Raw genomic sequence first — 135,357 nt, forward strand, 5'->3', positions numbered from 1 at the left:
AAACACGTCTTTGGACTACCCTACTTCCCGGAGTTATGCTAAGAGACAGAACCTAGTTTAACATGACGCAAAAGCAAACAATGGCTGGCATCGCACATCAAATTGAATTTCAACCTCTAACATTTTAACATTACTGTTCAGTAATAACAAAATCGTCCATGGTCAAAACAATGTTTTATTATACCGTGAAAAAAGAAGAACTCGCCATCAAAAAGAAACTTCAGGGCATAAAACTGAAATGATGGCCTTGCGGCAGATGCGTTTTAAATGGATCTATTTGAAATAATAACACACTTTCACAGTACCACTATGCTTGTCTGTCAGATTGAAAGGTTACGGCGTTTGACGACATTAGTTATGGCTCTCCTCAAACGCGTTTCAGCGTCATCAAACTTGGTGCCAATAAAGGTACCTAACACGATACACTTATTGCCAGTTGATATCTAATTGACTTGATTCTTTCTGACTACAATGACACATCGACTACTGACGTTACGTTGGTGCTGTGATATACAACACATATTGCCAGACCCGGATTTCGTTTACAGTGACTGATCAATTTCAGAACTTGTATTCTGCTTTGATAAGGTAATAAATCGTGTCTGAGGGGGTACCACTCAATATGATAACTGCATCGAACTGGAGTTAATACAGTTTATTTTATTTGATACATGGTAAATGAATGACCGTATGATCTAGGCCGCCACGTTACAGCTTGAACCCGAAATATTTTACAGGTCACGTCATTCGCAGTAGTTAAAGACGCCGTGAACTCCTGTAGGATTGTAATTGCTTCTGCAAACACAAATAGACTACTATTTATCTGCTTTTCATGGTAACCTTTTAACTTTTAATACATTTTCATAGAGTTTTTTGTGCGAAATTGTGTTCCTTAGAAATGGCAGATTTCGCTAGTTAAAACAAATGATTAATTAATTTCCTGACACAAGGTGCATTTCCCATATTATTACCGCGGTGAATGGTTCCAACCTAAGTAGCCTTTTCTTTTCTTTTGAAAATGAACTAAAATTAGATTTTAAGGAGAATGGCTATGGGTTAAACTCTCCGTACTCGTTGATTTATTCAAAACTAACATCTATAGTATAGTCGCTGTAAATTTGTATCTGTAGGAAGCTGAAATGGAGAATGGTGGTCGAAATGCTGTTGAAAACTCACGTTGAATAATGTTGTCTCAGGGTTATTGTCTTTATGAATCAAGTATGATAACAAAAGCAATTACAAATATCATAGTATAACTACTTTTCTGTTCAGAGTTGCGCCCCTTAGCTACCAGGATCCGATCCCAGGACTATCCACTGTTGTAGGCTGACGCCTGTTGTCGGCTGAAATTTACGCCATGTCGTCATATCAGCACGTGCAGTTACAGAAAAACAAATCAAAGGATTCTTACATTCACTACATCGCGGAATAATCATGAAGTATTTATGAACTGTGAGGTCTACACGTGTAATTGTAATTTCATGGTGAACTGCCCTTGCTCTTTTATCACCAGTAAGATTTTTTTTTTATTCGGTTGGCGTTCCTGTGTTCATTTTAAAGAGGAATAATATAGCAACAGTACCTGCTATTTACGTCTGTGAACGGCTACTGCTCACGCAATGCTTTACTAAATATATTGTTTAAGGCGTTAAAACAACCCACACATCTTCCATCAATCGTTGTATCAGTCCTTCACTTGCTGGTGCCGAATTATATTAAGTCACAAGCTGCACATTAATAGATATCGTTGACTGTTCTAGACTGCTTTCTCAGCTTACTGACGAGTGAGCTAACAATAAGAATATCTTGTTTGCGTGAAAGTGTCTTTGTACAGAATTGTCAGTGACGTACACGGATGTATGCCAATCTATTGTGTTATATTCCTGGCAACGGCAAACCATCACTTTGAGTGGTGACTGTGGAAAACGTGACCTATTCATCCACAGCCTGGCTCAGATCACATTGTAACACCAGAGCGTTAATAAGATCTTCATAATTCTCTAACCATCTTTGACGCTATTTATGTCGTTTTGGATGCTGTGACTGCCTTTTTCTAAGCTCGACGACCATTCTCGGGCGCCCTTGTAGCTGATACGCGAGTTTTGTTTCTATTTCAAACGAATTGTTTTTTACTACAGAGCGTTAACGTTTGTTTTGGTTTTAAAAGATATTGTACACGTGAAGGTCCCGGGGTAGAATAGGCCTTCAGCAACCCATGCTTGCCATAAAAGGCGACTACGCTTGTCGTAAGAGGCGACTAACGGGATCGGGTGGTCAGGCTTGCTGACTTAGTTGGCACATGTCATCGGTTCCCAATTCCGCAGATCGATGCTCATGTTGTTGATCACTGGATTGTCTGGTCCAGACTCGATTATTTACAGACCGCCACCATATAGCTGTAATATTGCTGAGTGCGGCGTACAACTAAACTCACTCACTCACTTAAAAGATATTGTTGCAGTTTTGGCAGTTTATTTCCTGTTTGGGTGATTTCTGTTCTGATTTGGTGTATATGAGTGCAGTTTGTATGGTTGGCATGTTATCTATACTGCTTAGACCCCATATGGCAGATAGGTCTCAGTTTGTTTTCTAGGGTCGTCTAGGGATGCCTAGGATCGCCTAAGGTGAGAGCACATGTGTCACGTGTACTTCCTTGTTAGGCAGGACTGCAGATCTAAGAACTCCCAGGAGTCAATATGGTGTCAAAAACACGGGCACCAGTCCAAAGACTCCGTTACAAACTTACCTTCAACCGAGTTGTGACCTGGGCTCTGTGCCCAGCAGCGTTAGTGGGACATTTCGTCAAGAAGCATGGAATGACAGAAATGTGTGTGAGCCCGTGATAATTTAAAATTGGTTTAGAAGTCACATTAGTAACGCAAATCAGTGACACATTTAGAAACTAAAGTCAATTCATCTACAAATTCCATGGTGAAGATTTTACATTCCAAATATATTATAGTTCACCACCAGTTCACCGATCCCCTCAACCGACGTAGCCATTTCCTTTTACTTAAGGAGTCTATATGACAGCATTACCTGCATCTGATCCTATAGGTGTCAATATGGTAGCTTTACTTGCATCTGTTTATCCTATAGATGTCAATATGGTAACTTTACGTGCTTCTGTTTAACCTATAGGTGTCGATATGGTAACTTTACTTGCATCTGTTTATCTTACAGGTGTCAACATATTAGCATTACATGCGTCTGATCATCCTGTAGGTGTCAACATGGTAACTTTACTGGCGTCTGTATGTTCTATAGGTGTCAATATGGTAGCTTTACTTGCATCTGTTCATCCTATAGGTATCAATATGGTAGATTCACTTGCATCTCTTTAACCCATGGGTGTGCTCTCACTACATGCATCTCATCATCCTATAAGTGTCGATATGTTAGTTTCACTTGCATCTGTTTCCATATAGGTGTCAATATGGCACCTTTACTTGAATTTGCTTATCTATAGGTGTCAAAGTGGTTTTTTTACTTGCATCTCTTTATCCTATAGGTATCAATATGGTAGTTTTACTTGCATCTGTACACCCAATAGCTGTTTATGTGGTAGTTTTCCTTTCGTCTGTATGTCCTATGGGTGTCAACATAGCAGCTTTACTTGGATCTATGTATACTATAGGTGTCAACATGGTAGCTTTACTTGCATCTGTTCATCCTATATGTGTCAACATGGCAGCTTTCTTAGCATCTCTATATCCTACAGGTGTCAACATGGTATCTTTACTTGCATCTGTTCATCCTACAGATGTTAATATGGCAGCTTTATTGGATCTGTATACCCTGTAGGTGTCAACATGGTAGCTTTACTTGCATCTGTTCATCCTATAAATGTCAACATGGCAGCTTTATTGGATCGATATATCCAGTAGGGGTCAATATGGCAGCTTCATTTGCATCTTTTCATCATATGGGTGTCAATATGGTTGCTTTACGTGCATCTGTTAATCCTATAGCTGTCGAATCCTGGCACGGGACTCGGAAATTTTATGGCCGATGCGTTGGTACCCAATATCGGGCTGAAAACGTCCATATTAAACTTGAGAAAAACAAGTCTAAGTGTTCAACACTACCTGTACCTGTTATTCATGGAGATGTCGACCTGTCAGTACTAAATGTATCTATAAACCTTACCGTTGTCTTATTATTGTCGACCCATCGTAAAGTGGAACACTCCACTAAAACCCATATCTTATAGTTATATCCAAACCACCAAACACAGTCTTGTATGCTGTACCGTTATATCAATTAAGTCCACTGAAATACAAGCCTATTCCAATAACAGTTTCAAACTACTGAAATTGTTTGTCCGAATGCAACTTAACTGTGTGTGTTTGGTTTCAGGACTGTGGCACAGTGACCACGGGTACTATTGTAGTGATGTTGGATGTGTGACACCACACTTAGTTGAAGTCTGTCGCTTATTCTATGTTTAACTAATTAGCGACAGTCTTTAACCATGTATGGTGCTCAATGTCTTCGATGACGACGTGGATGCTCGTCAGCCTGAAAGAGCGAAAAGGTGGATTTTACGACGCTTCGATCAATTCGTCTTCAAGAACAACCTGTTCAAGAAGACGCAAAGCATGGAGAACAATCACGGAAGAAGTTGAAGTGCACAACACCCATTATCAAGTACTTTACCGTCCATCCAGTGAAGGGACATGAGTGGGCGAACATTGGGAGTTGTGGTCTACGTATTCAAAGGTACCAAACACAATGTTTATACCAAGACGCATCTTCAAATGGGACGAATAGCTACCGGAATAACAGTATGAGTACCTTCGGAATTAAAGTATTTTATTATACGAAAAATAGGATGTTTCACACAAGGTAAGTACTATATCTAGCACCGGAATAGTTTAGCTGGCTAGACATTTACGTTTGTATCTGGAAATTTGGGCGATGAAGACTGAAAATTCACCTGAATATTTCCTCAAACCAAATTAAATGCATGATGAATACTAGATACGTATCTTAAATACTGGTTCAGTTGTATAGAAAATGTCAACTTATTTTGTATTATGTATCTTCATTGTTGTATTACACGTATATCTATTTTTGTAAAAATAATAATGAGTACACCATGTAAATGTACCACTGTGAGATAATGAGGTTCTCTCACGTGTCTAAATATGAAAGGAGCTGTACGATTCCGTAAGGCTAAAAAGCTATACATGTTTTATTGGTATTCTGTATATGTAGGACAGTTCGGTAATGATAAATACGTATTTTAGACAGGTTTACACCTCATGCTTCTACAAAGTGTAAAGAGCAACAGTAACTGTTGCCATGTCTTATGATAAAGCTGTTATGTCCATATTTTACTGCCTCTTGTTACAAGTAAGACAGCTTGTCCTGTGGTTGTTTCTTGTTTAAGGCTGCACTGGGCAATATTCAAACTGTAATTAATCCAGTCTGTTCCAGACAGTCCAGTAATCAACAGCTTGAGCATCAATCTACACAAGTGGAGTGAGTGAGTGATGTTTGTATGAAGCAACTTCTAGCAACATTCAAGCAGTAACACTGTGGGGGAAAACAGAACTGGCCTTCATTCACCAGGTCCTAACAGTGACCAGGACACACCAACGCTTTAACCATTAACCATTGTGTTGTTCAAGATTTCCCTTTCATGAAGGAGTGACCCCACGTCAACACAAATTTACACTGATGTGTATATTTTTAGCTTTGAATCATCCTATAATAACTTAGCCCATATCCTACAATAAGTTAACAACTTCTTGAACACTGCATAGTGTACATTCCTACAGCCTTAAAATCTCATTTCTGGAGAAAACTACTGTTAGTAGAAGGACAATTTTGCCATGAATTGTTTTACATTATGTTATTTTTATTCCAGTCCACTTACAATGGCTGCTGAAAGGTGACATCAGATAACCTGTTATCAAGATCCAAATGAGTGAGTGAGTGAGTTAGCTGTTAGCTCTAAGCAATATTCCAGCATTGAAGGGGAACAGAACAAACAGGACTGTACCCATGTGGGGAATCAAACCCGTGTCTTCAGCTTGATGAGCTTCTTTACCATCAAGTTACCCCACCCCCTGAGTGAGTGAGTGAGTGAGTGAGTGAGTGAGTGAGTGAGTGAGCTCTAAGCAATATTCCAGCATTGAAGGGGAACAGAACAAACAGGACTGTACCCATGTGGGGAATCAAACCCGTGTCTTCAGCTTGATGAGCTTCTTTACCATCAAGTTACCCCACCCCCTGAGTGAGTGAGTGAGTGAGTGAGTGAGTGAGCTCTAAGCAATATTCCAGCACTGAAGGGGAACAGAAGAAACAGGACTGTACCCATGTGGGGAATCAAACCCGTGTCTTCAGCTTGATGAGCTTCTTTACTATCAAGTTATCCCACCCCCTGAGTGAGTGAGTGAGTGCGTGAGCTCTAAGCAATATTCCAGCATTGAAGGGGAACAGAACAAACAGGACTGTACCCATGTGGGGAATCAAACCCGTGTCTTCAGCTTGATGAGCTTCTTTACCATCAAGTTACCCCACCCCCTGAGTGAGTGAGTGAGTGAGTGAGTGAGTGAGTGAGTGAGTGAGTGAGCTCTAAGCAATATTCCAGCATTGAAGGGGAACAGAAGAAACAGGACTGTACCCATGTGGGGAATCAAACCCGTGTCTTCAGCTTGATGAGCTTCTTTACCATCAAGTTACCCCACCCCCTGAGTGAGTGAGTGAGTGAGTGAGTGTTATAGTCTGAGCAGGCCAACAGTGAGTTGAGCCTTGATTACTTAAGTCCATGTCACAACATGGCTATTATGACCATTTGTAAAACAACTTTCACATATTCACTCACAGTTCATAATATTTTTACAATATAGACAACAATCAATGTCATCAGTATATAATATTTTAACAAACGTGAGTGAACGAGTATTTGAGTGAGTGAACATCTGGTGGTGACACATATCAGTTGATAGTCTCAGTGGAAATATAGAATTTAACAAACAAGCTGTACAATGCATTTTTTATTTACATATAACTGCGGTGTACTGAAATGTTTATGCATGTGGATAGCGCAGATTAAATAAATATAGACACCACAGCTCTTATCCATTATAAATCCTATCTTTAGATTTACACTTCAAATTATCCAAGTTCTATTTCAAAATGATTTAATATAAACATTTGTAAAGCAAATCTCTCTTCATCAGGTCTTGACAATGTCTGCCTTGATTTACATTTGCTTTTGTATAAAAATTCAAACATCAACAGAGGATTCACGTTCTCTATTATCACAGCTCTCATTAAAGTCACTGACTTGGCAATAAAACTGTTTACAATGTTGCAATGACAAATAACTGTGAGCAGAGTTAATGGCTGGAAAACTGATAAGGTATGTCATTCTGAATACTAGTACATTAAATAATCACATGTACAGGTATAGAACAAAGAACTTTTAAAAAATTGAAAATATATAGAAAAAAAAACACTTCATGTTATTATGTCTATACTGACGTTCATAAAACCTAACACAATAACAGATATATACTACTCAAAAGAAGTTTGGGAACACCCAGTCTTTAATATGGCTATGATTAATGTGTCATGGCTGGTGAGTTTGCAACACATAACCTTCAGTTTCCTTAACTTGTCTTGAGTAGTGTATATAGAAGTGTATATATCCATTTACCAACACAGTGTTGCATCTGGTTCAATAAACTTAAAAGTGATCAGTCAAGTAAATCACCTGTGTCTTTTCACATGATATTGATTTTAGTAAAACATTTCCCAAATATTTCCACTTATCAGCTGTCATCAAAATAAAATATATCAATTTCTTTCTTTTATACAGATATTGAATATAACAGGAAGTCCAACCAATTTCACTTATACATCACTATATATTTTAAGAAGTTAAACAACTGCTTTTCAAATTGCCCAATGAAATCTTTGCATCTCATTAACCCAAACTTGAGAAATATATTGGATCAATGTCTCCAAATGGCATTATGATCACATTACTTTAGATGAGCAGCAACAGCAGCATGTATAAACAACTATGATGTGTGATGGATGTTTATGTTACAGTGATGCAAGGTGTGGCAGATGCTGCCTCACACCATCCCTGGTTTGGCGTACATCGGAAGGTGGTAGTAGTTGTAGCTGATGAAGCTGAGGAGGCGTGTCTCCACCGCCCGCTTTGCACCGGTGCCAGCGTAAGCCTCCAGCAGCTCACGGCGCTGTGTCTTGGACATCTGCAAACACAACATGGTAAATGAGTGAGTGTGGTTTTGCACTGCTATTGGCAGTGTTAGAGCAATATTATGGAAAGTGCACCAAAATTGGGCTTCATACAATGGAACCACGTGGGGAATCAAACCTGTGTCTTCAGCATGATGAATATACACTTTAACCACTATGCTACCACAGAACATGGGAAATGTAAATGTACCAAAGAATATGGCAGAATTATCAGACACAAATTACAACTAGTTTGCTTGAATCAACAGGCCATAAATATTATAACACACACAATGTCACAACCAACCAACCAACAGTAACATGAAAGAAGTGTTTTCTCACTTCTTTCGAGTAGTATACATGAGTAAATACCTACACGAAGACCTGCCATGACAGATTACGAGGTGAAAGTATGGGGCAATCATTAGTAACTTATTTTTAGTTCTATAAATGGTAGAATGCCATTATCATTTATTTAGTTCAGATAACTTTTAATTGCAGAAACTTACTGTGCTGACACAGGAAAGGAAATATGAATCATCAGTTGGTCTCAGATAGATGACATGATTTTTGTATTTGTTTTCTTTGTTTTTTGTTGAGGAACACCACACCCAGCAATATTCCAGCTACATGGCAGCGGTCTGCAAATAATCATGTCTGATCCTGACAATCCACTGATCAAGAGCATGAGCAGTAATCTAACTGCAGTTGGGAACTGATGACATGTGTCAACCAAGTCAGCGAGTCTGACCACCTGTTCCTGTTAGTTGCCTCTTATGACAAGCATAGGTTGCTGAAAACCAGTTCTAATGCAGAACATTAGAGGTCTTTAACAACGTGACAAATTATGCCATGATATTCACATGTTTCAGACCCAGATGCTTCTACATCAGTTTTCTATGAACATGAAATATACATATCTTGGTGTGAAGGATATTAAACAGAAAATCTGTAAACATACATGTTCAATTTCTCGTAGTATTTAGCAAAATGGCCACAAAAATTATAAAATGAATTTGTTCAGGGTATTTCGGCATGCAACAATTTAAAACAACATATCATACATGTTCAGATCTAACTTGGTGTGGTATGAGATGGATTTGAGCAAAATACACCTGATTATGTTGATAATGCATTTCAAGCCAGTTTTAGTACAGTTTTCACAATGCTCACACAGCACCTTCCTCTGTTGAAAACAGTATTGTAATGCTGAGTACATATACATGAGGGAATAGCCAACACTTCAGCAGTGGTATTGGAACAATGGCCATCTATAAATGTTGCAGCCACACAGGACACGTCCCAGGTTGGGTCCCCCCAAGAATACTCTACATCAATATTTGGCAACAATAAATCCAATATAACCCCAAGCCTTAGATAGCCAATGACTATTCATGTTCCACACAAAGCAAAGCTGCTCTATATCAATCTGGGTGAAGAACAAACCTGAATATAGATTGAGCACTTGCTGATTGAACTATTAGTGATGTTTTAATCTGGGATCTCCCCACAACACAGCAAACATGAGAGCATTGAATGACAAGTGTTGTGTTACAATTCTCACAACAACTGATACTGCAAGCACTCCATGTATGGCCATGTTGACAGAGACATCTACTCACACGCTGCTATGTAGACCCTTTGTTTGATGGATGTCTAGCTCTGGCGTAGTTTAGCTGGCTAGACATTTACATTTGTATCTGGAGGTTTGGGGGATGACGCCTGCAATTCACCTGAATATTTATTCAAACCAACTGCATGATGGATACTGGACCCATGGCCTAAATACTGGTTCAGTTGTATAAAAACTGACAACTTACTTTGTAATTATTGTATTTTCTTTGGGGTGGTATATCTATAGTAATCATATAACCATGCCGTGTACAGTACTTCAGAATACAAGGAATGTTGGAATCCAGGGTCAAATTGTGGCAGAATATTTTCCTGGACAAGGTTGGTCTCACTGAACTGTATGTTTTGTTCTTGCAGGTGGAAGAGGGGGAATGTTAGAGCAGATAGCAGTTATGCCTCAGGAACTGACAGATGTACATTCTGCCCAATAACGAAAAAGAAGCCCTAGTCAAAGGACAGGGACTTATATTATAAGTGCTCTCTGCCCTGAGAAACATAACCATTTCAGGTTCTTTCACAAAGAAAACATAATTTACAAACACTGACAACAAAAAAAATACTTCATTTCCCAAAATATAGCTTGTCACTGTAGCTCACCTGGCCATCAACAGTCTAAAATTTCTTACAATATCCCTTAGTTCTTCATGGTGGTCACAACACAGTGTTTGGGTTGCTGCCCATTGCTAAGATGCTATCTCTACTTATAGCTAGTGTTAAATTTAACATTGCTGAAGAGATGCAATATATTTACATATATTTTCAAACAAACATGGACAGAGCCCTAAAGATGCACTAAATATGATCATTAGGGGAATGTGGGATGCAACTCTACATAAGGTGAAGGATAAGGCTCCTTTTGGGTCCAGTAGAAATGTCAAATGTTTATAATGATGGACAAATTAAAACATTAAGTATGAAGTTAACATACTTAGTAGTCTGACAACTGACCTCTGTATTCTTAAATAAACACAGTTTGAAAGTCTGATCAGTTTACAAAAAGTACAAATTTATCAAAAGGACATTTGTAAAAACATCAAGACAAAATCTATGCATAGGCCAGTGTTTGACCCAAAATATTTTGCCATATGTTTACTATCTTTATCTAAATCTCCTACAAAAATCAACTGCCTAGTTTTGAAATGAATTTTCTGACTTTCTTACATATACCCAGCAACTTTCATAACAATTTTGAATGTTCTTTGCTGATTGAAAAAGTACTGAAAGACTGTGGGTGAGATTGGAATTTGCCTTATCATATCTCAGTTAAGAAACTAAACATGACTGAATACATTTCAATAGATTAACTACTACATGACAGACAACTAATGTGTGCTAGAAAAAAAATTGGAATTCTGTTTTCAGATACCTCACACATAGAGGAAGGAAGTGCAGTTTCTTTGCAAGAGCACTGAGCAAATGGGACTGTCATCTAAATTACTTGATTATATGGTTACTAACAGTAAGGAGGTTTTCTGTTTTATGTGTTGATGACAGCTAGCCTACAGGTAGGTCATGTTTTCATCTCACCATTCCCTTCAGTGATGGAATAATACTGCTACTAAACCAAGTGTTTTGTCAACACTGTATTGTATGACAACCATACTATCAAAGGCACCACTGTTACATATTTCATCCTTACATATAATATTACATATCCTGATTGCACATCCATTTATTGTAAGTACACTATGTCATGTCAGAAACATGGGTCTGAAGCTTATCTTGCTAGTGAATAAGCTGTTTTTACATTTACTGTTTACCTTTCTGATACAACATGGATAAAGCATCATACCTGATACAGCAAACCCTCATGAAACCACATTGTGTTCAGAAACCTTTCTGTCTTGACACAGATGCACAGAAAGGGAAGTTACCTCAAATTCACAATTCATTGATTCAGAAAGTCATGCTATTTCAAAAATTACCTTAATTTATTCGGTGTAATATTCAATATCCAAATAGGCAAGCCAGTTCATGTTTTTACATTTTTCTGCTTCATGAATAAAAAAAAATGCAATGTCATGAATCCATCATTAGTAGGCAATTAAGCCAACTTCTTGTCATCCAAGACAACAATCTACTTTGAAGAAACTCCAAAACATTTCATCAACAGATAAGATTTCCAACTAAGTCAATACACATTTGTCTTTTTGTCTTCCTCCACGGATCTACTTAACCTTTTGATTGTATATCATCAAGCACTCTCACACTGCAGTCTTGGAACAGATAGCATCTTAATGTGGGGACCGTGTAATTAGAAGTCAATCACATACTCATCACTGTCACATTGTCAATAAACCGCTTGATTTAGCACATAATGAAGACCTATTTGTACCCAAGACAGGAATGATTTGGGCTTCAATAAATTAATATTAATGACAAAATATCATAAACATTGTTTTATGGGTGTGAATTAGGAATGGCTGAGTGAACTATGTGTTGTTGGTGCTTGTTTATGACCAGTATATGACCTAACAACATACAGAAGAGGGATCGAAATTATTAGTGCCATTGTACCGATGACACGGCTAAGACTGAAATGGCACAGTTAAATTTTTACCTGTGTGCTCTTATGACACACTTGATTTGTTGGTGAAAATGCATTAAAGTGCATTAGAAAGCTCATATCAGACTGAATTACACTGGATCCTGCATCGATCAACCTCCATCCATTCATCCATCCATCCAATTTTCGTAACTTGTAGAGTAAAAGGAGTTGTTCTTTAAAGGGCCACGGGCTGTTATAGAAAGGACATATCACACTGAAATACACTGGATCATCCATCCATCCATCCATCCAATTTTCATAACTTATAGAGTAAAAGGAGGTGTTCATTAAAGGGCCACTGGCTGTCATAGAAAGGACATATCACACTGAAGTACACTGGATCGATTCCATCCATCCATCCATCCAATTTTCGTAACTTATAGAGTAAAAGGAGTTGTTCATTAAAGGGGCACTGGCTATCATAGAAAGAACATATCACACTGAAGTATACTGGATCATCCATCCATCCATCCATCCATCCAATTTTCATAACTTATAGAGTAAAAGGAGTTGTTCATTAAAGGGGCACTGGCTGTCATAGAAAGAACATATCACACTGAAGTACACTGGATCATCCATCCATCCATCCATCCATCCAATTTTCATAACTTATAGAGTAAAAGGAGTTGTTCATTAAAGGGGCACTGGCTGTCATAGAAAGGACATATCACACTGAAGTATACTGGATCATCCATCCATCCATCCATCCATCCATCCATCCAATTTTCATAACTTATAGAGTAAAAGGAGTTGTTCATTAAAGGGGCACTGGCTGTCATAGAAAGGACATATCACACTGAAGTACACTGGATCATCCATCCATCCATCCATCCAATTTTCGTAACTTAAAAAGTAAAAGGAGTTGTTCATTAAAGGGGCACTGGCTATCATAGAAAGGACATATCACACTGAAGTATACTGGATCATCCATCCATCCATCCATCCATCCATCCAATTTTCATAACTTATAGAGTAAAAGGAGTTGTTCATTAAAGGGGCACTGGCTGTCATAGAAAGGACATATCACACTGAAGTACACTGGATCATGCATCAATCCATCCATCCATCCAATCATCGTAACTTATAAAAGTAAAAGGAGTTGTTCATTAAAGGGCTACTGGCTGTCATAGAAAGGACATATCACACTGAAGTATACTGGATCATCCATCCATCCATCCATCCATCCATCCAATTTTCATAACTTATAGAGTAAAAGGAGTTGTTCATTAAAGGGGCACTGGCTGTCATAGAAAGGACATATCACACTGAAGTACACTGGATCATGCATCAATCCATCCATCCATCCAATCATCGTAACTTATAAAAGTAAAAGGAGTTGTTCATTAAAGGGCTACTGGCTGTCATAGAAAGGACATATCACACTGAAGTATACTGGATCATCCATCCATCCATCCATCCATCCATCCAATTTTCATAACTTATAGAGTAAAAGGAGTTGTTCATTAAAGGGGCACTGGCTGTCATAGAAAGGACATATCACACTGAAGTACACTGGATCATGCATCAATCCATCCATCCATCCAATCATCGTAACTTATAAAAGTAAAAGGAGTTGTTCATTAAAGGGCTACTGGCTGTCATAGAAAGGACATATCACACTGAAGTATACTGGATCATCCATCCATCCATCCATCCATCCATCCAATTTTCATAACTTATAGAGTAAAAGGAGTTGTTCATTAAAGGGGCACTGGCTGTCATAGAAAGGACATATCACACTGAAGTACACTGGATCATGCATCAATCCATCCATCCATCCATCCAATTTTCATAACTTATAGAGTAAAAGGAGTTGTTCATTAAAGGGGCACTGGCTGTCATAGAAAGGACATATCACACTGAAGTACACTGGATCATGCATCAATCCATCCATCCATCCAATCATCGTAACTTATAAAAGTAAAAGGAGTTGTTCATTAAAGGGCTACTGGCTGTCATAGAAAGGACATATCACACTGAAGTACACTGGATCATGCATCAATCCATCCATCCATCCATCCAATTTTCATAACTTATAGAGTAAAAGGAGTTGTTCATTAAAGGGGCACTGGCTGTCATAGAAAGGACATATCACACTGAAGTACACTGGATCATGCATCAATCCATCCATCCATCCAATCATCGTAACTTATAAAAGTAAAAGGAGTTGTTCATTAAAGGGCTACTGGCTGTCATAGAAAGGACATATCACACTGAAGTATACTGGATCATGCATCAATCCATCCATCCATCCAATCATCGTAACTTATAAAAGTAAAAGGAGTTGTTCATTAAAGGGGCACTGGCTGTCATAGAAAGGACATATCACACTGAAGTACACTGGATCATGCATCAATCCATCCATCCATCCAATCATCGTAACTTATAAAAGTAAAAGGAGTTGTTCATTAAAGGGCTACTGGCTGTCATAGAAAGGACATATCACACTGAAGTACACTGGATCATGCATCAATCCATCCATCCATCCAATCATCGTAACTTATAAAAGTAAAAGGAGTTGTTCATTAAAGGGCTACTGGCTGTCATAGAAAGGACATATCACACTGAAGTACACTGGATCATGCATCAATCCATCCATCCATCCAATCATCGTAACTTATAAAAGTAAAAGGAGTTGTTCATTAAAGGGCTACTGGCTGTCATAGAAAGGACATATCACACTGAAGTACACTGGATCATGCATCAATCCATCCATCCATCCAATCATCGTAACTTATAAAAGTAAAAGGAGTTGTTCATTAAAGGGCTACTGGCTGTCATAGAAAGGACATATCACACTGAAGTACACTGGATCATGCATCAATCCATCCATCCATCCAATCATCGTAACTTATAAAAGTAAAAGGAGGTGTTCATTAAAGGGCTACTGGCTGTCATAGAAAGGACATATCACACTGAAGTACACTGGATCATGCATCAATCCATCCATCCATCCAATCATCGTAACTTATAAAAGTAAAAGGAGGTGTTCATTAAAGGGCCACTGGCTGTCATAGAAAGAACATATCACACTGAAGCACACTGGATCATCCATCCATCCATCCATCCATCCATCCAATCATCGTAACTTATAAAAGTAAAAGGAGTTGTTCATTAAAGGGCTACTGGCTGTCATAGAAAGGACATATCACACTGAAGTATACTGGATCATCCATCCATCCATCCATCCAATCATCGTAACTTATAAAAGTAAAAGGAGTTGTTCATTAAAGGGCTACTGGCTGTCATAGAAAGGACATATCACACTGAAGTATACTGGATCATCCATCCATCCATCCATCCAATCATCGTAACTTATAAAAGTAAAAGGAGTTGTTCATTAAAGGGCTACTGGCTGTCATAGAAAGGACATATCACACTGAAGTATACTGGATCATCCATCCATCCATCCAATCATCGTAACTTATAAAAGTAAAAGGAGTTGTTCATTAAAGGGCTACTGGCTGTCATAGAAAGGACATATCACACTGAAGTATACTGGATCATCCATCCATCCATCCATCCAATCATCGTAACTTATAAAAGTAAAAGGAGTTGTTCATTAAAGGGCCACTGGCTGTCATAGAAAGAACATATCACACTGAAGTATACTGGATCATCCATCCATCCATCCATCCAATCATCGTAACTTATAAAAGTAAAAGGAGTTGTTCATTAAAGGGCTACTGGCTGTCATAGAAAGGACATATCACACTGAAGTACACTGGATCATGCATCAATCCATCCATCCATCCAATCATCGTAACTTATAAAAGTAAAAGGAGTTGTTCATTAAAGGGGCACTGGCTGTCATAGAAAGGACATATCACACTGAAGTATACTGGATCATCCATCCATCCATCCATCCATCCATCCAATTTTCATAACGTATAGAGTAAAAGGAGTTGTTCATTAAAGGGGCACTGGCTGTCATAGAAAGGACATATCACACTGAAGTACACTGGATCATGCATCAATCCATCCATCCATCCAATCATCGTAACTTATAAAAGTAAAAGGAGTTGTTCATTAAAGGGGCACTGGCTGTCATAGAAAGGACATATCACACTGAAGTACACTGGATCATGCATCAATCCATCCATCCATCCAATCATCGTAACTTATAAAAGTAAAAGGAGTTGTTCATTAAAGGGGCACTGGCTGTCATAGAAAGGACATATCACACTGAAGTATACTGGATCATCCATCCATCCATCCATCCATCCATCCATCCAATTTTCATAACGTATAGAGTAAAAGGAGTTGTTCATTAAAGGGCCACTGGCTGTCATAGAAAGGACATATCACACTGAAGTATACTGGATCATCCATCCATCCATCCATCCATCCAATTTTCATAACTTATAAAAGTAAAAGGAGTTGTTCATTAAAGGGCCACTGGCTGTCATAGAAAGGACATATCACACTGAAGTATACTGGATCATCCATCCATCCATCCATCCAATCATCGTAACTTATAAAAGTAAAAGGAGTTGTTCATTAAAGGGCTACTGGCTGTCATAGAAAGGACATATCACACTGAAGTATACTGGATCATCCATCCATCCATCCATCCAATCATCGTAACTTATAAAAGTAAAAGGAGTTGTTCATTAAAGGGCTACTGGCTGTCATAGAAAGGACATATCACACTGAAGTACACTGGATCATGCATCAATCCATCCATCCATCCAATCATCGTAACTTATAAAAGTAAAAGGAGTTGTTCATTAAAGGGCTACTGGCTGTCATAGAAAGGACATATCACACTGAAGTACACTGGATCATGCATCAATCCATCCATCCATCCAATCATCGTAACTTATAAAAGTAAAAGGAGTTGTTCATTAAAGGGCTACTGGCTGTCATAGAAAGGACATATCACACTGAAGTACACTGGATCATGCATCAATCCATCCATCCATCCAATCATCGTAACTTATAAAAGTAAAAGGAGTTGTTCATTAAAGGGCTACTGGCTGTCATAGAAAGGACATATCACACTGAAGTATACTGGATCATGCATCAATCCATCCATCCATCCAATCATCGTAACTTATAAAAGTAAAAGGAGTTGTTCATTAAAGGGCTACTGGCTGTCATAGACATGATCTTGCTTGATCTTGATGATCTTTTGCTTGATAATGGTGTTAGAATCTGCACCAAAACATCGCATCCACTGCAAGAAAGAAACTGCAAGAAAGAAGTTGTCTATCCATAAAAGTCTTCACCCTCACTTTACAATATGCCAAGCTCTGCAAATGCTTAACTCTGCAGGCTACACAGGTGGGATGTTGGCTGCAATCTGTTGCCAACATGTCACTCAACATGGATGTAGATAAACAGCTACTGTTCAGCTGTCATGCAGTTAAGCGTTTCCATACAGGTGGAATATTTCATTATTGCACACTTAGTCATGTTATGTTTAATTGCAGCAACACATTATATCCACTTCACAAGGATTTATTACGGGAGTAGATATCAATATCAAGCATGAAGCCTGATGTGCTCAGACACTTTAATGCTCAAAGATTGGAATTTACTCACCGATATTTCATCATCCACCACCATCCGGACCTTCTCCTCCAGGGCCTCCAGTGCTTCCTCCTGGAAACACAAGCACATGTGACACTGGAGTAAGTGAATGTTGTTTGATGCCACCATTCCAGCCTAGGTCCCAATCTACAAAATGTTCTTTACGACGTTATGTAACTCTATACTGTATGATTGGTTTGCTAATGATGTCATGCTACAATGCTTTGTGAACTGGGTTCCTGGCCTGTAATTAATCTGGTCCAGGAGAACCTGAGACAGGCACCAATGGTCACAGTGTCGGGAGGAGGATCACAGTCTTTTATTTGCACAGTGCAGCCTACTATCTCAACATCTGGGATTTATCTAAAACTTGAAGCAAAGTGCTACAAAACAATCAGAAAACATATCAGTATTCTGATTAAAATAGGAACTTTTCAAAGTTCTTATAAATCCTTTAATCATTATTATATTTGAGACATTTTATAACTCCAAATTGGGAATTTCTGCTGACATTTGCTGCAGACTAAGAAACAAATTTGGGCTTCCGACAAGGCCTACTCTAATCCCATAATTTCCTTCCAGATGACAAACTGGGGATCGATTGTATGTACACGATAAGACAGGTTGTCCTGACACAAGCCTCAGATGAGAAGACAATTGTTAATTAGTCTCCTTTCTGTCAGATAAACTGTTGAAAGCATGTGAGATTCTTAACAAATTCAGCTGTCAACTTCTTTCAAATATTAAATCATATATGCTGTATTATCATAAGATTGGAATAGATTTTCCAGTACCATTCCAGTCAGACATAATCACTAACAAGAAAACCAACCACCCTGGAGTCTTTTAATCTCTCAACTCCTTGACTAACGCTTTGGGTAAAGTAAAAGCATTTCCTCTAGGCAGTACCAAGAAATCCTACATTGTGACATATGGATGAGGTCTTTGACATGGTCACCATAACAAGAAATCCTACATTGTGACATGTGGATGAGGTCTTTGACATGGTCACCATAACAAGAAATCCTACATTGTGACATGTGGATGATGCAAGTCAAAGGTCTTTGACATGGTCACCATAACAAGAAATTGCAATACCCACCCACACAGTTTATCTTGTGTGAGTGAGTGAGTGAGTTGACTGTTAAAGTCCAGGTGCAGTGTAATGAGATCTGGAGCTGGTGTGGTCGCACAATGAGTCTTTTATCTTTTATTGGTTGTTGCTAACACAAACTAAAACTTAGTTTCTAAAATATATAATTTTCATATAAGTGGTGGGACATTTGGACCTGAAGAAAATCGCATCTTGCTTTATTTAGAACTTTTGAATTCCAGCAGGGAACAGAGCACAATTAATGATTCAGAAACTGGGCGATACACAATCAATGGCAATGCAATTGAGTACTAACAGTTGTCTTGTAAGCAGTAGATCTTGAGTTTAGTTTTACACAGTTTTTAGTGACAGATAATGCATAAATGAGGCATATTTCCAATGTAATCAATTGGGATCATACGTACCCTATAATTTAATATAACAAATTAAGATCCATGCCTTTTTATATCAGCCGACTTTAAAAGTATCCATGGAAAACTGATTCCAAGAGGTGTCTCATCACGCAACAAGTGAATGCATGTGTTTAGTTTTGTGCTGCTCTTTCAGCAATATTCCAGCAATACAGCAGAGGACACTAACTTCACTGTATAGTTTTCATGTGGGAAATTGAACAGTGGCGTTCAGCATGATGAGCAAACACCTTAACCACTAAACTGCCTCACTGCTCCTTAGAAATTGGTGCCGAGACAGCAAGCAGGCCTATATACATAAAACATGAGCATGACCACTGATTGTATGACGTAACCACTGACCGGACTGGTGATGAGCAGTTCTCGGATCTCATCCCGGAAGTCTGGGAATCTGTCATGATAGATGGCCATGCTCCAGGGCTGCTGGAAGTAGCTGTCAGGAAAACAAGAAGTATCTCATGACACATGTTAGCAGTTGAAGTGGGAAAACACAACACTTACTCTATGGCATACTATTCTTTAGTTTAAGCTCATAGAAAATGATTATACTTATTTTGATTATGAGAATACATTTCAGTAAGACGTGAACTTTGAGTGACCCACATCTGTAATCACCATAATATATACCATATGAACCTATAAACCAGTACATCCAGCAGTAACAGTTATCTTAGATATACCACATTAACATCATGGTGTAATATAATCAGAGACACTTACAACATAGTTATATGACTCATGAAAACACAATTTCGAAAGAAAAGAGCAGCTTCATTTGAAATTGAAAAGTATCCCAAGTGAGAAGGGAGACTGACAACATTAGGAAACTGTCAGTAAGCTTCATGTAGGACAGGGAGACAGAGTAGGCACTCACTTGTAGAAGTCTTTAATTAGTCCCTCTTCATACCTGGACAGCATGTTGTTGAGATAGCGTTCATGAATACCAAACAGGCATATCAGGTTGCTTGCGGGTACAGGCTGTAAGGAATGCAGGTTTAAACAAAGGTAGTATGGAATTCAAATTCACAAATCGGTACCATCAAATGTCCATTTCCAAAACAGTTGTTTTGTTTTCAAAATTCAATGATAAACATTTGTACCAGTCCATCATGATTTTGGAAAAAGATGTAAGTGGAAAATGATTAAATTATTTCTTAAACACGCCTACATTGTATGGTCCATATCAGTGATAACTCCACAGAGAGTGACCTCTAGTAATGGTTTCTAAACATTACTCAATATTTCTTAACATTACTGGCACTCAAGTAACACTTGTTGTAAGACAGTGTGAAAGTTGTGAACAATAACATTGCCTTGTGGAAAGGCCCTTTGATCTAAAATTGTCTTCATTAACAAATACTAGTTGACATAATCTACTCATATAAGTTCTGAGACCACATTGTCTTAATTGGTTATCAATTGCAGCCTACAGGAGAAACAAAACCATGAAGGAATACCCTACAATTATGCCAGATCAGCGGCCTGGTAGTCGCATTCATTGACGACCCATGTGATAAACACAGCTGCAAAATCTCCATCGTATTAAATCAATCAGACACTTTCCTTAGTACAGTGTCTGGTGTCAAATACCGCAAATGACAATACAGATGCAGTAACAAAAATGTGGTTTAGCTGTTCACTTGCCAAAAGTGCAAAAAACAATATGTTGGGGAAACTAAACGATGCCTCAAAACGAGGCTGAATGATCACTTCGCCGACATCACTCAAAACAGAGACAAAGCTGTTGCGATTCATTTCAATTCAGAAAAGCATGGCAAATCAGATCTCACCTATGAGATCATCGCACAACTGGGAGAAGACTCTGAACTTAGGTGGCTATTCAGACTCCACATGTTCACCCCGCAAGGCCTCAACAACAAAATACTGTAAAATCATTATTATTCGCGGGGGTTTAATTTTCGCGCTTTTCGCGCAAAAACATAAGTTGGCTAAGGTATCTCCCTAGTCTTCTTTACTGGTTATCAATGACAGTTACACTCAGTCAGGGCCACTTGGCTACACATGGTGGCTCTTGTCTGACCATGTACCTGTTTGGAGACGCAGGTGATGGTCTCTATGGTGTTGTACTGGTTCAGATGAAGGCGGAAGTAGTTGGCATCTGGTCCAGCCTCCCCTGTGATCAGCTCACGCCCCTGACAACATACAACAGCAGTCATATTAGACATTTGGTTGGGTTAAATATCATTGTATTTCAAACATGTCCTGGAAGGTGGTCCAGTTTTGTAAAACCTATGAGCATGGTTTTGTGCTGACAGACCAAGGAACATATATGCACTGAATCTGAGTGTCAGTCTTGAAAGCTAGTGGATCCATCCATCACAAAGGGAGGCAACTCCACACAAACTGTATCAGGCCTCTTGTATTATATTTTTTAAGCCTTTCAAACACACTTCTTTATCAATGAGGTGATAAGGTTACTGTCAGAGATAGGTTATATACATATCAGAAGATGTTTTATAATGACTACCAGCTAAAACATTTTTTGAAAAGGTAACACATTTGCCATTTAACTTGAAAAGAATAAATATTTACAAATGATGAGAGAGTACTGTTTGGTTTTTAACCACTTTCAGCAATATTCCAACTGCAACATGGTGGGAGACATCAGAAATCATGTGGGGAATCAAACCAAGACTTTCCGCATGATGAGCGAATGATTTAACCAATAGGCTATCCCATCACTTCAGATCTAGACATGAATAATAACATTTCAACATTTGACGTATTTACAGTAATGCTACAAACACTATGCATAGCATTTATTGAAGGGCCGAAGCATGTGTCATGGTCCAATAGACAGTGAATAAATCATAAGCATGTTGCCACAGGTGTTGCAGACTGATTGTAACAGTCCATATATTTTAGGTATTATTTTCACAAACAATAATGAAAAAATTATCTCAGCACTTCATGCTGCATGACACAATGAATTCCTATGACTCTTGTGCATAAATATATTGCCAAGTCATATGGGGGTTTTCAATTTAAACTGGTCAAAGATGTTACATTTCAGTATCAAGTAATTAATTAAATCTCAGGCAATGGGGTAGCCTAGTGGTTAAAGCATTTGATAATCACACTGAAGGCAAGGGGATTGATTCACTCACTCGCTCACTCACTAAATGTACACTGATGTTTCTCAAAAACAAATTTAAGGACCATCCTGTCATGATTGATTACCTATAGTGATATGCAGGACTTGAATCGACCAGAAACTTGTTAGTGTATAACTTAAAACATCATAACACAGCGATGTGAGATTGTCACAATCAGTAGTCTCTCCCAAAATAATATAAAAAAAATGAATAAAAGTGATGTCTATACTTGGATTAAAACTTGAAAGAAAAAAGAGACAAAGATGGACACAAGAAACAGACTCTGATTAAGCAGTCATTTACAGAGCAGCTAGCAACATTCTGGCTATATCATCCATTTGTAATTAACTAAGACGAGACAAGTGAAACTAGTGGTTGATAGAGTAAGTACCAATGACACACAGTCAGTGACATATGTGTAACCATGGTTCATCAGTAGCCAACTCTTTATGTAAGCATGAAGCACAGTGGTCATTTTCCACTTGAGAATCTATCCCAGTGACACATCTATCCCAGGACACATTAACCACTGGTGGATACAGAGGGGGTAAGGGCGGAGGGGAGTGTACGAACCTCTTTCACATAATGCTGTGTCAACCCCTATTTACTCAGACATCTTTCCTAAATTGCTGGACAATATTTTTGTTTTTCAGAAAGGTTTTGGGTGGGACACAACTGCTTGAACTGAAGATATCTGAACTCTACTGGTACCATGAAACAGACATGGTCCATAGGTGCACACTAAGATGTAGGCATCCACACTGACTACTTGATACATGTAGCAAAGGTTGCATATTCTAGCCTGGAATCTGCTTGTGATAATGGCAGTGTATGAATTAGCGTCTGCCTGGCGGCCCACTCCTTGCTAGTCATTTGTTTTTGTTTTGTTTTGTTTTGTTCCTTTATAGTTTTTTGTTTTGTTTTTGTTTTGTTTTTCTTTATTGTACCACATTGCTTGCTAGTTACAAGGCAGGCTTAAAACTTCATTTCATAGCCAGCCCTTTGTGCCAATACATTTTCCAAGGGTATATATTTGACCATGTCATTGGTTACGGGAAATATTTCAAAAATAATTTACAGTTGTGGTTGATGATGTCTGTATAGTTCATGATCAATCAAACTGTAACTTCCACAGATCAGCCTACCCATTTATCTAACACTAAATGTGACTGGTCTAGATAATGCTTTCAGCCAATGAATAATGTCGTTCTTTCTGCTTTTCTGATTCAGATGCCAGCAACACTAAATGAATCAACAATGACCACCAACTTATGGTTTTATTAAATTTGTTTTTATACATGTTTAAAGTTTACCCCACTACATAACAAGTAATTCATTAATTACTTTATTTTAACACCATATCTCACTCTCCTGTTTTTAATACTGGGCTTGCTATATGTAAACAGGGCCGGCAACATCTCTTAGTTATCAGCCCTGTGGGCTTCCTGGCTTTTTTAGGAGGTTCATAAACTGATAATGGTAGAACTTACATAGTCGGACTGAGCCATGTGCACATCCAGTGGGACAGGGAGACTGGGTTTGGCCACATGGAGGTAGTGAAGACCACCTGAAAGTACAACATACTCCGTGATAACTGAACATTTCAAAGACATAATCATCAGCACATAAATAGATATGTCTCTTCAGTAGAGTATAATTGTTACTAAGTTGGATAGAACACATAAAAAATCCACATGTATGACACACCTGAAACAGATCCACAAAAACTCCTACCTTAAAAAAAGTCAAAAGAAGATGATGATGATGATGATGATGGTGATGATGATGATGATGACGATGATGACGATGATGATATAAACATACACAGTAAAATAGATAAACATGTGACATTTCCTGTCTTCACTTCATTAAAAAATTTATATCCTCAAACACCAAGTAAAGAGTGAAAGAGCCTGTTAATTCTTTGAAGCCAGGGCAGAGTAAATATGTCAATATGTCTGGATTGGAGGACCAGTGCTCTAACAAAAGATCAATGTGGGTCAAGCGAAGCTGTCTATTTGGTAAATAATCAACAGCACAACTACAGACTAGTTAAACAGGATGTATTTTTAAGAACAATCAATAGACAAACAATGTGAGAAAAACTTGGGTTTAAATAGGTCTTCAGGTGTGGCCACTGTCAGGAATCCATAACCTTGTCCTTAACACTTCATCATACGTACAGTCTGTTAGCAGTGAGAAGGTACTGATGAATTTCACTTTAAACAAAAATATGAATCGAATACAGTGAAATTAAGGTTGTGACTACTCATAATTTTACCTTGCCAACTGATCATTTAAATTTCAGAATTTTATTCAACTTAGGATAAAAGTTGTTTTACAAACGCTCATAGTTTCAAACACACTATAAACACCATGTATGCATCGTAGGGTAGTTCACTACAGTTCCCAATTACACCCTGCAATAGTGTTACACCTTTATTACCCATGCTAGTTGGATCAGTGTTAAAATTCTTAAAATTATTCTTAAAATGTATATTTCTTTGTTTTTTAAGGTTTATTATGAATTGATTAATTTCATAACAAGTAATTGATTAACTGACTCAAAGTACTATTTATCACTTCTCAATAATAGCAAAAACCAGATTCATTTCAACAACTAAAGAGCAAAAAGGATACAAGACACCAATATAATGGCTCACTTAGACAAATGGAACTGATCACACTCTTCCTTGGTCCCTGAGTTATCACATAATGGGTGAGGTAATACATCGCGCAATAATGGTAAATATTGATATAATGGTCATATAACATAGGCTGTAGACACATAATAACATATACAATACCAGCAAGGTGTACCTCCATTAACCCAACAGGTAAGTACGGCGTGCATGATTTACCATAAGTACTCTTTTGTTACCAACAATAATAAGTCAGTTTATAATGCTCTAAATTTGAAGTGTATGCTCATGGTTGCACATGCTTTTGGCAATGTTTGATCCTGGTCATATTTGTGCATTTTGTACACTGCTTTTGGCAATGTTTGATCCTGGTCATATTTGTGCATTTTGTACACTGCTTTTGGCAATGTTTGATCCTGGTCATATTTGTGCATTTTGTACACTGCTTTTGGCAATGTTTGATCCTGGTCATATTTGTGCATTTTGTACACTGCTTTTGGCAATGTTTGATCCTGGTCATATTTGTGCATTTTGTACACTGCTTTTGGCAATGTTTGATCCTGGTCATATTTGTGCATTTTGTACACTGCTTTTGGCAATGTTTGATCCTGGTCATATTTGTGCATTTTGTACACTGCTTTTGGCAATGTTTGATCCTGGTCATATTTGTGCATTTTGTACACTGCTTTTGGCAATGTTTGATCCTGGTCATATTTGTGCATTTTGTACACTGCTTTTGGCAATGTTTGATCCTGGTCATATTTGTGCATTTTGTACACTGCTTTTGGCAATGTTTCAACAATATCATGGAAGGGGACTCCAGAAATGGGCTTCACACATTGAACCTATGTGGAGACTTGAATCCGAGTCTTCAGTGTGACAAGTGAACACTTTAACCACTAGGGTACCCCACCACCAGACTGCTTGTGAAAAGGTTAACATTAAATTTCAGTATCCCATCCTGCTGCATACCAGTTCACTGCTTAGTGTTCATGTCAAAAGTCTCTGTCTGGTCTGTCATTATCATACCACAATCTATGTCTCTTGGGCCTAGCAAACCAAAGAACAAACATCTAGGACATGAACCCATTATTAGCAACCCTTGCTATGTCACAAGTTACAATACACAAGGGTTCTTGGGCTTAAAAATGTATCTGGCATATGCGCAAGTTTGAATGAAGAGAGATGTATTCTGTAGTCACTCTGGTGTTTGGATGGAAGGACCTTACATACATAAAACCTACAACTGATGCATTCGATAAATTTAACATAGTAGACAGAGAAAGTCAAAATATAGGTTATACACCACCTCAGGATAACCTGTCATCATAGCAGAGATCCATGGGATTTGCTTCTACAGATTTTGAATTGAATTGTCAGTACATCTCAAATATAAAATTTTGGCCTTGCAGGGTTATGAAATAAACTGCCTAGACTTTCCTACTGGATTTTGAACAGAGAATTTGTTAAGAAACACAAATGTGTGTTTCAATAGAATGTTTACGGTATATGTATCATCAAACACTCAATACAGCCACAAGCTATCGATGACAGTAAAAAAACTCATGGAACAAGTCCCTGCCTTCTCCCCCTCCCCCCAGTTCAATCACATGATCTACAGCTTGGCCGGGAGAGCTGATGGGGCATGTTCATGCCCAAAGTGTTCGGTGGTGCTGATGTCAAACGGAGCAATATTGATTGAATAAAACTCCAAACCACTGCTGCCGTTTATCACGCAAGATGACAGCTGCTTTAGGTAGTTCAATTACCAACTGGTGCATATAACAGGGACACTTTGAGTTCATTCGTAACTTGGAAGTGTAGGTATGACACTCCACATCTGTCCACTCCTTCATACAAATAACTGAGAGCCAGTTCACGGAAACAAAGCATGTTGCTGGATCACTGAGAGAAACAAACCAGCCAGGTAAGTTGTCCACAGATGCAGATTCACAGACATGCATTTTGAAAGAATTTTCAAATAGTTTTCCAAGGTTGTAGATTGGCACATAAACCTGGTTGCATGATTCATTGCAAGGTTAAGAGAAACCTGAGGGCAAGAAGTACTTAGGATGTTACTGTATGTTATCACATTTCCATATATACTGCATCCCTTTTTTACTTTTGTGAGGACAGTTATTACTTTTATTTTATTTCCAGATAGTTCTGGAAATGTTGAAAATCACAAACTTGTTTGTCTGTTTTCTGAAGAAATTAAATATATTGCAGGTCAGTAAAACTATTTTCCTCATGTAGAAGATAATTAGATTTTAAAATAGGTTGTCAGCAAATGTTACTTATTATTGCTGATTTCTCTAGAGATATTTGTTTTCTGTCATTAACATTTCAGCAGGACAGTATTTAGAACAGCCTAGTCATAAAGAGCATATATAGATACTGGCAGCTAATGGCAAATCTCTGCTAATTTAGGGTTATAATAATAACCATTATAAACTGCTAGAGAGCAGAAAGAATGATAATGAAAGAACATGTGAACCCATGTACGAAACAGTTATTTGATTGTAAAGTATATTTTTTATAGATATGATAGTTGCACTTTGCATTTTAATGCTTGCAGTGCTCCGGCAACTGTTTCAGTCTAGTTTTGGATTTTGATAAATTTTTTAAGTTTATCTATTCCAATTCTCACATGTATACTTTTGTTTGCCTGACAGGGTATTTTCTTCAACTACTTCAAATGCTAGGTAGAGACAAGATACCAAAAAGTTTGTTTGATCATTCTAGACTATAAGACCTGCATCCACATTAACATGCATTTTGTAGTGACACTAGTAACTTCTCATCAATGGGCATAGTTCTATTTAATATAATTTTTACTTTAGAAAAATATTGGGTTATCATAAATGTTTAAAGACTGATCACAACTGACAAGTTTGGTATTTCATTAGGTCCAATTAAGGCTGCTATAAATGTTGTGTGTACATATACTATCCAGGGCTCCGTTTCACAAAACTCTGGTAAGCCTTAGATCTCGTAACTTTTTTTCTTAGTATTTCTACCTCTTATATTGTAACATAGGAGGTACAAGTACTCCAAGAAAAGTTACGAGATCTTAGGCTTACTAAGTTTCTGAAATGGGAACCAGACTTGACTTGTACGTGGAGAGGCAAAGTGTATACCATACATCCCATACTCACTTCTAATGCTCCATGATTGTGTTAAAAATACTTGACAAAATCTGACAAATCAAAGGTTTAAAATTTCAGTACGTGCCTTTGACTGAAACACATTTGATGGCCCAGCACCTGGAGAATCTAACATTGATAGAGAATTACATTGTAAGCTGGCATTATTCCATGATTGGTACATCTCCATAATACTAAAGTGTTACATTAACATGTCTCCTTGAGAGAAACACTGCCTCTATCTCTGTGTAAATTGGGCTGAGTAAATAGTTATTAGAGTCATGTACATCATACAATTTCAGAAAAAAAATAAGCATATTTCAAATGCTACAAATCGAACTGTCTCACAGTCTCTGAACTGAATTATTTCCCCTTAGGACTCCTTTTCAATATAAATTTGAATAATATGATACTCTCAAAATTATACTGAACATCAAAAGAAATGCAACTCTGGCTTTTGTTAAGTTTTTAAATAGAAGACAAAAACATGAATGTTTAATTTCAAGTCATTTATTTTTTTCAAAACTTGAATTTCATTTGCTGTTTTGATGTATATTCAGACACAAAGTGTTTGTCGAATCAAACTGCAAATTGCCTGAGTATAATTCCTCTTTAACCTTCAGACAACATAGTGCGCACCATGTGAAACAGTGTCTGCTTACTTATGGACATACACTTGTGCTCACAGACAAAATGGTGTTTAAGAAATATGAAAATATAAATTCACCGGTCTGGGCCTCACTCCTTTAAACATCTAGATGTTACACTCAGTACTAGTAACTTTCTGAGACATATGAACAAGACCAAAACCTAGTTTTGACGTATCAAGATTGTATGCCTAGCAATCAGGCTATGGCTTCTCTAACATACCACAATTTCCAAACTACCGGTCTGTTAAGTAACAGAATCTACACCAGACTAATAATAGAACATTACTGGTCCCAGTGTCCAGGCAATATCCCTATGTATATTGGGCCACCAGCATCGCACACCAAATGGCCATGTATCATTAATGGAGATCTGAAAACCTCAGGTGGCTCCGCAGAGAGATATTGTGAGTTTGTAGATCAGTGTAACCTGATCACGTTTAATTCTGATTTTTAAACATGGCAATGAACGATGACTGAGTTTTGTCGCTATCAATTTGTGGAAGTGCCATAAAGCCATTCCATTTTAATCAGAGCTGAGTACTCACCTACATTGAAACAAGGATGGAGGAATACTAATGGAGGTCAGGTTCACTATATATGTGATTTTTCAAAGGTGGGGATCACCAGCATACACACATTAATTCACCAATGTAAAATGTATGCAATTCAATGCACGCTTATTCATTGATGGGGCAGTGGGGTAGCCCAGTGGGGAAAGTGTTTGCTCGTCACATCAAAGATCTGGGTTTGATTCCCAACATGGTTACAATGTGTGTGTGTCTTCTTATACATCAACATTTAAAGGATGAGATTTCCTTCAGGCAGCATGCTATTTAAAACACTATAATTACAAATCTTTTACTTTAGCATCCTGGGCCCACTTCCACAAAACGATCTTAGAGCTACAGTTATAGTAAATCGTTAAGATTGCGATCTTAGGCTTCGGCTACAATCGCCATCCACTTGCACAAAGTGATGGTAGGCTAAGATCATTGTAAGTTACAATCAAAACTTACAATTGGTAGGAACCAATTGTAAGGAGCTAAGCTCATTGTAGTCAGTAGCAAAAAGGCATTCAAGTTGGTGTCTGAGTTTCACGCAAATAATTAGCTTTATGTTTGGAGATTGCTTTTATATTCCATAAAACTGTATGATTCGCCTCAACACTTCAACAACACGGAAAATGTAACATCAATTTAACGTCAGAAATATTATTATTTGCTATGGTGAACAAAATCATTATCGAGCCAATATCATAAAGTACAATTCTCATCCGATTCAGTGCTGGAAAAAGTATTAACTCCATACCATGTGATACTCAAGGAAAGGATAGTAATGAAAGGTGTCTGCATGCGATTAGCAGTGGCCATGACCTTTTCAATAACTCAAGGAGAGCTACGCAATATGGGAGTTGTTTCCCTTTGCATATTATGCCGTTGCCATAAATCTGCCATGCCTAAATACAATGTATGTTCTGTTGTGACAGCACAGATCTCCACATATTTCTTTCCGGTCAGTGATTTTGTCTTAGTTTATCATTGAAATAATCTACAGTTGGATAATGTACAAGATTATGGGTTTTTTCCTAATTCTAAAATCTAAAATTGAATCTGACAGAAGACAAGAGTTTCAATCTATGCATTTTAAATATAATACAAGTATCCTTCAAACAGTAAAAATACACTTGCTGAGGTATGTGAAATTTGTGTAAAATGTTTTTTTAACAAAAAGAAAAAATAATTATCAACAAAATAGCGTAAAGTAATTAACATACTGTGGATGAGCATTTAACAACACAAACAACACACACACAAAAATAACATTTTCATATTTCCCTGTCATGCACTTTCCACAACACTAATGCTTCTGGGATATATTTGAGATTTTACTCCAAATAACACCGACCAGATGCCAAACTATGTTTAACTGAGAGCCATTGACAAATCATGGTACATTTAGGTGTTATATCATAAGGAAATTTTGTTTATATGTTATCTTTTAATTTCATGATCATTAGGTCAATAACTCAAAACCCAAATTTGTTAATGTATTTGTTTGTATTTCAATATTTTTAGAAAACACAATATTTCTCTGGTTGCAGTATCACATTCTTAGTTCATAAATCAAATTAGAATGTAGAAAAATTAGAGAATAACCCACAAGGTACAACTGATTAAAATTATATGTTATCTCCCACGTTATCATTTCCTTCTTTAACGTTATCATTTCCTTCAAAGATTTTTGGGTTAGGATTTTTGGGATGTTTTTTCTGTTGTTATTGTTGTTTTGTTTTGTTGTCATGAAAAATCTGCAAGGTGCGATTAAGGAAGGAATGTCAATTGTGTGCAGTAACCAGTTCCACGTTTTATTTGCGCTGCATGCTATGCGCACTTGAAGACAACTGTAGACAGGAGTCGAGTTTAAGAAATGTCCATCTCCATCGTTGAAGAGTGTGATCTTAGTTAAGATTATGATCTTAAATCCATGCTGTCTTAAGATCATCTTTGTGCAAGTGGATTAGGGCAATTGTATGGTTATTGTAAAGTTGATTGTAGGGGCCTAAGATTGATTGTAACTAAAATTGCTCTGTGCAAGCAGGCCCAGGACTTTGAGTCCGATCGTATTTAGTCCAGCCATACTAAATTATCCTCAATGCCTTCATAACACAGTAAACAGGTTTGGACTTAATATGTATTTAGTCCAACCATATGAAATTATCCTCAATGCCTTCATAACACAGTAAACAGGTTTGGACTTAACATGTATTTAGTCCAGCCATACTAAATTATCCTCAATGCCTTCATAACACAGTAAACAGGTTTGGACTTAACAAGCACATTTTCTGCCCATGCCATTCTTTTTAGCAGAGAAGTGACTCCGCCCATCATTCTACACAAGATCACAAGGACAGGAACATACTAGCTACATATATCAACTGTCCAGCACAAGCAATAAATCACACAATACTACCAAACTACAGTAGGCAATGCAAAAAAGTTAAACTGTCACAAATACTTTATTCCTCGCTTGAAGTAGAATAGCAGTCTTGGTGATGGCAAGGACAAACACCAGAGTGGTCTTCCCAACTTAGAAGTCTGACAGGAAGTATTTAGCTTTTATGTCAAGGGTCAGGCGGAGTGACAGTTGGAACCTGTCACAAGCGAGGAATGTTAGGCTGTGTATGGTGAAGGTCATGGAGTTAGTGTTACATGTGGAACACTGTCAGCCAGGTGTCACAGAGGATTCTTGGACACTTCCCCTACACCAATGTGGTCAGTGATATGTTGGTCAGCATGCAGGCAAGGTTGTAGGACTTACTTTCTTAACATTTTACAATTCCTTGACACCATCAAGAGTGTGTCGCTACGTACCATTATATCACTGTGTCACATTTATGTCAGACACTCATACAGACTCTGCCACAACAATACAATACAACTTTCTAGAAATGGAAAGTCTACAATACTCTGGCAAGTCTAGATTGTTTTTTTTCATGTTTAATTTTTTTTCTTTGACATTTTTTTCTAGTATATTTATGAGGACAATTTAAAAAGAAGTTCTTGAAATATTTCATTCATTTCAAGGGTTCATTGTCTGTTCAGATTTATGTCTAACCATTAGTTCAGTCTATATTGAGCAAGATTACGAAATGTGAAGGAATTGAAAGTGCGCGATTTGCCATGTGAAATGGTCGTCATCCCCAGTAAGTAGTTGAGTGTTAGCAGTGTAAAGGCCTGTGACAAACCAGAGATTGATTAGCTGTTAATCATTGAAGCAGGTCATCACATGAAGTGTCAATCAGTTCTAAACAATATCTATTTTCCAATCATCAGACATGCATTTTAATTGAACAGTCACTCTTTGAAGTTATAAAATATTCCTGGATTCATAAAAAATGATATATTCAGATCATATTAAAAGTCAGTGCCTTGACTTGCAGTATTTATAAATACATTAACTGTTTGTACAAAGGCCGACTGCAACAGACTGACATTTCACATCCTGAAGTGAGACTTGAAATCCTGAAAGACACTTGTCAGCTATAGCTTTGAGATGAACAAATATTTTCTCTACAGAAGCATTATATTTTTTCACAACATAGTGTCTTTCAGTGCATGAAGACAGAGACACGATTATTTTTATTCTCATCCTTCAAGAAATCATTTCAATATGTTGTCATGCAGACAGTGTCTAGACTAGTCATTTAACCTATTGTTTCATCATGCAGTTGAAGCTATTGTGGTAAAAACCTTTGTCAGTAAAAGCTATTTTCTATTCAGCAGAAAGGCAACAGTTCTTCTCATGCATACAATGCGTTTTCTTCCAAGTTTTTACCTTTTTAGGATCAGAAGAATCCTTAATGCAATTATTCTAAAACATTTTGCCCAAGGGTCTTAGTGCTTTTTCATATACTATTTGACTACAACTGCCTCTGGATAAAAGCAACTGTGGTGGAAATAAGAACTTGTTACCCCTTTTATAGAACTCATGAGGCTGTGTGCCTAATGTTCAGCATTAATCAGTGAAGGCCCTTAAAATTGGCACACACCAGTCTCTTTTTCATTTGACATTTTTGCTACAGAAGCACATTACCAAAATCCCTAGGGAGATGTTTTTGCTTGTACTACTTGACTAAAACTGCTGATGGGTAACTGTGTCAGAATTGACAACACAACCTCAATTTTTAGAACTGATGGCTTTTCAGATGTGCCATCATACTAGAATTAGATTTTCTGAGTAAGTTTGGTCAAGAGAGTACTATGATCAGTGTTGTTGAAAGATGTCCCCTCAAGGCATGTTGTGATGAAACATGCCACACTATCAGTGAGTATAATACAACGTCAGCCATTGCAATCCTCTGGCAAATTAAGAGTAGGAATATCCTAACATTTGCCGCTTATTAATAAACTGAGTCTAGTTGTTTTGCTTACCTATAAAAAGTAAATAACATAAATACAACTTTCTATTGATGACAGCTTTTTTATTCATGTATCAATGTTCTTTTAATGCCTTTCAGAGATAAACATGTCTGAGTAGATTCACTACTGATTTGAAAAGTAGCAAGCAAAATTTGGGTTTCAGATACCTTCTTTGTTATTGTTGAACTATTCAGTATTAGTTTATTAGTCATATAATGGCAATAACACAATGTGACCTCACCAACATGTCCTAAACCTGGTTTAGAAATATCTAACTCTGTAACCTTAGCTGTTATAAAACATATAATGTCTAATATTTGTTCAGGATTATTTGTCAAAGCTGATTCCATTGGTTGATAAAGTGCATGAACATCTGTATGATTAGATCAGTGAAAATCAGTTATGATGGCAGGTGTTCACAAACAAGGTAAGCATTTTATGTCCTGCAGGGGGCACCTGCTACTCATGGTCCTAACCCAAACATGAATCAAATAAACCCAGGTACAGAGGGTATATTGAACACGTTTCCCATTTACCTACTCTAAACTTCTTGGCTGCTGAAGTGTCAGATTATAAATATACTGTTACTGAACTTGATCGAATAACTAAAGAGATCATCCTACGTATGTGGAAACCAGTGCGAAAATGTTCACCACTATTTCTTAGAATATTCTTTATACAGTCAACATAGAAGTGTTATGCTGAAAGCTAATCAAGATGTATGTGGTAGTAACTTTGTGATTACATTATCTGTTATTTTAAACAGCATTGCAGATCTGGCAAATCATCAAAAATGTACATCAATACATATGCAAATCTAAACAATTCCTGTAGTCTTCTCTCTATACACCTTTTGTATTATAACATTTCCCACTGTTATCCTTCAGTCTTTCTCTAGTTCTTATAATTTCTTGTGATGTAATAAGTGATTGTAAATATCTTTGGAGAGGGGTTTTATACATTGAAAGAACTTGTCCCCAATCCTTTTCCCATAGTGAATAAAATATGTTTAAACTAAAACTAACTAAAGAGACATTGTGCGTGATGGGGAAGCCATGTGGTTAAAGCGTTTGCCCATCAGACCAAAGACCTGTGACATAGGTACAATGTGTGAAGCCCATTTCTGGTGTGCCTAGCCAGGGTATTGCTGGAATATTGCTAAAAGAGAAGTAAAACCAAACTCATCAACTCACTGAGATGTTTTAAAGTAAATATTCTGCATTCTCGTATTGGCAGAGTAGTACAACTAAACCAAAAACTGAAATATTTCAATGCAGATTGAGCCTTTATGTGTCCCCTACACATAATGATTCAGTCAGTGAATACATTAAATTGATTGCCAACAAACTTTTAGATTTCACACACAAACACAATGTGTTTCCATAGAGGAGTGAAGAACCCAAGAGCTTTTCATTAGTAACTTTCAGAAAAGGCTTGTTGCTTGCTGTTGCTAAGACACACGTGAGAAACATGGCCACTTTGAATTCATGCATATAGAATAAACATTGATTTTTCCAAAAATTATTTTTAATGCAAACATACCTTATTTCCATGCTCTCGGTAAGGTTGCTCTACTCCCTTGTAACAACTAAATCAATATAGCATGTTGTCTAGATTCCATTTATCTATGTACATGTATAATTCTGAAGCTCTTTGGGGCTTGCGTCAGCCCACGTTGACCTGTACTGACAAACTGTACCACCATTGCCCAGTTTACATATGAATCAACAAAATAGTCATTTGTTGGAGTGTCATAAATATTATGCCCTTTGGGCTTTGCAAGCTGCTTGGATTGTTAATGGGTTGTTAGTTTGATTGTGTCAGGTTTGTTATTTATTAAAAATCTGTCAATATCCTTAATCAAAATGCTACTTATTCTGAGGACTACAATGATTGGTATTTACAGTAACAGAATGTCATGACAAGACAGTGATGATCAGATATTTGAATGGTTTCTAGACCTGGTTGTTGCAAGTCATTATACAAACATACATATGTGAATAGAACTAGTATATGTGGATGGCAACTTCTTATATAGTTGAACATGACATTTTGATACAGGTTCTTGTATCATTTTCAAGTATCATACCTGTTTTGAAATGTCATGCTCTAGAATTAAAGAAGTTCTCATCCATATATACTTGTTCTATCTGACTTCCAACTTCTGAGTAAGAAGTCATATGTGATAGGGTATCCAGTCAAGTTACTAGAACCTGATATAGTGGAGGGTATCTGACTACTCCTGAACCTACTGCCCTAGCTGATCCTCATACATCAGTACAGTATCTCATACTCCTGAACCTACTGCCATAGCTGATCCTTATACATCAGTACAGTATCTCATACTACTGAACCTACTGCCATAGCTGATCCTCATACATCAGTACAGTATCTCATACTACTGAACCTACTGCCATAGCTGATCCTCATACATCTGTAGAGTATCTCATACTACTGAACCTGCTGCCATAGCTGATCCTTATACATCAGTACAGTATCTCATACTCCTGAACCTACTGCCATAGCTGATCCTTATACATCAGTACAGTATCTCATACTACTGAACCTACTGCCATAGCTGATCCTCATACATCAGTACAGTATCTCATACTACTGAACCTACTGCCATAGCTGATCCTCATACATCTGTAGAGTATCTCATACTACTGAACCTGCTGCCATAGCTGATCCTTATACATCAGTACAGTATCTCATACTACTGAACCTACTGCCATAGCTGATCCTTATACATCAGTACAGTATCTCATACTACTGAACCTGCTGCCATAGCTGATCCTTATACATCAGTACAGTATCTCATACTACTGAACCTACTGTCATAGCTGATCCTTATACATCAGTACAGTATCTCATACTACTGAACCTACTGCCATAGCTGATCCTCATACATCAGTACAGTATCTCATACTCCTGAACCTACTGCCATAGCTGATCCTCATACATCAGTACAGCATCTCATACTCCTGAACCTACTGCCATAGCTGATCCTCATACATCAGAAGAGTATCTCATACTACTGAACCTACAGTCATGATTAATCCTTATACATTGGTAGGATATCACATACTCCTTAACATACACCCATAGCAAGTCCTTATACAACTATTAGATCTGCAACTGCACCCACAAGGAATACTTATACAGTGAGATGGCATGAAGACACTTCCCTGTAGTCCAAAAGGTTTATGTTGTTGGAATAAACAATGTGACCATTGGAAACAACATGGAACAACAGACACCACAACAAAAATCTCAAAACCAACTGTCACCTCCCATTTCAGCATAATGATAGCCTAACTGCGATTCTTTGCTACTAGCTCAAGAACTGTCATGACACCAGTCATCCTTTTGGCACAGACATATCCATGTATGTAAAATCCCAGAGGATATGACTCAGGCCATCCATCAGCACCAGGAGACATATTTCCTACAATCATATTAACCACAAAGTGTCCTTATCCTTACATGTTTACAACAACACAATTAAACCCTGGGGTTGGGTCAGTACTGAGTAATTTTCACCTAAAATAGCCAACACAGTGGACACTTCAGTCATGATCTGTATGTGTGCTTTATGTTGATTAACTCAGCACTATGCCATATACCAGCTGTACAGTGATGGTCTGTACATAACCAAGTCTGACCACATTCACTGATGGACATCATGAACACTGATCCATGATCCCTATTTGAATACAAGCACTTGCAGGAACAAGACACTGAGACTGATTTACCCAGTGGGTCACGTCTTATATCCAACACAGGTTGGGGTGTATGGTGTATATGAGTATAACCATTGTCCTGTGTTAATAATTCCATTGGACCTCTCATGTTGCAAGTATTGTTTTGGAATCTTGTCACTTTCTGTCTCTCAAACTGTTGACATGACTGGGTTGTGACAAAGTGCCTCTGACCTGCCTCCTAAATTCTGAATTCTGATTACCTTGGATGCCTGGCTCTGTTTCTAAACATTTCCTTACCATGTATACTGTAAATACCCCACAGAAGAGCATTGACATATTAATATTTTACTAATAATAACCTCACAAACACTATTGATTCAGAGTTCTATGTATCTACACTTGAAGACATTGAATGGAAGATATTGAAGTCTTTCTGTTAACACTGTAAACACCATACATAAAATGCATGTAGGTGTGGCTGCATATTGCTGTTTGTACTAGCCTGAACTATTCTTGGTTATTAAGTCCTAGCCCAATGATGTATGTACAAATGTATATTGTATACACATCTCTGGCTAGTATAGAGACATTCCCAGCTGTAGGTTAAACATGGATATCTCAGCCAGACACAGCACACTGACTCTAAGTCAGACAGTCAACCTCTCATCAAGCTTAACCTGTTAACAATGCTAACAATCATATCATTAGTACCTGTAAGTATTTTTTTATAAATCACCAAATATATAATTGTTTACATTTATGCAATTATGCAGGTTCAAAACCAGGTATCAGCACTATAAATTGTTGGAAGCTATTGATAATGTGAAATTTTACAATCGCTTTCAGTGATAGCAAGACAAAGTTCTATCAGTCTTCAAAACAAGTAACACGTAATTAAATTCTATGATACAAGTGAAGGAAGGTTTAACCTTGTTCATAAAGGCTGTCCTTGTCATAATAGACTTAAAACAACTGCCACAAACTGGACAGTTCCTGGTCTCTCTGTAACATTTATCAGCTCTTCAACCAGACTGATGCCCAAATTTCTACAACTCAAATGTGAGACATTCTTGATACATTTCACAGTTCCAGTATTGTCTTTAATCCCTACCTCAGGTTATCAAACTGAAACCTTACCTGGCAGAATTCCTCCTTGTATCTTGGGGCTGCGGTAGATAGGGATGAGGTTGAGGGGTTCCTCTCCAGGAGTTGACTGGGGTTCCACCGTGGGGTCGAACAAGCGCAGCATCTCACCTGCCAGCTAATAAGAAAGTCATTTGTTATCAAAACATGAAATAAAATAATATTGTCCTTTAGGGTTTACTACATTGAGATGTTTTAGCATGACAAGTAAGTAACATGGTACTGAGCGCCTGTGGTACTTGAACAGTAGTGGACAGTGGAGAGTAACAGTTTTTAGATTTAATTCATCAGCTTTCCATTTGTTCAGTCAACAGTTATCCATAAGATATATCCGCTTAAAGCAGAGTCAGAGCACAGTTGCGACTATATCATGAGTATATATGTGTTTCAGTAGTATTACAGTTGTACGATGTTGTTAGTAAACAATGAAGGCTGGACCAGACTATCTAGTGACTCTCACCATGTGATATGACAGAGCATGTGTTTATGAATCACTATGGAATAGTATCTGTCTCCATCACTGGAACCTGAATGGGAATGTATGGTACAAGTGAAAATAGGGAATTGCATCAGGCATTGTTTGTGTAACTGATCAAACCAAACAGCATTTGATCCTGTTGCTGACAAAATAGCTTGTATGATGCTTGTTAGAAAGGAATGATTTGAAAACTATAAAATGGGATATGCTCACAGGATTGTTGACCTAACAACTACTTTCAGCAAACACTGTCAGATAAGGACAAACTTTATGGATGACCATCTTCTTTATTTGGATGATGTTATTTAAAGAAGAGAAACACTGTGAGAATGACACTCTGTCATCATATATCCACCAAACCCACATGGTGCTCCACTCACAACAAAAACAAACACATGCATAACATTGTGAATTGTTCCATGAATCAGAACATCAGTCTTTCCATTTTTTATTGACGTTGAAAGATGTGGCTGTCAGTGAAGTCGTAGAGGTATGTGAGTGAGTGTTTACCTTTATACCACTTCAAGCAATATTCCAGCAATATCACTGTGGGGAAGACCAGAAATGGGCTTCACACATTGAGATCATGTGGAGAATCCAACTCAGGTCTTTGGCATGATGAGTGAATGCCACAACCTCTTGGTTACCCTACCACCCTGGCTGTATGAAAGAAAAGCATTTGTCTCTACTAGCCCTTACTTGTCACAGGACAATATTTCTAATGCATTTTACAGTTAACATATTAACATCACTAATCTTTGCAGAGCTTACAACACTGAAAAATCATAAACTCAACCTATAAGGCTTAGGACCAGTGGTTAAAATTATAAAGTTGACCTATAAGGCTTAGGACCAGTGACTAAAATTGTAAACTTGACCTATAAGGCTTAGGACAAGTGGCTAAAGTCATAGACTGTCATGGTATTTAACTGTACATAACAAGCAGAGATGGAAATTAGCACTTGTCCCAAAATGTTCTGCTATTATGTTACTTGTATCCTAGGGGCTAGTAAAATTTCAAACATTTTGGAGGCTACTGCTACATGCTGTCGCTATTCAGACAGATTGACATTATTGATTAATATCCATCCCTCGGAGGCATATTTCGACAGTTATTGAAATTAAATAAATGCGGGTTCTGACAACTAATTTCTTCTTAATCCATCAGGTCATTGCTTTACCATTTCAAAGTTGATTGTTTAAAATCTAATTAGTAATCATGGCTTTAGGCTACATTTGATCAATATGCAAACAAAATATTTGCTTTCAAACAGGGACACACCTATAATAAATACAATATACAGAGTTATCATTTGATATTGCTCATATGGAAATACAATAATATATTCTCATGTTGTTCTTGTGCAGTGGATCAGTTTGAACACTGCTTCCTGCACAACTGCTCATCAGATAACTGATAGAGGACATCTCTTGAAAAATATTGTGTGAGTTAGGGCTAACAGAAATTTGGCAGAGATAAAAAGAGGCAAGTTATTTAAATAAAGAATAACTACAGTAAATATTCAGAGGGTAATGACTTATTATAACTGCACTGAAAAAAAGTTGAAACTAGTTCACCACGTATTATTACAGTTTAGACAAATTTGTAAAATTTTGATTGGTTAATAGCCAAAGTATACGAACTGTACACCTCGTCAAATCTGTCACTTGACACACTACACCAGTTGCATGAATGACCTTGACCTCAGATGGAATGTGACTGCCAACGGCTGATCGCTTCGAAAGTTTAGAGTTGGCATATACAGATTAATTGTTTGTGTCAATAAATATATCAAAAAATAAAATGTTTCTGTATTTCACTTCTCTTTCACATAACCTGAAATTCAGTCATGTTTAGCATAAACTAAGTCAATCCGAATGATCTCCCTTTATGACCATTCAGGAAATATCATGGTAAAACATGTTGCATCTCATTCTACCAAATGTTGAATGTTGTTGTTTAAAGATAAGCTAAATCAAAAGATCTTAAGCATAATAAATTCATCACATGGTGTTTCAACAGAGTGTACAGGACTGTAAGACGCTTGTAAATTCAGGAAATATGGAATTTACAACTGTCTTACAGTCCTGTACACCCTTTCAAAACACTGTGTTATTTAAAGTATGACTGTGGTAAAATTTCATGTTATCACATATTATACCTGCACGAAATGTCATTATACACAATCACCATAACTGACAGAATTAACATACCATCAATAACAGTGCCAAGGAATCGGACACCTACCACATAGAAAAACTCAGCAGCCAAACAAACTAAAAGCTAAGAAATCAACACAATAAACTGAAGATAACATAAACACTGTAAGGTGGATATATATGCTAAAATAATTGCCTGCGTAACAAATGGGTTAACGGTGTGTACAGCAGAGGTGTGTTGATCTAGCTTTCACTGCTATGTGCATGTAATTGACATGGCAAATATGTTGTAATTAACACCCTTTCTGTCTGCAGTCACTGGCAATTATAAATATTTACCTACATATACAGACTACGAGAAAACAGGCACTACAGCGTGACTTGCCTTTGAGAGTGAGAAAAGGAAAAATGAACAAACGTTTTTGTCCTTTATTAATTACACCACTGTGTTCCTAATATTGGTTCCGCTAAAACTTAGCGGTTACCTAATTATTTTTCACTTTCAATGGGAATTATCATTGGGAGGCAGAGGCAATACAAGAATAAAGCAGGTGCTTCCTATACTGACAATAAATGACATCACTCTGATGATGAAGTATAGTGTATGACTGGGTATGAAGACACAATCAGTTGGTTACTTTGGACCTGGGTCTAGATTTTCTAAGCTGTCTTAGAACAAAGATAGTCATAAGTTAATGTTAATGCATGGCTATCTTAGCACTAAGACAGCTTTTGAAAATCTAGGCCCAGGCCTGAGACTGCTGGAGGCCCCAAGGTCAGCTCCCAGGAATCGTATCTCTCTGTCGCAGTTCCAAGTTCTGTATATACACTCTAACAAAACATTTGTCAGCCAACATTTGTCAGCATAAGTAGCAATGGTAAACCAGCATATGCAGTTGGCATTAACAAAATAAACATGTTGGTTCCTACAAAGCTGAAAAGTGATACCTCACGACATATACAAATTAACGTAACAGTCGACTTAATGCATTGGGATATTAATTTCAGGAAAATGATCTACTGTTTAATGATCTCTTGTCAGTCCCCAGGAAAACATCCAGGAGAGGGAACATAAGCTTGAACAGAACTGTAATTACTGGTTGAGGATATGACACTATAAAGTTCCTGATTTATTGTTAGCAACTGTGTAGAGTGTTTGCACCTTGCACTTTACCGTCTTGGTGTTGTGAAGTAGAATCGGAGTGAACAGGCATCGTGCAAATGTCACTGATGGCAAACTGACTATCAATTTGTCCCATTTCCTTGTAGCAATACTGTAACCTTTGAGAAATCAATGACGATCTGCTGATATTAACGATCTGTTCAAAATAAATAACAGGAACATGTCCAAAGAGTAATAACTCTCACAGGTGCCATATAAACATGGTATAATGACTGAATGTGAGACAATGCTTGAAAGTTTTTATATGGTTATCTGAGAGAGAGAGAGAGAAAGTGAGAGAGAGACTGAGAAAGGTGAGAGTGAGAAAAAGGAATGTGAAAGAGTGAATGAAAGAGTGAGAATGAGGGAAAGAGAAAAAAAGAGTGAGAGTGAGAGAAAGAGAGGGAGAAAACGGGAAAGAATGAAACAGAGAGAGATTGAGAGTTGAGACTTTAGTCTGGTCCTTTCATCTATAGATATACAGATCATTAAATGACAGCAAGCATGCGTATTAGCTGGACTATATTTAGCTGTAATTGATGCTGCTGTCACACACAACCTACCATGTGATGATGTGACCTATCAAGTTTCTAGGTCATGATAAATCAAGAGCATAGTCATGATAACATTGTCAAATCTACATAGATACATAGGGTCTCAATTTCCTTTTAAAGACATAAAGAAATTTTCTCAGGTTCACTGACTTAATCTTCTTGGCAGGTTTTCTGATATAGTGAGTTAATTTCTTACTTGCATCAAATACTTAGTATATGATCAAATGTCTGTGTATTGTTCAATATTCTCACTATTCAAGCTAATAAATAAGACTGGCATTATATGAAAATGTCCATGCATGCTCATCATCAATTATTCAGTGAACTGTATTACATCACAGAGGAAACAAATCTATTATGATAAATACATAGGTACATCATCACAGCAGAGTGAGCAATCTTATGAAATCATGAATTAGAGTACAGTTATGCATATATTTCACTTGTTTCAAAAGATAAACTTCATGTTATTGAACAGGTAAATGCACATCTTGGATTTCATCATCATTCTTCCCACCAATTTTTTTAAAACTCATTTCCTTGGCAGTGGACTCTGATTAGACAGTATTCCCAGTCGCCCTTAATTAGCCACCTGGCTAATGTTACCGTGACAAATTGCACAAACACACTAAACAATGCCGAGTCACAAATCCACTTAATATTTTCAATATAGTTCCTAAGTGGTCCCAACTTAGGTAAATGGGAAGACCTTCACAATACTAACGAGAAAATGATGGGAACAATATGGACTTGGTAGGGGACATTAATTGCTAATGACAATTAGGACCAGGAAGATAAATCAACATAACTATATAGTCTTTCCTACCTACTGAAAGTCCCATAATAATCCATCATCTGACAGGAGGCCAAGCACTCAGAGCTGAGGTAAGGTGTGCATGAAGGTGTATGAAATCCATGTACACAGAAATGATATGTACCTGTCAGCTGGCATAGATCGATGCTGATACTGTAAGTACTTTATAAGTAATAGTAACAACTAAGTGAAGTTATCTAAGTTATCTAACTAAGCTATATCAAATCTGAGTTTATGTGCATTGTGTTGAGGAAGATGAGTCAGTTGATTAGATTATTGTATTTTCTGTCTCTTTTGACCGTGACTAACAAGATTCAGAAAAAACATGGCAAATATGCAGGAAAAGCAAATGTCATGCGTGCATCCCAAGTACCAAGTTATCTGACTCACCCTTAGGATTAATACTTATCAATGTCAGTCAAGAGAATGGCAGAGATTGCTGCCAAGAACACAGCCGAATTGACACACTTGGTCATCCAAAAAGGTTTCAGTAGCTTTGACTAGATATCACCTACAGTGTGAGAAGTCCCATTTATTGTGTGGGACACTCTGAAAAGTTCTCAAAGACCCAGCCTAGCCAGCCTATTGTGCCACCAGAACCCTCTCTATTGCATTTATTTAACATTCAGTAAACGATAAATACAATATACTCCACTTTGATGACATGCTGGCAGCACATAGAGAAAAAGTCAATATCAGTCAGAACACATTGTGTACAAGCATATCTTTAACTGAAACCTAAACTGAGAGAGTGCTGGGCTAATTTACAGATGGCCAGGTATGTCATTCCAGGTCACAGCTACTTGTAATGACAAAGGATGCTGTAGGGCTTCAACTTCCTGCATGGAATACGGCTCTAGAGAAGGCTTCCCTACTGGACATGAAACATTTTCCTGTGTTAATGAGGATACAAAAACTGCAACTCTCAAAAATAAAATCCTATTGACTATTTATGCATTTTACCAAAACATTTGATAACATATAGACACTTGGCCTATAGCGTATATACTTCAGAACATGGGATAGGTTTTTCACAATTGTGAAAACATGTCATAGAAGTAAAGCGGGTGGATAGCCAGTTCCATGGCAACGTTATTTTGTTATCTGTATGATAGCGTGTAAGTTTCTTCTCTCCTTTTTCCACGGTCAGACTTGAATATACCATGATCAGAATGTATTAGATAACTGCAGTCTAAAACATGTATTTCAAAACCAAGAGGTATGTTCCAAACCATGGTTGAAAATATATAGAGAGATCTCAATTCAAAATTGGAAAGCAGCTGCTGAATGAAGCTCGTGGTGGCTGAGCAGGTTAGGCAGCTGACTTTGTGTGCTGGCGATTGGGTGCCTGACTCTGAGGGTGTGGGTTTGAATCCCAGATGGAACTCAACTAGAAAAAAGTACTAGAATTTGTACTTTACCAAGAAAGTGTAATTCAAAATATAACATATATCACGAAGCTCCAAAAGGTCATTTCATAAGTTCCTTAAGTAATAATCTCCATTTGAAAAACATTTTTTACTGAGAAAATCAAAATCATAATTCAGAGCACGCAATCACAGATAACCTACTGAAACCAGTCAGTGATTGTACATTTTTAATGAACACCACTATGTCAATCTGTGATTCAATTGCAGTGGAAGATGTGTTACATTATTTATTAAAGTGAGCATATTTCCGCCAACAGTGATGTCATCGCTTAATTGAAAAATGTCCCCATCTGTTTTGACAACTAAAAGCATATGACATCTGACTGGTTTGTATTAATGCTGTATTCATCAGTTACTCAGCTATTATCTGCTTATTCTATTTTCACTATTTTTTCTCTGCTTCCACTTTGTACAACATTGATGACCTAGTGGTTCAAGGGTTTGCTTGTCTCACCAGACATTTCCCACATGAATACAAGGTGTTACTAATACATATACTTGCTGCATTCAGCAGAGATATTGCTGGAACATTGTTAAAAGGCATGTATCACTCACTCACTCACTCACTCACTCACTCACTCACTCACTCACTCACTCACTCACTCACTCACTCACTCACTCACTCACTCACTCACTGAAAACTGTATATAACTGTATTTCATGTGCCAGAATGTGATGTGTTTTGAGAAGTAAGTTGTAGGCTTACAAGTACCAATGCAGGCTTCTCAATACAGGATACATAGCAACAGAGCCATGTTTTAGCAACATCTGCGGCAGTGTGTTGTATCCACTGAAGTTCACAAACTGAACCCTCATCACATGACGTGAAGCATACAGTTGCAGTGTTCTGTACAGGACAGTAACAGAGACTGCTCTTGTGTAGCTGTCAAAACCTCAAAGGCGGACATATGCTTCTGATAGCCCCAAGACAGTAATAACAGGATTCACAGAGTTCAGACTCTTCCCCATTGACAAGTCAGGTACATGGCAAGATTTTTAAAGGAGGTAGAGAATAGAATCAACATCTCACTAATTGACAGGGGACAGACACTGACCTTGGACGCATGAGACGTGCTGGCAGTTTACATGTTTTTCAGAAGACCTACTATGAATCACTTTAGGAATTTGTCATATTATAAAATAACATTTATGTGGTAAATGAAAAGACTATGTGGTAAATGAAAGGAGTCTAAGGATCAATGGATTTTACAGCAACATTATTTTAATTTTAAAGAGAATCTATAAAACTTTAAGGTATTAACACTAAGGAATGGAAAAAATGACTTCCATGTTTAACACTGAGAGGCTAAAGTTTAATGAAAACGAGCCAGGAGACTTTCTTCATGTCTTGAAACTTTTCTAGTCTTGCCACATATTCTACACTTGCATGGTCTTTCTTTGATATATTTGTTTCAGGGCCTGTCTGACAAACAATAATTCCCCAGTCATTTTGTTGAGCTTATTCAGTCTGTCAGGTTGAAAAGATTATATAGGTTGAATTATATACAGTGTCAAGTCAAAGTGAAAAGTGCATCATATACACCAGTCAAATATAATGCTTAAAAACATCTCCATAATCAGTCAAATAAGGATCTTACAACTGCTTCGATACAGAATCTATCCTGTCCCATCAGTGACAGCCATTGCAAACACATGGAGAGGCAAGTCAGCTGTTCATCTGACAAAAACACAGGAATATATAATCAAAGTTAAAATACGGAACTGCCTCAGACCTGTTGTCACTGACACATGAAATTTTGAAATGTCCTTCATATCTTTTTGTCGACCACCATAAACCTTGTTGAAAGTTAAACTGTCACCTTGAACAAACTGTTCAACACCTTCTGAGTAAGGGCCATATTATACTCCTTGAAATCTTCTCACAGAGAGTATGCTCCATTGTACCTCAACGTTGTGAAATGCAGTCACAGTTGTCAATGTGAAAGTTGACAGCTGGAAAGTTCCTCCATTTTGTCATATTTAATTGCGAATAGATTTTTCCCATTCTAAACCATTATGCACAGATCTAATGATAAAACTAATGATAAAACTAATGATAAGATTCACTGCTTTCTTATGTTCCTAGCTCGGGTGGCTAAATAACCAGGGGGAAATAAACTATTGTATCAAAAAATATCAAAATAATGATACACCTGCAGTGTACTGGATAAAACTTCTTGACCATATGCTGCCAATCTGAAATTCTGATACGCACTACCAGGCAGATCCCCAAGAAGGGGTAAATACTTCTTGTCTAAACATCTTGTAACTCTATATTTTCCATAGATTCAATAACTGGATGGGAAAATTATCCAAATTGTACAGTTTCTATGGACTAATACATATTACCGTAGGTCATTTAACAATGTAAATGAAGAAAAAAGTGTACAAAGTTAGAGCCTGAAAAACCTTGGCTAGTCCACACTGACCAACATGGCTATGACAAATGATCTGTCATATTAAGTTTACATCACTCTGAAAATATTTACCACACTGCAAATATAACATTGTTTCATCATGTATTTCAGATGGACTTATGAAAGCTGGATAATATCAATTCCGGAGACAAGGCTACCTACAGAGAAGAACACTGACCATACTGATATTCCACACTAGTGGCCAATATTCCTCGGTGCCTCCGCTCATCATACCAATTTTCCCTGGGACCAAGTGCCCCGCACACACAGCCTGAGGAGAAGAGCAAATACCAGCAGTGTCACCACTTCCTCTGACAAGCACCAATTAGTCAGGTCACTTGAAACTGACGACCTATTATCTGACCCAAGAAACCGATGCCAACGGATACTCCCTATATGTATCAATGTTTGCTGGCTTTAAATCTAAGCAAACAATTTCCAATAAGCTCATTGAAAACTGACATCAATCACAGTAAACTAGTTTGTTGACAGTGAGCAATTGGTTGTTTTGATGTTGTCAATCGCTGGCTGTATGACTGGGCCATGCACAGAGAAGACACCCTGCCTGTGTGATTGGACAGTTGGGGATTATGACAATGAGAAGGATGGTCTGTGGACATATAACATTGACATGTTGATGCTTTAAACAGATCAGCTGGGAGTGTGTAGTGTACACATGTGGTAACAAATTATGGATTAGCCTGTCGATTTCAGCTGTGGAGCAATTAACGTTTGTCTACCAATGTTTATGTACAAATACATGTATTAAGCACACATGGATACATAGACACAGGTTCCTAATTTGGTACAGGATATCTGTCTTTAATTCAGCAGTACATCTGTCATGGTTGAAGAAGCTTCACCTTGAAAATTGAACGAGAAGTGAAAAGTATCTCTTTGATGGAAACATCAAATACAAGAAACTAATCAGTGATTGACAGCGCAATGGATGCTCAAGCGATCTTGTACATATCATTTGAGACTATAATAGGCTTTGTATCTGTGGTAGGAAATGGCCTTGTACTTGTCGCTATCTACAAGACACCGAAGCTACAGACGACCACAAACTGTTTCATTGCGAGTTTGGCGCTGGCCGACCTTTTTGTGGGGATTGTAGTCGCGCCATGTGCTGCTCTCAGTTTTCTCAATCTCAGCATGGACTTCTATGCATGTGTTTTCATAAACTCTGTCATAATTCTTTTTACCCAAGTGTCAATTTTCGGACTTTTAGCTGTGGCAATTGAACGCTTTGTTGCCATCAAACATCCATTCCTGTACCAACGTGTCATGACCATTCCCCGTGCCATCATGGTCCTCGCTGTCATGTGGATATTTGCAATCCTCGTCGGGCTGGTTCCGATGTTCGGATGGAATCTGGGACAAACTGGTTACAAGACGTGTGGTTTCACATTTGTCATTGACATGAAATACATGGTGTATTTTAACTTTTTTGGCTTTGTGATTACACCACTGATAATTGTCATGTTAATCTACATCTATATCTTCATCATCGTCAAGCGACAGATGAGACAGATCGCAGCCCTGGAAGTGGCAGCTGAAGGAAGGAAGAAGAACAAGAAATTTATGAAGGAAATCAAAGCAGCCAAATCTCTGGCCATGGTTATTGGACTTTTTGCAATATGCTGGTTACCTGTGCACATCTGTAACACTCTATCACTGATGTGTGGGATGGAATGCTCCTATCCCTATGAGTTCCTGTTGGCAGCAATTGTGTTGAGCCATGCTAACTCTGTGTTAAACCCATTCCTGTATGCCTATGGAAACTCGCAGTACAAGAACGCCTTCAGGAAAATATTCTTCTGTGGGGCCAGGACTGTTCAGCTGAATACTGATGACAACTCAGGGAACAACTCAAACATGACCCGTGACAATCTTGAAACAAGAAATGGTGCAGTTCCATCAACAATCGTAAAGTACTGAACAAGAAAGTGACAGATATCGGATATTGTCACAACGAAATGTTGACAGAAGTCAGAACAAATGTATTTAATAGTACTGTAAGGATATTGGTGCAACCCAGGTAAGAGAAATGTATTCGTATTAGTATTCAGACCTAATCTTGCTCAAGTCCCTCCCAAATCTACAAGTCCATCATAACCAGTGAATTCTGGGTAATAATTGGTGCCCTTCAACCTGTGTTGGTCATGAGAGGTGACTGAATGGATCAGACAGTCAAGTTTGGTGATTGAGTGTCATTGTACCAAATATTGATCACTATTCACAACATCAGTCATTGAAATGTCTGGCCCAGACTAGATTACTTACAGTCTGTCATCATAAAGCTGAAATATTGCTGAATGGAATGAAACAAACAGTAAACCAACTGAAACAACATTGTACATCTCACATGACGCCATTTACACATGTTCTTCTCTTGCTGTTCATTTACAATAAGGTGTATATCATGTGACCCGGAATATCCTCACCATAATATATATGCATAATTTCTGATTAAACTGTTCAGCTTGTGCTGATAATTGAATGTGACTCACAAACAGGGCAGGTCCTATGTTTGTTTGTTTAGAGAAGTATTTATATTTGTGTTGACACATTGTGATTTAGTATGGGTACTTTGTTCTCAAATATTTATGTAAAATATGTACATATTTAAAGATATTTTTTCATTTATTCACACTGACAATAGCACTGTGCTATTGGAAGGGTAGGCTTACAACACAATCAGATAAGGAAATTAATCTGAAAGCACACCAGTACTAGTGCACACAGCGTAACTGATAGAAGCCTCAACTTTGTACCAGTCAGTATTTCAGGGGTTAGCGCAAAATGGCTGCTATGTCATTGACATAATTACCTACCCTCTTATCAAATTCTCATAGTTTTAGCTGTACCTTTCAAAATTTTCAAACAGGGAAGCAGTTCTAGGAGGAAGTATCATTTCTTTTCTATCCAATGAATATTTTCTGCACACAATGAGTTCTTTTTTCAGTATTAAGCAATATTCATAAAGCAACATACACATGTTAAATAGATTCACTTCTCCAAGTAAATGGGTGTTATGGCTTATATGACCAGCAAAAAACTATTGAATAACATCTAGGGTCAATTACATTGTAATTAAAGTATCATATATCTTTTTATAGCTACTCTTGGCTCTAGGCAGTTAGCCAGGGGTGTAAATGTACAAACATATGTTAAGTGTAGGTCAAGACTTGTCAACCTGACAAGCTGATGGTACTATGCCACTAGTAACTACAGTACTTTACATCCAGTTGTTCTATCTTAGTACATTGTACTACCTTTCACTTGAATGCACTCGACAGTCATCTAGTCTCCCAAAACAGTTTTTAAATAATCTTAGAAAATTATAATGAAACATTAGAAGAGTGACTTTCTCTATTTTCACTCTAACTTCAGGGCTTACATTTCCGGAGCTCTCTTAACACTATGATAGTCATAAATGCTGTACAATAACATCAACTTATGACTACCTTAGCGCTAAGACAGCCTAGAAAATCTAGGCCCAGGAATCTAGACTGAGAACTACTGTAGTGATTTAATGGTCTGTAGCGGATGTGTTTCTGTCACAGTCTGCATGGCAAATTACTCTATGACATGACAGTTGTTTTTACAAGAGTCGAAATGAATATTCTACTCTACAAATTATTTTTAGTTTCATTGTTAAAAGCATTTGCAGTGAGACTGTTTTTATAACAACATTCATGATGTATGTGATATGCAGTATGTACTTATACAGTTGTGAAAACCTTTGAGATATAATTTTTGAAAAATCATCAAACCAGAAAATATTTGACCTTTAAGAACAAAGAAATAAAATTCCCCTTCTTTTCTGCAAACTTCTAAACAACAGGACATACTGTCCCAATACTACTGTCACCTTGTAGCTCCAAGCAGTGAAACTCTATGTGTGCACCAAACACCAGAAGTGGCACTACCATTCTGGCTGTTTGTGTCTCCAGGTGGAGTTGGGGTATGAATATAGGTCCTTTGAACCCCATCATTGTCACACAAGATGTGGAAATAGATTTGAATAGTTGTGATGTCCATGTCATCAGTACCTGGATTGCTGCTCCTTGGGAATCAAATAATTCACCTGCATATATTCATACATTCGTAAAACTGTTCATTATAGAAGCAGTGTTAGACAAACACATGCCTCTCATGTCACACAATTTTGTTAATAATCACATAATTAGTCTGAAATGTGTTATTCTTAGAAAATGTCTAATAATAAGTGAAACATTTCCTGCTATGTTTTAATGAATAATCATGGAGCATTATTATCATGAATATCATTTCATGAGGCACCTGGAAAAACAAAACTATTATTTTCAACCATACTGTTAGAATAATCAGCTGTATCACACAGTCATGGTGACATGGTGACATGGTTACTTGGGACCAATACAAGCCAGGAATCTTGATTTTTACTTTTACAGTATTCTTGATATTCTGCTCCAGTAAGAACCCCCTGGCTAACCTCAAGTCCATGAAAACATAGTGATATTTGCTCATCAAATTCCACACTTTCCAAAGTATATTACACATATATTACAGAAAACAAGATTATGGATGGGTAATGCATTGGAACTATTGTTGATCTAGTTTTAATTCACCAACAATTAAACTAAGTTAGTTTATAACTACTTAATCTCTGAAGGACCATTAACACCAGAACAAGCACCCTCTGTCAGTTTTCTTATATAGGAAAAGGTTTCTTTATTTCAGCAAATATGGTACAAACACTTATGATTCCAGAATTGATTCAAAAAGAGGATTGCTGCACATGATAGAAAATCCCAGTGTGAATGTAAGTCTGCCTGTTGTGTTTTTGCCACTGGTGCAATGTCTATGACAGGTTAGCGTCATTGTTTGACATATGTCAGTGTCCACTTGTCACAACAGGATCACAGTCTGCTAATTACAACACTGTTGTACATAATATGATTCTGGACATTCTTGGAATACTCAGTAAGTTGTTGAAAATAAAGACTTGGATCTCAGTCTATTTCTGACTTTGTTTTCATTCATCTGTCGCCATGGTATAGTGAATGTCATTGTCATATATACTGATTATATACACATTGCACTTATTATACTGGATCTTGTATATAGCAAACTATACTCTGTTTGCCATGAAAACATACTGAAGAATTTCACTTAAACTAATTGTATATCAAATAAAGTGAAATTACGATTGCAACTTTACATTTAAATGTCAGAATTTTAGGATAAAAGTTGCTTAACAAATGAACATATTTTAAATCCCTATAATTGGTTTGTATTACAAGGGGTATGCACATTAAATGAAACACCAAGAACAAGTGAGATTGGTCTAACTGAGCGCATATGGATTTGTTTCACTGTTCCAAGTACTGTGCTTACCCACTTGAAACACCACCACCATCTGAATATATGATCATTTGGTAAACAACTTTTATGCTAAGTTAACTAAAGTTCTGAGATTTAAATGTTCAACTGGATATATCAGGATTCGCAATATGTTTCATTTGCTTTTTTGTTTAAAGGGAAATTTATCAGTATGTTTTCACCGCAAACAGACTATAAAATAAACAATACATATCAATAAAACCTATTCCAGTAATTCTGGATGGATTAATTAGCCCTATGTGGTCATAAAATATATTTTATGAAATATTTACACTACCAAACAAGATTAGATTCCAGTTTATGAGACATATTGCCAACAAGACAAATGGAATACTAGTTAGCAGAACCTGATCAATAATCCAATCCAGATATATAACTATCTGAACATGCAATACTATTAAATATAGCTCTTTAATGACCATCTAGAACAGCAGGTCATTATAGTGTCACAGTGACACTGCCCAGCCCAGCAACGCTTTGATGTAGCCAGCAGTCTTACAAGTGCAAAGGGCCAAGTTGCTGTCAATTGATCTTCCATACACAAAGGCTGCTAGAAGCATGATACAATTGTTGCCAGGTTGATTTCCTTAGGTCAACATGTAGCTAGTAATCAACTCTCACAGTCCTTCAAAACCAATGTGAGGTTACCAGTAGTTATTTTCCACTAACATGACTTAGGGTCTGGTTATTGCTTCACTGTAATGTTCACTCAGTGGATGCATTGTTTGGTTGAGCAAATACAACCATGAGGGGGCGTATATGTGACATCTCATCATCAGATCTCATAAAAGAAGTCTGTATCCTATCAAGGCACAAACAATGCCATCAAACTGGTTCTGGATATAACATGGTTTAGGTTAGCCAATGGTTAAAGGATTCACTCAATAGGCTGATAAACTGGGTTCATATCCCAACATTGGTTGTAAAGCCCTTTCTGATGTCCCTGCAGTTACATTGCTGGATTAATGCTACTGGGGTGGCTAAAAATATCTCGACCTTTAGAGATCCAAGAAGCTTGAGGTGCCAGGATGAGTCCACCCATGACCAGGTGTAAAAACCTTGGAGTCAACTTTGTGTGCTGACTCTTTCAGTGTTGTCACAACCCCTAGTGTACAGTACACAACCCTGTACACTTAAAAGAACCCACACATTTGTTGGTAAATGACCAGATGGTGGCCACATGCATGAGTGCAAACACCTAGTTGTGGGTACAGCAACATGCAGCAAACTTGGACAAGGTACTGTGACTACGTGTCCCAGTCCACCCAGCTGTGAATAGGTACCTAACAAGGATGAGAAAGACACAATAAGACGGTGTGCCTAGTGGTTGCAAGAGTTGTATGAATCCTTGGGAGTTGAGACTGATAATACAATGTGCCATTTGAGACTCACTCAGACTTCTAATGATCAAGGGAAAAACAAAGTGCCTTAAGAAGCTGATATTGGTCCTATACCAATTTATATATAATATAAATTAATTAGTATCTGTCTATTAACTGGTATTCAACAAATGCCTGGTCAAAGGTCTGGACATTTCTGCATATGAACCTGGAGCCTCTGGATCCTACTGGTGTACAAAGTTTGCTCTTGGTGATCTAAAAGTCCTCAGCTGCAGGAATGGCACCAACATTTGCGAAATGCTTGCCAAATAGTACATTTTTCCAGTTCGTAAAACATCAAAATCTGGCTGTGTTTCTTCCACTGTGCACAGGTTTACAGGTGCATGGTCCAGGTGGAACAATACACTATTAGCAAGCTGTCCGTGAAATTTAGTTTTGATATTCTTACACAGCTGTTTATACAAGAGCATAAACCCATAAACAGGCAGTTGTCCACCATTCAAATTCCTTTGGAATCCCAGAAACATGTAGCCAGACCTTCACAGCTGACAGGACTGACTTCAAGACATGTTTCAACCAGCATGGCTGTTTTTCAGTTTCTAGTTGATTGTTAGTGTACTATACATGCTCTGTGATCAGGCTCTGGTCACAACTCAAAGCAAGTAGTTGAGTTTAGTTTTACACTGCACTGATATGAAGCTGAATCTACATTGTATGGCATTAATGAATCATCCATTTATATAAGCAGCTACTACATTACAGCTACTGTGCTTTCATAGGTTTATGAATCTCTGTCTGTGCCCAAACTCTTTGCTGTCCCAAACAAGAAATCATTTTCGGTAGATGATAAAATTACTGTATGGTCGATTGTTGGCTGACCTTAACAGGCAATTCAAACATATCAAAGTGGCTATAGTCTCAGACTAGAATCTAAAACTCAAAGCAAGGAGTTTTTTTTAAAATCATCACCCATATAGATGAGAATCTAATGCAAGTCAAAGAAAGATGGCTAAAACATCTTTGTTTCAACAGAAAAAGATTAAATCTGCTGAAGATGAATCGTTGCTTTTCATTTCTCCTTTACATACAAAGCCAAAAGCTACATAAAAGTAGTGCATGGATGCTATACAACAAATTAGGACAATTTCAAAACTTACCGAAATACCAACTTCTTTGGAGTTGAAATTAGAGTGTGTCCACTGATCAGCATGGTAACGGCGCTGAAATTTGGTGAGTGTGCCAGCACCTCTGATGGCAACGTCATTGGTGTGGAAGGATGCATCAATCACTAGCTTACCATCATAGACCAGACAAGCATCATTGATAGCTGCAAGAGCGAACACAAGGTGATCTCAAAAACATCATACCTCAACAGGTCAGTGTTATACAACCTTCAGTTATCCAGGGTTTAATATCTTTGTTTCATTACAAAAAATACCCGGGACCACACACTTGCTACAACGGTTTCATTTGTAGTCTGATTCAAACTGCATGATGCAAGGACAGCAATCAAGCGACTAGTACTTATGTGTTAGGTATGGTGACTGAGTGAGTTTAGTTGTACACCACACTAAGCAATGGTGGTGATGTGCGTGATTAATGTTTGTAATTAATCATGTCTTAACACAGGTATAAGTAATCATATATTAAGATGGGTATAAGTATTCATACATTACAATGGATATAAGTAATCATGTGCTTATATGGGTGTAAGTAATAATGTGTTAAGATGGATATAAGTAATCATGTGCTTATATGGGTGTAAGTAATAATGTGTTAAGATGGATATAAGTAATCATGTGCTTATATGGGTGTAAGTAATAATGTGTTAAGATGGATATAAGTAATCATATATTATGATGGGTATAAGTAACAATGTGTTAAGATGAGTATAAGTAATCACATATTACGATGGGTATAAGTAATGATGTTTTACTGGGGGTATAAGTACTCCTGTGTTGACATGGGTATAAGTACTCATATGTTAAGATGGGGATAGGTAATCATGTGTTAAGATGGATACAAGTAATAATGTATTTAGATGGGTATAAGTAATCATGTATTAAGATGGGTATAGGTACTTATATGTTAAGATGTAATCAGACATTATGATGGTATAAGGTACTGTTGTACTAAGGTTTTTATAAGTACTCATGTGATAAGATGAGCATAAGAGAGACTGAGACAGTGACCAATGGGACTTGGGTCTTAATCATAACAGAATGAAAATACTATGGGAAACAAATGAGGGAACCCCACTTCATCCTAATGTACCTTTCTTCATTCTCATATCGTGACACATAGTGTAATACAAAGCATACAAAGATACCTGGAGAGTAATATAGGTGCTTTCATTGGTTTCCTTATTTGTTTCCCTCAGTATATATTACCCATACTCTTGGAATGATCTTTAATAATAATAATAATAATGTTATAAGCTCCATATTTATAGATGTTGACAATTCTGAAAGCTATTTTTTCAGTTGAAACAACTGAAGCAGTTTCTCATCGGTGAGAAAAATAAGATTTGACATCACACCATCATTCCTTGTTCATGATGTCACAAATGATAATCACACCTTAACATTGTCTAAACAATAACCTGCTTTCATTTCAGACATGTTAATTTCATTTTCCTTAAAATTTCAGTTATGTTTAGAGAAACCAGCTTGAATCTCAGAATTACAGATTATCTGCCCCCATCAGAATCTCAAGCTGTTTCAGACTCATCATCCTCTAAATCTATCCAGCGATGCAATTTTAAGATAAACAATATCAGTAAACTAAGAAATGTCTACCAATCTTCTTAAAATCCTGGTCATTTTTAATACAAAAACATTTGAAACATCACTTATGATTAGGTCTACACACACAAAAATAATCTTAAAAACAGAAACTAAATTTCTCACATTAAATGTGCTAGCTTAATAGACTACTCTACAATCAATAATAATAACTGCATGGCACTGCATGTACTAAAGTGCTTTACTCCACATGTTAACAATAAGGCTTAGTGTTATTGACGAGGACATAGCATGTGGACATCTATCAGTCTCACAGCAGTGCATAAACTAGTGAAACAACAGCATTAACCAGCAAATGTGACAAGTACTTAGCATAAAATCCTCACATGCCATAATGTAATGAAACAGACATGATTCTGCGTGTGGCACTGTCAGCTAGTGAGTAGTGTCAAAGTAACATGGAGCTGAATGTCAGCAGAAGAGTAATATTGAGAATGACAAGATTTTTCATGAATCACTAAATGGCAAAATGAACAAAAGTACATCTAAGATGGGAAAAAACATTTTCATGATATATAATATTGATAAACACATTGGGATATTGTTTCACAGTGTAATCTTAGTGTTATGACTGTCATGAGTTTACAATAAACATAGGTGTTATCATAATCATAGTGCTACAATCTTTCTGTGTGATGGAACCTTTAAATGCTACCATGAACAAGAGAGTGGTTCAGCACAGACTACATGAAAAACATTTATGGCATGGCCTCTGGTTTAAGAAGTTAAATGCCAGATGCTATTTACCTGAGATGAATGATAATGTCAACAAGATTAAAGCAGAAATTTTGATAAGAGATGCTGTTGATCTGACAACTGCTGTTGAATGATAGCATCAGCTTGAGCTTGGAAATGTTGACTAACCTCAGAGCACTGGGAGAGCTAAAGGACTGATTGCAGAGATAGATGCATAATATTGTAACATACCATGTCACTGACCATTTTGAAAAAACTCTAATACCAACTTGAGCATTAGAATAGTGTTGATGATGATGTTGATGTTTTTTCAACAACCATGGGCAGTCATTATAACATTATTCTCCATAGGAGACATGACTGCACACGATTCTGATTTCTTTGTTTAATGATGCAGTTAGTCTATATGACACTAAGAACTGTGGCTTGTAAACATCGTAATTAATTGAGTCAGGACTAGATGATCCAATGCATCCAGGCATCAACCAAGTCAGTCACTGTGCCTGATCAGCCAATCTCATTAGTTGCCTCATATATAATGGTTCTACGTAAACAGAACTGGCTGTTGATATTTTATCTATGTACAAATATATATAATATATATCCATTGATTAAACTTGACATCCACTTCAAGGCAATACAAACTTGTGTTTGTTTTACACATGTAATTTTAGGAAGCCAAATCCCTTTAATTTTGCAAAAAGAAACATAATTTTCCACACCATATTTAAGTGCACCAAATAACTGAAGAGTGGCATCTCTAATAAATCTTTAAATCTATAATATATCTTTAATTCAATTACAAATTCATTTAAATTAATAAAATTCACCTGGAAATAGCTCCATGACCTCAAATTAGTTGACTGTCAACATATATATAGCACTTGAAATTAACAAGGATTGATGAGCATTGACTGGGTCAGTTGTGTCTATAGATTATTTTTGCAGTAAATAACCTCACACTATCAACCCTAATACCTCAGTTTTACAATTTCCGTCTCAACATTTCACACTACAATGTGACACTTAACAGCCTATCCAACAGCTTGCACTCGAGTGCACAAAAAAACAACACAGTGTTAATGTTTAATCATTAATATAGATTATCATTAACACCACACCAGGTTCGTTAACTCACATATAACATGTGGTTATTTCATCAATGATGTTATATTTTCAAGCTATGAAACCATTAGGTTGCATGACAATCACAGCAATGAGATAACATGCCGGCAATACACACAAAATGATGAATGCAAAATTGCATCTATGGCTCACCTTTGAAGGAATCATAGTCCACACTTTTTTTGTAAAAAGGAAAAAGTGCCTGAAATTGAAAGGAAAGCATGAATTACAAATAATACCACTCAGCCATACTACATCATTTCAGTAACGTTGGTACTTTAGGGTTCCAAGTGAGTCAGTTCAGTTTTATGCTGCTTTTAGCCACATACCAGCAATATCATGGTGGGGAACACCAGAAATGGGCATTACATATTGTGCCATGTGGGGCATCAAACCCGGGTCTTCGGGATGACTAGTGAACACTTTAACCACTGGGCTTCCCCACCACCCCCCACAAGGGTTCAGAAGCTCTCCCACTGAATATCCATTTTCTTCATCTTTTATTTATATCTTATACCACTCAATCATTTTAGAAAATCACTTATCAAATAATGTTCACCTGTAGTGCAGATTTGATTTTATTCATCAGGAAACACATTTTCATAATATTTTAATCAACGAATTATATTCATGATATCTGAAGGACAGTTTTATTTCAGACATCTACAGAATCAAATTAGCAATATCAAAAATAATTTATTGACATCAGGAAATATTTACTAAGTGATGACTTCAAGAGGACGACAAATAAAATAATCATCAATAATAATTTGTAATTCTGCACTGACCCATCTTTCTACATTGTGAACTATGAGGTCACATATTAAAAATACATAGTTACAGTCAAATGACATCAACAATATTCAGCTGTCTGACATCATTCAAACCTTATTCATAAGATCAAATGATGAGTGGGTGAGTGAGTGTGTTGGGTTTTACACCACTTCTAGCAATATTCCAGCATCATCACAGTGGATGACACTAGAAATGGGGTTGACACACTGTACCTATGTGGGAAATCAAACTCGGGCCTTTGACCTGGACAGCAAACTCTTTAACCACCAGGCTACCCAAAAGCCCCTGGGCCTAGATTTTCAAAGCTCTCTTAGCGCTAAGATAGTCGTAAGTTAATGTAAATGTATGGCACTTAGGACTATCTTAGTGCTAATGGAGCTTCGAAAATCTAGGCCCTGATGTCTTAGAACAAAACCAAACCAGGCACAGTTTCAGAGCTAATTTTCCAAACCAGGCACAGTTTTTTGTTTGTAATAAATTTAGACCATCAGAATCTTTTTTAATACAAGCAACCTGAATTTTCAATAAAAAGTCCAAAGCCTCTCTGTCTTCATTGAGAAACTGTTCAATGGGAGATCTGATATGAACATTACATCACAGAAATACTCCCTCTTATTAATGAAATCAATTACAGCTCAAGCAATATGTGTGAGTGACAGCTATGTCAACACTGGGTGCTTGTTTACATGACATGACCGTTGAATACACTGTCCCTCAATAAAGCTCAAGCCTTACACCAGGTCAATATACAGCAATCAATCACAAAGTAGCCTAGTCATAGCATCTACTGAAGGTGTGGTTTGCTCCTCAAAATCAACCATAGAAAGGTACTTGTGATTACAGAAAAACAACATTCTAGAGACAGTGTGTTTTGTTGATTTGTGCAACTCCTTACAGCAGTTGAACAACAATTGGGCACATGTGTGTTAATTACCTGTTACAAAACATACACAAATTAACATTCCAAAGACCGTTCTGAACACGATCGACCAGTTCTGAAGACGATTCTGAAGTGACTCGTAAAAGTGACTGAATTTGACCCACTGACCTTGACAGCACATGACCATTATGTGATGTAAACATTTCGCATGCAGAAATACATATAATTGTGTAGAACAGAGGTAACCTAGTATCGTTATGTGACAAGGACTGGCAATAGATAACATATACTTTTAGTTTACTGAACATCTGACATCAATGCTAGCCAAGACAACTCTAGAGCAGTACCCAAAAGCCTTTGTTCATGCTTTCCTGGGGCAGTGGGGTTGCCTATGTGTTAAAGCTTTTGTTAAAGCTTTTGTTCATGCTTTCCTGGGGCAGTGGGGAAGCCTAGTGTTGTTCATGCTTTCCTGGGGTGGTGAGGTAGCCTTGTGTTAAAGCATTTGTTCATGCTTTCCTGGGGTGGTAGGGAAGCCTAGTGTTAAAGTGTTTGTTCATGCTTTCCTGGGGCAGTGGGGAAGCCTAGTGTTAAAGTGTTTGTTCATGCTTTCCTAGGGTGGTGGGGAAGCCTAGTGTTCAAGTGATTGTTCATGCTTTCCTGGAGTGGTAGGGTAGCCTAGTTTTAAAGTGCTTGTTCATGCTTTCCTGGGGCAGTGTGGTAGCCTAGTGTTAAAGCTTTTGTTCATGCTTTCCTGGAGTGGTGGGGTAGCCTAGTGTTAAAGCATTTGTTCATGCTTTCCTGGGGCGGTGGGGTAGCCTAGTGTTAAAGTGTTTGCTGATCATGCTGAAGACCCTTGTTCATTTCCTCATGTGAATACAATGTGTGTAGCCCATATGAGCACGCATGCACACTTGCATGCACACATATCCACAATATTGCTGGAATATTGTTAACAGCAGTGAAAGCAGTGTAAAACTAAACTCACTCACTCACTCACTCACAGATTCATGCTCACTATACTGGACCTGGGATTCAAACAGTGTCTTCAAATGTATAGAAACAATCAACATACCAGATATGTGTGAGCATGTTGCCCTGTTTCTTTCAGCCACAGCTGAGATTCAGTCAGTGCAATTACCAGAACTACAGATAGCTTTTTGGGTCACTTAGTTATGCACTCGCTTGTGTTCATCTCAATTGGGTATCTTAATTTACCTTCGAGGAACAAAAAAAAACTGTACCTGCCTCACACACACTCAGTTGGATATTTTGCCATTTTCCAATAATTATAAAAATATAATGAAGGTAAAATATTATTTTATGTGTTTGTGATTTAATATCTGTAATATGAAAAACAATAAGGAAGACTGCAAGATGCATATATTAAGCATTTACAAAAATGTATACTTGTATGCAATAGAATTAACAGAAATTGAGTTCGCACACAAATATTTGTGCAATTTACTCACATATGCAGCTTAACTGTACCTTTGAGTAACACAGCCAGTGGAGGTTTGCCGAATCACATAGCCAATAAGGGAGCAGATCATAAGTTTAATAGAACTACAAAAAAAACTGACGTAATACCACCAAATGCTAACATTATCAAGGAGATTCCCTCATCCAGCAAATCTCACAGTGCAATTGTTTACAATATGGAGATGCGAAAGAGGCTTTAAGTGTATCACGATGACTGCCTTATCACTCAGTTCATTTCATTCCTAAATCGGAGAATCTGCTCTATTTCAGAACAAACTGAAACAAATATAACTGTTGTTTACAGATTTAAAATGTAAGTAAAAAAAAATATTACATTCTGTTGGTAGTGAAACATAAGACTTGTTTCACTTATCTCACTATCACACAATTTTATATGACAAAACTCAAACTGGACCCTGTGGAAAAATAATTGATTTACATGAATTATGCAGTGTCGAACAATAGTGGTAAAGCTTGTAACGAAGTCAGGGATGGCATCTGCCATTATTGTTCTGTTTCATGGACAGATTATTCAGTTTTTTCAAAGCTAATAAATAAAACATGCTTGGCAATGTCAACATATCCTGAAAGACACATCTGTGATTATGCATGCAGGTTTGGGTTTTGGCTATGTTTAAAAGCTTTTACGCTATTAACATGATCAATGAAGAATTAACTGCATCTCAGACCATCTGACTTTATTGTAGCACCTACATGTGAATGACCAAGGTCGCTTATTCACGAGGAGCTCTGACCTCCTATTTTCAAAACACATGGCCATCAGAGAGTTCTAGAAACTCTGTAATTGCTGTTAAATAACAAAATGAGTATTAATTCCCCCAAAGCTATAAATTACACACAATTCTGAGAATTGATTAATTGCTGACATTGTATGGAGCACCCAGTAGGATACAACATGATCTCATCTTCCTCAATATAAACTGTTATGTGACTGTGTATTCAAGCAGCAGCAGTATATCACTTGCACCAAGGTAACAAGGTTTATAAAGAAAACAAATAAACAAACAAAAAAATAAACTACAAAAGTAATTGAAGAACACAGCATGAACAGGACACCAGGATTCTTGCCTTGAAACAAATTGGTTTTCTAGAAATAGTGTTCCTTTTTAGCAAGAGTAACATATTGTTCAGGAAACAACCCGGATGAATTTACACTACTCTGACTGGATAATACAACATTTTCTGCACATCTGATTGGCTGCAAGGTGATTCTATCACAATACCTCACATCGTGTTAACCAGCCCCAGGGTATTTCATGACACACAAATGTGCAAATCTGATAATCACAAATGTAGTTAATGGAAAAACAGAAAAACAATTCACCGCATCCAGAGGGATGCACAATATTATTCACTGTACTAGCAACACATCTATGACTTTGTGAAGTGTTTGTTTTCAGGGTGAGTTAGTATAAACAATCCAAACTCTACTGCTCAATCTACCAAAGTGACCTCTGCTAAGTCTAATTATGTCACCATCCATGTGATCACAACAGTATCTACTCATGTGATCAATGGTGTATGTACGCATGTGATCACTGATTCATCTACCCATGTGAAAATTGCTTCATCTACCAATAAGGCCACTGCCTAATCTACCAATAAGGCCACTGCTTCATCTACTGATATGATCATTGTATCATCTACCCATGTGATAATTGCTTCATCTACAAATATGGACACTGCTTCATCTACCCATGTGATCATTGCTTCATCTACCTTTGTGATCATTGCCTTATCTACCCATTTCCTCAAAGGTGTATCTACCCATGTGACCACTTGAGTATCTACCAAAGTGACCATTTGTATACTCCCAAGTGACCATTGCTTCATCTTCCAGTGTGATCACTGAATATAAATGTAAACATGAAATGTAAACTTCATTCAACAAATTACATCAGGAATTCAGACACTGATTTCATGTTTCCAGCAATCCATAATATTACCAGAAATACTAAGAACAAGAATACAACTGTCCACATGCTGCCTTATATGTGTAATTGGATGTATACTGCTATACTACTTACATCACACTGTACATTGAGAGGACGGCTATTGGTGGTAAAATCAAGGGAGGTAATTTCACTGCTGTCATCAGTGGTGTTAAAGCGAGCCAAGATGCAGTTGGTGTGGACAGTTACACCAGCAGCTGCTAGATTGTCTGCGATGGTCTTCTCCACAGTCGGGTTGTTTACACACGTCACCTTCAAAAAAAACAAACAAACACTATCAGGAAAGGAGGTAAGGCTTGGTTTGGGGACATACATGTAGCCCACACTGTGGCATCTGATTGAGTACAAGCAGACCAGGCCCAGGCAACCTGGGGTAGACACTGAGACAATATACTAAAGCTCTCAGCAACCACACAATGGTAGGGCTGTTCCAGACAGGGTTCCTTCCACATTGACCTTGGCTGAACTTTCTAATATTTGAACAAACGTGTAAGGACTTATTGATTGTTGCAGTAGTTCATTTTAGCAATTCTACATGGAGACCAGTCAGTGGAAGCAGTATGACATTTGTATAGGACTTCATCCATTCTTCTTAACGTTACAGATTCATCAATTATGCCAGTCAGCTGAACAATACCCTGTCTTCAGTGATATTTTACATGTTATAGGGTGGATGCCATGTGAACCATTCATTCACTCAGGACAGCCAGTTGTTTATTGTGTTACATCTCTACCATCACTTTGTGGGATGTGACTAATTGTTCAAAATGGGTATTAAATGTGTCAGTTTTCAGTGTTCACAAACAATTTAAAAAAAATTCCATATCATTTAAAGGCATCAGTTCCCCACCCAACTGCTCTGCTGAGGAGTTCTTTATTCACTGGCTTTTCAGTTCTGGTCCAAAAACAGAACATAAATGGGACAGATGGACTGACATATGATCACTTTATTGTTAGAGAATTAAAAATGGCAATGCCTTTATGAAATTACAACAGGTTAGTTTAAATAATGATCATATTCAAAGCTTAATAATTCATATTTTGATAGCAAAATTTATTTTTGAGAAAGGTCCTTCAGATCTGACTTCCATTGCTCTGTGGGTGTTAAACTGTGTTACCCTTTTATTTAAATGTGTGGAAACAAAATATTTCATGACGAAGTATGGTACCTAGGTAATTACAAAATATCTGAAAACAATTTTACGAATAAAATAGGTGTAATACGTGATTGTTCATTTGCTATCAGAATTTATTGACCTATTCCAGCTGTCACCATAAATTTTCTAAAGTGGCAGTCAACATGTTAAAAATCGAACAAAAGTGCTTGTCTGCTGGATTGAACATTACCTTGGACAGTTAATCAGTTCAGATGTGGCACGTAGGCTCAGTCTGAGATGTACTTTCATCACTTGTATGCTATAAGTTTACACTTGACAGTTTCATCACCGTCAGCTGAAAACTCTTGTGATTTATGGGACTTCAGTTAGAGTAACTTAACAGTCAGGAAAAGCAATTCTGTGTATTAACTTGATATATAGTGTAGCACCATTGTGTTGAAGTTTGATAACTTGATATCTCAGTTCTCTTGATATAACATCTCAGTTCCAGCAAAATCCTTCATGATTTCTATCAGTTCTCAAGCTCTTTTAACTTGATATGTATATAGAGAATCTCACCCAAGCGTCTACTGATATCATATATATCAACAAGAGTTGATCAAGTAACAAATATCCAAGGCTTGCTGAGGATATGTTTTACCTTTATCAACGAGTGTTGATATAATGGATATCAGGCACGAGGGTGATATTCTATTTATCATCCCAAATCATTCCTCATTCGTTTTCAATGAAAAATGTACATTTCTAAACACAGCATTGACATCAGATTTGTGGTGCAGCAATGTCATAGCATTGTGAGGGTATTGTACAACATCTGCTGTCAAAACGATATATCCTAGGAGATACTGTCTGATGTCATACCTCGTATCTCATTGGTGATTGGACAAGGTTCATCCTTTATGGTTTAACCCCTTTCACACCTGTACCAGTTCCCCAAAAGGTAGTACTATTACCTCATATGCCAATGGTGGCTTAGTTAAAGGTCAGATGGAACCAAAAAATCAAACATAATTAAAACACAATTATCACTTATTCATGACATATAATATACACTGCTGCTTGTAAGAAAACAAACAAAATTATAAGCGTATAATTGTGATTCAAAAGTGCAGTATTTTGTACTTGGGCTTACCTCCCTCGAAACAAAGCCCTTGGCAGACCAAACTGAGTCATAGAGGGTGGATGTGCACTAAAGTGTAATGACGGCTTCTGACTGGCTGGTTCATTTGCTGATACACTGAGGGCTCATTGTGTGTACAAAAAGATGATCTGTTTCATGGGCATTTTAGAAGTATGGCGAGTCAAAAGAAACTAAGATTCTTTATGGATAACAACTTTCATTGTACTTGATGCGTCGTTTCAGTATGGATTCATATACCATTATCAAACAAAATCATAAACACTAGGAGAAGTTGTTATCCATAAAGAATGTATAAAGAGATGTTTTGTAAATACATGTAAAGAGGCTGCTTACCACAATCAACCCGCACCATGTTTATTACTTACACAAACAAGATTAGACTACTGCTCATGACGTCATACTCCGGGCATGCATACTGTTTCAAGCTCCGCGAACCTATTCACTGCACATGCATTATGGGCACAGTGCAGCACAGCTGTTAAAACCACTTGTTCCCCCATCGTGAAATTTAGAGAATCATTTGAACTCCAATTTCGTGGGCCTTTTTTTCATCATGTTTTTTTCAACTTTATAGGGTGAATTGACATTTTTGATGATTTGTTTCGTAAGTGCAAACCGACAGGTATCATTATCTGCAAAGTTGTGTTTTATGTTGCATGTGACCTTTAAGGTTCATCCTTTATGATTAATCCTTTTCACACCTGTACCAGTGCCCCTAAAGGTAGTACTATTACCTCATATGCTAGTGGTGGCTGGACCAGGATGATTTGACTGGGTTCAACTCCCACTGCTGTCAGGGTCTGCACACAGCAGAGTGCATCCAGGGAGTTGCCATACACAACTACTTTCTCTGGGAAAAATAAGAAATAGATGACATCATAACTTGTAAATAAAACAACTGAAATTTGATAAACCTCAATAACATGTTCTGTAAACAATGACTTGATTTATTACTCTCCTAGTAGCAATGATCAGCAATATATCTGCAGGTATCAGATCAAATGTCACACGGAACACATGCCGTGAGGAAACTTGATACCTAGAAAAACTTCCTGAATGGAAAATTGATCAGTAGGAAAGCTGTCCTTCGGAAAATTACTTCAAAGGAAAATTGAGCCTTAGAAAATAGCCGTGCTCTCAGAAGACTGATCTTAAAGAAAGCTCCACCAAGGAGAGTGTCCCTAGGAAAACCGATTCATAGAATAGCTGTGTCTGGGAACATAATTAAATATTTAGAACTTACATTAACTCTTTAAAATCTTGAACTCTGTTTTTTCAGATTAAGGAAGGAAAGTCTATATACTAGGTGACAATATGTTTGTGTGAGAAAACCCTGGCATAATATGCACACTCTTTACTGTCCGACTGTCAGAAAGACATGTGACAGTTGACCTACAATCGTTTTGGAGGACTGTTAACAATTGATGAGACAGGAAATCAGAGATTAACAGTCAAAAAATATAACCCTAATCCCAAGTCCAGATCCCAATCATACTTCTACACTGAAGCCTAATCCTCGTTTGTCTAGAAACGGTACCTAAGCATGATAGAAAAGAAAACCTCCATGTTAAATGCATTAAACCTTACTCTCAGTCTTCAGCAGACCATTCTCAACCCTGTAGAGTGCCACAGCAGAATCATAAGCATCATTGGTCAGAAACAGGTTCTTGGGTACACTTCCTGTGTGTCTACGATCAGGGCTGTTCTCAAGGTCAGCGTTTGTCTCCCCAGCCTCAATGTCAGCATCACTAGGACAGGGGACCTGGTACTGCTGGCCAGTGCTGATGACCAAGTGGTCAAAGGGGACAACAACACTCCCATTTACCACCACATGCTTCTTCTTCCTGTTCAGAAAACAAAATAACACAACTGTTAGTAGCACCATTACGAAAATATTTCATGTTAATTGAAAACTGGAACATTTATGAGGGGTGTTCATTAAAGATTTACCATGACCCAGTGCAGTGGACTTAATGGAACACAACTAGACACACTTACTAGACCTTCTCTTCACAGCAACCACCCAGAGTTACACACTTGCCACATCATTTTATGCAACTATCATCATGGCTAACTGCAGTGCTTTAGGTGCATACAAATGGATGATAATTAGTCTTCAAAAACTCTCAGGAATCTTGAACTTGTCTGTTGGTTTCATTTTCAGGAGACTTTGATATCAACACATGGTCTATTTCACCTGGACAGAGATGAGTGAGTGAGTAGGTGAGTGAGTTTAGTTTTGTGCCACAATGGCGGTGGGGAAAGAGATGATGAAACACACACCCTTATGGATAACAACCTGTAGTATTGCAGCTAGCAATGATTTTATGTTTTTTTTCACACTGTCAAAAGGGACCTCAAACAAGTACATAATGTGTCTGCTTTCATATTTATTCAACAAGTTCTAGAATGACAATCAAGCAGTTAGGCAGAAACAGTTCTCAGAAGATTTGGGCTTTGGAAGAGTGTCCATATTTGCAGTCTGTGTTTAATTTCTTCTAAAATCCAGGATGAACCTCTGCAGCTAATGCCACGACAGAGCTATCAACCTCCAGGTATGAACAAATCTGAATCCCACTGTTTCAGATTCCTAGATCTTTCAGTTTTGATCCCGTTTTCTTTCAAACCAAAAAACCTATTAAAATGATTAGCAATGAAGGATCTATATATATTCTTTCTTTCGAATGATCCCTGCCAGTATTTCCAGCATACCTATCAATGGCTGACATCTTGCCATACACCACGTTGACCCATGTTCGCAATGCACTCTTGCTGTACTCCTCCTGGCAGTAACAGTGGCTGCAAAACACAGCATTACAATACAGAAACTAAACATACAATACAATACCATACACAGACATACAATACATAAAATCAAACTGTATAAGTGTGCTAGATGTTGTTGGAAGTCTAAGCAAGAAACTTTGGGCAAAGACTGTGTACCAAAGGACAGAAAAGTCTGTACTTCAAGAATGCAAACATCAGTGTATTAGAGATGTGCCAGGACTCTCAGCCTAAGTAAACTTTGTCTCAGTGTATTTTGTTACACTCCACCACAGAGTCTAACAAAACCTAGTAGAAGGTCGCACCAGGTAACCTTTGAGCGACCAATGACTGTCCAATCAAACGCAAGACGGTTAAATAGATTCAACCAATCAGACAACTGCTACTATTTAGGGATTGGAGGGACTTTCAAATATTCAGGTCACTGACACAGATCTTTCCACAAACAAAAATCCGCATATAACACACTTATTTGACCTGTAGTATATACGCTTTGAGGTTCCTGTTGACATGGTTACCATTACCTAATACAGTCGTGCCCCATTTATCCAAACACTTGTTATTTTATTGCAATTGTCCAGATAAGTGAATTTTCGGATATCTGAATCATGGGCCATATGTATAAAGAAACGTACAAAGAAACGAACATAGTAGGCATCAGACCCAATCTTTATTGATTACGGTTCATATAAACAAATATCAGTGCATACAATGTCTCATACCCGTTATGCAGTTATGCTCGCTTGAAGAAATCAGTCATATCCTTTTGCACTGGCTGTGTAGAAAAGCGAGAGGACGTTCGTCGGTCAGTTCGTCACTGTCCACATTCACAAGATCATCGGCAGTAACAGTCACAGTTGCAAATTGTGCACAGGATTGTAGTACATCGCGAGGTTCCAACAAGGCCATGTCTACTTGTGGGTCCTCATTTGATTGGATAATATCCACATGACGAAAGCAGTTAGCTCACGGCAGTCCAGGCTTGCTTGGTCATCCGGATTAATTATTTATAGTGACCAACAAATTGACACGCCTCAAAATTAACTCAGTGTCATCTTTCTACTCAGAGATAATTAATCTTCTCACGCTTCAAAGACCACTGACTTCTTTGTTACATCGCGCGAGGCCCTAGGTAATCGCGTGTGTAAACATACAGGTGCTCAACCATTTGGTTATACAAGACAAAAATGCACATAATTTAGTGTTTTGTATGTGAAAATGACTGTACGGTTACGGAAACCGGATTTCCGGATAGGTGAGTAATTTTGCAACGTTGTGAATTCATTTTAAGGAATTTTCGTTTGGAAGGCGAGTTTTCTGGATATCTGAGGTTCGGAAAAATGGGGCACGACTGTATTACCCAAGACAACATCCTTGAATATTGCCCAAAACACTATTTTCGGCAACTGTCTACTCACCGTTGCAATGGTTACAGGTACGCCGTGTGCATCTCCCAGAAGCGAGCATAAGCTAAATAGCATTCGGAATCTTTCGGGTACGAACCTTTTCGAGATAAAAAGTTCAAAAGGTATGTTCGACTGTGCACTTTCGCGATTTGGTTAGCTGTGTTCTGAATGGTCAATCTCAAAGGTACCTGACGCAACCTCCCATAAGGTTTTGTTAGACTCAGTAGTGGAGTGTAACGAAAAGTACTGAGGATAAGTGTACTTAAACTGCAGGACTCTAAAACACATTTAACAACATATCAGTGTCAAATTCAGCATCATACTGCAGGTCTCTTTATGATTTTACGAGTGGTCAAAAATATTTCAGGATGGGGCAAAGCACAGTTGCCTGAAGTTATGTGAAACAGTTGGAGGAACAAGTTACCTGGTGGAGAGGAGTGAGTCTCGGAGGGTATCTGGTGCCATCTCCCCTGGGATGCCATGTGGGGAGATCAGTGTCAGGTTGTTGAATCTCAGATGAGGACTGACAAATAGTACACAGGATCAGGAATATGTATCAGGGCATGGAAAAATCACTTTCATTAATGTTTGTCCTACACTTATCCCTTTCCAGTCAGTAATTGTCTCACTTGCGAGACAACAGAACATGTATATCATTGCTCAGTGAAACTCATTGTCACTGGCTTTCAATTCTTGTCTACATATAAAGCTGCAGAGGTGCAGAGATAGTAAACATATTCATCATCATCATCAGGGGCAGTGGTAGCCAAGCTTAAAGCACCCACCCATAACACTGAAGACAATGGTTTGAGTACAATGTGAGAAGCCCATTTCTGGAGTTCCGCATGATGATTTTCCAGGAATATTCCTAAAAGCGACTTAAAACTCTACTCACTCACTTCCTCACTCATCAGTAGTAAAAGCATGCATACTCACCAGTAAGCCAGGGTCTCTAGGAAAGAGATGCCTACATCAGATGCTCCTACCACTACAATCCTGGCATTGATGGTCACCTGTCACAACACAGATATATCCCCAGTTTTATACAAAACCCTATTTTATTTTGTGTCATAAATTCAAATAACAATAAAACCTTTCTAGGTTAAAATCAGTAGCCAAGGTTGCCAACTTCAAAGACTTTCCAAGGCAGGTTAAAATTTAAGGCCTCCTTAAGTCCAGATTGTCAAACTGAATTCACGCATATGTCATCCACATCCATCACAATAAGACCCGTGAAGGTCCGGGGTAGAATAGGCCTTCAGCAATGCATGCTTGCCATATAAGGCGACTATGCTTGTTGTAAAAGGCAAAAAAAGTAAACTCATTCACTCACTCACTCACTCACTCACTCACAAAAGGATTAGGGCAGAACACACTTGGACTGTTCACTCCAAATACTTACAACTGCAAGAATACAAAATACATTTTAAATTTTTAGTCACATATGTCTGTTGGTATTCAACCCTGATAGATATCACATATGAGGTTGCTGCACAACCTGGATCTTCTGTTTTTCAGGAATATTTTTATGCTTATGAACTACTTTTTATTCAATTTTGCAGCATAATCACATTAAGCCTACAAATCCAACCAAGTCAAGAAGTAATAGTGTCTACTTAATTTGATCTTCATCAACCAGTTCATTAATGTTGTCACATGCTGTTCATTAAAACATGACAGATAAATATTCAGTATTCTATCAGTGTATGGCACTTGTTTACAGAAATCCACTTGACCAGTGACTCACCTTTGGCTCCAGTGTGAGTTTTCTGTTGATATGGTTGAGGGCATAGGGCTCCTGGTGTTTGAGCACTCTCTGGGAGGGAGCATTGTCTCCCAGCTCTGCCAGGGGGTAAGAGATTTGACGACGGGCATGGACTGGCACCAAGTTGTTGAGGCAGCCCACAAGGGAGTGCTTTTCTACTATCTGAGGTGAAAATACCGCTGGTCGAATATATGTGTGTTAAAGAATCGATAGTGTTTTAGTTTTATTTCAGTGCATCATCTTCATGTTCAGATGTATAAAGACAAAGGTTAAACTGGTTGTGATAGAATTAGACATTGGTAAAACCTGCAAGCATATGATCATAGCGGGTCGGGAATCAGAAGGTGTGATCACTGGATCCTGACATGGCTAAAGCATGAAACTCTTCGGAGAAATTTATACCTCTAATAATCCTGGGATGTGTGACAACAGTAGTGAGGTGATTAGTGATTATTTAAAAGGAACTACATTGCCAACTCAAGATACAATGCATTGAATTTCTTAAAATAAAGAAAAGCAAACACAGAATGTGAGACCAGTAAATAAAAGATACAGCCTTCTACTCACTAGTACATGACTTGTTCACTCTGTTAAATACACAAATCACACAAGCAGAGAGTCCACCTTCCTGAGCAATCCATAGTCAAAGTACTAGTACTAAGCAGTCCATAGTCAGAGTACTAGTACTGAGCAGTCCATAGTCAAAGTACTAGTACTAAGCAGTCCATAGTCAAAGTACTAGTACTGAGCAGTCCATAGTCAGAGTACTAGTACTGAGCAGTCCATAGTCAGAGTACTAGTACTGAGCAGTCCATAGTCAGAGTACTAGTACTGAGCAGTCCACAGTCAGAGTACTAGTACTGAGCAGTCCACAGTCAGAGTACTAGTACTGAGCAGTCCATAGTCAGAGTACTAGTACTGAGCAGTCCATAGTCAGAGTACTAGTACTGAGCAGTCCATAGTCAGAGTACTAGTACTGAGCAGTCCATAGTCAGAGTACTAGTACTGAGCAGTCCATAGTCAAAGTACTAGTACTGAGCAGTCCATAGCTGAAGTACAAGTACTGAGCAGTCCATAGTTGAAATACTGAGTAGTCCACAATTGAAGCACTAGTTTTGCCCCTTTGTTCATCTTTTGTTCAACTTCTGTTGGAACCGACTCGTGATGATTCGAGGGAGTATAGATCTTCAGCAACCCATGTTTGCCATAAAAGACCCCTATGCTTGTCATAAGAGGCAACAAATGGGATCAGGTTGTCAGGGTCACTTCCTTGGTATATACATGTCATCAGTTCCCACTTGTACAGATTGGTACTCATGCTCTTGATCACTGGATTGTCTGATCCAGATTTGACTATTTACAGACTGGAATTATTTTAGCTGGAATATTGCTGAGTGCAGTGTAAAAGTAAACTCACTCACTCGCTTTGTTGGAACCAAATCCCTATCATTTATAAAACAAGCAGGGGAAATATTAGTGTAGTAATTACTGTTACCCACCTCTTTCTTGGTGTAGGGGGGATACAAAGGATAGTACAGACAGGTCTTGTGGCCCAGTCGCAAAATTTCCTGAAGTAGATGAAATACAAGTGTACAAACATACGTGAGTCAGTTTTAACACCACATAGTATTGCTTTAACACTGCTTTTAACAGTGTTTCAGTCAGTGTGATATGGGAGGAAAGCATAATGACATGCAGGTTGCCTACATTTGCCACTTAGGGAGTGAAACCCAGGACAACAGATATGGTGCTGCCAAAACTAAAACTAGGACTGACACCCACAATTATTGGTATCTAGCATGGCCAACAGATGTAATATCCAGTCAGGCCAATGTATTTACTTTACAAAAAGGAATATCTTGTCCTTTACAGTCTTCAAAGTCACCACTCTTCAAAACCCAGGTTCTGTCTATTATACATACTGGCTAGATTAAAAGATTCCATATTGTTAACGCTAAAATCAAGTCAGCTGGCCAGTTTGGGCTGGAAGAGTCAAAAGTATTTGGTTTAGACTGCTTGTATGAATACATGTAAAAAGTAGCAATAACACTTGATTGAAAATATACAGAACCTCAGCCCATACCTTAAGGAAATGTTTGGAGAGATGATTGAAGATGGGGTTAAGGGCAAAGTGATGCAAGTGTGCATGATCCTCGCGGCGATGGTGGTTGTAGTAGATGAAGTCCTCGATGTTGTAGTGCGAGCGAATGTACTCAATGTCCTGGGGGAAGAAGTGTTGACAAGCTATGAAACCATGCCTATATATGAGACAACAAACTGCAAAGTATAAAATTAAGCTGAATTAATATCACTATTTCTAAAAATAAACATCAGCTGTTAGTAATACTGTGAAGAATGAAGGGAGATAACTCTGCTAATATTGACAGACTGCCAACCAATCCAAGAAAAGATCTCAGATCCTTTTTCTTATGGTTCAAGTTCATTTAGAAACCATGACAACTGACTGATGTCAGTAGTGGCAGGGTCATCCCATGTTGGGACTAGTGCCTTTCAAGCAATAGTTCTGCTACATCATGGAGTTTCAGCTTGGTGGAATAGGAACCGCCTGAGGTGATGAAGATCGTGTTTACACCTATTGTGACACCTACTAGCAATACTTTAATGATAAGCATAATTAAGGTGATTCTTGGAGTCAGATCTCATGAACAAGACCCTGCACAAGAAGCTTAGATTCATCATAGAGAACACAAAGTGTGTTTCTTCATAGATGTACAACAAGGTTTTTACCTCTTCTCGTCTGACTATCGCCACACCCACAATCTGGTCCTGGCTTTCAGCCACAAATGCTTGAATCTCAGTGCCAGACTGTAAAAGATGACATAAACATTTGTATATGTCAATTTGAAAATATCTCAGTAATTAATAGGTTGCTTGTGTCTAGTTCTTCTCTGGAATTTTCAAATGTAATTTATTTCATGAAATGTAATAACACAACATACTTGATGAGATGAGACCACAAGCCCAACACACAACCTCTAGACATACATTGAGCACTGCTGTCTTCTAGACAGGCTACTATGTAATATGTCATCAACAAATTGAGCCAAGTCAGGTCCCCCTGATCTTCAGGAGGCACAATATTAGGTCATAAACAATGTACATGTATTATTTATTGTAGGAACACTGATATAGCCCAGTGGTCAAAACATTAACTCATCATTCAAAATTCCCTGGTTCCATCCTGTACATGGGTATATTGTTTGAAGCCAACTTCTGGTGTCCCCTGTCATGACATTGCTGGAATATTGCAAAAGCCTGATCTAACATATATAAGGAAGTAGGCTGACCTCATCTCTACGAGCCATGTTGAACTGCTTCAGGTCCTTCAGGAGGTTGTCATGGAGGTCCACAGTTTTCACCAGACTCTCCACCCCACTCACATCACTGGTACAGGCTGCACGCACTCTGAAATCTCTATACATTGGAATGCAAAAGAAAGTTTGTAAGAGAGCTGATGCACTGCTCAAATTAAGTACACGACATTATACCAGTCTACCTGGCAGCTTACTTTACCCAGAGATACCCACAGACACCAATAACAGTCAGTTACTTTGCTTTACTTTGCATTGTTTTTTATCATTTACTGCGATAATGATCAAATTGTCGTTGAGAATGTATCATTGTTTATTTTTATATTAATATAATAATATGTCATTATATTTATGCAGTTGTAAACTCTAAAGCTGCTATCAATACTAAATGTTAATTCACACTTGAGGATCCCTTGTTTTTACTTTTACAAGTATTTCATTCTTCGATGTAATATGTTGCAATACGCTGCACTTACTTGAGAAGTCCTGATCTGTGAAATACATACAACTCCTGAGGCAGGGTACTAGAGGACCTTGGGGTCACTCGCTGTAACAGACCTCGTGTATCTCAAACATTCATCAAAACATGTAGACAAGTTCACAAGTAATAAATTTGATGTCTGGATAGAATTACTGTGATGGGTCTATTATGACCAAATCACAATGGGCCTATTATATACGAACAAGATCCAGGTTAGAATTGGTCTTCAGCAACAGATGCTTTTCATCATAAAAGATGACTAACAGGATTGGGTGGCCAGGCTAGCTGATTTGGTTGACATCTCATATCAAAATTGCGCAGATTGATGCTCATGCTGTTGATCACTGGATTGTCTGGTCCTGACTCAATTATTTACAGACTGCTGCTATACATATCGGTGGGCATGGCATTAACATGCTGACTGCCTCTGACAAGTATACTAGAATCAATTCTAGTCGAATTTACCACTGCAAATTGCCTTGTAGTTATATCAGTGGTATTTTATAACACGTTTCACATGTTGGCAAAGTAGGCACAAGAAACAAACGTCACCTGGCATTCTTCATTATCGCCAGCTGACAACTGCTTCTTGTGCCTTTTTCTCCAGCATCTGAAACCTGTTTCTAAACACCACGAGATAACTTGTAGTGACAAATCAGAGCAGACATTAACACTACAAGCATACTCGTGGTGGCAATCAATGTATTAAACAACACACCTTGCAGCTGTTAATTAATTTGTAAAATGCACCCATCAAGTTAAACACTGTGAAAAATGACATACTGTATAAAATGCAAATATAAGATTCATAAACAACCCATCAGTCTTGATGCAAGTATTGGTTCATGTTTATTAGACAATCAGTAGTCACTCATAGTCTTGAATACAACTTTCAATAGTCCAAATTGTCATCAATGTACTGCCTTCAGAAATTCCTAGTTCCTAGAAATCCCACCCTACTAAGAATCACCTTGGGACTTGCTTCTAGTAATTAACAGGAAGGAGAAAACAGAGTAGTATTTTTCCTGTAATGTAAGGCATGTTGATTGGCTGTTTCTGAAAAAAACACAACATTCACAGGGGTATTGGGATTCCCTACATTGCAGGTTTCCAGGTAGAGTATGCTGTTTCATTTTAGCATTTTTAGATCGAAAACTGATATGGGTAATAAAAAAATGATAACCAGTTCATAATACGGTCTGTGTGGGGGCAGTGTGCTGTACATACCACAAATCCCTGCAGCAGAGGGAACTCGGGGACCAGATGGGGAACAGTGATGATGCAGAAGTCCATTGTTGGGAACAAGGAGAATGCTTTGCCAAGGAAATCAAAGGATCTACAACAAGAGTTATTTCATTTGTGGGAAGACGTGATCAAGAAGTCGACACAAATGAATAATACAAATAAGCTGATGACATAATATATCACCTTTCACCAGAGGCTTCTTGTTTGAAAGCAGATGAGTGAACTGGGTGAGTCACTAGATTGCTAGGAAGATTGGTGGGATGACTTAAAAAATAATGTCCCACATTTTGCCAATACAAAGATACAGATAAGAGGATGTAGAGGTGCACACTCCTCATTTAAAATCATACAAAACATTTGTCCACTTGTGTTTTATAGGTGGTCCGGGAATAAGTGTAAAGTTAAAACAACACAATACATATCTCAGTTAGCCATATGTTTTCAAAAAAAATAACACTACTTCCTTACAAAAGGCATTGAAGGCAGACTCACACCAGTCAGCACATTGAATTGATGTGCCAATTTGATCAAGTCATACAGGGGTTAAAAAATCCCATCGCCCAAAGCCTAGGACAAGTCAGTTTTCATTTCATGCAATGAAATAATGGTATCTTACTTGTCTGTGTCCCACTAGATAATTTCTTGATAAATGCCATGTTGATTTACTCTTTCATAATTACTTCGTGATTTTGTCATAAATATCAGGGCAAGCGGAACCTTAGTCAGGACAAGTTACTTTCATAAAGTCACTTGCCCTGAGGCATTAAAAAAATCAAAGCCCTGGTCATATCATCTGAGTGATAAATCAAATTCAACAAACTGTACAAATTGACTGCTCCCTTGAAAATTATGTGAAAGTCACCAAAATTGTGTGGGTACTGCACCTTCCCTAGATGAAGCCTGGTGTTGAATATGAAGAAAATTAAGTGAACGGTTCTTGAGGTATCTCACAGACAAGGGTAAAACATTATTAAAGTCCCCTTGTGACCTTGGAATGAAGGTCAAGGTCACCAAATCGTTTTTATACTGTGCTGAACCTAAGAACTATATATACATGATAAGAATCTAGTCAACAGTGAGTGAGTGAGTGAGGTAATATTTAACATCACATCGCTTAAGATATTGCAATATGTATGGACTTACATATGTACGAGTATGTATATCTGGAGAGACAGAGCCTCATGCAAAATGTGTAGTGGGGTATAATAATCAGATAGTTTGGTTGCTTTGAGAATGTATTAAGCATGCAGAAAAATGCATGATAAGGGAACTATTATTATTTTTAACAAATATGTATAAATGACTATTATTCTCCCTATCCCATTTAAAGGAGACCAACTTGTACAAGATCAATTGATTTACTGATTTGTTTGTTCATTTTGGAGTATTCAAGTTACATCATAATAAGTTTACATAAGACACTCAATGAAGCAAGTCTCCAAAAGACATATTGTATGTCATGACTTGTGTTGGTACTAAATGTCCTTGAGGAATAATATGCTTCATTCTGTTAGAATGGCACAAGGTGAAAACCAGGGTGTGATGAGTCTTCATACTGAATTTGATAAGCAGGCACACATTAGTAGTTAAAGTTTGACAGAAGCACTTACCTCATTTCAAACCTTTCATCAATGCAGAACAGCTGAACAGAGAAAGCATTTGGTGAGCCCTTGTAAGTTGGGATGAAGTATTTTGGGGGCACATTCAGCTGAGCTTGTGGGGTGACCCGAACAGAGTCTCGAGACTGCAACAAAGTATTAAACTTTACAGCAATATATACAAAGTGGCACACAAATGCAATCCATTTAGAAGACATTCTTTATAGGCTAGCCTGTGCAAGACAGGGTTATCGAGTTTGTTGAAGAAGCAAGGTATGATATACATGTCCTTGCAACCAGAGATCGTATGGTCTCTGTTGAAGCACATAAACAGACAAAGATAAGAAAACGGAAAACTATTGATTTAGTTGAGAAAACTATCACAAGTGTGCATATGGAGAACTGACAAGTTGTCTTTCGACACAAGAATATTTCGGACTTAGAGATATGAATTTGTATTTGACCATGATATAACTTCTAAAGATACAAACAATGAGTAAAAGGAAATTATCAAACTTAATTCAAAATATATCTTTCCAGCGAATTTTAGTCAATTTCAGTTTTCTAAATCACATGCTGTATGAATATACAAAAGTCCAGTCAAATTAGTCTTCACATGTATATGTTTCAAGAAACTGGAACTGAGTTGTGACGAAGTATAGCTCACCCCAACATTCCTCTGGGAGCCCTGAGTAGGAGGTGCAGACTGCTGCTGGTCCAACACTTCTGGAGCCACTGACCCTTGACTGTTTTCACTGAGAAGAGAGCTGCAGCTGCCATTCATCTGTGCATCGCTCAGTCGTGGCCTGACCTTGACCTCTCCACTGGTACTTCCTGCTAAAAGTCACAAGAGAACACATGTCAAGGTCACCACGTTGTGAGAGGATGAATCCTGAAGCACCTCCTGTGGCTAAAAATGGCTAAAAATAGATTTGGGGTACTCCAGCTGTGAGTCCATCTTGATAAGAAAGCGATAGGCATCACTTTGTCCCTGTGATTGTGTTGGTTTAGAGTTATGTCCCATCTGGATCATATGGCAGACGACATGACACCACAAAGATTCATGATTGTGTCAATACTTTTGTCATATAATAAAACAATTATTGACTTCTGGTGAGGTCAATCCAATGATTTATCAACCTTGGACAAATGATATCACATGTTCAAGGTTGATAAAAAATTGGATTGACCTCACTAGAAGTCAATCATTGTACAGTAATGTTAGAATTGCAATTCAATTATTGTGTCATAAAATTCACAATCTAGATCTGACATTCTGACAATCCCAATACCTTTTGAACTCTTGGCACTTGACTGTCGACTTCCAACAGTCTTTGGTTCAGTCTCTGTCTTCGCAGTTCCACTTTTCTCAACGGTACCTTCATCCTCCATTCCATCCTCATCTTTCAGCTCTCCATAATACTGTCCTACTTCTCCATCACTCTCATGGGAGAAAGTCGGCGATACTGATATTCGTGATGAACGACCACTCCCACCTGCTTCATCTTAGAAAGACAATAAGATCATATTATGGACACTTTTACCTCAAGTAACATTTGAATGCCATGAAAACTTTTTCAGTATTAATCGTGATTCATCATTAAGTCAGACAACTCATATATGTGCCTCTTAAATGCAAATAGTTCCTACAAACGATGATCCAGATTGAAGGCTTTGAACCCAGAACTAACCTCTCTGAGGGGGTGGTGTAGGGGTGGGTATTTTGGGTGCCTCCTCCTCGTCCTCGGGATGAGGGTGTCGGAGGCCATGGAAGGGTCCAAGTTCAAAACAGTTGTTCAGTAAGTCATAGTTGACATCATCGCTGATACTCATGAAACCTTGCGCAGTTCCTTCCACCTAGTGGAACCACAAGCATCTAGTACATCAACACAGCAAAGATATACAGGATAAGGCAGTCAGGCTTCAGAATGTGTAGAGTATTTTATGAGAGCTTCAATGGATGTGTCATACCTGGTTTATCTTTAGAAGATTTAGTTTGTGAAATGGAGTTTAATATTATTTGTAAGATTATTGCATGTGCATAGCAGCATGCAAGGACTGGAAGATGAAAAGCTAGCTATGGTGGATAAAGAGTCACTATCATAAGAGAATGGCAATTCAATGGATGCTTTAGTGGGAAAATGAGTACACAAACAGGTTCTGTTTCTTCATTCCTAAAAAAAAATGGTAGATAAGATTATCCAAGCAGTTATATACCTCTGCAACCAGGCACTGCATGTTGTCATTCTGAGCTTCAATGAGCTCTGCCAAGAAGTAATCTCCATATGTCATTTTCAACATATCACTGTGTCGGTTGAAGATAGGTGTCAAGTCATCATGATCCTCAACCCTGGAATAACAGCAGGACACTTATGACAACTTGACTCACCTCACTTCAAGCTCAGTACAACCACATCTTAGTTCTTACTACTTCTAACCAATCTGAAGACATCCCTGAGATTACTGATCATGTCAGAGCAATCTTTCATACAATCACAGCCCACTTAGCAGAACAGGAAAGTGACAGTTGGAGTGTGCTTTCAAATCACACAGACTTGTGAAAACCACGTATTCAAATTGACAGTTATATTTAAACAGATAAACAGTCTGCAAGACAGATTCCTTTGAAATCATTGCATATGTCTTGATTCAGTGAGATTAACGTTTGAAACAGAAAAAACTTTTGAAAGCCCATGGGAAGTGCTGCTATACAATCTCAGCCATCAACTTGATAGTCCACAATGTTCTTTGTTTTGTTTTGAGTTGATCAAGTGGATTAATCTGGAATAGGAGTGTCCATTTTGAAGCTAGGGTTGTAAAGAAAGCTGCAAAGTCTGACCTGGCATGTCGGATGTGCAGCACCGGGACATGGTTGTGACGGTGACACACGAACATGACACAGTTGTTGGGGCCAGACGTAACACCCTCCTTCTTGTCCAGAGGTTTAAACACATCAGCAACAGCAGCATCTACAAACACAATGTTAACAGTGTCCTCATACTGCAACACATCAAATGTTATCAAAACATTGTACCACTCTGTGCAGTTAATAGCAAGTGTTGAAGTAAGGCACTGTCTCAATGCATGGTATATAATCACTGGGGAATTTCAGCTCTTTATTGAACTGTGTACCTTGGGTTGGGGTAAACTGAAGATGAAGTGTACCTTAACAAAGACAACGGCATGAATGAGTTCAGTCTTCTTTAATTGGTTACAAAAGACATGGCAAACAAGTATGCAAGGATGGGTTGAGCAGAGTTCCTGGGGGGTAGCTAAAACCCAAGGCATTTCCATGCAGCATTGTCTTGCTTGCAGCTGTCCCTACACAGACAGTTGGTATCCCAGAATCCTCCCTTCAGCTTCCAATATAGATAGAGAAATAATAGCACCTTGTACTGTTGATGTGGTGACAGACGCAGCCCAGAGGGATGACCAATAAAGGTCATAAATGTCATATATAGTAATTAATGGAAGTGACAAAGAGGAACAGGGCGGCTGACAAGACATTATGTACACTGTGGTAGTGATAAAAATTGAGAATGCACATTTAATAATAACAAATAAGTCTCACATGGCTTGGCTACAAATGGTTTGGTCTCTAGAAGCATTTGCACAATAGGTGTCCTGAATTAGTCACTATAACAGGACCTTGAATAACTACTTGAGAAAAGACTCTGCCTTAAAATCTGCTGCTTCGGTACCCAATTTAGTGCAGTTTGTAAACATTCTAATGCTCTAAAATTATGCCAAAGAAAGCACATTTCAGAACTGAACATTCTATGACTGGCAGGCAGACCATTTCATGACTTAGTTTTATAATGCTGCATGCATTAATATTCCACCTTACACAGCAAAATATGACAACTACTGAATCTGGACAAGACAATCTGGTGATTGTGAAATGATAACAAGCATCTACAAAGTCAGTGAGTCTGACCACACAATGTTATGAGTATCTTTTTATGACAAGCATGGGTTGCTGAAGATCACTTCTAAATGAGATTTTCAGTACTTATTCATATGACAAGAGTAACTCTTAATTTTAATTTTTCAGTCAAAACATTTTTCCCCCTCGTTTTCTCACAAGCTTTATAATTGTAGCAGTATGACACTTTTAATCCTAAATTACCTTAAGGACCCCACAAGCAAACCAACACAAACAACAGACGACACAGCATAACAGTGGATCAAAAAAGATTTTCTTTTGTCCATAATACCAACCTGGGTAAACACCATGAGGAACAACCAGAAACAGGAAGTGTAGGTCTGGAACAGCATTGAATGCTGTACGGATGATCTCCTCAGCACATCCATGAGCATACTCACTCTTGGAAACAAAATAGTGCATAAACAGAGTGTTGAGTGCATTGCACTTGCTGGTGTCGTAGAACTTGCTCATCCACGCTTCCCATGCAGCCTCATCCACATCTGGGAGATTGGGAAAGTCAAAGAAGGCTGCATGTCCAAGGATTTCATCTGCAGCATTGCTCAGTGTCACAGCAAGGATAGCCTTTTCACTGGAAACAATGGGTGTACTAGATACTGTACGATGTATGGAGAGCCTAGATTAACATCCATAGTAATCTAAGTGGGTTAATTGTCCATTGAATTCAAGGCATTTCTAAGCTGCCTACTGAAAATTTGTTAAGGATTTCAGCATACCTCTTTCAACTCTAATGCAAAAGCAGGTGATCATAAATGGAAGGGGGCTCTAGGTTGTCCCTCCATAATATGTCATATACAATGTACAAATTCCTATCATTTTCACATGAAATGAGTCATGTTAACAGTTATTCTAGCTTAAACTTTAATCATATCGCAAAATATGTCATCATGCAATTCACAACACTTCTCCAATGATATTTTGTGGATGTATGTGGTTTTGAGGAGAAACATTCAACTCAGCCCCCTTGATATTAGAACTTCAATCACCATACTGACAGACTGAAAACATTATCAGTTATTTGTACAAGTTCTAAACTGTTGACATACATTATATTCACAATATTGACTCGTCCAAACAGTGCCTCTGTAGACTTAGTTGCAAGGGCAACGATGTGGGGGGCATCAATTGACTCTGTGCGCCGGGCATTGATGACCTCAAGAGATCCATCGGGGCTTGCAACTTTGGACATGTTGATCACAAGACTCTAACCTGTAAGCAAGGAAATTATTAAATAGTGAATACAGTTTATTCCTCTGGATCTGATTGCACAAAGAAATATGATAATCTGGAAAGTACTGTTCACAGTGAATTTCTCCATATTAACAAATGTCTGGATTGATGAAACTTATATGAAGTACCTAGCGTTTATTCTTCTCTATGTTGATGTTTAACCAGAGTAACTGAAATGAGAGATTTTCATTACACATACAAGATCTTATGACATTTAACATGTTGAAGTGTAACAAATACTTAAATGCCAAACTTTTAATTTGGTTATTTGATTTGCATGAGGAACAGTTTGATGAATCACTGTTACAGTGTTAGCATGGTCTGAAATGGCATCAATACATGTGTATCAATTCCCTGTCAAGTAAAGTTCATTTCTGAGGCATCAGTGGTGGTAATCTGATTTTGGTTGCTATATACAATGTTGAGTTGACTAAATCTTCGTATCTTTTCACACACAATTACACACAGATATTGATTGAAAGGATATGATTAAAATTAACAACATAGATTACAAACATATGTAGAGATACGTTTGATATATTACAGCTTGAACAGTAAAAGGATAAAAATGCTTACTTCAGAAAGGATTTCTTGTCATGGTATTTCCATTGTGACCCATCACTACACATATCCATAGATGCTGAACATCTATCACATCAAATTTTCATAAATGAAACTAGTTCACAGTCTGGTTCAACACACAAGGTTGTTTGGGGACACTGCTCCATAGTCAGATCTAAATTACTTAGTTTGTATCTCTGATTTTACCAATTTTACATTTGTAATATTACAGTTATCCTCGTAAATTGTCTTGATTACTTATGGTAAATTCTGACTTGACAGACAACAAAAGCCAAGTGAGATACCATGTTTGTTGGTAAATACCAAAAGTAGTGTACTGGCGTTTCCCTATTCTCGCTAGATACTTACGGATATTGGCTAGATAAATAACACAAACAGTTTTTATCATATGAATGCTTGTTGTTTTTAAATAAAGAGATGCCTCCTCTAACATCTGCATCTATCAACTGCTTGATCCATCAGCTGTATTACCACTCTTGAGCTCTGTGAAAAAGAAGGTTGTCTGCCACTGACTTATCGAGGTGTTTCCCATTCTCACGGCACTAACAGGAAGTAACATTATGAAGTGTAAGGAAGAGGAATCCTGTCAGACGAGAAAAAGTCCAAGTTGTTACAAACTCACCAATATATACTCGGACCTCATCGTATTGCTGCAAATCAGTATTTCCAGCACTAGACATGCCTCTTAGAGGTGATTCTGTATGTGAATCGACAGCCTAACGTCAGTGGATTGTTTACTTTTTTCAAACTGGCAGGATGTATCAAATCCCGGTAAGTTTTATCCAGCAGAATTATATTAACATTAAATTCTGGAATCTGTCTGACCCCCATCCATGAAATACCTGCTGTAACATTTACTTTTCATACATGACTCTTCCCACTCCACCTGAACTACGTCATCTGCATATCCTTGTTGCCAAACTATAGTGGAAGTGACGTCATGAACTATATTTATCTCCTGGGAAATGAATTTTATTGTTTGCCGCGATATGATGGAATTCTCTCCTTTGGTAAATATTAATCAGCTCCGTTCGTCTAATTATTTTCACTGAACCACCTTCAAAGTTAAAGTAATAATTTTTTTCACAGATGCGTTGATTAAATGTCATGTTATTCAGATTTCACAATCCAATAGGACTCATAAGTTCAGAATTTCATTTCTGATTATGGGTATGTCAAGTACCACAATACAACATGGTCGCAGGCTACGCTAAATTGCAAAATTTTGATCATTTGCAGGCTTGGGCCACTTCCTAGTTACCAGTCAATAATATAAACAACTGCTAAGTATCACACATCGGCGATGTCAGCAGAAAACGTGTGAGAATGGGAAACACGCAAGAATGGGAGACGGATATATGCCAGACCTTTCGCATTCACACATCTTTATCTATCATTACCGATGATTCAAAATATCTTGCTGAGAAACCTACATATTACATAAAAAACTATGAATATGACTCTGAAATCATGCCATTTATCATGTAACACGATGGGAATGTTGCTTGTTTTGGCACGATTTATCAAAGAAATTATGAATTTACGAATGTTGATAATTGTTAAAAGTACTGCCTGTGCTACCATATCAAAAGGAAACACCAAAGAAAGAACGATTTACGCAAGAGTATTATCAATAGGTAACCATACAGCGTTCAAACATTACTGTCAAGGGTCTACTTTTGCATTTGTCACAATAATCAAAAGGTGTTGTCCCGAATTGTATCTTATATCACAATGTCTTCATTAATCAATCAGTCATTGCACTTTACGCAATCACAAATCACAAATAATCTACCACAAATAATGCAAAACAGAATCCCACCTTCCCAGTACCTTGCTGCAAGATAGTAATCCACCGTCTGCTGTTACGATATTGGTCGAATCATCCAAAGTTAGGCGGCCATGTTGAAACGGTAACCATGGAGCTTCATCTTCCGGTAGTAACGCACAAATTGTATTTTCAATATATATTACAGTTTGAAATATTTTGATATTTAATATGACGTATTTCTTAATCTCAAAATCCGGGATCTGTATCTTCCGATATATTTAAGTAGTTGTTCACCAAAAGTTGCAAGAAAAGCGCGCGACTGCTATTTCGTATGTAGTACGCTTCCGGAAGCGTGTTTTGAAAGGAACTTGATTCAGAAAATCCACATTTACTCATTTTGAAAGCTCTTTTGCTCCTTACATACACTTTCAGCAGAAAAAGAAACATGGAGACAACAAGCGACGGAAAGATGAAGATGCCAAAAGTTGCCAAGGTAATTACCTAAAGAAAAAATGAATCATCATAACGAGGAATTTTGGAAATGACTTCGAATCCAACGAAGAATATTGAGCACATGACCGGGAATGAACACTTTAAACAGGGGCTAAATTAAATGCGTTGTTCTTACTCAGGACAGATAAAATAATATGATCATTAGAGTTCATGCTTATTAATGGTTTATGCACAACTGTTCATACTGATGAATTGTTTTGACCCGTGAAGATTCGAGTAGAATAGATACTCAGCAACCCATGCTTGCCATAAAAGGCGACGATATTTGTCTTAAGAGGCGATTAACGGGATCGGGTGGTCAGGCTCGCTGACTTGGTTGACGTGTCATCGGTTCCCTATTGCACAGATCGATGCTCATTTTGTTGATCACTGGATTGTCTGGTCTCAACTCGCTCGCTCGCTCACTCACTCACTCACTCACTCACTCACCCCACTCAGCCACTCACCCACCCACCCACTACACCTCCAATATAGTCTCAGTACTCTCATTGTCTCAATGGTGAGATTTTGTGTTCAGTGTTTGTTTTCGTTAATAGAATGTACAATATTTCTAAATCAAGTACATTGAAACTAACCAAAATTTGAAAGCTGAGTGCTTGTAATGTTGTCTGTGGATTTATCCTGAGTTATAAGAGAGGTGTTGCATCGGTTGTGCGATGGTTCATTGTGTTAATGGACTTGGAATTTAATTTAATTTAATCAAGTTTAATCACTAATTCCATATGTCCTTATAATCATAAACCTCAAGGGATTTCAGGTACTCCACTACCTTCTCCAGGGAAGCATGAGTCAGGATAAGGAAAAATATCATGTGACATGTGTGATCATGTTTATGGCTAGACAAACATGTTGAACAAAATATATCTGGTAAACAGTTTGTTCACTATTGGGTTTTGTGTTTTAATCAATTCAGGTGAAGAACAAAATGCCTGCTCCAGTACAGATCACAGCGGAGCAGTTGCTGAGAGAGGCAAAGGAGAGGGAGTTGGAGCTGGTGCCACCAGTAGGTTGAGTCTCCATCAAGTAATCACAGCTTAAGGCTGACCCATAACAGATGTTGGAATGTAGTAATCTGTTAGGACACTTGATTGTAGTTCTGTGCTTTTTAGTTTTTAATGATCCTGATGGTTTCTTAAAGCCTTAAGAAATGTTAGCATTATTGTAAACATGACAAAGTTTTAGCTCGACTAATTCACAGTAGTTTACCGTTAGGTGCTTGTCATATGTTTGCTTTACAGTAACATTTGAAAATTTTGGTCTTAAATATTTCTTATATATTTCAAGTAGCATGAAGATGAGAAAAAAAAATTATGTCTGTATATCTGTCGACTTTACTGATCAGAAGTTTCATTTTTGAGACATAGGACAGATGGGTGCATGATGATGCTTTGTATCTGTACAATTTTGATGATCGTATGTATCAAGGATCATATTGTAACCTCACCATGCCCACAGAAAAAGTATGTTGTGTCCATATGATCCAGCTATCATTCACAGCCACAAGAACCTTACACTTACACTCCAGTTGTGATCATGTTTCCAGCCTCCCAAACAGAAGATATCTGATCCTGAAGAACTTGCTGATTATCGAATGAGGAAAAGAAAGGTAATGTTGAATATCAGTATTGTACTACTGCATTTGGACATAGGTGACAGGAATAGGTGGTTTAACTTAACTCACCATGATTGTTACCTATTTGGAAACTATTACATGTTCAATGTAACACCAGGAAAGTAGATGGTTAATATGTCAGAAAATTTAATTGGATATGCAAAGACTCTTCATTCAGTTTGCTTTTATCTCCATTTTAATCTGAGCCCACAATAAATGTGCTTAGATTGGCAATTATGTTTCTCATCTAAGACCTGCCATCTCTTTGTCATACAGGCTTTTGAGGACAACATACGTAAAAACCGAAGTGTGATGACCAACTGGATTAAGTATGCTCAGTGGGAGGAAAGTCAGAAAGAGCTTCAGAGGTAAGAAAAGAAAGTGTTCGTTAAGTGGTTGATACATTACCAAAATGAATTTAATGTTTTTTATATCATTTTTTCTGCATATTTAAACTGAATCATTTTATTTTTCCTTATCCTGACTCATGCTTATTATGCTTGTCTCCTCCCTCTATGTGAATAATAGTGGAACATTTGAAATCTTTTGAAGTTCCCTTTTTTGAACAGGATATAAAGTCACACTCACCCACAAATAACCTCACTTATATTTTGGTGCCCTTATTGATCACCTGACTGGCCATGCATGTCAGTCTCTCCTCCATTGCTCAAGTGGCTCAAGTGAACAGTCATGGGGGCGCCTGGGAACCCTGTGAAGTCTCCAGTACCAGATCCACAAGCATACCATGGAAGGGCCTCAGTGCGTATGCATTTCTGCCTCCAGTACTACTGCCGCGAGTATTACAGATAATCAAGCAGACATGGCGACTACATCTGATTGTGGATGCGTCCTACAGGTCAGTGAGTGTATGGTTTCCATCCTCCTACAAGACCCAGGAAATCCTAGCTTAAAATTACCAGAATGGCCTAATCTGCTAATACATCCACACACCAAGCAAGCTAATGGAAATCCGTCAACAGTCCAACTACACGCATGGAACATAATAAAGCTTGTTTGAAGAAACAATATTGCGCCAGAGCGGCGAAGACTGTCACTTTCGCCTGACGCACATATACATAAACACTTTATGATGATAAGTGGAGGAGATTTGAGTTATATGCAAGGCGGAAAGGATTTACTGCAAAAATAGCCTCTCATCCATAGTCATTTGAGACACACAGACACCTAAAACTAGTAAAAGCCTCAACGTTATCAACGTACCTAGTGGTGCTCAGTACAGTCATCACTATGAAGACTGGCATACTGTTGACTATAGTACCAGGACTACTGGCATTACTATGTTCCTTCAAGTTAGAAGGCCTTCAAAAGGAATTCAAGGCTCCCACATGGGATCACAGCTTAGTACTTCAACATCTTACAAGCGACGCTTATGAAGTACTAGATCGGACATCCATAGACCTGTTAACACAGAAAACTCTGTTTCTGGTTGCCTTAGCAACAGCTGCCTGGATGTCAGGAATACAAGCACTAGACTATGCATGAATGCGCTTTGAGAATCAGCTGCCTGGACAGCCTGACAGACAATTCCAGTATTCCACAGCCCAAGTTATTTATTCCAAGTTTATGTGCAGCAGACAAAAACAAGGAGAAAGAAACTCGAGTGCCTTTTCATTCCGATATCAACGGTGACACCCACAGAAGTCTCAAGAAATGCTACATCAGTGTGGATGGGAATCATTATATTACGAACATACAAAGCAGCAGGCTTTGTGCCGACACAAGTCGTCTCCAACCCACACAAAATACGAGCCCTAGCCATGCTTGCTGTACTTGGGAACTGCTCAATAACAACAATAATGGAGGGCTGATTTTGGAAATTCGATACAATGTTTGCCAACCACAATGCAGACCATCAACACCAAAGACGTCATTAGCATTCCCCAATTCGGTCCACTATTTGTAGCAAAACAACTAACGCTTCCTGAAAGGCACTGAGAAAATGTCACCCTTTTTATCACTTTATTTGCTGAAACCTAAACACCCTGCAGAGTAAAATTTTTGAGAGTCCATGCACACGTCTCAGAACAGACTAGCATGAGTGATTATATCCCTGTACTTATATGCTATACTTGCACCTGAAGAAGGGATTGCATCCTCACTTGACTCATTCATCAAATGATGAAGTTGCCATAAGATAACTAGGATGACACTAGTATATCTAAAACCACATGAAGATGTCACAAGACACTTTCATTGTCAAGGGTGGTGCCCCAAATGAAAGTTTAAAGGTTCAAGTTTACAGTGCCATTTTCAAGTCCCCAGGGGTGTTACTGGACATAAAATACACGAGAACCAGAGAATCCAGAATGTGGCGTGACCCACCACGGATTCCATCTGGTTCTGTCAACGTAATAAGCATGAGTCAGGATAAGGAAAAATATGTAATTTTCTTATTAAAATTTATATTTTATACTTATCCTGACTCATGAGGTCAGCCCTCCCATCCTCCCGTCTCATGACAAGCTGGATTTCACTGTAAATGTTGAGCTGTTTGAATCGAATAGAGTGACAAGCATAGCCCATCATGTGACCAATTTGCGCACCAATGTATGGGAATAAAGGGAGGCTACCCATGGGTGAGTTTTGATTTTATGTCCTCTTCAATGAATGGAACTTCAAGGGATTCAGGTGTTCCACTATGTTTGGAGATAGGCATGATAAGCATAAGTCAGGATAAGTATAGCATATCAATTTTATTCAGAAAATTACATTTTCACTTAAAAGAATTTCATGTTTTGGTTTGGAACTGACTTTCATATCATGAGCAGGTTTCTGTATTTTGCAAGGTTAGGGATGCAGTTACCTGGCTTGGTACATTTCCAACTTGGCAAAACATGCTTTAAGCATGATTTTATGTTCATCTTGATATCGTGAGACTATTACTGGTTGAGCATTTTAGTCTGAATAGTACTTAAGAGCACAGTCAACTGTTTATCAAATGAACACATTGTAATTATTTATGCTGGACTATGATCTACACTTGTTTTCAGATCAAGATCTATCTGGGAGAGAGCTCTGGATGTTGATCACAGAAACATCACGGTCTGGCTTAAGTATGCGGAGATGGAAATGAGGTGTGTATCAGCAGCACAGCTTGGAAATATTCCTTCCCTTTCTATATTTTACGATGCCACTGTCACATTTCTAGTATCTTTTAAGAAGAATTACAGAGAACTACTGTGTGTCTTATTGAGCATTAGTTTCTCTAGTGTTTTGTTTCCTGAAATAGTGGACCCATGAAGATCAGGTAAGCGATGAGGCAGCCTAGTGGTTAAAACATTTGTTTATCATTTTGAAGACCTGGGTGTGATTTCAAACATATGTACAGTGTGTGAAGCCCATTTCTGGGGTCCCATGCTGTGATGTTGCTGGAATATTGCCAAAAGCAGCCTAAAAGAAAACTCACTAATCACTCATTTCCTAAAGAAGTGAGCCCCAAATTTTGTAAAGGTTGCCTCCCTTAGTTGTCAGGACCGTTGGTCAATAGTTCAAATGTTACATTAATCTTGATGGTGTCTTTAGGTCAGACACTGTGGGGTTCCAGGGCTGAACTGGTTCACAACAATCTATGCATTTTGTATGATCCAGTTCAATGGATTATGTGGCCTAGATCAGTTTCTTGGACATGATCATTATGCCTGACATAATTGTTTAATTGGCATTCAAAACATTTGTGAAATAAAAATGCAGCATACAATTTGATGGATGACAACTTTTTATTGTTTGGCGTAAAGCGATGTTTTGAGTTAGATTCTAATAACGGTGTAGAGAAATGGAAAGGCAGGACCATGGGCCATTTAGCATATTAGAATGAAAAATGGCCCATTAAAATTTCAAAGTTTACTATTGACATAAGGGCAGTGGCCCATTCTAAATTCAGAAAATGGCTGATAATATTGAAACTTGAAGTTGAAATTGTGAAGTTTTCTTTCACAATCCCTGAAGGTTAAGAATCTACATTGAAACGTTGCTCAATGCAAGACAAGTTGTTGTCATTCATAAAGTTTTATGCTTCAGTCCCTGCTGTGATGCCAGGAATATTGCTATGAGCAAGTGAAAGTATCCTCATCCAGCATACTTATGCTCTCATGTATGTTCATACTGTTTTAATGAATTTTTTGTCCTGGCATGCTTGCATGTTGTTGCCTTGGCACATTGGGAATTTATCACCATGGATTACATTCAGTTAATGTGTGCTAATGCTACAGGAACCGACAAATTAACCATGCAAGGAATGTGTGGGATCGGGCAGTCACCATCCTGCCCCGGGCCAACCAGTTCTGGTACAAGTACACCTACATGGAGGAGATGCTGGCCAACATTGCGGGTAATGCTGGTTACAGCTGGCTATCCTTGTTACCTTAGGTTACTTTAACTTTTTTGAGTATTATATTCCTTGCAGAAAAGGGTAGGTTGTTCTCATCATTTTGATTCATTTTGAACATTTTTCGTTTATTGCATCATTATATATACAAGTGTTTTCACATTTTTGGATGTACAGATATATCATGGTACTTTGGAATATCATATCAAAACTATAGTTGCATCTGCATTTCATTGTTAGGACTCCCTGTATTGCCTATCCTATGATTTATTCCCATCAGACATCCACTAAATAAAAAGTTGATGGAAAACATCTATAATCGTCAGGTTTTACAAATTATTTGCAAATGTTATGTTGATCAGAGGCAATACCATTATGGAATGTTTTTCTTGATGCTATGGGTTGTGTTTCTGCAGGATGCCGCCAAGTGTTCGAGAGATGGATGGAATGGGAGCCAGAGGAACAAGCCTGGCACTCCTATATCAACTTTGAGCTCCGCTACAAGGAGCTGGACCGGGCCAGGGCAATATACGAGAGATATATCCTTCACTACCTGCAAACATTACCACTTGGACATTGTCATGATACCATTGTTCTGACAGCCTTGTGCTTAACATGCACGCTCATCATGCCAAAGACCTGGATTTGACTACCCACATGGGTGCAATGTGTGATGCCCATTTCTGGTGTCCCCTGTCATGATGTTGCTCAAATATTGCTAAATGGAGCACAGAACCAAAATGATTTACTCACTTACTATTATGATACCCCTGGGGTCCAGGTTAGAATTGGTAAGCAGCAGCCCATGCTTGTCATCAGAGGATCATGTTGACCACATGTTATCATAGCCCCCCTATTGCATGTATAGATGCTTATACTGTTGATCATTGAATTGATGTGTCTAGATACGATCAGCTGGAATACTGCTGAGTGCGCTGTTAAACAACAAAGACAGGAAACATTGTCATGACATCAACGTTGTCATTTAATGCTGAAAAAGGATCCATTGTATCTATTCTTGTCTATTGGAGTTATATAAACCTGAATGATCACAGATTCTGTAAATGGCTTCGGAAAGAAAGATCTCGATACTGTTGAAAGTGTGGGATGTCATTCTGCACCTTGCTATACATTTGACAAGTAGTGGATGCTTACACACATGATGAAACATAAGGCATGACACTCTATGTGTGACAAATACTGGATATTTAATTGATGAAACATGAGTATGATGCTACATACGGCAAATGACGGATGCTTACATGATGAAACATAAGGCATGACACTCTGTGTGACAAATACTGGATATTTAATTGATGAAACATGAGTATGATGCTACATACGGCAAATGACGGATGCTTACATGATGAAACATAAGGCATGACACTCTATGTGTGACAAATACTGGATATTTAATTGATGAAACATGAGTATGATGCTACATACGGCAAATGACGGATGCTTACATGATGAAACATAAAGCATGACACTCTATGTGTGACAAATACTGGATATTTAATTGATGAAACATGAGTATGATGCTACATACGGCAAATGACGGATGCTTACATGATGAAACATAAAGCATGACTCTCTATGTGTGACAAATACTGGATATTTAATTGATGAAACATGAGTATGATGCTACATACGGCAAATGACGGATGCTTACATGATGAAACATAAGGCATGACACTCTATGTGTGACAAATACTGGATATTTAATTGATGAAACATGAGTATGATGCTACATACGGCAAATGACGGATGCTTACATGATGAAACATAAAGCATGACACTCTATGTGTGACAAATACTGGATATTTAATTGATGAAACATGAGTATGATGCTACATACGGCAAATGACGGATGCTTACATGATGAAACATAAGGCATGACACTCTATGTGTGACAAATACTGGATATTTAATTGATGAAACATGAGTATGATGCTACATACGGCAAATGACGGATGCTTACATGATGAAACATAAGGCATGACACTCTATGTGTGACAAATACTGGATATTTAATTGATGAAACATGAGTATGATGCTACATACGGCAAATGACGGATGCTTACATGATGAAACATAAAGCATGACACTCTATGTGTGACAAATACTGGATATTTAATTGATGAAACATGAGTATGATGCTACATACGGCAAATGACGGATGCTTACATGATGAAACATAAGGCATGACACTCTATGTGTAACAAATACTGGATATTTAATTGATGAAACATGAGTATGATGCTACATACGGCAAATGACGGATGCTTACATGATGAAACATAAGGCATGACAGTACATATGACAAGTAACGGATACTTACATGATGAAAAATAAGTATGACACTGTACATATGACAAATAATGGATATTTAATTGATGAAACATGAGTATGATGCTACATACGGCAAATGACGGATGCTTACATGATGAAACATAAGGCATGACACTCTATGTGTGACAAATACTGGATATTTAATTGATGAAACATGAGTATGATGCTACATACGGCAAATGACGGATGCTTACATGATGAAACATAAAGCATGACACTCTATGTGTGACAAATACTGGATATTTAATTGATGAAACATGAGTATGATGCTACATACGGCAAATGACGGATGCTTACATGATGAAACATAAGGCATGACACTCTATGTGTGACAAATACTGGATATTTAATTGATGAAACATGAGTATGATGCTACATACGGCAAATGACGGATGCTTACATGATGAAACATAAGGCATGACACTCTATGTGTGACAAATACTGGATATTTAATTGATGAAACATGAGTATGATGCTACATACGGCAAATGACGGATGCTTACATGATGAAACATAAAGCATGACACTCTATGTGTGACAAATACTGGATATTTAATTGATGAAACATGAGTATGATGCTACATACGGCAAATGACGGATGCTTACATGATGAAACATAAGGCATGACACTCTATGTGTAACAAATACTGGATATTTAATTGATGAAACATGAGTATGATGCTACATACGGCAAATGACGGATGCTTACATGATGAAACATAAGGCATGACAGTACATATGACAAGTAACGGATACTTACATGATGAAAAATAAGTATGACACTGTACATATGACAAATAATGGATATTTAATGATGAAACATAAGCATGACACTGTGCACATCACAAATAATGGATGCTTACAAGATTACCTCTTCTATCACAATCTGTTAACTGCAGAACCCCATATAACTTTCATGTTTAATCAACACGTTAAGATAACTTGATTGCTGTGAATCTTTAGACCTGTGTGCTGTTGTTTCCTTGACTGTGTCACTCGTGATAGTCCACCCTGAAGTGAAGAACTGGATCAAATATGCTAAGTTCGAAGAGAAGCATTCCTACATCAATAGTTCCAGGAGCATCTATGAGAGAGCCGTGGAGTTCTTTGGCGAGCATAATGTTGATGAGAAACTACTGATTGCATTTGCCAAGTTTGAAGAAGGGCAAAAAGAGGTACATTTACTGGACAAAATAAGTTAGGGATATTGATATTTTATGAGTGTGTCATTGAACAAATAGATCATTATTCAGAATTTCAAAACTTACATATATCTCTAACTATTTTTATCCAGTATAGTAACACTGCATTAACATGTTGAGAACATTATGTAAGCCAACATCATGCAGTATTAGACCTGATGAAAGAAGTAACTTTGACACACAGGTCCATGTTGGTTCCACCAAAGAATTCCTGAGCTTCTTTTCTTCACATGTTCCCGATAGGTCTACTAAGCTGGGTTTTACCTGGATTTACCAAATTAGGGGTCCAGGGGATGCCCATGAATGCATTTTATGGACCAATGCTGGTACTTTTAGTATAAGGGTCTGTAAAGTAATCAATTGGTTTAGTGTACTCTATGGTTAGATGATTACTTCAGTGTCTGGAATGAATTTGTGATCACGTGGACAATGGTCATGACTGCTGGGTGAAATACTGATGCAGATAACTGCGAATTGTTTGATCAACATTCTAGAAGTTGGTGTGTCAGTAATGAAGTTTAAAGCTTTATGGATAACTCTTGAGGAGCTGTATGTACACATTATATTTGTGTATCTCTCCAGATACGGTATTTCGGGTTTCCGCATCCATTCTCAGCATCAGCATGTAGTATGTGCACATTGGTGCATCGCATAAAACCCTGACTACAGTATTTCATTCACTAAATAGGTGGTTCAGCTCAACCATTTTCTTCATGTTGATAGTTCAGGGAAGATGGGCCCCTCGTGTCACATGCTTGTAAGGTCTGACTACTGTGGATTATGTGATCATAATGTGTAACCAGACTGATTATGGGTCATCATGACCTGATGACATGGACTTCTGCTCGTGTTATCAGCCACTGGTTTACCTGCCATTTCAGCCAGTGTTACATAGACTGTATCAGGTACTGTCTGCTTCAGCATGACCGAGCCCGTGTCATCTACAAGTATGCACTAGATCACCTGCCCAAGGATGCATGTCAAGAGATCTACAAGCAGTACACAATGCATGAGAAGCGATATGGTAGCCGGGCTGCCATAGAAGATGTCATAGTCAACAAGAGACGCTTCCAGTATGAAGAGGTAGGGCGAAAACATTGTAAATGATTCAAATTCTCACTGCTATTCCATTGATTACTAGTTTTGTCCAAATCTTTACAAAATGTGATGCAGTAGCCTTTGTTTCTTTTGTATTTTATGTTTTGCAAACAAATTGTGTATGCCATTGTTGTGATGCTTATGACTCTGTTACCCTAAGTGTAAATTTAAGGTAAATGAGGTAAATTTGATATATTTCATAGATTAAAGTTAGCAAAGAGGGATTTTCTTTGGCAGAAGATACTTGGAGACTGTGATGGGATGAATGTTTAGGAACATATTTATTATGTCCGACAAGTAATTGTATATAAGTGTACTATCACTGTGTGGAGATTTGTGATTGATGTACTGATCACAGTACCCAGCAGTCAGTTTGGAATTCAATGTTTTAGTATGACTGCTTTGCCTTTACATTCTAAAGAGAAATGGTGGCATTTTGTATCTTAAGATAACAGTAAGTATGATAAGACAGGCGGGATTATTATTTTGCATAATAATGTAGCAGAAAGTTTTAGAGTCTTCATTAATTTAGAAGCTTAATGGCTGAAGTTTGTAGAATAATCCAGTGTTGACTATAAATCTCTGAGGGTATCAACACTTTAACTGCTGAAAGGACTCCAGAATCTGAATCCTTGATAACACTTGATTGTCCAGGAAGTGAAGGCCAATCCCATGAACTACGATGCCTGGTTTGACTACCTACGTCTGTTGGAGGCTGATGGGAACGTTGAACAGGTGCGGGAGACGTATGAGCGAGCCATAAGCAACCTCCCACCTTCAAAGGTAACACATATTCCTGGTTTTTCGTGAAATGTGATTTTTTTCTGCGTCACGACATCACCTCTGCTTGTGGGCACCACCATAATGGAAAACTCGAAGACTTGCTTCATTTTATGCTGTTCTGCACATTATATAGTGTCATCCTGTACATAATAAAAGTAGCAAAGCCAATTGATGACCCCAGTGATTATGAGGTGTTATCATAGATAGTTCCATCTAATCACAAGAGGAGAAATTCTGGAGATTTCGACACATCAAATTTACTTTTGGCACAAGTTCCAGTAAACACAAAATAATAGTTTCCCGAAATCCCAACACTTTCTTGTGTATAAAATCCCAACACTTTCATGTGTATAAAAAAATACTAAACATTCTCATCCTTGAATCATCCTCATGATACAGACCCACCAGCACACAGTTTGATGAATTTGTTCTATTGTTGGTTGCCCCTCTTGTAATGGATATCACCTGATCTGCTGCATATTGGCAGGAAAAGCGTCACTGGCGGCGATACATCTACCTGTGGATCAACTATGCTGTGTATGAGGAGCTGGAGACAGGGGACATTGAGCAAGCACGTAATGTGTACAAGGCCTGTCTAGATATCATCCCACACAAGAGCTTCACCTTTGCCAAGGTGTGGTTGCTACTGGCTCAGTTTGAGATCCGCCAGCGAAATCTGCAGTCTGCCAGGAGAGTGCTGGTAGGTTGACCACTAGCTGGGCACAGAGCATTTGTAGGCGGGGAGGGTGCAAACTTAGACAGGAAGTGACCTCTTACCTCTCAACTTCTTCAGGCCAGAAAAGTGAATCATTATGTTTTCATTCCTGGACTTAAGATTTAATGGATATACTAATCCTTCTCAGAAGAATGTTGAAGCTAATGTTTGTTACACTAACAGTACAAAAATGATCAAAATTATCATGCTATAGTATTTTAGTAGAAACTGATGTAATTTCCTTACTCTGATGACTTGAATAACAGGACAGTACAGGTTGTTCAGTGTGACCTGAGCTAGTCTACATATGCATGACCCAGGAGGTCAACTGGCACAAATGGCAGGTCGAGTTAACTTCATTAAATATGGGAGCAGAGAATGATGTTATGTTGCATCTGTGACTCAATATTCATCATAACTCAATATACTCAGATGTAATGTGATGTGTGAATCAGTGATCCCGGCAGTTCTTCCTTGTCTTAAAGCCTATTGTCAGTGGCTCCAAGTGTTTACTCCTCTGGTGGTTGTGTACAGGGAGCTGCAATAGGCAAGTGTCCCAAGAACAAACTGTTTCGTGGCTACATTGAACTGGAGCTGCAACTCAGGGAGTTTGACCGCTGCCGCATTCTCTATGAGAAGTTCCTGGAGTTTGGCCCGGAGAACTGCACGTCATGGATGAAGGTAATGAACAACATCAGTTGAGTCTGGTCAAACTCTGGAATATTGCTAAAAGTGCCATAAAACACTCTCACTCACTCACTCACTCACTCACTCACTCACTCACTCACTCACTCACTCACTCACTCACTCACTCACTCACTCAGTATTATACATATTAGAAACTTGAATTGTTTCACTAATGCTTTGTAGAGGAACCAATATGTAGAATGTCTTTTCTTCGTCCATCTTCCAAGAGGTTTGAATTTTTGGATATCAACTTCTTTTGCATATTCTTACACTTTCATCAGTAAAAAGTAAAAAACATTGTTTTCCTCAAATATAAGCATTGACATCCATGCTTTGTATGCACTCTGCAGAGGTGTGTTTGTGTTGCATCCTGCCAACTTGGCAAGTGTGTTTAGATTTTTTGTAGTAAAACTGAATATATTACCCTAATTTTGCATTGTCACCTAGTATGATTCACACTTTTCTTTTGACATTGGCAGTTGGCAAGAGACTGACTGTGACACAATGTCTCAAAGCATAACAGAGTTGATCCATGATCAACTCTACAAACCGTTCTTGCACAGTGCACTCTGTCCAATTCAGACCAGCGTGGGGCCAACTAAAAAGTTTGAATCAAACGGAAGTCCAAGATACACAGATTTCAGAATCACTGATAAGGCGTATTTTGGTTCTAAGTGTCAGTTTAGTACACACGCGTTTTTGTGGTCGCTCAGACTTGATTAATATCACACTGTGTCTGAAGGCCTCTTAAATGCTTATTGACATGGACACTTGAGTTAATCATCTCAGTTATAGTGTACACATGTTGTGTTAATCACATCAAAGGTAAATAAGCATTCACTGTTAGACCAAGCGCTCTAGGCCAAGTGGACTTCTTGTTCAAAATACACAAACCAATCAGCAGATTGTTTATTCTAGGTTTATTAGCCAAGTGGACTTCCTGCTCAGTCTGAATTGTAAAGGAATGTTTTTACGTGTAACTACCATTTTGGGATGACTCTTATGTCAAAATTTGAAATAATGAGAATCCGAAATACAGAGCTTTTTTATTATGACAGCAAAGAAGGATTACATGGGGACTGTAGGTTCAGTTAGGGTTTTACAGGAATGTGAGAAATACAGAGTCCTAGTTTGACAGAGTGCACAATGTGTATGAAGTGAGATTGAGGTCCTATTCTCTTTATAATTAGTATGCTGAGTTGGAGACAATCCTGGGAGATACGGACAGGGCACGCTCGATCCTAGAGCTGGCAATTGGTCAGCCTAAACTAGACATGCCTGAGGTGCTTTGGAAGACGTACATTGACTTTGAAGTGGACCAAGAAGAGTATGACAATACTCGCAGGTTATACAGGAGATTACTGGAGAGGACACACCACGTCAAGGTGCGTGTGTATTAAACCATCCATCTTATTTGTGTGCTAGTTGTGTTCATTTTTGGTTTAGGCTTGTCAAAAGAAAACATGAAAAATAAGAATTATCACAAATGTATTTGAGAAGTCTAGTGATAAAACTGAAGGGGAGGAAGTAAATAGTAGGAGTTACATCCCTTTCATTAATTCATGATCTGCAGGGTATCTGCTTGCATGTTAAGTATGCTGATATATTCCTTTATGTATATTTCAGTAATTGTATTGCATACTTTCTGATAATCTTGGCTAATTGTAACTCGCAGATTATCTTGTTCTCTGCAGCTGTTTTTCTGGCAAGACGAACTGATCTTAGTATCTACAGACACCCACTAGGTTACTGGTCCTGCTTTCAGGTGTGGATCAGTTTTGCTCAGTTTGAGAAGTCTACAGGTGAGGACACAGCATTTGACAAGGTGCGGAAGGTGTACCGTGAGGCCAACAATACCCTGAAGTCAGCCGAGGACAAGGAGGAGAGGTTGATGTTGCTGGAGGTTTGGCAAGAGTTTGAGGTAATAAGACAGCGAGTATGGGCTGATTAGACAACATGATGAGAATGTACAGACTAGAGAATGTGAAGAGGGAGTAAGTGTGCGAAGGAAACTACAGTAATTAGGACAGACTAGAGTATGTGAAGAGGGAGTAAGCGTGTGAAGGAAACTACAGTAATTAGGACAGACTAGAGTATGTGAAGAGGGAGTAAGCGTGTGAAGGAAACTACAGTAATTAGGACAGACTAGAGTATGTGAAGAGGGAGTAAGTGTGAGAAGGAAACTACAGTAATTAGGACAGACTAGAGTATGTGAGGAGGGAGTAAGCGTGCAAAGGAAACCACAGTAATTAGGACAGACTAGAGTATGTGAAGAGGGAGTAAGCGTGGGAAGGAAACTACAGTAATTAGGACAGACTAGAGTATGTGAAGAGGGAGTAAGTGTGCGAAGGAAACTACAGTAATTAGGACAGACTAGAGTATGTGAGGAGGGAGTAAGCATGAGAAGGAAACAACAGTAATTAGGATAAACTAGAGAAACAAATGGGGAAAGTGACAAACCAGAGTAACACATGGGTAAAGTTGGACAAACTGGAGGAACGGATGTGGAAATTATACTTTTACATGCATAATTCTTTTTTCTTTCATGGTAAAAATTGTTTTCAGCTTGTAACGCTTTTGTTACTTTTAAAGATAGACAAATCACTGAACAAGAGTCAGAGTTTTCATTCCTAGACTAATTTTCAATGGATGCCTCTCTCTCCCTTCACAGCGGGAGAATGGTGATGCTGAGACACAAAAGGTAGTGCAGAAGCTGATGCCACAGAAGGTGAAGAAGAGGAGGAAGATACAGACGGAAGATGGGGTCAGTATTACCAGCTTTAGTGGAGAGAGAGAGGAGAGGCTGCAGCAACATAACAAAGAGTAGCAGGGAATTTTAGGAACTAGTTGGTTGTGGAGTCATGCGTCATCACTTGAGTTTCGTAGTTGGTGGGAATATAAAGTTAAAAAGAAAGATTTCGCTAGAAGTGATGTGCTGATCCTTTCAAACAATTGTGATTGCCAGGAATGCTGAAGCAGACGTCATTTCATTCAATGGAGGTTAATTCCGTTGAGTTCTTTTATGAGGGTTTAAGTCTTCATAGTCTAGGAGAGTTTGGGTCTTTTGTTTGATTTTAATGAAATATTCTTTTGAAATAGATCATATTTTAAAGTCTCTGAATCATGTTCTCTGAATCATCTTCAGACGGAAGCTGGTTGGGAAGAATATTACGACTACATCTTCCCTGACGAAGAGGCAGCGAAACCCAACCTGAAGTTGCTGGCGCTTGCCAAACGCTGGAAACAGGAGCAAGATGTGGACAAGGAGGCTGGCAACCAACAGGAGGATGAGGAGAATTAAACACAACTGTCAGCTTCACAACAGACACACTTGCCCAATGGTGAGAGCTGGGGAAGCCTATTGGGCACCAGGTTGCCAAGGACCAGGGTTTGATTCCCAGCATGAGTATAATGTGTGAAGCCTGTTTCTGATGTCCCTCTCCGTGATATTGCTGAAATATTGCTACAGGCGGCGTAAAAACCATACTCACCTGCCCACTGAACCATCATCATATCATTAATATTTTGTTGACAGTCATTATAGGAATAGATACCACAACATTTCTAGTTTCTGGGCAAACTGGCTAACCTTGCATTAAGAATAGAAGGGGTGCTGATTGGATGTCTTCACTTCAGTTACCCAGACACATGTGAAACAGAACTGAAGACAGTTCCAGAATTTCCGCATGAATCAACATGGCTACTTAAGCAGCTCACGTTTATATTTTTAAGATTTTACATCTCTGGGAAGAATGAAAAAGGTTGTAGTTTCTGTTTGGACAAAAGCTTTTAGTGCTTTAGTAGTGGGACTTTGTGGAGAGCTTATGTATTTGGGTAAGAGTGTGCAGTTAGTGTTCTGGCAGCATGTGACAAGGGTATCAACTTATGGGAATGTTCTGGTTACTCCACTAGAGGATCCACAGGTGGGATCCAGAAGGAATAGACTGGGCATGTGGACTTCCCTGTTTTAGACATCCCATGACAGCTATGTTCCCCAAGACTTGTGAACTCCAGGATGTGGCAGTTGGTTCCCAGATGTCAATCTCAGGAATATTTGTATATATTTGATGTTCATACAGTACACTATACTTAAAGGAATCAGTTATGTGACAGATTGGGTGCTTGATGACTGTAAATTCTGTAGTGTATGGTTTTGAGATCATTCACACTGTTAACCATTTCATTTTCGTAAGTGCTTTACCTTATTTTTGACAGAAAGGGGGTCTTTCAGAATTTTTTACTAAATATATATGAAACACAGTACTTACAAACTGCCCAGACAACAAGTGCCAAATTACCAAGGCTATGGGTATTAACCAGTTACATTTGGTTCTTGTTTGTTAACTTTCAGCTTGACAGGGCAGGGATACTTCTGGCTGTGACATTAAACTACTACTGTGCTCATAATTCAAGGCTAGTGGAGGTGATGATATTAAGTGGGGGGATGGGGAGAGAATATACATGCTTCTCCATAAAAAGCCATAATTTACCTCCAAGCCATAGATTATGAACATATAAGTCCTGTCATTTTCATATAAGCACAAATTTCATTTACCATACATTACTGGAGTAGCATAGAGGGTCAGGCATTAGTTCATTGACCACAAGTCTCGGACGACTCCTTACACCTGTGAAGACCATTTTTTATCTAATCCCGTTATAGTGCTAAAAGCCATACTGCCTTACCCACTTACTTAGTACAAACATATCAGCATCAGTGCTCGCTAGTCAAGCTGAAGGCCCAGGTTTTATTCCCCATGTGAGTACAAGGTGGGAAGCCCATTCAGGTGTCCCCCGCCTGGAATATTGCTAAAAGCAGCCTAAAACCCAACTCATTCACACTCACTCACTCAGCATCAGTGCATGGTCTGTTTCACAATGTGATCATAGGTGTAAGATGGTCGTTACGCCCATACTTTATGTACATAGACTTGCGACTGAGGAACGGGCCCAGTTTGAAGACGTTATGGCCCAAATGAATGATGGGAGCATAGTAGCATCACTTGTATAGAAGTTGCCAGAGATAACAGTCGTAAATGAAAGGGCCAGAGTCCCGATCCACAAAGTGTTGGTAACTTTACGACTTCTCGTAACTCTGTAGTTCATCATAGACTTACGTATGATTCTCTTTGGAACATTGTCGATTGGGACCCTGGTTCATCAGTATTCATTCATGTACTGGTGCAGCATCGAAATATTCTACCTACATGGTAGCATCCGTTCCATCCTCATTAATGAAATCACGTCATTTCTCATCTCACCAAATCATGCGAAGGTGACCAGCGAAGACATTTTCTAGATCATTGTGTTATTGTACATTTTGTAAATAAATAAACTGACATGACATTGTGTATCATTGTTTGGCAGGTGGTGTTGGGGATTTTGATCACATTTTAACTGGTAACAAATGCATCCAGACAGTCATGTGCTGTTCATCATAGGATAGTTCTCGCAGTTTGTAAGAACAGAGGTCCAAGTGGGGATTCTGTGAAGATTAATCCGCTGTTTATAAGAGGTGACCAAAAGGCCGGTAGGGTAGCCTAGTGGTTAAAGCGTCCGCTCGTTACGCAGAAGGCCCGGGTTCGATTCCCCACATAGGCACAACCCGTGAGGCCAGTTTCACAATTTTATGTGTCCCCCGCCGTGATATTGCTGGAATATTGCTAAAAGCGGCGGAAAACCTACTCACTGAACGTTTACAAAGTGTAACAGGACAGGCCGATTGTGTGTTTTGGTACCAACGTTTAGGGTTTGTGCTCATGCTGTCGAAAGGTGGCCTGCCCAAGACATGTTGAATAAGCAGTCTGTTGATGGTGAATGACAGTAGTGAATGCAAGCTGCGTGAAGTTACGTGTTGGCTTGGTGATGAAAGCGTTCGGTTAATACACCGATTACCCCGCCTTCATATTTTCCGGAGCAATCCTGAAGTCGGCACAAAACTATATTCACACGCACCTTTCGCTCCACATCAAAATAGGTTTCAACCAGTGGGGATAAGACACACATCCCACCCATTAGATCAAAAGATCAAACGTATGATTAGAGTGGACGTTTATTTGATTGAAGCCTCTAAATGGCATTTGCGGTATGTGAACAAATAAAGAGTGAGTTAGATTTTACTTTTTATATCGTACTACTCAGCCCCCATATGCCCTAGCATCAAGTTTAATGCTACAAGACGGAACATTATTCCTTTGGTGTATTTGTGAATAACCGCTTCACCGAAAACTGCATTCATTTAATTTCAGGGTGCATAATGAATTCAGGGGTAAATAATGAGATAATAGAAGACTATTGATTGAAACACGCTGAATAAATATGGGACCGGGAATTGTAACCTGCTGCCAAATATTTCCGCAATTTAAATCACGATATTCTACCTGGCTATTGTTGAGATGACCCCTTCTCGAATTACCGGTTAAGCACCTCTTCACCTATTTCACACCTGGCTTCACCTTCCCACATCCAGGTAAACCTTTGATAGTACCGACATGTTCAAATAGATCGCGTCAAGTGACAACCGTCGAGGTATTGGAGGATACGCCACTGTAGATCAAGTCGATCCAGGATAACGGCTTCTTAACATTGGAAAGAGATGAGACACGCCAGTGGGCAAATCTCCCTGGGGTGAGGACGGCTACAGGAATACCCATATCAATTACGTTTTTAGGAGGGGGGCAGATGGAATTTTTATTTGTTCACCTGAACAAAAGTTCAGATGACTGAATAACATGGTCGCTGTTGCTCTTGCATTCCTGTTACAATACTGCAGAATTCTTCCTGACAGAACACTATTCTTTCCTATTAGACACTGAGACCTCATATCAGGTGAGCTAAAAAGACGATTCTTGAACCAGGGCGGCTACATACAGATTAGATAATTGTAGATTATCCCTGCTTGAACTGAGTAGTTTCAACACATTCCTTTATATATATAGGGATCACATGAAAATACAAGTGTTCCCTTACTAGTATTTATTTACTAGTTTCTTCACAGGCTATGCGGTACAAAGCTTGTCCTTTCATGTGATCACTTAAGTTTTTCTCTCTATATATAAAAATTACAGTTGGTAGTGTCCAGTATGGAGTGTTGTGTCCATTTGCTGAGAGCATCAATGGTTAGAATTCCGCTGTCATGATGATTTGTGGTCAGCCTTCTGTCCATGATACTTGTTTTAAATGCTTAACCGTAGCACAGTGTGTTGTGAAGCGCGGTCGAGTGGAACGCCATCTCTCACCTATCCACGACGCTGACTGGTGACATCAACTAATCTTGGGAATGTTGTTGGACATTGTTCTTCATCAGTATTTCCAGTCCTTTTACTCCAATGGATCAACTAGTTTGAAAGCAACAGGTCCTTGAAGCAAACCGGGGTATAATCCAGCAGAATTGAGGTCGTCATTACCTGCATAGCGTCTTCCACGGAGATGTTCCTTCAATTTTGGAAATCAGTGAATGTCGCTTGGGGCCAGATCAGGTGAATATGGAGGATGAGGAAGTTCTTCGAAGCCACATTGATGTACTACAGACTTTACCAATCGAGAGGTGTGAGACGAAGCATTGTCGTGTACAATCAGAACTCCAGCCCTCAACATCTCTCACGTTGTACTCGTATGTATACCTCAGTACGCTTCAAAGACCTGTTGCTTTCGAACTAGTTGATCTATTGGAGTAAAATGACTGGAAATGCTGTTTAAGAACACTGTCCACTGTCCAACAACACTCCTCAGATTAGTTGGTGTCACCAGTCTAGAAATTATGTAGGCTTAGAACTTTTTGCCCACCCCTCGTATTACCCAGTAATTTGCGACATCGTCACAGCTGCTGGCTGAACTCCATCGTATCCAGAATGAATGCTCGCACCGTCATTCTGATTTGTTGCTATTAACTCGCTGCACACCGTAGTGATTCAATTGCCTATATCTTAGATCTACCTTACACCACAAAACATATTGTATGCATCATTTGGTAGATACGTCTGTCACTTAAGAGCACTACATACGTCCACCTGTACACATGAACAATAAGTAATCACCACCTGAATCCTGATGGACTAGTCCTGATTCTGGCAAGACGGATTCCTATGAACCATGCCAAAGCACTGCGACGGCAATGGAGAGTGGGAGCCCAACTTTTCTCCAGTAAAATCAGAAGTCGGGTGTCGGCTGGTTACTTGGCTGAATGTCGTCCGACCACGCGTCCTTTCCTCACAGACATGCACATGCAGGGACGACTGGTGTGGACTCCAAGAAAACGGCAATAGAGAGTGGGAGTATGACTATCCATCCGTACCTTCAAAAGAAGGCCGCAACCTGGGGACATGGCGAAGGGTTCCTTGGTCTTCTTGGTTGTTATCACGTATGGCGACGACGTAACGCGGCAAATCACCGGGATAGCTGTTTTCGAAACATCCTCCGACATCTTGAGTACATTCGCTCCGATAAAAGTTAAGAATTCTTAACGAACGTTTCGAGAATAAAGGTCCAAGACCTATTTACACAAAGCGATCTTAGCACTACGACTATCTTAAGCCTATGTTGGAGAATGGGAGTTACAATCATTGTAGCGCTAAGATCACTTTGTTCAAGTGAGCCTTGGAGATGATCCATGCAGGTGAACCCTATCGTGGCGCCTCAGGTGTGGCGTGGAGCAGCATTTCGTTTGTCTGCAAACTGGATCTCATTACAGTACCTGGGACACTCAGTGATCAACGATACCAACAAGAAGTATCGCATACACCGTCATGCCAGATTTTCATACCATCCTATTGCAGCACCGACGACAACGTTAGACGACGTTCTCAATCCGGCATCGCCTATTTGCAGAACGACATCGAACCATTAGCATAGACTGCAAGACGCCCCGACGTGAACCCTATGTTTACTATTTCATTTCTGCCAACTGCTCAACCAAATCTGCATACGACACGGACACCTTCAGTTTGTTTAACTGTACGCAAGATGCACAATAACATGTGATAGTTTTTGGGTTTTTTTTGGTTTTTTTGTTTTGTTTTGATTTTTTTTTTTTTGGGGTGGGGGGGTGGGGGGGGTTGTATTGCTCAGTTTTGAGAAACTGTGATCAATAATTCTATGACAGTCCTAACAAAAATTAATGTGTGTATCTATAAAAAGAAATCTGTATACATGTATGCGGGTATCAATGTGTATTTTAATTGCAAAGCTATGCCATTTATTTACGTAAATCTCCGTTATCCCTTTAGAATATTCAACTTTACCCTTGTGCGATCCCCCATCTGGGGATAGCTTAGTGATTATCAAAGCGTTCAGTAGTCACGTCTTAGACCCGGGTTGTAGTCCCAAAATGGATACCATGTGTGAAACCATTGTTTGTGTCTTCTGCTGGAATATCGTAAAGTGGCGTAAAAGTCACTCACCCAGACCTTATATAATACAGGTGAGCTGCAGAGCCTGGAGCTTCTGTTCTTGCACCTCTTAAGTGTTAATTTCACCATCCTATCCCCCCTTTTTAACAATCGACCATTCCCAGGAAACAACCACAGTGTAGTTTTGCGTCATGAATTATGTATGAGGCCAACTGTATACACCCATAATGGGTCACACATGCATATTTATGCTCACGAGTCCTGATTCTCGAAAAAGAATCTGTAAGAATTATTGAATTGTTTTTGTTTCGCTTCTGGGTCAAGTTTGTTTGCCGCGATACTAATCCACAGTCAAGAATTCTGTAAACATTTTCAAGTGTAGATGCACGACAGGTCGGGAAAATCATAACAGCGGCTTCTAATCCTTGAAGAATGTCACAGATTAGATATCTTCGTCGCTCAAGTATACATGTGTAAATACTCCATGCACTGCGTGGATTCCAGGGACAATAGAGTGGGCGAATGTGTGAAATTTGGCACCGCCTTGAGCTCTCTGCAGCCTTATCACAGCGACCCTCTCACTGCGGTAAAGGACAGCTAAATGATGTAGCTATAGTATGATCAGAAATTATTGAAAATATTAGGAATATGTATTGGATTTCTAATGTAAACAACCTTTGCTAGCTATCAAGTGCTTGGTTTCATTCAAGAGAGACAACTCCGTCTATCCTTTTCATTAGTTTGTGAAGAGTTATCTCCCTTTGATTACTTGCTAGCAGACGACATTTTCAGTGATCCTCAGTATGGATGAGTTACAGAAAAGGAAGCTGATTTTAGGGGTTTTATAACAAGGGCATCAGATCAGCTAAAGTGGTTTCAAGTAGAACAGGCATCCCTTTGCCCACTATGTATCGTGTTTTGAAAAATATTGCCAATAGATATGACACTGAGCACCAGTAAGGTGCAAGTAAGCCCAGAAAAGGCGGCTTGGTATTCTTGTTTCTTAAAACAAACGAAGGCGTTTGGACGTGAATGACAGAAGATGTTTAGCTGTCTGTAAGGAGACAGTTAGAACTGAGCTGCATGCAACATGTTGGCAGAAAAGTTCCATTACCGATCATGAAACCTGAACAAAAGGAGCGAAGGTTGAACTCGTTCTTACCGCATAGAAACTTTAACTGGGACGATGTGATTTTCTCCTATGAAAGTTCCGTGTTGCTGTTTCCTGATACACTGAAATTCTGGACCAAACAAACTGGAAAGAAAAACAAACTTTGAATCAGCGCCCAAAGTACAGTCCAAACTTTAACGTGTGGGATGGCACATCTGTGTTTGTGGAGACGTCCATCTGTGACTTCGAAGTGAATATGAACAGTGAGGGGTACACATATTCTCGAGGGACATTTACTTCCATCTGCTAACGTGTTCTGTGGAATTTTTTTTGATTTTCCATGAGGACAACGAGCCAAAAATTGTTCAAAGCCTTGACAGGTCTGGATTCGGACCCACAATATGACATTATTAGACTGGCCAAGCTATAGCCCTGACCTAAATCCACTAGAAAATGTTTTGGGACTTTGAAGGAAAGTGTCAATAAAGAATCTGACAAAAATTGTTGAAATGAAAGAAGAGGTGGTCCGATATTGGGACAGCATGGACCACGACTTTCTAACTTATATGATCAGTAGTATGTCTCGCTGCATCGAAGCCTGCATTGTTGCCCATGGTGACTTGACAACACACTAACCGTTCACCTGTCTGAATGTGGTGTTATGTTCTGCTAATATTCACATTTATTACATGAGTAATGAGTGAAAAAAAATATTAAAAAATCAACAATCTGAAACCAGAAAAATAATTTCTGGTCATACTATACTAGAGAAGGTTACTGCTATACGTTGTGTTATCTGGCTTGATATATTTCCTCGCACCTCGTCGGTTGGAGCATTACAGGTGGCAAGTATAGTGTTGTAAATTCTGCTGATGCAGCACAAGTATTCAATCACTCTCTCTCTCAGTTTTCCCGTCGTAATAGGTCGTTTAGCTGCGCCATCATACGAGAGCAAACAGAAAGTATATTACGTACTGCTATCACATCGTATCACAATCGTACAGACCCGTGAAGGTCTACCCTTGGTAGAACAGGCCATCAACACCCCATGCTTGCCACAAAAGGCGACTGTGCTTGTCGTAAGAGGCGACTAACGGGATCGGGTGGTCACGCTCGCTGACTTGGTTGACACACGTCATCGGTTCCCAATAGCGCTCATGCTGTTGATCACTGGATTGTCTGGTTAAGACTCGATTATTTACAGACCGCCGCCACATAGCCGGAATATTGCTGAGTGCGGCGTAAAACTCAACTCACTATCGTATAGATCGATGCACATGCTGTTGATCACTGGATTGTCTGATCCAGACTCGTATCTTTTCAGACCGCCGCCACATAGCTGCAATATTGCTGACTGCCTCGTTAACACATACTGTTCAAATGAATTTAAGAAACACTGGAATTATTTCATATTTGACCGGATCCCTGGCTTTAAAGCTAATCTGTAATACCATGTCAGATTGACTGTAATTGAGTAAAATATGTCAGTGGCATCTAACTTGTTTTGAGTCGCAATAGTTGCAGATACTTGACATAAGCGGATGGCCAGTCTCTTCTACTGGTCTCTTGTCATCGTGTCTGACTGTAAGGAGGAATCACCAACTGCCAACAACTGACCTTACTTTCTTATATCATACAGTGTGATTATTGCCAGTTTGAGCGTTAAATAACAACACCTTCCACGAACATTTTCTGCCAAGTTCCGGTCTGAAATGTCAGAGCCCCGTAATATTGTAAAAGTCGACAATGAAGAAAACAAACAAAGATAATAAACACTGTGACTTTCTACATCTTTCTTTCTTCTGGATATCTGAGAGACGTACATAAAGCAATCGCCCATGACGGTTCTTGCTGTGACGCGCTGAGCCTTGACCGGGTCCCAGACTCTAGGTTCACTAGTACTTTCTTTTTTCGATTCGTAAACCAGTTGATAAAAAACCCCACTGGGTATCAATAGAAACTGGTTACTTAACTGTTAGGCGTGGGCGGAGAAACGGGAAGACCGAGATCTAGCTGCCACATGGTTTATTGTGTATCATCGTAAAACCGAGCGGAGTTCGCACCAGACCACTGGTTTCTCTGACCCCGGCTTCTTCGTTGCATAGGCCGCCAGGCAGCTGACTTACCCGAGGTGACACTGCGCTTTCCAGCTTTGCGCCAAGGCTGTACTGAAGGCCAATCCCCTGCATGTATCATTATCTATCCCTTAAAGAGACAAGTACAGTAAGTACGCCATTCTGTTAGAGGCACATTTATTTTTGCTAGAGATTAACATTTAAACTATCAATTCTTTCTTCAGAGACTTGTGCAAGTCTATGCACTGCCTAGCTATCAGTATCTGTTACCAGCATCATGTATTTATTTCAGTTGTCAACACTTTCGATTGTAGAGGTGAATCTTACTTTCCCAGGCTAAGTCTAATTTGAAACCTGTAAAAAATATCACCTGAAATTCCTTTCCACTGACAGGTTTATGGTAATCAGTACATCAAATGCTCCTATAATATTACTCTAATCCCAAGGTGTCCATTAAGAATCCACAAATCTATTTCATGCCTTTGCGGGACACCCTGCCATGACATAACGCTCCAAGCGGCATATCACTATGCATGTTCAAACACCTTTTGAAATTCATATCTACATGGGCTACTTATCATAGCAGGTTTAGATACATGATATTATTTTTTATTATTTTTTTGCAGACATTGCGTCGCCACCCTGAACATTAGGTTTGAAAGGTAATTAAATCTACACTAACGGTGTTAGTTAGTTGATTAGAGTGGCCTCATAGAGTCAATTGGTCTCGCTGTACACGCCGGTTGAGGACCTCTGTGTAAGTGCTGCTTTTATGAGGTGTAATGTGCATCCTAATTACCGTTGTCTTTTATCGTGATGGCTTGTTATTAGCACATGGCTTTACTCTTGCATGGTGGACGGCGTGTTCGGTTTTGAGTTTTTGTACAAATTTGTCCTGCCACATGCTACTAATGTATGTTGTGCTAAACTGTGCTTACAAAATAATGTACTCAATATGCCACGTATTTGAGAATATATTTCTTTCATCTCTCACATCTTTACGTCATTACAAGCCGACTTAAATTGAGAGCTTAGTTTAGGTTTGTTCAGGTTTGTTTCAAGTGCTGCACACTTCATTTATTTAGAAAGCCAATGGCAATAACTGTACTCAGAATATCTAATGGTTCGAATTGTTACTTTGGTAAAAACAATAGTCTCTCTTGGTTCGGTACCAACAAACTGCCAACTGAAATTAGCAGCAACGTCGTGGAAATTAGTAACGTCGACAATGTAATTGTATCCGTGTGGTTCACCGGCGTGAACGGCTACTGAAAGCAATGGTGTTTGCCCGTGTTATCTGGTTTATGTGCCATTGCTGTAACAGCGAGGAATCAGTTATGAGAGGATAGGTTGCGATCACATTGTCCACAACGTCAAAACCTGCTGGTAGGTCATCGACCTAGATTCTTCACATGATCTGGAGATCTTATTATTGTTATGTAGCGCGAGCATAGACTTAGTGCCAATGGTACGAAGTACAACGACACACTGGTTATAACACTGGAAGTAGGCTCTCTTCACAGAGACGAACACGTAGTGATAGTATAATGGCCTTCGTTTTATTAACCTAAGTCAGAAGCAACGTTACACGTGTGTTCTTCACATTCGGTGATGCAACTGTAATGGTGGAGAGAGACGTCACTGCACATCGCACACACACTTCCAGTCGTCATTGAAGTACGTCTGGACGCAAGCAGATCTTCCTTGGTCCAGATCTAGGACATTGGTCCAGATCTAGAAGAACACTGGTTCAGATTTAGAAAGACAATGATCCAGCTCTAGAAGGACACTGGTGTCAAGATCACAGATGATTTCGTTTATATAATTAGTTTATGGTACTGTAAATAGATGTAGTATGGTATTGTTAGAGTGTGTTATATATTGTTGGGAGTTGTTGTTAGATTATGTTCGGTAATACTATGGGAACAGGGTTATGTTCAGGGAAGCGTGACCAGGTATGGCCAGAGAGCTGGGGTGTTAATTTGTAAACAATAGAGAGGTGTTGAGTAGCTTGGGTATGGGAGGTCAATATAAATAGTGAGGAAGGGTAGTAATCTGCACAGTCAGCCAGAATCACCACTGTGTTCACCTGTATGGGTTCAACTTTTGTATGGGATTGCATCTCACGCTGGCTGGCGTAAGTTTTTATTATCATTATTACTTTTGTATTTATTGATTGAGTAGATGTAACAAGAAATTGTTTTACTGATGTAGTATTTCTAGATATATGTGCATATTGTAACACTATATAGCCACAAAGCCATTCAAAATTTGAATGTTATCGTTCCACAAAAACTGTTCCACTTTCAAATATGTAAATCGGAGTAAAGTACATGCATAAAGTATAAGACATTGACACATGTCTTACTGAGTAACTGTAGTTACTTATATTGTATTGTAGTGTCCCGGAACTGGCCGGTTATCCTTAAAGTAAGGAGAGGGGTAGTATCTCCGCCTGTAAGGAGACAGACAAGAGTCTTCCCTGTTGTACAAGGAGCATGTATCTCCTAGTAATGTGAGATGTGGATGGCACAGCCATCAACCATTACACAGGCCCCTTAAACTCCGTGAGGGAAACCATCGCCTGGGTGTGAGGGATACCACACAAATACCATGACGTCACCAAGTGGAACCAAAGTGCACTGACATTCTGATTACATTGTAAAGAGAAAGTGTTCTCTCTGAGTGGCTAATTCCTTTATTGTTATTTAGTTCAATTGTTTAGTTTCTGATTGGGATTATATGTAATCATTATCTATATTAGTGAGGGTATTAGGATTTTAGTGTAGTTAGTAGTAGTAGTAGTAGTAGTATTAGAACTTTAGCAATTTAAGTGGTAGACAGAACTGTATATGTAGCTAGGTTAGGTAATTAGATTAGTTAGTTGTATTTGCACCTGTAGAATTAGTTTAGTATAGGTATTGGGGTTACTTATATCTTAAGGGGAGGAATAAAGTTTTGCAAAACAAACTATTCTTCTGTTGTGGTTACTTTGGTATGTGACATACCTTCATACCTTGAAATACATTAGTACAGATGTAGGAGGACATTGGTCCAGATGTAGAAGGACACTGGTTCATACCTTGAAATACATTAGTACAGATGTAGGAGGACATTGGTCCAGATGTAGAAGGGCACTGGTTCATACCTTGAAATACATTAGTACAGATGTAGGAGGACATTGGTCCAGATGTAGAAGGACACTGGTTCATACCTTGAAATACATTAGTACAGATGTAGGAGGACAGTGGTCTAGATCTACAAGGTCATTGGTCTAAATCTACAAAGGACAATGGTCTTGAAGTACATTAGTTCAGATCTAGAAGGACATGGATCCACATCTTGAAGTACATTTTTCTAGATCAAGAAGGACACTGGTCTGGATTTAGAAGGACATTGGTCCAGATCTACAAGAACACTGGTCCAAATCTGGAAGGATATTGGTCCGGATCTAGAAGTACATTGGTCCAGATCTAGAGGGACATTGGTGCAGATCTAGAAGGGCATTTATCAAGCCAACAAAGGAGATCCTGCTTTCTGGTTTGCGTCGCTGTTGTGGTGATACTGACTTGTGGATCTGATAACGACTCCTATGCCAATGAGCTTGCGGATGACAAGTGTCGACAATGTCATGATGAATTCATGTTTCATGGACATCAGTATATTGTTCTGTTGCAATATCGTTCTTTTCTGTGACTTTGCATCATCTGTACCAGTGATTCAGGGGACGTAGTATATACAGGTGTGTAATTGGTATATTCCGTCAACAGGACGCAGCATATCTTCTGCCTACTCATGGTGTCCAGTGGTCTCAGGTGCTTATTCCTTGCTGATGAGTGCGACAGTCCTATGTACAATGATTTGTGATGATTTGTGTCATTCTGGAACTAGGTATATGGACGTTGATGCCATATTCCTTCTCATAGGTCCCGTGATCTGAGGCGCCCGTGTCTTATTTCCTCGGCCACTAAATCAAATATACAAAGAAACGTTCACACCTGTGGTGTTTAGATTATTCTTTATTAAAAGGCAACAACAACAACAGAACAACGCCTACACAATCAAAACACCTTACATGGCAACATTAACGTTGTATTTTGTAAAATGACCCCAAAGCACCAGATGAGTACTTCTTTTTCTTTTGTATGTCAATTCGGTTGTCTGAAGCGCCTGAATTCGTGCCAGCATTCTCGTGAGTTCGATTCCAAGTAGGTTAATGGGTGAATATAAAAGAAAATTGTGACTTCCAACTGACACACTGTGGTGCAGATGAACCTATCTTAAAACTCTACCACTAGAAGTCCAGTGGCCGAAGGTGCCGTAACTCATATCTCTAAGGCAAGCTCTGATATATTTTTTGTGGATTCGATTCTTGCATAAGTAACATTCATGTTTTGTCAGCACTATAAGCCTGCTTGTTAATCTCACACATCTAAGAATACCACCACAAAGCGATGTCCTCACGCTAAAAACTGACAAGCCGCAATATTTCTGAACGATTGGTCGTCTTAAATTAGTCTTCACCCAAAGATGTACCGACCAAATAGTGTGTATCTAGAAACGAACACGCCCCTTCCGTTCTCTGCATCCTTCCTCCACCACGGCCAGTAGCTGTTGCCACCTGCGTTCTTATACAACCAGTAAGTTGTCCCCCTCTCACCGACCCCCTCATCAATATTTCGCTTCTTGCCCGGGGGTATCGCCAAACTATATAAATGGTTACAGGTCGTCTCAGAGGTCACACTGACATTTTCATCAAACGCTTTGCCGATACGAATCGGTTGGCATGAAAACATTAACTGTTACCGTTACAAGTGACGCTTATTACCCTGGTTGTTACACCGCGACCGTAAGGGTCGGGGTGGGGTGTAGATGTTGCAGATGGGGAATAGACTATAGGTGATATCCGTAGACATACGCTTCGTAACAGATGATTTCTTATTCGTAAAAACGCTGCGTGTCTATCTCTTTGAAATCCGTCTGTTTGGATGTATGTTCTTAGCTATATTTGTTTTAAGTTTGTCAAAGGTGTTTTTGTGAAAATACCATGATGTTATCATCCTGTAAAGAACTAGGTTGACCTTGAATACTCCAGCTGAAACCACTTTAGTCATGACATGTCAAAAGCGTTTATCTGTTAAAAGAAACCAAAACAATCTATCTTTGTGGAAGCTCGCGGATTCAAATAACAAAACAACCCCTGAACACGTTCTAATGCAAAACAAGACCATTGTTATTTCAGGGTTTAAAAAACAACAAGTTCCAACTGTGTGAGTTGTTAACAGGCCTTGGCCAACACGATATGTCATAACGCATAACTAAATCTGCGAGTGCCGCAATCGGTGGCCATGCTCCAAGGCGGTACTGAATGCTGAGCCCGTGAATGTATAGTAATTCAGTCCTTCGAAGAGGCAAGTCTAAATAACGGACAGTAAGGACAAGGACCCCAGTCTGTTAGAGCAATATTTATATTTTATGGAAATTATCATTTAAGCTATTTTTTATTACCTTAGGGACTTCTGCAAGTCTACACCATAGGAGCCATCAGTCTGGTTCAGGAACAGGTACCCCTAGTCTGGTACCGCCTGGGCTGTGCATGATAATACTCCAGTCTCTAGGAAAAGACAATAGGCACGAATTATGACTCGGAGATGGGGTCGTCAGATCGGAAGAGGCAAAAATAGTCTTTATGACGTGTTTATTGCGTAGTGATTTCTGCATGATATTTATCTAGACTTCTCTGCACGTCGTCGACAGAACGTAATAATTTCCTCAACAATTGACTATTTGTTCCCTGTTTTTACGACTTTTGTTCCGCTCCCAGTGTTCAGATCGTCTAATGCGTTAGCTCTCTAGGTAATTGTGTGTAAATAAACCATCAACAATGCCCGATTCAAGCGTGGGAATCGGAAAAAACGAGTTCTGTTTGACCTTCATGCATATTCTGCAGTACCACGTGTGTATAAGGGCGAGCGTGCGGCACTGGCGGACGGATCATTGTTGAAATACCTGGAGTACCTATACATATGGGAAAAGGGTGGAGCACGCCTAATTAAGTTTATAATATACCTGTGTTCTATGTATATTTTGGTCGAATCTGTATATTACATTGATATCAGTTTGCTAAATGTCCACGATGCTACCGACAGCTGCCAACAAGTTGGACAATGAAACTATTACTGTGGGTGTCTCCAGAGGCCAGGTGACTTAGCATGATATGCAGTGAGTGAGTGAGTGAGTGAGTGTGGTTTGACGCCGCTTTGAAAGGTCTTCCCGTTATATCAAGACATGTCTACTTAATATGGAAGGTAAAGCAGAATTGAAGCCGATCTTGGACGTTTACGTCTTTGTTATAATAACGAGCACGGGTACGGTGCTCCCAAACCTTGAAACTGGGAGTGAGCTGGGATTCAAACCCTCGATCATGGGGTCCTGACATCGCCAAGGGATGCAACTCACAGCTTGTGCGCCACTCTTGCCTTCCATGGACACCGTCATAGGGATCAGCTGGCATAGAACAGTTATATATAGGTTATCACGGGAGTGTGTTTTGGGATGGTTAATATCCTGCATTGGGAATAAACATTGTATTTAGCGAGCCTTGACTTGGAAACGGTGTAAGAATCCATACCGAAACGTCGCCATCGTGAAAATAAAGAAGTTGATCATCCATAAAACTTGTTCCTTCACCTTTAGCTCAGCAACTTCTAAAATGCCTCTAAAACAGTTTATCGGTATCCGTATATGACCACAACGGATACCGAAAATATCCGTTGGCTTTATCCTGCCGAGAACACCACCCATTGTATGATAAAAAATGTTATTTAATAACCGACTTTGATTCCCGTGTTTTGTGTATGCTCCTTGGTGAAGTACTGGCATTATGTTTTAGTGTCTTTATCATTATCGTTCAGTTTATTTAAATATGATCCATTTAGGATTCCGGTAAGTCAGACCTAGACACGCACAGGCCCAACACGGACCATGAACATCTAGAGAACGTTTCGATTACATCAGTTTCAGGAACAGTGAGTGCCGGTTAAAGTACATCAAGAGTTCAAACATCAATACAGGAATATCATGTCAAGTGCCTGTTAGCGCCTGTTATCAGAAAGTATTGTGTGTAACTTCCTAGAGTATTATTAGGTTAGGTGTACAAAAATATTCAATGCTGGTCACAGCATGAATTTGAATGAGTGATGCTTTATGGCCTTTAGCAATCAGGGATTAATATGTGTAAAGATATACAAATAAGTGATTATATATGTTATAAATAATAATTTAATAATCATTAAAATCGTGGGATGACATATGTAAGCATTGGTCGAAATGCTCAGACATGTATCAATATGGAGCAAACACCAGGATGAGCGGACATCCGATGAGCGGACATCCGGTGAGCGGACATCCAGTGCCCTTGCCACCCGAACCCTTGACCAGCGCTTTAAACCCTGACTTACCCCACCGCCGCCAGCTGACTTAATAGAGTGGTCAGTGGCTTTATGTGTTGATGTTAGCCATTTGATTGTTTGGTCCAAATATTTACGGTCAGCTTTAAAAAACACTAGTAGTTGTTGCATATCACAAACAACAGATTGTGTTGTACATTTCATAGTACTTGACCTCGACCAGAGTGATACATCACCGCAAATACAGCCTAGTATGGCGACTTGACAACGCGCAGTATTTTAACCTGTCGTTTTGCTGTGACCCGGAACGGAGAACATGTGCGGTCTGATATACTCCGTACTTTAGATGTAGGTGGCGCGTGCTTGAACTTTGTTTATTATTCGGGCTTATCGCCTGTCGGATTGACTGTGTTAAAATAAACAAATGATGCACATGGGACTGACATTTATTGAAAATAAGATGTATGTTCAACGCATCATAAACTATACGGGATTGTGCAAACCCGATTAGAATTTGGTCTTTGTCCGACAAAACGCGTTGCATAGCAATTGAAATATCTTTGCGACTTCGTTGACCAATGGTTCCATATCATCTTCTAATGAAGTATAAACCTACAATTATAGATTTTTATGCTGCTGTAAAAATGTAAAATCATCCTGTCAAAAATTATCATGAAAAGAAATTTAAAACATAATATATACATAATAAAATAATGTATATTAATATTCAAGTGAGTGGGAAATGATCACAAAGAAATGTCGAGTAGTCAGATAATCAAATATATGTAATATGTAGTTTGTAGATTTATTTATAATTATTGACGCAATAACTCACCGTGTGTTGCTATAGTCCACAAAAGAATAACAACAATAACAACAATAACAAGTTCGGCCATACGTCATTATTTACGACGTCAACGTTCGCTCGTCACGCCAAGGGTCGGGTTCGATTCACAACAAGGGTAAAATGTATGAAGTCCATTTCTGGTGATATTGCTGGAATATTGCTAACAGCGGCGTAAAAATAAACTCCCTCACTTCAACTTCCTTTTAGGAAACCTGACATGAAGGTTTCCTGAAAATCTCCAGACTATTGGTAACACCCAGTGTCTCCGCCATGATATTCTTGGAAACCTGTTGAAAGCGACGTACAACATACATTTAGACACATGAATGCGAGTTTAGAAAACACTACCTCTGAGTACTTTCAAATCTATTTTCAAAGATGAATTCGTTGCTCCTTTCTCAACATCTTTAATATATTTAAGTGGCATTTAAGAAGCTGATGTAACTATGACGTCAACGTTGATCATGTGGGTTTTAACATTTGTTATTTTCAGTTAACATTTCTGTACAGGTGTTTTTGAAGAATGTGTAAAAATAAATTCTTTAAGTCTACTTTCACTTGCTCTTCACAGTTGTGGAAAACAAACTATCCCCTAATTAAGGCCCCTCTGTCAGCGTTCGGTGTATCTAGCGTCTGTATCCACCTGTACGAGGCCAGGTCACGTGTATCCATTGACAGGTACACGCTGTGATGACAACACCTCTCTGTTTGGTATCCGTCCATGGCATGGAGTTGTTGATTTCTATCTATATATCTGTGTTCTCGCTCTTCTAATAAGGCTGGGATGTACCAATGCCATCCCTCTGTATTGCCTTCCCAGCTGGTCTGTTTCAGCTGATAGCGCTCTCTCTGCATATGTCAGACTAAAAGTCACTTAAGTATGTTTATCCAAGGTGTTCATTAATTCCGGGCGTCTAATTGGTGCGTGGTTTGTTCATTTGGATGTGCATGATATTAAATATAGATTAAGTAGAGTTCTATGCTGATTTTTAGAAATATTCAGTCGTGGTTGAGAGGGATTTGTTTGTACGCCACATTTAGCCATATTCCAACAATATCACTGCAGGGGACACCAGACACAGGGCTTTACATTACACGCATGTGGGAATCGAACTTGCCGAACGAATGCTTTAACTACTGGGCTACCCTGCCGCCCCAGAAGTGTTCATGCAATAGTAGGGCGAGTACAAAAATGTTATACACATTGTACCTAGTTCTTTGAAGAGCCATTTTACGCATTAAACACTATCATCTGACTTCAGCTCATACCTCTATGACCAATGTTTGTTTCCTGCAAAGAGAGAAGCCCCAGCCTGGTGACTACATGTCCGGGTGGTCAGACTCGGGACCTTGCTTGAATGTGTGTGAACGTACCTTGACATGAATTCAAGCCTGTGATAGACTTTCACCCCACTGGACAGATCATGAACTAGAACATTTTTCCCTGGCAAGCATATGGTAACCAGGTCCAGCTTATCAAAATGAGGATAGCTTGAACCAGTTCCATTTTGTCAAGCAGAGGGTAACTAGAACCCGTTGGAAACTGTCAAACTGGGTAACTGAACCCAGTTCGACCTTGTCAAACAGATGGTAACTGGACCCAGTTCGGCTTGGCAAGCACGTGGTAGGCTGAAACCAGTTCGCCCCTGTCAAGTACAGGATGGTTGGAACTAGTTCTGCCATGTCAAGCAGGATGCGGCTTGAACCCGTTCGACATTGTCAATATGAGGATAGCAGGAACTAGTTAGACCTTGTCAAGCAGATGATAGTTGGAACCACGTCCATCACTGACAAGCAAAAAGAATGGCTGGAAACAGTTCAGCCGTGTCAAGCAGAGAGTAGCTGGCACCAGTTCGACTTGTCAAGCACAGGATGGCTGGAACCAGTTCGACCTTGTCAAGCTGAGAGTACCTGGAATCAGTTCGACCTTGTCAAGCAGAGAGTACCTGGAATCAGTTCGACTTGTCAAGCACAGGATGGCTGGGACCAGTTCGACCTTGTCAAGCTGAGAGTACCTGGAATCAGTTCGACCTTGTCAAGCAGAGGATGGCTGGAACCAGATCCACACTGAAAGGTGGTGTAGCCGGGGAAAAAAGTAAATCCTAAGCTGCAGGATAAAAGGGGGTTAGTTCTATACTGACATGCTGACCGTATCAGTTCAATGCCGACAGTTGTAGATTTTATTCCAGGTCCACCTAATGAGTATTATACAACGGAGCCGTGATCTACGACACATCAACGTTTCATCTCAAGAATAAGCTTCGAGACACCACCTGACGTGTTCTGCTTGGGCGTTAGTTTGAATTCGGGTAACATGTTTACCCAGCTGGACAAAACATACAGTTGTTGTTTGAAATATTTTCAATTAACAGACAGTGTTAATCTCATTGGTAGGTCGTCAGACGTTGCCGTCAACAGCTCCGGGCACTGCGTGCAACTTAACACTGCTCGCTCTGTGTATCTAGACAGAAGTGCTGATGGATCTTGTCTGAGACTGCCAGAACCAGCCACTGGACTCGCCCTCCCAAACAACTCATCAGACTAGTCTGTATGTGCGAATACTGCTGGTGGCAGTCGGTTCTGAGGTAGTGAGTGGAGTTTAAAGGCCGGGGACCTCACATACACATAACCTTAGCAGTAAGGTTTTGTTGCAATGGAAACACAAAAATATTTTAATCAGAATTCCAAAACTACCTAAAGGCACCAGTTCGCCACTAGATAAGCGTATGTACGAAATTTGGTGACGAAACAGTGAACGGTTTAAAGGCTCTGCTCCAGAAAAGAGCACTACCACCAATTTGAGACAAATGGAAACGCCTAAAATATTTCATTCAGAATGCCCAAACTACCAAAAGGCACACCACACCTATCTATGTACCAACTTTGGTGAAGAAACAATCAACGGTTTTTAAGTTCCACTTCGGAAAAGAGCACTACCACCAGTTGAGTCAATGGCAAATTTGTGTCCATGGAAACGCCAAAAATATTTAATTCAGAATCCCAAAACTACCAAAAGGCGCCAGAGCACCATCAGACCTATGTATGTGCCAAGTATGGTCAGGAAATACTGACTGGTTTTAAAGATCTGCTCGGGAAAAGACAAATGTTCACGGACGCACGCTCGGACGGTACGACGGACACAGGGACGGAGTCCGTTTTAATACCCCCCGCAAAACGCGTTGCGGGGTACAAAAACCGAAAGGCATAGGCCAAATAAGGAAATATATAAAGCTGTGTCTCTGGACACAAGTGGTCGTTCAAGTGACACCACCCCTTGCAACCGTCACTGTTCGACGTAAGTCGTCGGAATTCTCTGCCATTCCTCCTCCAACGGTCGCCTCAGCAAGTGTCTGAGGACGATGATGACGTTTACGGACGCGTCGATCACGCCATAGGTGCTCGATCGGGTTCAGAACAGGCGACCTGGAAGCCCAGGCAAAGACACTGACGTCTGTACTGGCGAAATAGGCACCTGTTACATAGCTGTACCTGGCGGTTAAAAAGTTGGAGGAAGTGAGGTCGCAGGATTTGGAAGAAGATGCTAGTTGCAGTAAGATTGTCTTGATCTACCCGTGAAGGATATGGCTCCTCACACCATGACGTTCTCTTAACTAAATCGGTCCACCTATCGAACGCAGTTCGTCGCAAAACGGTCATGGCGATAGACTCGTTGCCACCATTTCCCCCGGTTCCATGCCTACACCCTGTTGCACTACTGGGCACGGCGTCTTCGGTGTAGTCGTGTCATAACAGAACCTTTGGCCGATATGCTCGAATTCCCACTACCCCCATAAAAGATTTCTGATGATTTGGTCGGAAATTTTTCGAAAACCAGGCACTTCTTCTGCAGTGTAGGTTGCTGTAGCAACTCGATGACGTAGGTGAAGCACCCCGATGAATCGGTCCTGAGAAGAAGTAGTCCCTCATGCACGATCTTGGGTCGTATTGAAGCGGGTATGCCGAGACCATAGTCGCGATTTGGTGCTGTGGTTAGCGTTAAAGTGTATTTCAACGGCAGATAGGAACTCCCCTGCTTCCAAAGGCGATAATTCGGTCAGCGGCATTCAATCTTGGCATTTCATATCTTCGTTTACGTCGTAAATCCAAATGATGGTTTGGGTTTGGCCTCGTAAAGTCAATGTATCTACTCGAGTTCCCAACACACTGGACGTGTATTACCTGGGAATTTCTTTCTTCATGCACTTTCCATGTTTCACTTTCATTTTTTTTTATGACAAACCGATACAAACACATTTGGGGACGCTTTTGGCAATATGCAACAACCACGACATGATTCACAGGATTCAAACACAGGACTTGTCATCATGACGATTGCAGTCAAGACATATCGAAATGAACTGCAGAAAACGTCTACGTTGAGTGTTGGGTTTTTAGTTTGTTTGCTTTTTTTGTTTTTTTGTTTTGTTTTTTGTTGTTGTTTTGGGCTTCGTATGTTTGCTTTGGGGGGTTTGGGTTTGGGGGGGTTGCTTTGAAGAGTGCGTATATACACCATATGAGAGCATGAATTTAGTTTTACGCAGCACTCAGTAATATTCAAGCTATAATAGTATACATAATCGAGTACTGACCAGACAATCCAGTGATCAACCGCATGAAAATCGATCTCAGACGAAATTCGTACACGATTCACCCTTCATTTCCACAAGAGTTTCAATGATCATTTAATGCACTTTCAGGACTAAAATAGGGCAAGTCAAAACATTGATTACAGAACAATTTCATTTACTATTACTGGGTTCCGTCCTATTGCGCAACTTGGTGCGATAACCAGTTCAGAATTTTTATACCTATTCATTAACTGGATACATAAATATACACCTGGAAATTAATCAAGCAACACCCCAATTTTTTCTATTGGAGCAACTTTGAAGTGTTCTGACAATCAAAATATGCCGGGTTGATATAGTTTGACACTTTTTTATTCAACAGACGATCTCTGACAAACAACTTAAAGGGAAAAAGTATCAAGACTTTGCTTTATTGCAACGAAATCCAAATTCTTAAAACTGTCTTAAATTCATGAAAAAATGGACACAATTTACTATTCATCCACAGACGTTGTTGTCAGGTGTATTAACACAAATGTCACATGGAAAGAAAGAACAGTCATCTGAGAGTCTGCACACCGACTTTCATCAATATCTAGTGTGTCCTCCCTGCGCACGCACCACCGATTCCAGACGCCTCCTCATTCCTTGGATGAGTCTCCGGATCTGATTCTGGGGGATCCTGTTCCACTCCTCATGCAGGGCAGCCGTCAATTCGTTGAGATTATGGACTGGTGGGTCTCTCTGCCTCACACGACGGCCAATAAAGTCCCACAAATGTTCAATGGGGTTGAGGTCAGGGCTCATGGCAGGCCATGGAATTCTGTCAATTGCATTTTGCCGCAAAAAATCATTTACAGCATGCGCCCTGTGAGGTCTAGCATTGTCGTCCATAAATATGGGTCTCGTTGCCAGAGGATGGTTCTCAAAATGAGGTACCACAGCCCTGTCAAGAACCTCCTGTTGGTAACGAACACCGTTAAGGTTGCCACGGATGGTAATGATATCCAACTTGCAGTTCATGGAAATGCACCCCCATACCATAACGGAACCTCCCCCAAAGGCCACAGTCTCCTGGATGTTCCGTGGAGCCATTGCTGTGTTCCTCTGCCTCCAGACCCGAGTACGACCGTCCACCATGTGCAGCAAGAACCGGCTCTCATCTGAGAAATGGACCTTCCTCCAAGAGGCAATGTTCCAGTGCAAACGGTCATTACACCAGGCCAGTCGGGCTGCCTTATGGGCTGGAGACAGTCTGGGTCGCTTGATTGGCCTCCTTGCCCGGTATCCTGCAGCTTTCAGACGATTCCGAACAGTCCTGTTCGAGATGGGTCTCCCTGGAAGCCACTCCTGTCTCAACCGAGAGCTCGAGTCGAAGGACCTGCGCCCTACAAGTCTCAGTAAAGCTCTGTCCTCCCGGACTGTGGTCTTCCTGGGTCTTCCTGGTCTAGGCAGGTCTTTAACTTCATTAGTGGCCGGTATTTTTTCAAAAGTTTTGAAATTATGGAATGATGTCGTCCGATTTGAGTCCCGATTTGTCTTAGAGACATACCAGCATTCCTCATGCCGATTATTTGCCAACGAGTGGCCTCTGATAATTTCCTACGTGCCATGACATTGAAATGAATGAAAAACCGAATGCAATCGACAACCTGCGCTTGTAAACACCCCAGGGAAAAAGTGCATTTTTCGAAAGTTGAGGTTAAAGCAATGCACGTGCGCTGTGCAAGCTTCACGCGCGTCATATCAACCCATGAAAAGCTCATGCTGTATGTCAATACATCAAAATTGAATAATCAATCATCAAAATTACTTCGTTAAACTTTGTTAAGTTTTTATGTGTCTTTGAATTTGGTGTTGCTTAATTAATTTCCATATGTATATTAATCAGTATGATCTGATACGTCTAGGCTCGTGTATGTTGCAATACTACGCTCCTTCTAATCCTTGCAAACACGTCGTACAGCGGAAATCATGGAAATCTAAAAACTTTGGCGGTCTAGTACTGAATTGAGAAGATATATGTCTCATTGTGCGTTACTGAAATACCCTGAATAGGCGCAAAAAACATAACAGGTGTAACCAGTGAGTCAGATGTATTATGAATCAGTTTACGACCTCATCAAATAGCGTCAGTCTGTGATTTCGTAGTTAAGGTATGCTGCCTAAACGTAAAACGTATATACGGTGTTATTGGAGTTTAAACTTAAAATTCCTTTGTAAATACCATTTTCTTGTGAAACAAGGTCTTGGAATTTAGTGTAACCAGAGTTGTTGGTGGTGTGTATTTTCACTTTCACAGGAGAAAATTCGGATCGACTGAAAAGTAGGTCATTGTCTGAATAGGTAAATGCGACTCATGTTTGGGTATATGTGAAAGAAAAACCCACCCATCTTAACAAGAAGACGAAGAAGAAACGAGTGTATGTATTGTAATTAAACATTAAATATACCCGGAATAGAAAGTCGTCACATTTGTATTTCGGATTACAACCCGTCCTCAAAGACTAAAAATATTTTAACACATCGCCTTCAACTTGGATCGCAATCATTTCACACCTACAGGCAACAACTACATGTACCCCGTTGAAGCAAATAAACAATTAGATAATGAGATTCTCATTTAGAATGATAATCGAATTACATTACAGTCACAATTCGCCGACCTTACAGCTTTAGAATTCTATTGGTGTTGGTGAGAGTGTGAAAAAGACTGTCCACACACTAACGTAACACCTTCGACAGGACCACCCTGAGGGCACCCGTTTGCTATACGACACTGTGGGCGCTGTGTCAACAACGGCCCTTGGACAACCCTAAGGCTATACAAGGAGAATGCACATTGAAACATTTGATTAGAGGGCGTACCAGTTTTTCACAACGTCGTTGTGTTTATTAAGTAAACTTCTCAAGATAAACTGATTAATTGAAGCGTCAAAGTCATGATGTAAGAATAATGACTATATAGGATATACGTTCTGAAGAAATTCTTACCCATAGATAGTCACACCTCCCCTCCCATCCTCCCCTCCCTCCCCCCCCCCCCCCCCCCCCCTCTCTCTCTCTCTCTCTCTCTCTCTCTCTCTGCTTATACCGGACTCCCTCGCTCTCTGTCCGTTTGTATGGGTAATATAAATGGCGCTGAATCACGTTCACATCGGATCTGTCTGTGGCTAATGGATGTATATACAGCCCGACAATCGTATGTAAAGATGTCCACCGTCATTGACACTTCCAGTAAAAGAGCGCTTCCGTGGAACTCTATTACGTTTGTCAGTAGTGGTGACATGAACCGGCTCCCGTTTAGAAATCATGTCCGCCTGGAGATGGCGATCATGACAGATACGAGACTGGTCCTCCAAAGGATCCCTATGAAATATCAGTTCATTAGGGCTAAGCCCATATTTTCAAAGAAATTCTAAGTGAGCGAACATCCTTTGGGAAGAAATATTTACAACCATCCAGTTTTATGGTCCCATGCCCCTTTGCTTTTCAATTTCAGTTACTGTTCACCTGGGGACTGTAGGCTAATGGCGTCTTCCACCATACGTAATGGACGTGTATTACAAACATTCAAAGGTATTCTAGTTGGGTACGATCAGAAGTGTCCGTATGATAGTCAGAAGTATATGTGCACTTGTAGGCGCTACTATGAGCGTGAGTGTATGCATTGTTGTCCGACACAGTCCTGGGTGTAGCTATTCTATTACAGAGTGAGGCGTTAAGCAGCTTCAGGGTACATGACACCTGATTACACCCAGTCCCTTGTGTACCTGTTCCTTGGTTAGGTAGGCTGCATAATGAGTTGACAAAAACCCAAACTACAAAACAGATTCCTTTCAGTATGGTTGATGTTAAATATCTAGTATACCTTTGATGAGAGGTTTTGCGCAGATCAAATACACTAGTTACCAAAATCAATATCACCCTGGCCATTGTGTATGTTTTTCTCAAATTTATTCTTTGGGAGCTTATCAACAATATGGGGTCCGTTGTGGAAGATAAAAATGGTATAAGGTGTTTGTTAATTCGGGGATTTGGTGCAATGTAAAATATAACTATGTTATTATGCAGTGTTAATATCCAGTGGTACTTTTCCCAATTCACCGATGACCATGACATGTAGTGTGGAAAGGAGTAGCGAGGACCAGCTGTCATTTGAAATACATTTTATAAGTATTCCATCGGTAAGATTTGTATTTTCATATCACAAAAATTCCGAATCATCCCTTAAAATCTGGCAATCATTGTGTCAAAAGCAAGCTGAGGCAAGTTAATATTTCAAACTTCCGTTTGAAATGCAAACACAGCTTTTGTTCGTTTTCCACGAACATTTTACTGTGATTTGCAATATCCTAATATCCTAGTCGGTTACATCAGTAACATGCAAGGAGGGAACCTGGATTCTGGCCGGCCAAGAGACGAACTGCTAACACGACTGGCCCACACTCCCCATTAAAGGTAACAAGTAGACTAACGCTTAGTTTCCGACCATATGTAGTTTTGATTGTAACAAATGAACCCATTTTAATTTAAAAGGAGCTCCAGTTAGAAGGGAAATTAAAAACCTGAGGAAATCTAGACTTGGTTCAATTAGCGCCAGGCAAGGCAGTGGGGAGAATAATGTGTCTTCGGGACTGTGTCACAGAACAGTTAGTAGCTATAAGGTGATTGTAAAGACTTGACACTGGAACTCCAAGTAAGATTCACTGTATATAGGGAAAAAATACCAGCGCCTTGAGCTTGCACAAGTGCGTGGATATGTGCCCTATATAAATATCCCATATCCTATCCTATGCGTCGCTCCTGACTTAAGGGCTTCCCTAAAGAGAATGGGTCTGTGCATGTATGGTTAGACTTGCACAAGTGTCTAAGGTTATAATCAATAGTTTAATGTAATATTCTTATCAATATGAATAACAGACTGGCGTCTTTAGATCTGCACTGTCCGCATATCAAGACTTGCTTCTTTAAAGGCTAAAAGTATTATACATCCATGAGTTTAGCATTCAGTACAGCTGTGGAGCAAGGCGCTCGAGCTGCAGTCGAAATAGTGTGGTAGGGCAGATCAAGAACACGTTATGTATTCTGCGTTTTCAATGTATCTTGGCATTTCTTTCACATATAGCATCTCTCATCTTTATCAAGTGCGTTTTGATTGTGGTCCCGAGAACTAGCCAGAAGAGCGCGCTCCTGTTCAATAATCCTTCAGTACTTGTATGTGCTGAACAGTTTCATGAAATGGGTTATGAGATCAGAACAGATGCACCATTAATATTGCTATTACATCTCAACGTAACCATTTCTCATCCCAATCGATGCTTAATCACAAAATAAGACATATAATGGTCTATGCTATTAAATTTATTTTGTAAAATACCAGCGCTTTCTTTATATTCTATACAGGTCTTAACCAGCAGTTGTACCATGGGTGTAGTGTGTAGAATGAAATTGTCTGTGACGGAATTTGGTCACGTGAGAATAATTCTCTCCTACACTCATATGCATGTCAGTGGCTTTCTTGTGATGACAAATCACTGACATCCAGGAAGGGAAGAGGGAATGTAGGGTAAATGTAAAATCTGAGATAATGAATCTGCTACGTGCCTTGTCATTATGTCAAGCATCTACATTCTGCATACGTTTTAGCAGATAAACATACATGTACTTTAACATGTATTGATACACAATGTGACTGTCAGTGGAGGGGAAACGTGCCATCAACAGTACTACAGGGATGCATGGGTTTCGTTTAATCATAAAATGAATGTTTTTTATGATTTGTATACATTTGTATATTATGTTTTGTCGCTTACTGCCACTATCAGGTTTCCATCAGCTAGTATGATAGCGATCTGTAAGTAATCGAATCTGGACCAATCCTGTCATTGACATCATACGCAGTAACTGAGATCCGATGATATACATTGGATGCTGAAGATACATTTTATTCCGAATCTTCACGAGTCTTTTTTTTCTTCAAGAAACCCCCCACTAACAGTCTGCATTCAAACCAGAAACTAGGATTCTTGCGAAATTAGCAACACGTTTCCGTTTCACCTATTCTAGATGACCTCGAGGCCAACCATGCCATGTACACACTCCCGTACAACAGAGTGACAGGTGTACGCGCCTCGATACTCAGTCTAGTTCAGTAAACGACGCTCACTCACGTTAAACTATAAATGTGAGATATGCATGGGAAAAATGCATACTTTGTGCACTTTTGACACGTGCAACGTGCGCTTGCGGCATGTCTAGAAGTCAGCGATCTTCGAGCGCTTGCTTTCACAGTGCCATCTAGCGACAAATGTGAACTATGGAATATATGGCGCGTCAGATTGGTCTGTACAAACAGGATATATCACTGACGTCGACGGGTTTTATACTCGGCAGATATCATGAATATAAATAACCTGTGAACAACAGAAATTTGAATTTTTACGATCTCGAGTAATAGAGTGGAGCACGAGGTTATCGACAGCCAGACAAATTCAATGAATTTGAATCTAATTTGTCATAACGTCAGATGTGGTGTTTTATTCAGTTGCATGGCTGTAGCGATGGTCGATGAATACTGCCGCTTACACAAACTGGTACAGCTGGAATAGTTCAATGTTCTCTGGTAATAGGGGTAGGACAACTGAGTGCACAAAACACCCAGTGCTGAAGTTTAAACTAGCACACAAAAGAGGGTACGTTAGACTGTCTCACAGCCATCGAACCGGGTTATCTTCCCTTCTGTCTGGCCTTTTCTGCAATGCTAAAACTGTAAATGAAGCAATTCTAGATTCCCTCAGGTTTCTAACAATTCCTTAAACACATCATTTTCCCCGCTGCCTAACCTTGTATGCAATGCAAAAGTCCTAAATGAAGCCAATCCAGATTTCCATGGGTTCTAAATCGGTCTCTTCATTGGAGTCCCTTTTCAGTTTAAAGGGAATGTTTGTTTCTATCAAAATTTTATATAAACGTATATATATACACACACACTACAGTATATTCAGAGACTAAGTGTTAGTCTAAGAAAGATCCATCAACATTCAACATCAACATTCACTGTGTGATGTGTGCTTGGGCTGGAGACGTTGTTTAAAGCTGCTTAATCGACCCACTAACACCCATCATTAACTTGTTTGAAGAAAAGCGACAAAAACAAGGCAGCAATTTTAACCGGATTTCGTAAACACTGTAGAAACAATCTTTTATGTTTTGTGATCTCAAGTACGTCTAACTTACTTCGATACCCGACTCGTAATTAGACCAGTCTCCTGTTGTCGATGTTAACTACCCTTTCAGCATTAACAACAGGTTCACAGTAATCCACGCATACCATGAACACGACTCGTGAAGGTCCGGAGTAGAATAAGCCTTCAGCAACCCAAGCTTGCCATACAAAGCGACTATGCTTGTCGTAATAGGCGACTAACGGGATCGGGTGGTCAGGCTCGCTGATTTGGTTGACGCATGTCATCAGTCCCAATGGCGCAGATCGATGCTCATGCTGTTGATCAATGGATTTTCTGGTCCAGACTCGATTATGTACAGACCGCCGCCGTGTAAATGGAATATTGCTGAGTGCGGCGTAAAACTATAGTCACTCACTACCACGAACACACATCGTTACAAAAGTTACATCGTTACAAAAGTGGTTACGTGGTGTAACCTAAAGGACCGTTTAATTTAGGAATTGTATATTTTTGTGAAATATGTTCATTTCAGAGACTAGATGTTAGTCTATCCGAATCAGTGAGTATGTTGTGGGTGTAGGTGTGTGTATTTTGGTGGTGATGTGGGAAGAATTCGGATTGACAACAGCAGTTAATGGTTTCGAAGCTCGATGTTTTATCCAAATATAAACAGGTGCTCAATTATACTTTTAAGCAACATTAACAAAAAACATTAACAGAAATAGCGACTTGTATTCTTTGAATGCTAGTCTGAAAGAAAACGGACCATCACATTCTCCCGTGCTACCTGACGCACAATAGAGTAAATCTTGAGTAAATCTTGAGTAAATCTGGTGATGGTGAAGGACTTCGACGCTGTCTGGTAATTCAATGTTACTCTTTGCACTAAATTGCGTCTTTGTTACGTATGGCGAACGCAAATGCAGCATAAAATAATATCCAACCGCATTCATTTATTCATCCTTATTAAGTCTGTTGATCACTGGATTGTCTTGTCCACACTCGATGATATACAGACCGTCGCCTTTTAACTGGAATATTGCTGAGCGCGGAGTAAAACTAAACTCATTCATTCTGATCGAATCGTTTTTCAACATGCAAAGTAAAAGTTAACATTCTGTGTCTGTATTTGTGATAGGCTGTTTCCGTCCACCATTCCATATATCCCTATGGCACCCCTCAAAAAAGCGTACTGGTTTTTTTTATAATAAATACGGCCTGAATGTGTTTCACAATAATTGACGTTAGTTATGTGCGGATGCCAGAATGTTGTCCCTGTAATCTATGACAGGCATGGGAAGCCACTGCCGACCGTAATTCTTGGCATTAGAGTTAACAGCTGCTCAATAACCTTATAACATTCCTCACATGCAACAAAAACAACGTTTGTGTCTCCTCACCGTATCATAACAAAGCATTGTACCCGCCGCATGCCACGCGTTACCACTCGCCCCGCCTATCGACCAAAAAGATCGGCTTGTCTGATTGGTCACAAATGGCAGCATTCTTGAATCAGCAACTATGAACGTGTGTGTCACCAGAGGCGGGGATTTGGGAAGAATTTCCTGTTTTTGGATGATTGTCTCTGCTATCAATCAGTTGAGATAAGTGCCGCAATTGTTATCTGATGATGTCACAACCATGTGACCACACCTCCGGAAACGGTGGTGAAGTCCAAGTACAATGACTACTGGTACACGTTCTTGCCGCGAAACGTAGATGTATGAACATGTAGTACTTCCTGACAGGACAGCCAGACTAGTTCAGTGGGTACTACTACTAAAAGACAAGTTAATATGAGACATTTTGGTCTCTTTTTTATAAAAAAATATCGTCTTCGGTAGTTTTCCAGGAGTATTTCGGCTTGGAGCACCGGAAATGGGTTTCACAGATGGTATCCATTTGAGGAATCGAATTTGCTTTCCTACATAATGAATTATTGAAAATATCAAATGATTATAGCAATGACACAAACTGAACAGCGAACATTTACTGTACCATGTGGAATCGAACCAGGATCTGCGATATTACAAGCTGGTGCATCAACCTGGAGGCCAGTTGCTAAGAAACAGAACATAGCAACTAATGTCATCATCAACTGAATACAGACTGATGTCACGCAGGGTCAGTAGGGTAGCCGGTTTTCTCGCTTGACGCCCGCCTCCCAAAACCCCCCGCCTAGTCACTGTCATCACGTGACGCAGGATTTTATAAATCTTTAAATGATGTATACCATGTTTCTGGTAAAATATTATCTTTATCAGATCGCCTGGATAAATACTATTTTACAACTTTTAAATATTATTGATTAAACAGAAATTGATGAAATAAAGGATCACTTGCTACATTGTCAAAACTCGTTGCATTGGTGATACCATTTTTCTTAATGAATGGTACAGAATACTAATCCCGCATGCAAACAACCATAACAAGTGTTGTTTTAACGGTTCTGCGTTTTGGGGGTGGGTACCAGGTTGCCTAGTGGTTACAGCGTCCGCCCGTCACTCACATGGGCACAACGTGTGAAGCCCATTTTTTATGTTCCCCGCCGTGATATTGCTGGAATATTGCTAAAGGCGGCGTAAAACACTCACTCACTCACTCACTTATATCACACATGGTACACTTATGTCCTCAGTCCAAAGTCCTTACAATATGGTGACTTTTTAGAGTAAACAGCTCCTGTCCTTCTAAGAAATAGCTGAGTGCCATTTCAGCCTGAAACAATTGCCAGTACCTAACGTTATCGATCCAGGACGTCATTCAGGTGACAAAACGTGATTTGAAGTGTCTGTTAGTTAATTTCCGATGGTAATTTTTGACA

The 135,357-nt window shown here is 38.8% G+C and overlaps 3 protein-coding genes across 5 annotated transcripts; 2 read left to right on the forward strand and 1 right to left on the reverse strand.

Moving 5' to 3' along the window:
* Window positions 1-6,994: 6,994 nt before the first annotated feature.
* On the reverse strand, window positions 6,995-86,826 carry LOC137294152 (cilia- and flagella-associated protein 61-like). 2 transcript variants are annotated; one of them, XM_067825132.1, is made up of 31 exons: window positions 86,731-86,826; window positions 84,143-84,305; window positions 83,372-83,667; window positions 81,990-82,119; window positions 81,368-81,500; window positions 80,842-81,007; window positions 80,443-80,655; window positions 79,818-79,987; window positions 79,163-79,296; window positions 77,535-77,643; window positions 76,303-76,373; window positions 75,803-75,929; window positions 75,243-75,320; window positions 74,578-74,715; window positions 73,994-74,062; window positions 72,477-72,656; window positions 71,666-71,742; window positions 71,154-71,252; window positions 69,252-69,338; window positions 68,127-68,383; window positions 67,274-67,389; window positions 64,356-64,532; window positions 59,307-59,355; window positions 55,686-55,855; window positions 38,777-38,900; window positions 24,069-24,145; window positions 21,511-21,615; window positions 20,337-20,440; window positions 19,805-19,895; window positions 17,951-18,010; window positions 6,995-8,237 (listed from the first exon to the last, which is right to left on the reverse strand). In XM_067825132.1, the coding sequence occupies exons 2-31, from the start codon at window positions 84,283-84,285 to the stop codon at window positions 8,097-8,099; spliced, it is 3,891 nt and encodes a 1,296-aa protein (XP_067681233.1). In that variant the 5' UTR covers window positions 84,286-84,305; window positions 86,731-86,826; the 3' UTR covers window positions 6,995-8,096. The 2 variants fall into 2 exon arrangements, with proteins under 2 accessions (XP_067681233.1, XP_067681234.1); XM_067825133.1 differs by having other exon boundaries at window positions 72,477-72,652; window positions 73,990-74,062; window positions 86,731-86,810.
* LOC137294153 (adenosine receptor A2b-like) lies at window positions 27,018-52,805 on the forward strand. 2 transcript variants are annotated; one of them, XM_067825135.1, is made up of 2 exons: window positions 27,018-27,147; window positions 47,909-52,805. In XM_067825135.1, exon 2 carries the CDS (start codon window positions 48,743-48,745, stop codon window positions 49,736-49,738), a length of 996 nt encoding a protein of 331 aa, XP_067681236.1. In that variant the 5' UTR covers window positions 27,018-27,147; window positions 47,909-48,742; the 3' UTR covers window positions 49,739-52,805. The 2 variants fall into 2 exon arrangements, 1 of the variants encoding a protein (XP_067681236.1); XR_010957510.1 differs by lacking the exon at window positions 27,018-27,147 and adding an exon at window positions 32,231-32,320 and having other exon boundaries at window positions 47,909-47,930.
* Window positions 86,827-87,002: 176 nt separating the features above from the next.
* On the forward strand, window positions 87,003-105,330 carry LOC137294021 (crooked neck-like protein 1). The gene is made up of 16 exons (XM_067824939.1): window positions 87,003-87,172; window positions 88,106-88,195; window positions 88,736-88,798; window positions 89,081-89,172; window positions 91,816-91,899; window positions 93,034-93,152; window positions 93,566-93,688; window positions 96,498-96,676; window positions 97,625-97,786; window positions 98,456-98,584; window positions 99,072-99,284; window positions 99,834-99,980; window positions 101,177-101,371; window positions 101,752-101,907; window positions 102,658-102,750; window positions 103,132-105,330. Exons 1-16 carry the CDS (start codon window positions 87,125-87,127, stop codon window positions 103,285-103,287), a joined length of 2,049 nt encoding a protein of 682 aa, XP_067681040.1. The 5' UTR covers window positions 87,003-87,124; the 3' UTR covers window positions 103,288-105,330.
* The last annotated feature ends 30,027 nt before the right edge of the window (window positions 105,331-135,357 follow it).

This window comes from Haliotis asinina, chromosome 8 (genome assembly GCF_037392515.1).
Source record: "Haliotis asinina isolate JCU_RB_2024 chromosome 8, JCU_Hal_asi_v2, whole genome shotgun sequence".
NCBI classification, from domain to species: domain Eukaryota; kingdom Metazoa; phylum Mollusca; class Gastropoda; order Lepetellida; family Haliotidae; genus Haliotis; species Haliotis asinina.

Excerpts from the sequence above, each read along its gene's own strand:
- LOC137294021 (XM_067824939.1), top strand. The coding sequence starts at position 87,125 with ATGGAGACAACAAGCGACGGAAAGATGAAGATGCCAAAAGTTGCCAAG. Across the intron at positions 91,900-93,033 it reads TATGCGGAGATGGAAATGAG|GAACCGACAAATTAACCATG; the intron begins GTGTGTATCAGC and ends CTAATGCTACAG. Across the intron at positions 101,908-102,657 it reads AGGTTTGGCAAGAGTTTGAG|CGGGAGAATGGTGATGCTGA; the intron begins GTAATAAGACAG and ends CTCCCTTCACAG.
- LOC137294152 (XM_067825132.1), bottom strand. The coding sequence starts at position 84,285 with ATGTCCAAAGTTGCAAGCCCCGATGGATCTCTTGAGGTCATCAATGCC. Across the intron at positions 82,120-83,371 it reads TCCTCATGGTGTTTACCCAG|ATGCTGCTGTTGCTGATGTG; the intron begins GTTGGTATTATG and ends TTGTGTTTGTAG. Across the intron at positions 8,238-17,950 it reads TGGTGGATGATGAAATATCG|ATGTCCAAGACACAGCGCCG; the intron begins GTGAGTAAATTC and ends TTGTGTTTGCAG.
- LOC137294153 (XM_067825135.1), top strand. The coding sequence starts at position 48,743 with ATGGATGCTCAAGCGATCTTGTACATATCATTTGAGACTATAATAGGC.